General features: G+C 43.4%; 2 protein-coding genes across 9 annotated transcripts in view; one reads left to right on the top strand and one right to left on the bottom strand.

The window, feature by feature from the left end:
* Positions 1 to 10,856: 10,856 nt before the first annotated feature.
* LOC139537066 (kelch-like protein 13) lies at positions 10,857 to 97,356 on the bottom strand. Of its 6 annotated transcripts, XM_071337926.1 has the most exons (9): positions 97,278 to 97,318; positions 75,498 to 75,583; positions 48,456 to 48,501; positions 48,164 to 48,305; positions 39,386 to 39,518; positions 31,516 to 31,712; positions 30,068 to 30,863; positions 18,788 to 18,901; positions 11,294 to 11,918 (listed from the first exon to the last, which is right to left on the bottom strand). In XM_071337926.1, exons 4-9 carry the CDS (start codon positions 48,275 to 48,277, stop codon positions 11,431 to 11,433), a joined length of 1,842 nt encoding a protein of 613 aa, XP_071194027.1. In that variant the 5' UTR covers positions 48,278 to 48,305; positions 48,456 to 48,501; positions 75,498 to 75,583; positions 97,278 to 97,318; the 3' UTR covers positions 11,294 to 11,430. The 6 variants fall into 6 exon arrangements, with proteins under 6 accessions (XP_071194026.1, XP_071194027.1, XP_071194023.1 ...); XM_071337925.1 differs by lacking the exon at positions 48,456 to 48,501 and having other exon boundaries at positions 10,857 to 11,918; positions 75,510 to 75,583; positions 97,278 to 97,356; XM_071337922.1 differs by lacking the exon at positions 48,456 to 48,501 and having other exon boundaries at positions 97,278 to 97,356.
* Positions 97,357 to 119,328: 21,972 nt separating this feature from the next.
* LOC139537058 (WD repeat-containing protein 44-like) overlaps positions 119,329 to 125,003 on the top strand; it is a 15,549-nt gene continuing 9,874 nt past the window's right edge. The window contains exons 1-4 of one of the 3 annotated variants that reach the window (XM_071337901.1): positions 119,329 to 119,668; positions 123,613 to 123,646; positions 124,112 to 124,189; positions 124,688 to 125,003. The exon at positions 124,688 to 125,003 is cut by the window's right edge and continues 291 nt beyond it. In XM_071337901.1, the coding sequence (XP_071194002.1) occupies positions 119,655 to 119,668; positions 123,613 to 123,646; positions 124,112 to 124,189; positions 124,688 to 125,003 (442 nt within the window). In that variant the 5' untranslated portion in view covers positions 119,329 to 119,654. Of the gene's footprint in view, positions 119,669 to 121,148; positions 122,833 to 123,612; positions 123,647 to 124,111; positions 124,190 to 124,687 lie in introns of those variants that run through there. The other 2 variants (XM_071337899.1, XM_071337900.1) reach the window with 2 other exon arrangements.

The raw sequence follows: 125,003 nt of genomic DNA, 5'->3' as shown, positions 1-125,003 counted from the left end.
ATGGATTGCAGTCGATCGTCCTACATGCCCTTTTTTCCCCCAGGTACAAGAACAATTAAGCAATACAGACATGGCAGTGAACTGTCACTGTAAGACCCCTGCTGGTTCCTGTGAATCAAATAATTGTCCAAATGGCTACCAGCATGAGCTGTGTTGTCTGTCAGGGGTACCGCTTACTGGCTGACCCAGAGTGAGGTATCATTGTCAATAACAGCCTCTCTGTAAATATATACAGTAAACCCCTGGTTGTTTATTTTGTTATTCAGACACTGTTCTGCAATCGTCAACAAGCGACCATTGCCACGTTTGCACACGTTACTGAAATCATATAGTCACACTGTATGAGTTGGTGAGTGTACAAAGGCTCATTGCATGGTGTGACGTGAGTGTCGTGATGTGGGTACTGTACTGGGACTCAGTGATGGGGATGATAAATGACTTGGAATAGGTGTTGTACAGCAGGGAGAGACAGTGCTGACGTGTGCAGTAGCTCAGGTTGCTGCTGAAACTGAGACACGACACAGACAGTGGTGGGTACAGACTACAGACAGCGCTGAGAGGGGAGGTAGTGTGAGTGCATGTGGACGGATGCGGGTGTGGGTTGTACTCTAGGTCAGACTTGGAACCGTGTCCGAGGCAACCCTGTTCCAGACTTAATCACCACTCAGCCGCAGGGCTGCCTCCCTCCCCCAGGTGCTCTGGCCTTATGGTCCACTAGTCTAGAACACAGATGAGCCTAAATGATATACACAAGACCACACTGGCCTTTTCCCTGAGCATGTCTGGGTCTCTTAAAAGAGAGAAGAGAAAAGTCATAACACATATACATGAGTGAAGTATTTAGTGAAAACATAATTGAGGCATTGTGTTATATTTTGTATTATGCACCAAAAAATTGTGAAAACATTTGTTTTTGAGCAAATTCAAGGTCATCGTGTAGACTGCAGTGAAAAATAATGAAGATGTTTGGGTTTTGATATCAACATGCATTAATTTCTTGCCAAGAGGAACATTCCATTTGCATAGCAGCAATGCAGTGCACAACTTGCCTTGGAGTTTCAGTGCAAGTGGACTTTTTATTGATTAAGTATATTATATTGGGAATGAATTGCTACAAGTTCCATTTGTGTGTTTATCCAAGAGCAGTACGTGTAAATGCACTCAAAGTCCATAACTACTTCTCAAGGTTAGAATCGAATGAGGAAAAAGTCCTGTGGTTTGTCTCATGGGCCTGGAATAACATCCAAACTAGCCCACACTCTTATGTATAAAAATTATTCTAGGTAACAACTTCTATATGAATTATTTTTGTAGTGTTTGTAAATTGTCATTTAAACTGCCTTGTCCAGAAATTCTCTTTCTCATGAAGACCTTAGTGAAATACATACAGCCAAGACTACAATATTTTCAAGGAACATTTTTGCCTCAATCCATTTATTTCACATCAAGTCTGCAGCCTGGTCTCTGCTGTAAAATAAAGCCTGAACAGTATGTACCTCTGAGATATGCGTTCACAGAGCGACTACGTTTCACAGAGTTCTCCCAGTGTTCTCTCTCCTTTGTGCCCAGACAGGGTGGCTTCTTCTCATGCCAGGAGTCAGTAGATATGAGATTAATCAGAAGCTTCCTTTGAGGTGACAGAGAGGAGTCTCGTAGGTTAAAACAAAAAGAGCAAAGCCACTGAGGGAAACAGAACAGCCCTGTGTGTGTGTTGGTTTGCTTAGCCAATAGCCACAGGGGTCCACTCCTCTCACAGCAGCACCTCCGCCTGGCCCAGTGTCACACTATACGCCAGTGGAGACTGGTGGGAGGAACTATAGGAGGACATGCTTATTGTAATGGCTTGAATGGAATAATTGGAACAGCATGGAAACCACGTTTGACTTAGTTCCATTTATTCCACTCCAGCCATACAATGAGCCTGTCCTCCTACAGCTCCACCCACCAGCCTCCTCTGCTATACACCCTCTGGGGGTTCTCTGATACATTAGCATGGTGACCTCAGAGGACAGCAACATCATACCCCAGCCCCCACCCTACCCCTGGGGGGGAGGGGGGGGGACACTCCTCTGGACACTTGTCACACAAACAGGAACAAAACCACTCTAATACGAGAAAACCAGAAATCTGACAGAGCAGAGTAGTAGGGATTGGAGTGCTGCAGAAGATTTGTGCATGGCTAAAACCCATTTCAGGAGTATTCAGGCTATAAGGGCACAAGGCGAGACCCAAATGCAGACACAGGAGGCAGATGGTTGAGCTTCGATATTTATTATAACAAAAAGGGTAGGCAAAAGGCAGGTCGGGGACAGGCGAGAGTTCATAAACCAGATCAGAGTCCAAACAGTAGCAGGCTCGAGGTCAGGACAGGCAGGGGTTCAGTGATCAGGTCCGAGTCCAAACAGTACCAGGGGATAGGCAGGCTCGAGGTCAGAACAGGCAGAGGGGTCCGGCAGGCGGATTCGGCGTCAGGACAGGCAAGGGTTAAAACCAGGAGGGCTTGGAAAAAACAGAGACTGGAAAAATAGGAGCTAGGAGAAACACTGGTTGACTTGGCAACCCAAGACAAACTGGCACAGAGAGACAGGAAACACAGGGATAAATACACCGGGGACTAATGGGGAAAACAGGTGACACCTGGAGGTGGGTGGAGACAATCACAAAGACAGGTGGAACAGATCAGGGCGTGACACAGGCTAAGATATTGAGATAAATATTTCCCCACATGTATAAAATGGCATGGTAAAATGAGGAAACTGTGATAAATGAAACACGTTTTCCAATAATATATAATAGTTGGAGGATGTGGCGGGAATACAGACAAGAAAATCCACTGAAATACTCTGTTTATATCCAACTAGATGTGGTAAGGAACTCCGTACTTGTTTTGGGTCTGTTGAGTTACATGGTTGGGGTTCATTATTTTGGCGCACTTTATTTATTTATTTATTTTATTTAACCTTTATTTAACCAGGTAGGCAAATTGAGAACACGTTCTCATTTACAATTGCGACCTGGCCAAGATAAAGCAAAGCAGTTCGACACATACAACAACACATAGTTACACATGGAGTAAAACAAACATATAGTCAATAATACAGTGAAAAAAATAAGTCTATATATAATGTGAGCAAGTGAGGTGAGATAAGGGAGGTGAAGGCAAACAAATATATGTATAAATAAATAAAAATATAAAAAGGCCATGGAGGCGAAGTGAATACAACACAGCAAGTAAAATAAAAACTAAAAAACACTGGAATGGTTGGTTTGCAGTGGAAGAAAGCGCAAAGTAGAGACAGAAATAATGGGGTGCAAAGGAGCAAAATAAATAAATAAATACAGTAGGTAAAGAGGTAGTTGTTTGGGCTAAATTATAGATGGGCTATGTACAGGTGCAGTAATCTATGAGCTGCTCTGACAGCTGGTGCTTAAAGCTAGTGAGGGAGATAAGTGTTTCCAGTTTCAGAGATTTTTGTAGTTCGTTCCAGTCATTGGCAGCAGAGAACTGGAAGGAGAGGCGTCCAAAGGAAGAATTGGTTTTGGGGGTGACTAGAGAGATATACCTGCTGGATCGCGTGCTACAGGTAGGTGCTGCTATGGTGACCAGCGAGCTGAGATAAGGGGGGACTTTACCTAGCAGGGTCTTGTAGATGACCTGGAACCAGTGGGTTTGGCGACGAGTATGAAGCGAGGGCCAGCCAACGAGAGTGTACAGGTCGCAGTGGTGGGTAGTATATGGGGCTTTGGTGACAAAACGGATGGCACTGTGATAGACTGCATCCAATTTATTGAGTAGGGTTTTGGAGGCTATTTTGTAAATGACATCACCGAAGTCGAGGATTGGTAGGATGGTCAGTTTTACAAGGGTATGTTTGGCAGCATGAGTAAAGGATGCTTTGTTGCGGAATAGGAAGCCAATTCTAGATTTGACTTTGGATTGGAGATGTTTGATGTGAGTCTGGAAGGAGAGTTTACAGTCTAACCAGACACCTAGGTATTTGTAGTTGTCCACATATTCTAAGTCAGAGCCGTCCAGAGTAGTGATGTTGGACAGGCGGGCAGGTGCAGGCAGCGATCGGTTGAAGAGCATGCATTTAGTTTTACTTGTATTTAAGAGCAATTGGAGGCCACGGAAGGAGAGTTGTATGGCATTGAAGCTCGCCTGGAGGGTTGTTAACACAGTGTCAAAAGAAGGGCCAGAAGTATACAGAATAGTGTCGTCTGCGTAGAGGTGGATCAGAGAATCACCAGCAGCAAGAGCGACATCATTGATGTATACAGAGAAGAGAGTCGGTCCAAGAATTGAACCCTGTGGCACCCCCATAGAGACTGCCAGAGGCCCGGACAACAGACCCTCCGATTTGACACACTGAACTCGATCAGAGAAGTAGTTGGTGAACCAGGCGAGGCAATCATTAGAGAAACCAAGGCTGTCGAGTCTGCCGATGAGGATGTGGTGATTGACAGAGTCAAAAGCCTTGGCCAGGTCAATGAATACGGCTGCACAATATTGTTTCCTATCGATGGCGGTTAAGATATCGTTTATGACCTTGAGCGTGGCTGAGGTGCACCCATGACCAGCTCTGAAACCAGATTGCATAGCGGAGAAGGTATGGTGGGATTCGAAATGGTCGGTAATCTGTTTGTTGACTTGGCTTTCGAAGACCTTAGAAAGGCAGGGTAGGATAGATATAGGTCTGTAGCTGTTAGGGTCAAGAGTGTCCCCCCCTTTGAAGAGGGGGATAACCGCAGCTGCTTTCCAATCTTTGGGAATCTCAGACGACACGAAAGAGAGGTTGAAGAGGCTAGTAATAGGGGTGGCCACAATTTCAGCAGATAGTTTTAGAAAGAAAGGGTCCAGATTATCTAGCCCGGCTGATTTGTAAGGGTCCAGATTTTGCAGCTCTTTTAGAACATCAGCTGACTGTATTTGGGAGAAAGAGAAATGGGGAAGGCTTGGGCGAGTAGCAGAGGGGAGGGCAGTGCTGTTGTCCGAGGTAGGGGTAGCCAGGTGGAAAGCATGGCCAGCCGTAGAAAAATGCTTATTGAAATTCTCAATTATAGTGGGTTTGTCGGTGGTGACAGTGTTTCCTATCTTCAGAGCGGTTGGAAGCTGGGAGGAGGTGTTCTTATTCTCCATGGACTTTACGGTGTCCCAGAACTTTTTTGAATTTGTGTTGCAGGAAGCAAATTTCTGCTTGAAAAAGCTAGCCTTGGCTGTTCTAACTGCCTGTGTATATTGGTTTCTGGCTTCCCTGAAAAGTTGCATATCACGGGGGCTGTTCGATGCTAATGCAGAACGCCATAGGATGTTTTTCTGTTGGTTAAGGGCAGTCAGGTCAGGAGAGAACCAAGGGCTATATCTGTTCCTGGTTCTAAATTTCTTGAATGGGGCATGCTTATTCAAGATGGTGAGGAAGGCATTTTTAAAAAATGTCCAGGCATCCTCTACTGACGGGATGAGATCAATATCCTTCCAGGATACCCCGGCCAGGTCGATTAGAAAGGCCTGCTCGCTGAAGTGTTTCAGGGAGCGTTTGACAGTGATGAGTGGAGGTCGTTTGACCGCTGACCCATTACGGATGCAGGCAATGAGGCAGTGATCGCTGAGATCACAAATGACAGCTGCATCAAGCAAAGACACAAAACTGAATTCAAATAAACACGGTCTTTGTTCAGATTAAATGAAATTGGTCAGATAATTAAATTATTCATAATGGGGTGTATTCCAAGTAAGTGTGTGTGTGTGTGTAAATTGGCTTGTGTGTGTCATGGAATCTGTGTAAAAGACCGTGCCCTTTGATTTGGTGCCAGAAAACATTGAACATCAACATTGAAATGGCCTTGGAGTCAATCACCATCAGGAGGAGTGTACTGATGTGTTAAGAGTATTAATGTGACAGTAGAGGGGTGGGCCCTTCACCATCACATTACTACAGCTATCAACACACACCCCCAGGATCAATGATTTATTCCCATTTCCTCCACACCTCCCAGTCAGCTGGCTGATGCTATGCTACTACTAGCTACAGTATGTGATACACTCCCCTATCAGTTATAGACAAAGGAAGGAGAACTGTCAGCTTTCAAGTCAAGATTCCACCAGAACCCCCCCCCCGGCCAACCTCCTTTACTTAATCCAAACAAGCAATATTTTGACTGACAATGTCACCACAGTGTTGTGCACACAAATACATCCAGCAGCCTGAAGAATCTGGGTAATTTGTCTCCTGGAGACATACATGGTGTAAAAAAAGAACTAATATTGAGTTTCTTAAAAATCCTTCTTTAACCTGTCTGCTCCCTTTCATCTACACTGATTAAAGTGGATTTAACAAGTGACATCAATAAGGGATCATAGCTTTCACTTTGTCAGCCTATGTCATGGAAAGAGCAGGTGTACTTAACGTTTTGCAGGTATGAAAGCTGTGCTGTAAAAACGTATACACTTCCCTCCATCTCTTAAAGGGAGTCAACATGCTGACAGTGGTGTTGAAATACTGCAAGAGAGGTAAACAAAAAAGCAGAGGGATAGATGGGAATAACTGGCAGTGTAATTTCCAACTCCGAGGCACTCCACTTCTCGTTGCGTTTTGTTCCCTTAACGTCGGATTAGCATTTGGGGCACAGCAGCACTCATTAACAAACCAAAGCTACAGACTGAAGGATGTGTCTAGCCGGGCTCTAGATGCTGCTGCATTGACTGACTAATAAGAAGCTCAAGATAACGTGACTCTAATTAGACTGTGATAACTAGATCAAATATCTCACTTTGGAGATTGATATGTTGAAATCACATACACCCCATTTACCTTTCTATGTAACTCTAAAGTATATAGCAGCCTTTCTGATCCTGCCTGTTGTACCTGCAGACACAAAGTAGGGAAGGCAGTACTGAGTCAGAACACACATCTCCCAACAGCCGCTCCCTGCTCCACTCCTCCTTCCCGCTCTCCATGACACCGTGGCAACAGCTCATCACGGTCGAACTCTTTTGACCTTTTCACAATCAGTTGTTTTAAGAACACCGAGTATACAGGGATAATGAAGTGAGACAGATAACAGCTGTATTGGATTAGAGACCCTGGATGGCTTGGCATACAGGAGGGTCATTTTCACTGGGCTGGATGGACAAACCCAGGAACTACTGACAAAGACAAAGGAGAACAAGACTGAAAGATTTTGCCTAAAATGCTGTCATTTCATTGTTTTTTAATTTATGGAAAATATGTTTACATTAGCATATCATTAATATTGTATTTAACTTTGCCTATTCTCCTTGGAGTAGGATAAATAGCCCCGAAACAATTATATTAATCTCAGCTTAATTCTTATCACTGCAAAAAACATCTTCTCCGCTCGCAGCCACTCATAATCAATTAAGGCATTACCATATCCAGGTCCGCAGAGAATACAAAAGTATAATGCTCAAGCCTGCCTGGCCACCTCTCTGTCACCTTGGCCCATTTTAACACCATGCGGGGCGGGGCGGGGCGGGGGGGGGGGGGGGGGGGGGGAGCAAAGTAACAGCCACACACAACCAGGATGAGCAAACATGAATGCATACAACATTACCGTCGGATGACACCCCCCACATGCTGCTGTTGCAAAAGTGAAGTAGGCCTACTGGAGCAGACCTCAAGGAAACACTCTGAACAGAACAAATTGGAGACATAGCTGGTCTTACAGATACAGTTAAACTAATACAAACAATGGGTTTCCTCTCTCCTCTTGGTTGACATTATGAATACATTTTCCCATTCATGAAGGTCACATCTCATCACACTGTACAACAGTAAAACAAGGCCAAAACATGTTACTGTACAGCTGCTATGTGATGGGTTAGGATTTTTATTGCTCATCTCAAATATAATGAAAGGATCAAACTAATTTCACAGTCAAGTGAGAGAGTCAAGTGAGTCTTCTCTCTCAGGGACCTCTGTGCCCCTCATATTAGTGACAGATGAACATTGCCGTTAAGGGTAGGTCATTCAAGCGTAGTGTAATAGAGCACATCATTCCTGAGTAAAGACGACAGGCAATGGCCCTATCGACATCTCTCAGTGAACAACTGCCGGCGCTTCAGCTCGAAGAGTCCCATATGAGTATTCAGAGTGCAGCTGTCGATAAGCGGAAATAACATCTATCAGGAAGGCCAATCCCTCTAGTCCCCCATCACTTTCCCTCAGACCTGCTTCCCCTGTCATCTCTCCTCGTCCCCAGCAGCACCTTCCCCTGGTCCCCCAGGGCTCCCAGTCGCCTGCCCTTGAACTGGATGTTGTGTTAAAACAGTCGAGCACACTACTGGCTTGGAGGTTCAGGAGATGGAGACACGAGTGAACAGGACGAGGGTATGTGGTGGAGATGGAGCACATCCACTAGAGGCTGCTGCTTAGATGCACAGCCCGAGACACCACTGGATCTTACAGCACTGACATGTTCTCAGTCAAACATTTCTACATGAACAATGTACACGCTCCATCATAAACAAAAAACACCCACTCACCTGAAATTACATTTCATTGCCTTCATTTTCTTGCTCCAGCTTGTAGCCGATTTGTTTGTGTCGGACACCATATGCTGCCACTGAGGTTTTAAATGGGCCAGACGCAGGTGGCCAGGTTGTGGGTGACCTTACCGTCTGTCTGTGTGCCAGGTGAGAGGAGCCAGTGGAAGAGGACAACGGGTGTGCCCTGAAGCACTGGGCATAGCGGACAGGAGTCAGCTCAGTGTAGATTACAATACTGGTTATGATTAGGATTGAGACTAGAGGTCGACCGATTAATCGGAATGGCCAATTAATTAGTGCCGATTTCAAGTTTTCATAACAATCGGAAATCGTTTTTTTACACCTTTATTTAACTAGGCAAGTCAGTTAAGAACACATTCTTATTTTCAATGACGGCCTAGGAACGGTGGGTTAACTGCCTTGTTCAGGGGCAGAACGACAGATTTTTACCTTGTCAGCTCAGGAATTCAATCTTGCAACCTTACGGTTAACTAGTCCAATGCTCTAACCACCTGCCTCACGAGGAGCCCGCCTGTTACGCGAATGCAGTAAGAAGCCAAGGTCAGTTGCTAGCTAGCATTAAACTTATCTTATAAAAAACAATCAATCAATCATAATCACTAGTTATAACTACACATGGTTGATGTTATTACTAGTTTATCTAGCGTGTCCTGCGTTGCATATAATCGATGCAGTGCGCATTCGTGAAAAAGGACTGTCGTTGCTCCAACATGTACCTAACCATAAACATCAATGCCTTTCTTAAAATCAATACACAGAAGTATATATTTTTAAACCTGCATATTTAGCTAAAAGAAATCCAGGTTAGCAGGCCATATTATTCACGTGAAATTGTGTCACTTCTCTTGCGTTCATTGCACGCAGAGTCAGGGTATATGCAACAGTTTGGGCCGCCTGGCTCATTGCGAACTAATTTGCCAGAATTTTACATAATTATGACATAACATTGAAGGTTGTGCAATGTAACAGGAATATTTAGACTTATGGATGCCACCCGTTAGATAAAATACGTAACGATTCTGTATTTCACTGAAAGAATAAACGTTTTGTTTTCGAGATGATAGTTTCCGGATTCTACCATATTAATGACCTAAGGCTCGTATTTCTGTGTGTTATTATGTTATAATTAAGTCTATGATTTGATAGAGCAGTCTGACTGAGCGATGGTAGGCACCAGCAGGCTCGTAAGCATTCGTTCAAACAGCACTTTTGTGCTTTTTGCCAGCAGCTCTTCGCAATGCTTCAAGCATTGCGCTGTTTATGACTTCAAGCCTATCAACTCCGAGATTAGGCTGGTGTAACCGATGTGAAACGGCTAGCTAGTTAGCGGGGTGCGCGCTAATAGCGTTTCAAACGTCACTCGCTCTGAGACTTGGGAGTAGTTGTTCCCCTTGCTCTGCATGGGTAACGCTGCTTCGAGGGTGGCTGTTGTCGATGTGTTCCTGGTTCGAGCCCAGGTAGCGGCGAGGAGAGGGATGGAAGCTATACTGTTACACTGGCAATACTAAAGTGCCTATAAGAACATCCAATAGTCAAAGGTTAATGAAATACAAATGGTATAGAGAGAAATAGTCCTATAATTCCAATAATAACTACAACCTAAAACTTCTTACTTGGGAATATTGAAGACTCATGTTAAAAGGAACCACCAGCTTTCATATGTTCTCATGTTCTGAGCAAGGAACTTAAATATTAGCTTTCTTACATGGCACATATTGCACTTTTACTTTCTTCTCCAACACTTTGTTTTTGCCTTATTTAAACCAAATTGAACATGTGTCCTTATTTATTTGAGGCTAAATTGATTTTATTGATGTGTTCATTCAGTATTGTTGTAATTGTCATTAATACAAAAAAAACAAAAAAAATTGGCCAATTAATCGGCATCGGCTTTTTTGGTCCTCCAATAATCGTTATCGGCGTTGAAAAATCATATACGGTCGACCTCTAATTGAGACAGCAGGACACTACGTTTTAACTTTGTGTGTACACCTACTGTTCATCGCATGCCTCTAGAGAACAATAAAAGCTTTTTCTATTTAAATCAGAGGAAAAATGGTTCATTCTGAGGACAACAATAGCTGAGGGGAGGGAGGTCTGAGGTTACAGCTGCTACTAAAGCAGCATAATGCATGATGTGAGAGATTACTTTCAACCAGTAAAATAGAGAGAAATAAACTAAGGTTTTTTTTCATGTGGAAAAGACACTTTGCAGGAGGTTCTAAAACAGATATTTATACCTCACGTCAGTTGACATTAAGCTTGATATGAAGAGAATGCATCAACCATGTGAACAAGTAAATAGCAAGATACTTTGGAGAGACTATTCTTTTTTCCAAAATCTTGTTTATTAAATTTAGAAAACACAATTTTGTTAACGGTTTCATAGCAATAGCAGGAAAGAACTGAAACTGAAAGAAGAGAGGGGGTGAAGGGCCGACCCCCGAGTTTAAAACCATATCTGTGTGGAGCTCAGCTGCCCCTATTTTGCCCCTCTGGGGGGGTCAACTGCCCCTAACCTGGCACAGACTAAGAGCGTCAGTATGGTCATCAACAGCATGGTTTTTACCCGGTAACACGTCTAAAGAAACAGGACATAGTAAAACTCCAAAGACATCAGGTAGAAAAGTTGAATTGCAAAGTCACTCTTCAAGTCAAGGTATTTCCTGCCAAAATATACCGAATATGCAACATTAACATTTAATTAGGTTGCCAAACCATATCGGTATGTGGATTTCATCACTAGGGGGGGGGGGGGGTTCTGCACAGCTTTGGGGGAGGAAGGGGTGTATCGGGATGCAGTACAGATGTAGTCCAAAAGTGCAAACAATGTCTATGGAGTGTGGGGGGTTGTGGGGGTGTGAGCGGAGCGGGGTGGACTCCCCCCCCACCCCCATTCTTCAAGGTGCTGAGAGGGGTGACTCTCTGGAGGGAGAGCCCATCAAGTCCTCTGGGGGAAACACGGTCAGTGTGCAGGCTCGGATCCCGCCCAGCGACTCAGGCAGGTCAAACACTTTGTGCCACTCGTCCTTCTCCGGGTCGTACTTCTGCACTATCTCCACCATGCAGCGGTTGTTCCACGAGTAGCCACCCACCACGTAGATCTTGTTCTCGAACACGGCCACGCCCACGTCGCTCTGGCCCCGCAGCATGGCGGCAATGGGCGTCCACAGGTCCAGGGCCGGGGAGTAGTACTCGCAGCTGAGCACATCATCGTAGTCGCTGGTGCCCCGGAAGTGATTCCCTCCGATGACGTAGAGGCGGTCGCCCACCGTGCACATACAATGCAGGCCACGCACCGTGGTCATGGGCGCTTTCTGAGTCCATTTGTCTGCATCTGGGTCAAAGCACATCAGCTCTTTCTGAAACGTGTCGTGAGTGATTCCCCCTGCAACACAGAAGAAAACAGGACCATGTTAAATAAGGTTGAAAATAGCCCTGGGGTCTAATCAAAAGCATTTAACGGACTGATCCAAAGGTACTGTACCTGATGGTAACTCAACCTCGACCTACATTCAGCCCTGCCACGTTGGGTAGCATGGGGGTGTTGGGTCGGCCTTGACCAGGCCCTGTTCTGTCCTGACAGTCACATGACCAGACCACAGCACTGCGACTGGCCACGCAGAGCATGTTGTAATCCTGAACCCCCAGTTCACTCCCCCCAACCCCTCCTCAGAAACATCAGCCTGCTCTGCCCAGCAACACACACACAATGATCCCCATGCTTAGCACCACTAACATTCACTGCACACATTTTCTCAGCCACATACTTGCAATAAAAGATAGATGCTATTATTTGTAACAAATTCAAAACACTATTGCAGTGCATGTGTACACACATAGGTACTGTAGTGGTGGAAAAAGAGGAATAGACAGGACACACAAAGCTGAGGAAAAGTGGGGAGAAAAAAAAACAGGACATGTCCACAGGGAAGGCTCAAAATAAAGAGGAACACAATCCCAGCATGCATCTGGGTGGGAGCCAGGCAGCCCACACCTCCCTGTGCTGTGCAGAGTGGCTGGGAGTGTACGCAGCGCAGCGAGGATCTGAAGTACATGCCAAATGGCGCCCGAATCCCTCCACTGCTTCTGCTGCTGCCCAATGATCCCGCTCGCTCTCTTTACCCATTTCTTTATTTTTCGTTCTGCCTCCCTACCTCATTAATCTACAGCGGGCTATTTTTAAATCAATGGCCCAGACTAATCAGAAGTCTATAACATCAACCTCTTCCTCCTCGACCAATAGAATAAACACAGAGACAAAGTTAGATCCATTATCTTTATTAAAGTATGTGTGTGTCACTAAAATAATCTCTGAGACAAGATATCAAACCCACTGATAGAATAGCAGCTTGATATGGGGTGTGGTTATTTTCTTGTTGAGCTGCATCTGACTGCCCGAGGTTAGTAGCATCTTAGAGTAACTGATGTCTCTGGCCAGCAACCTTCAGGGCTTAAAATGGCTGAAGGATATGTCTACTGCAGACACATATTTGCAGTGGTGGAAAAAGTACCCAATTGTCGTACTTGAGTAAAAGTAACGATGCCTTAATAGAAAATGACTCAAGTAAAGTCACCCAGTAAAAATTACTTGAGTAAAAGTCTAAAAGTATTTGGTTTTAAATATACTTAAGTATCAAAAGTAAATTCTATTGCTAAAATATACTTAAGTATCAAAGTATAAATCATTTCAAATTCCGCATATTAAGAAAACCAGACGGCACCACTTTCTTTTTATTTATATTTATTTATTTATGGATAGCCAGGGGCACGCTCCAACACTCAGACTTAATTTACAAATGAAGCATGTGTTTAGTGAGTCCGCCAGATCAGAGGCAGTAGGAATGACCAGGGATGTTCTCTTGATAAGTGTGGGAATTAGACCATTTTCCTAGCTAAGCATTCAAATTGTAACGAGTGCTTTTGGGTGTCAGGGAAAATATACGGAGTAAAAAGTACATAATTTCCTTTAGGAATGTAGTGAAAAAAGTTACGTCGTTTTTTGGGGTATCTGTACTTAAGTAGTACTTTCAAGTATTTTTTACTTAAGTACTTTGTACAGCAAATGTGGAGAGAGGGTAGATTTTGTTTTCATAGACGGGTTGGTTGTATAGCCACAAAACCGACACGTGCGCAACTATGGGGCAAAACAGACAGGGTTGGCTTTGATTGTTAACATGTAAACTATATTTCGTCTCCAATGTTTGTTGAAATCATAAATGTGTACAATGAAAACATCTCTTTCAAATACATCATTACAGTTCTTGGTTAGCTAGCTAGCATTTTTTTGTTGTTGCCATATTAGCATTGACATGAAATCAGTCCAAACACCTCAGAACAAGACATGGTATCAATAACAAGATGAAACTAGCTGAAACGAGTCACCTATGTTTGTTTCCCCACGTGGGAGTTTCTTGTCATTATTGGTAGCTATCTGGCCAGCCAGAATCACAACAACTAACGGACTTCTGCCCCATTGAAGAGTGCGCATCGTTGGTGACATTGTCAGCTAACCCATCTATACATTTGCCAAAAGACAATCTCAGAGAGACACAATGTTCAGTTTCTTTTCTTTCTTTTTTAGGGTGTAGATCAGCTTTAATATTGCAGATAGATTGTAGCTTCCATCAATGTAATTGTCTTTGTTATAATTAAACATGTATCATTACAATGAATTACTGCCGTTATTTAAGTTACTCTTATGATCTCAGTTTAACGATAGTAGCTTTCATTTAGAACAAAGACAAAAGAGCTGTCAAAAGACAATTGAAAGCATTTTGAGACTTTAAAATATATTTTTTTGTACCTTGAAGACAGTAAATGGTTGTCCTTTCAGAGACACTTAAAGGCACCTGAGCTCATTGGTGGCGCTGCCTGGCCCGCTAGATAATATCTCACTATTATTGCCATACACTGGCACATTTATCGATCAATTTGTGGAGATAAAATTGTGCCGGGGCTTTGACTCGTCGTAAAAATGTATGACCTGTTTAGAGGAAGCACAGTGCTGGCACAAATGAGACCCAAACAACCGAGGCAGGGGAACACAGAGGAGCTAGACAAAACCAAGGGGTCAGCAAGTTCCAAAAATGATAATAGAAAGGATGACCAGATGTGAGCTTTAATGTCATTCCCCGGAAGATCTAGCCCTGGTCTTTGAACTAGGGCTGGGTGATATGGTCCAAATATCTTATCATGATATTTTTTTTTAAACTGGATGGTATTTTATGTTTTGGATAATAAAAAGTTGGACATGTGCTTTATGAGTAGTGAGACCCTAGGGTGGCAACACATACATTCTAAGTGATTTCAATGGGTCTTTCTCCATTCTGATTGTTTTATACTGTTCAAATTCAACACAAAATAATTTTCAGCCTTTTCATAAATGTCTGCATTTCTTGCACTCGTTTGAGATCATTTCCACGTAGGGCTGCACGATATGGGTAAACAATCTAGGTCTTATTTTTAACCAAATGTTGCAATTGCAATTAGACTTGCGATTTAGAGTGAAACACTTGGAAATAGAATGATTATTCTAATTCTATAGTTAGAATATAATAGTGGGCACTTTGAATATAGCGTTTGACATGAAAATAGGGGCGGCAGGTAGCCTAGTGTTTAGAGCATTAGACTAGTAACTGAAAGGTTGCAAGATCGAATCCCCGAGCTGACAAGGTAAAAATCTGTCGTTCTGCCCCTGAACAACGCAGTTAACCCACTGTTCCTAGGCCGTCATTGAAAACAAGATTTAGGCCCAACATGGTAAGACAAACTAGCTGTTTGCAGATGTAAGAAACACAAACTAATAGTGTAATTATAGAACGCTAGTTGATTTATATTAAGAAGCAAAGTGAAAACTGCATCGGTGTCATCAACATTGTTGCACGTGCTGCATTGACCATGCAGACTGAACACAAGTTGTCTTGTGGTCGAGGAACAAAAAAAAGCGCTCCTTGAGTAACGGGCGGGGCTAGGTCTGTGTGGAAAGCAGCATGAAGAGAGACAGAGCAGAGAGAGATGACTCAAGTATCTAAGTAAACTAGAACAATGGACATTACACACGGCAAATCACATCTAACAAACCAAACATTCAAATACCATTATGGAAGGTAAAGCAAAAAACCCAAACCAGTCCGCGCATCAATACCGGTATATCGTAAAATACGGTATAACACCCAGCCCTACTTTGAACATGCCGGTACAGTAGGGCTGGGCGGTATACCATATAAGGGTATTTATTGTTTGATTTGTTCAATGTGATATGCCATGTGTAACGTCCATTTTTAGAGTTTACACCGCTACTTGAGTCATCCCTCTCTAGGCTCTCGCCCTCTCTCCATGCCACTTTTCACACAGACATAGCTCCGCCCCGTCAATCAAGGAGCGCATTTGTTGTTGCTTGACCATGAGACACTTGCGTTCAGTCAACATGGTTGTGTGACAGTAGTGGTAGTGTGAAGCCGTGCTGGCTGAGTGTCTGAGCCCCACCCTGGGAGTTGGAGCAGAGCTGTGATGGCCTGTGGCTTGACTCAATGTGTCAGCTCCATTCACCTGACAGGATGCCTTCAGACAACACGGCAGCACAGCCACCGCCCAGCACCTGATCTGGAATGACAGCAAGACACGGCCTGCACCCCCACGTGGGCCATCTTGCACAGTGAGGTCGTGACCCCTGAGACATGGGGTGGAGCAGGAGGGCCGATCCCCAACAGAGACACGCTGGCTGATGATGTCTCCGCTCCACCTGACTTCCATCACTAGTGAGAGTTTGTAAACATGTGGGCTGTCAGGAAAGCTAATCTCGGCAGGTGTCCAGTTTCCTTGTAGGAATGCAGCTTGCCCCGGTGCTTGAGGGGAGCTTGTTTAATTAATAAGCTCTACAGTACAGACCTCTATCTGGAATGGTGGAGACACACTACATTCGGGAAGTATTCAGAGACCTTCCCCTTTTCCACATTTTGTTACGTTACAGCCTTATTCTAAAATGGATTAAATAAATAAAAATCCTCATCAATCTACACACAATAATGACAAAGCGAAAACAGGTTTTTAGAAATGTTAGCAAATGTATTAAATCAAAAACAGAAATACCCAATTTACATAAGTATTCAGACCCTTTGCTATGAGACTCGAAATTGAGCTCAGGTGCATCCTGTTTCCATTGATCATCCGTGAGAGGTTTCTACAACTTAATTGGAGTCCCCCGTGGTAAATTCAATAGATTGGACATGATTTGGAAAGGCACACACCTGTCTCTATAAGGTCCCAGAGTTGACAGTGCATGTCAGAGCAAAAACCAAGCCATGAGGTCGAAGGAATTGTCCGTAGAGCTCAGACACAGGATTGTGTCGAGGAACAGATCTGAGGAAGGGTACCAACATTTTTTTTGCAGCATTGAAGGCCCCCAAGAACACAGTAGCCTCCATAATTCTTAAATTGAAGAAGTTTGGAACCACCAAGACTCTTCCTAGAGCTGGCTGCCCGGCCAAACTGAGCAATCGGGGGAGAAGGGCCTTGGTCAGGGAGGTGACCAAGAACCGGATGGTCACTCTGACAGAGCTCCATAGTTCCTCTGTGGAGATGGAAGAACCTTCCAGAAGGACAACCATCTCTGCAGCACTCCACCAATCAGACCTTTGTGGTAGTGGCCACACAGAAGCCACTCCTCAGTAAAAGGCACGACAGCCCGCCTGGAGTTTGTCAAAAGGCACCTAAAGGACTCTGACCATTCTCTGGTCTGATGAAACCAAGATGTCTTTAGCCTCAATGCCAAGCGTCACATCTGGAGGAATCCTGGCACCATCCCTACAGTGAAGCATGGTGGTGGCAGCATCATGCTGTGGGGATGTTTTTCAGCAGCAGGGACTGGGAGACTAGTCAGGAATGAGGGAAAGATGAACAGAGCAAAGTACAGGGAGATCCTTGATGAAAATCTGCTCCAGAGCGCTCAGGACATCAGATTGTTGCGAAGGTAAACATTATGTGGTATTGAGCGTAGATTTTATGAGGAAAAAAACGATTTAATCAATTATAGAACAAGGCTGTAACATAACAAAATGTGGAAAAAGTCAAGGGGTCTGAATAATTTCCGAATGCACTGTATCTAAGCCTAACCATTGCCCAGTGCCTCCAGGCAGACTCTTGCCATTTTAGAGAGGTGCATGTACAGTGACGCAGCCTCATTCCACTCAGGATGACACTAAGAGATGCTCCGTCACAAGGAGAGAAGTTGACTTTTTGGTGTGATAATAGTTCAAACACACCAGGACCGTTATCCCGCTTGAGATATTCTCAGTAAAGGAACCCAGAAGTGCCAGTCTGACTATAAGCAACATGCCAACCATTGACAGAAATACATAAAATAAATACAGAAATACATGCCAAAGCTAGAGCCACCAGGCCCATGTTATTCCTCTACTGGAGTCTGAGGCTGGATCAGAGCAGGTGAGGTGCCACTGGGTGAAGGAGGGTTACGATGTTGGTAGTAGGCTATGAGGTGTCTGGGTTATGCTTATTAACACGGTGCCCAGAGGCCAGGGGAGATTAACATAATCTCACCTGTGTGTTGGAGCTCTATGGAGCTGCACCTCCTGCACAGTCATCAACCCCTCCCTCTTTTCCTCTCACTCCCTCCCTCTCTTTCTCTCTGTACAGCATCACTTTGTATTAGTCACACATTGGGAAACTGGGGCTCATCTCCATAAGGCAGGATTTGTTTTCAATCCTATGAAGTGAACAAGCACTGGGCTGACTCCTACAGAGAGACAGGAGATTAGTCGCACCCAAGTCTACCACACAATCACTACTTCCAACCATCTTTACAATAACCCCCGAAATAGCACAGAGAACTGGACCCCAGTGATGTGATGTGGGAGGGAGGGGTGAGAAGGAGCAGGGTCTGCAGGATTCCACTGTATGACCTTGTAATGAAGGATGCTTTACTGACATCACAGCCCGCTGTTTGGCAACGGATGGATGGCCCACTCTCTGCTCCATCTTATGGCTAATGTGGGACTGAAACGATTAGGAAGCGTGACTGTCAAACATGTGAGGCTTTAGTCACCCACAGAAAACCCACACATCTATCTTGTAGGACACCAGTCACTCTCTCAAAGAGAGCACTGCCATCTGGTACAGTCAGTGGCTCTAAAATATAAGTACAGTCAAATGGGAAAAGAGCCTCCCTCCAAGCCCTGGATCTAATAGGACTAAACTACCCACTGGCATTAGTAACTTGATTTGGAGCCACATACGTACCTGAAATATACATGTAACCGCCGTACACCGTCCCTGCGTGGCCGTAATGTGGCTCGTTCATTTTGGCGACGTACGTCCACTCGTTTGTCCTCGGGTTGTAGCACTCCACCGTGGCTGCATGGGGGAGAAAGAGATAGGAGAAAAAAAACTGAGTATTAGAGGAGAAAGTAGGTCAAGAGAGAACTAAGGAAAACAAACAGCTGCAAATGAGGCCTTGGAGGGTCTCAGTGTGGGAGCTGCTGAACTAGAGACGTAAATAGAGATCCCCCCACCAACCACCACTCCCAAGCCCTTCAGTGTTCACTGCAGTAACTCTAGTCTACACACAGACTAGAGAGGATGGGGGCATATTCACTCCCCATTACACAATTAAGGCCTATACTGTACCAATATTTTTGTATTATGGATCCCCATTAGCTCTTCCAGGAATCCAGCAAGAACTAGTAGTAACATACAAAAACTAAGGCAGTAACACACAATATTCAAACATTTGGACACACCTACTCATTCAAGGGGTTTTTCTTTATTTTTACTATTTTCTACATTGTAGAAAACTATGAAATAACACATATGGAATCATGTAGTAACCAAAAATTGTTAAACAAATCAAAATATATTTTATATTTGAGATTCTTCAAAGTAGCCACCCTTTGCCTTGATGACAGCTTTGCACACTCTTGGCATTCTCTCAACCAGCTTCATGGGGTAGTCACCTGGAATGCAATTTTCACTAATGCTCTTGTGGCTGAATGGAAGCAACTACCCGCAGCAATGTTCCAACATCTAGTGGAAAGCCTTCCCAGAAGAGTGGAAGCTGTTATGGCAGCAAAGGGGAGGACCAACTCCATATTAATGCCCATGATTTTGGAATGAGATGTTCGACGAGCAGGTGTCCACATACTTTTAGCCATGTAGTGTATCTATATATATATTTTTTAAAATTTGATTTTAATGCTTGCGTGAGCTACTTTATGGGTAATAGAGTTCCATGTAGCCATGGCTCTGTGTAGTACTGTGCACATCCCATAGTCTATTCTGGACTGTGAAGAGACCTCTGGTGGCATGTCTTGTGGGGTATACATGGGTGTTCGAGCTGTGTGCTAGTAGTTTAAACAGACAGCTCGGGCATTCAACGTCAATACTTACAAAAACAAATAGTGTTGAAGCCAATCTCTCATGAGCCATGAGAGATTGGCATGCATATGATTAATGTTAGCTCTTCGTAAACATTTAAGGGCCAGTCGTGGTCTGGGCCAGTTGTAATTTCCCCAAGTCCATCTTTGTGGCACCTGACCACACGTCTGGGCAGTAGTCTAGGTGCGACAAAACTAGAGCCTGCAGGACGTGCCTTGTTGATATTGTTGTTAAGGCAGAGCAGCGCTTTATTATGGACAGACCTCTCCCCATCTTAGCTACTGATACATCAATATGCTTTGACCATAACAGTTTACAATCCAAGGTTACTCCAAACAGTTTAGTCTCCTCAACTTGCTCAATTTCCACATTATTCATTACAAGATTTAGTTGAGGTTTAGGGTTTAGTGAATGATTTGTCCCAAATGGTTTTAGTTTTTGAAATATTTAGAACTAACATTTCTTGCCACCCATTCTGAAACTGACTGCAGCTCTTTGTTAAGTGTTGCGGTAATTTCACTCGGTGAAGTAGCTGATGTGTATAGTGTTGAGTCATCCGCATACATAGACACACAGGCTTTCCTCAGAGCCAGGTCATTAGTAAAGATTGAAAAAACTAAGGTGCCTAGATAGCTACCCAGGGGAATTCCTGATTCTGTTGGAGAGACTACCATTAAAGAATACCCTCTGTTCTGTTAGACAGGTAATCCACAACATAGCAGGGGGTGTAAAGCCATAACATCTACGTTTTTCAAGCAGCATACTATAAATCGATAATGTCAAAATCCGCACTGAAGTCTAACAAAACACCTCCCACAATCTTTTTAAAATCAATTTCTCCCAGCCAATCATCAGTCATTTGTGTAAGTATTGTGCATGTTTAATGCCCTTCTCTATAAGCATGCTGAAAGTTTGTTGTTAATTTATTTACTGTAAAATAGCATTGTATCTGGTCAAACACAATTTCCCCCAAAGTTTACTAATGGTTGGTAACAGGCTGATTGGTCGGCTATTTGAGCCAGTAAAGGGTGTTTTACTATTCTTGGGTAGCGTAGTGACTTTTGCTTCTCTCCAGGCTTGAGGACACACTTTTTTTGTAAGATTAGATTGAAGAGATGGCAAATAGGAGTGGCAATATAGTCCGCTACCATCCTCAGTCATTTTCCATCCAAGTTGTCAGACCCAGGTGGCTTGTCATTGTTGAACTATTTTGACGGAATTCAAAATTACAATGCTTTTGTTTCAGAATTTGGTCAGTTATACTTGGATGTGTAGGTCTCTTGCTGGCATGTCATGACTAAGTTTGCTAATCTTGCCAATGAACAAAATCATTAAAGTAGTTGGTAATATCAGTGGGTTTTGTGATGAATGAGCCATTAATGAACGATGGAGCTGAGTTTGCCTTTTTGCCCAAAATTTTATTTAAGGTGCTCTAAAGATTTTTTACTATCATTCTTTATATAATGTATCTTTGTTTCATTCTTCCTTTTGTTCTGTTTAGTCACATGATTTCTCAATTGGCAGTAGGTTTGCCAATCGGTTATGCAGCCAGACGTATTTGCCATACCTTTTGCCTCATCCCTCTCGACCATAACATTTTTCAATTCCCCATCAATCTACAGGAATTCAACAGTTTTTACAGTCATTTTCTTAATGGGTGCATCCTTATTAGTAACTGGAATAAGCTATTTCATAAACTTGTCAAGTGCATTGTCTGGTTGTTCCTCATTACACACCACAGACCATCAAATATCCTTCTCCGTGGCCAACATGAGTAAAACATTTAAACATGTTAACCCTCGCAAGGCTGCCGGCCTAGACGGCATCCCTAGCCGCGTCCTCAGAGAATGAGCAGACCAGCTGGCTGGTGTGTTTACGGACATATTCAATCAATCCCTATCCCAGACTGCTGTCCCTACATGCTTCAAGATGGCCACCATTGTTCCTGTTTCCAAGAAAGCTAAGGTAACTGAACTAAATGACTATCGCCCCGTTGCACTCACTTGTCATCATGAAGTGCTTTGAGAGACTAGTCAAGGATCATATCACCTTCACACCACCTGATACCCTAGACCCACTCCAATTTGCTTACCGCCCTAATAGGTCCACTGACGATGCAATCACCATCACACTGCACAATCCCATCTGGACAAGAGGAATACCTATGTAAGAATGCTGTTTATTGACTATAGCTCAGCATTTAACACAATAGTACCCTCCAAACTCGTCATTAAGCTCGAGACCTTGGGTCTCGACCCCGCTCTGTGCAACTGGGTCCTGGACTTTCTGACGGGCCACCCCAGGTGGTGAAGGTAGGAAACAACATCTCCGCCCCGCTGATCCTCAACACTGGGGCCCCACAAGGGTGCGTTCTCAGCCCTCTCCTGTACTCCCTGTTCACCCACGACTGCGTGGCCATGCACACTTCCAATTCAATCATCAAGTTTGCAGACGACACTGCAGTGGTAGGCTTGATTACCAACAATGACGAGACGGCTTACAGGGAGGAGGTGAGGGCCCTCGGAGTGTGGTGTCAGGAAAATAACCTCTCACTCAATGTCAACAAAACACAGGAGATGATAGTGGACTTCAGGAAACAGCAGAGGGAGCACCCCCTCATCCACATCGACGGGACAGTAGTGGAGAAGGTGGAAAGTTAAGTTCCTCGGCGTACACATCACTGACAAACTGAAATGGTCCACCCACACAGACAGTGTGGTGAAGAAGGCGCAACAGCGCCTCTTCAACCTCAGGAGGCTGAAGAAATTTGGCTTGTCACCTAAAACACTCACAAACTTTTACAGACGCACAATCGAGAGCATCCTGTCGGGCTGTATTACTGCCTGTACTCCCTCAACCGCAAGGCTCTCTAGAGGGTAGTGCGTTCCACACAACGCATCACCGGGGGCAAACTACCTGCCCTCCAGGACACCTACAACACCCGATGTCACAGGAAGGCCAAAAAGATCATCAAGGACAACCACCACCCGAGCCACTGCCTGTTCACCCCACTATCATCCAGAAGGCAAGGTCAGTACAGGTGCATCAAAGCTGGGACCGAGAGACTGAAAAACAGCTTCTATCTCAAGGCCATCAGACTGTTAAACAGTCATCACTAACATAGAGAGGCTGCTGCCAACATAGACTCAAATCTCTAGCCACGTTAATAAATTGACTAAATAAAGGTATCACTAGTCACTTTAAATAACACCACTTTAATAATATTTACATATCCTACATTACTCATCTCATATGTATATACGGCCATCGCTCATCCATATATTTATATGTACATATTCTTATTCATCCCTTTACATGTGTGTATAAGGTAGCTGTTGTGAATTTGTTAGATTACTTTTTAGATATTACTGCATTGTCGGAACTAGAAGCACAAGCATTTCGCAACACTCGCATTAGCAGATGTTAACAAGGTGTATGTGACCAATAAAATTTGATTTGATTTACATCCGATGGATTTGGATATCACTTTACAGCAGATTTCAGCAGCGTTAGTAAAGATGTGCTCAGTACATGTGGATGATTTCATTCCTGTGCTGTTTGTAAATTCCCTGGTAGATTGACTGATAACCTAAACCAGGTTGCAGGAACTGGTTACAGTTTGAAGCTTTTTCATGAGTGCAGCTTGATGAAAGCCAGTCAATATTTAGGTCACCCAGAAAATATACCTCTCAGTTGATATCACATACATTATCAAGTATTTCACACATATTATCGAGATACTGACTGTTAGCACTCGGTGGTCTATAGCAGCTTCCTACAAGAATGGGCTTTAGGTGAGGCATATTAACCTATAGCCATATTACTTCAACAGTATTTGACGTACAAGAGATCCTCTCTAAGCATCACAGGAATGTGGCTCTGAATATAGATCGCAACACCACCCCCATTGGCATTTCTGTCTTTTCTGTAGATGTTATAACTATGCATTGCTACCACTATATCATCAACAATATTATCTAAGTGAGTTTCAGAGATCAGTCAGGCTATTTTGAACACTTTTCTGGGATGGTTGACTGTTTTGATTGTATTACTGAGCACCTTATCAGAAGTAGACATGACAGTGATATATTTATGTTTGAGCTGATAGTGCAGGGTGAGCGGCACACAGCAAACTTCCTATTAGGGCCCACCGCCTCAGCACTTGACACTGGGGGCAAAAGCCACTTATAATTATTCAGTGGTGGTGTAGGTTAGCCTGAGGGCCAGACTGGGATGTTCACTCTACACCGTCTGGCCACTCAATTATGCAGTGATTTGTTAGGTCAGAAAAAGATTTGTCCAATCAAGTTTCCAGACAGAGTGCAAAGCTGATATCTCAAGCTGGCTGGCACACAGGCAGACTGGTAGAGGAGTCTCCATATGTCAGTTAGAAGTAGGATATCATCATGTAGCCTAAAGGAGAAACTGGGCTGTCCAGGCGATGAGGTCAAACACTCAATCCTCCTATTTCCTGGTCACAAGATGCAATAACCCTGACCTCGCAGTATTGATCGGTTGACCCAGTTAGTGAGTGTGTGTGTTCCTGCCTGTGGCAAATGGCCCATTGTTTGTGAGGGCCCCAGGTCTAAGACAAACACAGGTCTCCATAGGTGATCTCCTAATGCTCTGATTATATCATAGTCAAGAGGATCTTCCTGGACCCTCCACTCTCCTTACTGATTTGCTTTGTGTGCCGAATGTGAGAGTAAACAGATCCCAAGAGTCAAATCAGCACCATGTTGGCACAAATAGACTAATTCCTGGCTGAGACTCAATATGGGCTTACTTTGGGTCTAATCCAGAACCAAATAGAAAGAGCTCTGGCTACAGCTCTGACATAGAAGTCCCAGTGAACCAAATGGATGTACTCCAATTCAAAGCATCAACAACGTAGGGCCATAGCGTTCACATTAGACCTACATCACGTTTCATCATTCTCACCTCACAGATATTTGATGTGAGAACTTGTCAAAGGGGAGGCAACCTAGGCCTTATTAACAGTCCAAATCATTCTAAGAAGAACAAATATATTTTAAGGAATTTTACTGGGAGACTAAAATAGCAGCAGCAGGCATTACTGATTCATTAGAACAACATTAATTAGTCTGCTATTCTTTCTCTATCCCCCACTAAACAATAACTGATGATTTGCAAGAATGCATTCTGAAAAATATCCAAACCTAATAAATTAAATAATAGGTCTGTCTCGCTACCAAGTACATTTGCACTCGTCTCCAGAGTGTTTGGTGCTTTAAGGTATAAATGCAAATGAGTGCTCAAGAGCTTTGGTTGCATGCTGCTATATTTACAAGAGCTTCCTACATTATTGAAACAGAGATAGCAGTGCTGTCATTGTTCCTCCATTGTTTGTACTCTGGCTGTCCTAGTAGATTGGATTAATATGACAAGCTTCCACATGGACCGTTATGGAGAGTGGCCATAGAGGTATAAACAGGATGGTTGGCCTGTAAACCTGCAAATATAACCATGTCATCCATCATAACTTAGGTTTAACACATCTGTTTGTGTGTGTGTCACAGCCCTGACCGAGGGGAGCCTTTCATGTTCATTAAATCCTTTCAAATAAGATGACAGAACCTGTCGCAGAACCTAACCTCTCCTCCGCATGGTTACATCATAAGGATGTACAAAAGGCTGAAATCTGTGCTGCGTCTGAAACAATTGATAGAATGTCTGAGTGCCAGACTGGCTTCCCGAGGATAACAGGCAGTGACCAGCACAGGAGACTGGTGCTGCTTTTCACTAGTATACACCCCTGGGAAATGGGTGTTTCATAGGTAGACACTGAGGACTTGTGAAGAGCATAATCAACAACCTCTGCATAATCAAAACTGTTGCTTTGTGAGATGTTAACCATCGAAGACGTAAACCCGTGTTCACAGTTAGTCATTGTTATGTAAGTGCAACCCGAAAAGTAGGTTAACCGATAAATCGGTCCGGTTCTACCTGACTGCTCAGTCAGAGCAGGTCCACTGAGGCTATGACACAGTGAGTCCCAGGAGCCAGGCCGTGGAGGTGGAAACACTAAACTCTGAAGATTTTTGGTAAAGCACTGGTGTAAATCCTCAAGGAAATGCACCATGGGTGAGTTGAGTGAATATCCATTCTACCCGTTCAGAGTGAACTAGTAGGGCCATGACCATGAGAAGCCACGCCCACTGTGGTAATTACAGACCAGAGCCCAGAGGAGAAGAGCGGATCGCATGACCTGGCCAGCCTGTCCCATGGGCTCTACAATTAGAGGGTGGCACCACTCTGTGGTCTGCACTCTGCAATTAGGTGCTGACTCGGTGCTGGGCTGGGCACTGACATCAGCTCAGTGTTCTGGAATGCTACTTACTTATTCCACTTGGCCATCTCCCTGGCTCTGACCACCTCCCCTTTCTCCTCTCCTCTTCCTGTTGTTGCTTCTGCTGGTCCTCCCTCATCTCATACTACACTCTGGTCCAGGGCTATAATCATAATCACACAGCCATGCCACATGTGCACCTGTGCTACACCATTTTACTGTGAATTGGTTGGCATCTATGCTGATACAACGCTACATTGTTACAGTGTGCACCTTGTGCTTGCCTTTGACCATTTACTATGAAATGTCCTTTCCGAATATACCCAGATACTTATACAAAAGTATTTGGACATGCCTTCAAATTAGTGGAGTTGGCTATTTCAGCCACAACCGTTGCTGACAGGTGTATAAAATCGAGCACACAGCCATGCAATCTCCATCGACAAAAATGGCAGTAGAATGGGCTTACTGAAGAGCTCAGTGACTTTCAACGTGGCACCGTCATAGGATGCCACCTTTCCAACAAGTCAGTTTGTCAAATTCCTGCCCTGCTAGAGCTGCCCCAGTCAACTGTAAGTGCTGTTATTGTGAAGTGGAAACATCTAGGAGCAACAATGGCTCAGGTAGACCACATAAGCTCACAGAACGGGACCGCGAAGTGCTAAAGCGCGTAATGTGTAAAAATCGTCTGTCCTCGGTTGCAACCTCACTATCGAGTTCCAAACTGCCTCTGGAAGCAACGTCAGCACAATAACTATTACTTGGAGCTTCATGAAATGGGTTTCCATGGCTGAGCAGCCGCACACAAGCCTAAGATCACAATGCGTTATGCCAAGTGTTGGCTGGAGTGGTGTAAAGCTCGCCGCCATTGGACTCTGGAGCAGTGGAAACGCCTTCTCTGTAGTGATGAATTACGCTTCACTATCTGGTAGTCCGACGGACGAATCTGGGTTTGGTGGATGCCAGGAGCAGTGGCGGTTCTAGCTTGTGTGGCTCCCTGTGCGAACCCCTCCTTCAGCAACCGACCCCCCCCCCCCCCCAAAAAAGCACTATTCTGCACTAACTGTAATTTTTATTCAGACATTTGGAACAACACAAATAAATAATCATAACACAAAAAACTATTTAAATATAAAAATAAACTCAGCAAAAAGGAAACATACCTTTTTCAGGACCCTGTCTTTCAAAGATAATTCGTAAAAATCCAAATAACTTCACAGATCTTCATTGTAAAGGGTTTAAACACTGTTTCCCATGAACCATAAACAATTAATGAACATGCACCCGTGGAACGGTCCTTAAGACACTAACAGCTTACAGACGGTAGGCAATTAAGGTTACAGTTATGAAAACTTAGGACACTAAAGAGGCCTTTCTACTGACTCTGAAAAACACCAAAAGAAAGATGCCCAGGGTCCCTGCTCATCTGTGTGAATGTGCCTTTGGCATGCTGCAAGGAGGCAGATGTGGCCAGGGCAATAAACTGCAATGTCCGTACTGTGAGACACCTAAGACAGCGCTACAGGGAGACAGAACGGACAGCTGATCGTCCTTGCAGTGGCAGACCACATGTAACAACACCTGCACAGGATCGGTACATCCGAACATCACACCTGCGGGACAGGTACAGGATGGCAACAACAACTGCCCGAGTTACACCAGGAATGCACAATCCCTCCATCAGTGCTCAGACTGTCCGCAATAGGCTGAGAGAGGCTGGACTGAGGGGCTTGTATGCCTGTTGTAAGGCAGGTCCTCTCTAGACATCACCGGCAACAACGTCGCCTATGGGCACAAACCCACCGTCGCTGGACCAGACAGGACTGGAAAAAAGTGCTCTTCACTGACGAGGTGCGGTTTTGTCTCACCAGGGGTGATGGTCGGATTCGCGTTTATTGAAGGAATGAGCGTTACCCCGAGGCCTGTACTCTGGAGCGGGATCGATTTGGAGGTGGAGGGTCCGTCATGGTCTGTGGCGGTGTGTCACAGCATCATCGGACTGAGCTTGTTGTCATTGCAGGCAATCTCAACGCTGTGCTTTACAGGGAAGACATCCTCCTCCCTCATGTGGTACCCTTCTTGCAGGCTCATCCTGACATGACCCACCAGCCATACAGCTCGTTCTGTGCGTGATTTCCTGCAATCAGGAATGTCAGTGTTCTGCCATGGCCAGCGAAGAGCCTGGATCTCAATCCCATTGAGCACATCTGGGACCTGTGGGATCAGAGGGTGAGTGCTAGGGCCATTCCCCCCAGAAATGTCCGGGAACTTGCAGGTGCCTTGGTGGAAGAGTGGGGTAACATCTCACAGCAAGAACTGGCAAATCTGGTGCAGTCCACGAAGGGGATATGCACTGCAGTACTTAATGCAGCTGGTGGCCACACCAGATACTGACAAACTTTTGATTTTGACCCACCCTTTGTTCAGGGACAAATTATTCCACTTCTGTTAGTCACATGTCTTGTTCAGTTTATGTCTCAGTTGTTGAATCTTGTTATGTACATACAAATGTTAAGTTTGCTGAAAATAAACGCAGTTGACAGTGAGAGGACGTTTCTTTTTTTGCTGAGTTTATATACAAAAATAAGACTCGAGAATTTGGCATTACTCATCCCCCAACACTGTCAACCAAGAGTCAAGACTAAACCAATTCACCTTGGTGGTGTGCAGACTGGTTTTATATTATTCTTAACGATTTCGCACAAACCAGAAAAAATATTTTAAAAAACTATATATTATATTACGTATTACGAATGAACTGTGGTTTATTTGGTAGCATTTCGTTGAGTGACTGATTTTACTAATTGCATTAGTACTGTACAAAGTTAGAGGTGCGGTATTTGATATATTCCCCCAACTCTACCCTACCTCGGGCTTCCAGTGGGGAGACCTGAGGTCAACCTACCCCCGCCTCCCTCCCCATCTCGTACTTCTGAGTGGGAGACCTTCCCAGACAGTAGCCTACCTAGCTCACAAACTAGAATCAGGGCGCCCACTCCGACAGGTTAATTGACCCACAGTCCCACACGGTGACATGATATCATTGACGTGACGTACAAATAAGCGATAGAAAACCGATCGCGCAAATGTCACCATTCCTATTTTTTTGTGCAGGCGCCCCGTGCCGCCCCCAGCAAGCTGCCGCCCTAGGCAGCTGCCCATGTCGCCTATACCTAAATCCGCCACTGGTCAGGAGAACACAACCTCCCCGAATGCATAGTGCCAACTGTAAAGTTTGGTGGAGGAGGAATAATTGTATGGGGCTGTTTTTCATTGTTCGGGCTAGGCCCCTTCATTCCAGCGATGGGAAATCTTAACGCTACAGCATACAATGACATTCTAAATGATTCTGTGCTTCCAACTTTGTGGCAACAGTTTGGGAAATACTTTTTCCTGTTTCAGCATGACAATGCCCAGCGTGCACAAAGCAAGGTCCATACAGAAATGGTTTGTCGAGATCGGTGAGGAAGAACTTGACTGGTCTGCACAAAGCCTTGACCTCAACTCCCTCAAACACCTTTGGGATGAATTGGAACCCCGACTGTGAGCCAGGCCTAATCGCCCAACATCAATGCCCAACCTCACTAATGCTCTTGTGGCTGAATGGGAGCAAGTCCTAGCAGCAATGTTCCAACATAAAGTGGAAAGCCTTCCCAGAATAGTGGAGGCTGTTACAGCAGCGAAGAGGGGACCACTTCCATATTAATGCCCATGATTTTGGAATGATATGTTCGACGAGCAGGTGTCCACATACTTTTAGCCATGTAGTGTATGTTGCAGCATTAGAGCAGGACTAAAAGCAGAGTAATAAGCTATGCGTAATTATTTAAACTCACCCAGCTCTCCCGCAGCGTTGCGGCCGCCTACGGCGTAGAGGTGTCCTTTGAGAGCGCTGAGGTGGAAGAAGGTGCGTTTCTCGTTAAGGCACGCCACCTGCATCCACTTATTGTAGCGCGGATCGTACCGGAACACCGTGTCCACCGCCGTCTTGCCTTTGGTGTCGTAGTTGCTCTGGCCTCCCACCACGTAGAGGAAGTTTCCGATGACGGCGATGCCGTGCTGGTAGCGCGGGGCGTCCATGGGCGCCAGCGCCTTCCACTCGTGGGCCTTCTCGTCAAACAGACGCAGCTCCTTACTGACCACCAGCTGCTGGCGCAGGACGCCGCCCAGGGTGACCAGGTGGCCGCTGTCTGAGCGGATGGCCGTCCTCTCTGACTGCATGACTGGCTGCATGTAGGGCATCATCTGGTAGTTACTGGCCTCCAAGAGGAGGTTGACGCATGTGTTGTCGGTGCGCATAAAGTCCACAGTCTGCACGTGGTTGATGAGTTCCTGGGGGTTCATGAGGGGGAAGCGGATGTTCTTCATAAGCTTGGGGGCGTGGTCCATGCGTCCGTCCTCATAGCGGAGCCAGCGGCATGCAGCCTTGAACAGGTCCAGCTCGCTGCAGTGCTTCAGACTGTTACTGGACAGAACGAAGGCCAGCCGCTCAAAGGGCAGCTTGACAAACTCCCCCGTGCCCAGCAACGAGGGGAAGTTCTTGAGGATGAAGTTGTTGACGTATTTGTCTACCTCAGTGAGGTTATATGCGTTAGCGATGCGCCCCACCTCCACACAATTATCCAGGGACACCTGCAGCCAAGGAGAAAGGGAAAGCAGTGAGAAGCAACCACTCGTAATCACACACAAACTTTTGCTTAGACCCGTGGTTTTTACCTGTGGTCTAAAATGGCTAGCAGCTAGCTTTTCTCAAAGGCCAACCTGGCACAATTAGCCTTGATACTGAGGACTACCAGCGGAGCACATAATTCTATCTGGGAACAGAATCAACCTATCAGAGACCTTACACGGCAAGAGCCACCATCCAATCACATTTGTTAAACTGGTCAACTTGGCCTCCAGAGTGATAGTAGGGCTGGGAAATTGCCACAGACCTCACGAATCCCATTCGGGGTAAGGTTTTTTTTAAAGGAGAAAAAGCTCCACTGCAGGTCCCCACAAGCAAAATAGGGCAAATGTGACAAAGTAGCGGATTATAAAAATGCATCTAAAACCTTTTTTAGGTGTACACGCCATTTTAGACCAGGTATAATAAACCTTTAGGTCTAAGCAAAAGTTCACGAGTATGGCCCCAGTGTTTTTATCCCAGTGCAAGTCCAAATGTAGACATTATAGTAAGCAGTTGAGTACAGTAGTCGGAGGCATCTTAAACTGCTGTGTATAATCCCCTTGGCTAGTTCTGGGGGGGCTGAGCAGGCTGTATGAGCTGTGTTAGGCTCCTTACCCCAGATATGAGAAAGACCTTGCAGAAGTCGAGCACGGGGAGGATCTGGAGGAAGCTGGCTGCCTCCAGTGTGTCCTGCAGGTTCTCCATGTTGAGAGACAGCTTGGCCGTGTAGATGAAGTCTATGATCTTCTTCAGGCCTATTCGGTTGACACCATGAAGTTTGATGCACATTAAATCCTGTTCCTTCATTCCACCTGCGTGATGAGGGGAGAGAAAATACTAAACATATGACATAAAGTAGGGATGTGCATCTATCTATCCCTTTCAAGATGATTTGATACGTATCTAGATACATGGGCTCCGATACGATACAGGAACGATACGTTATAGTTGAGAAATTATTAGGTGCGATTCGATTGGTTGCATAAGCACATTCATTTTCCCATTCTAAATTCGAGGTCATGAGCTGGGCCTCTCTGAGCTCGATGTGTCTGAGCTCACTTCTGTGTGTGTGTGTTTAAATTATGCATGTCTATGGTGTATACTATGTAGGCACCTGATCTGAGCCGTAAGGGAGGCTAGGCATCTACCACCCCACTACCGCTATCATGTGGGGTGCCTACAACTCAAATGACAGTTGTCTCCCGTAGCTTACTTTTAAGTAAAGCACAATTTTTAACAGTGCATACAGTGCCTTCAGAAAGCACTCACACCCCTTGACTTTTTCCACATTTTGTTGTGTTACAGCCTGAATTTAAACTTTATTAAATTTAGATGTTTAGTCACTATACCCCATAATGTCAAAGTGGAATTGTTTTTCGAAATGTTTACAAATTAATAAAAAAATGTAAGCTGAAATGTTTTGAGTCAGTAAGTATTCAACCCCTTTGTTATGGCAAGCCTAAATGAGCTCAGGAGTAGAAATGTGCTTAACAAGTCACAATAAGTTTCATGGACTCTGTGTGCAATAATAGTGTTTAACATGATTTTTGAATGACTACCTCATCTCTGTACCCCACACATACAATTATCTCTGTAAGCTGCATCAGTTGAGCAGACACTGGGAGAATTCACCTTTCAACAGGACAGTAACCTAAAACACAAGGTCGAATCTACACTGGAGTTGCTTACCAAAAAGACTGAATGTTCCTGAGTGGCCAAGTCACCATTTCGACTTTAATCTACTTGAAAATCTGTGGCAAGACCTGAAAATTGTTGTCTAGCCATGATTAAGAACCAATTTGACAGCTTGAAGAATTTTGAAAACAATCAATGTTAAACAATCCAGGTGTGGAAAGCTCTTAGAGACTTACAGGTACAATCACTGCCAAAGGTGATTCTAGCATGTATTGAACTCAAGGGTGTGAATACTTATGTAAATTGATTATGTCCGTTTCATTTTCAATACATATGCAGACATTTCTAAAAACATGTTTTCACTGTCATTATGGGGTATTGTGTCAATTTAATTATTTTTGAATTCAGGCTATAACACAACAAAATGTGTAATAAGTCAAGGTTTTAATACTTTTTGAAGGCACCGTAGATAACAATAACCTAACAAATTACATCAACTTTAAAAGCCCAGTATCATGCAAGCCATTTTAGCATGCTGACGGTGTCGCGCAGATGTGCAAAATCAGGAACAACGCGCCAAGCTGGGCACAGTGCGCAATTTGACTAGGCTACTGATATTCCCTAGGGTTGTTCGGCATGCAAAATTACTTGTGAATCAGTGACTGTCAAAACAGATATACTTATTTTGACACTAAAGAAGAGGATGCATCAGTTGTCAAAATAGAGGAGGTATTTTCAGAAGGTAGAAAGAAAGCAATATGAGTAGAAATAAAATGTGGATCGGAAATTCGTAACGTTTGAATACATTTTCTGACCGTTGCATGCTACATTTGGATCCGTTTGGGGTCCGCGGACCGATGCAGTCGTGTCTTAAACATTTCAATCGGTGAACGATGTGTATCGGTGAATTGTTTACGTCTTTAAGATGAAGGCACCAGTCAGATAAAAACGTAATAGCATTCCATAACAGAAGGAACAGACACCATTCCACTGAGCTTTCACATACCTACCATTATGGCTGCATGTAAAGGATATGTATTCACCAAAGCCTGGAGACTGTTGTATAATTTAACCAGAGAGGGCTGTGGGTCGCAGTGAAAAGCCTTTGCTCAGCATCTGCAGCAGAATATTATTACCGGCTTAAACAGTGACCTCACTTCCCTCTTAACACATCTGGGTCGTTGCACCAATTCGGTGCCTTTTGAGAAGTGCAACTTGGTCAAAAAAACATTTGATTTCACCTAATTGTAACAGTTTTGGACATGTAGGACAAAACGAATAAGACCAACTACAATCCACACGCAACCATGGCTCTCCAACATATACTCTCTGATTATATCCTCATTGATGCCTGGCGAGCACATAATCCTAAAGAGTACACTTTCTACTTAAACAGGGATATATCATTTCACAAATCGATTTCCTACTATTATCTACACCTCTATTTTCTTTAATCAAGAAAATAGAAATTCGACATGAGTTTGTCTGACCACTTCAAATGTCAGAATTTCCTAAAAGAGCAACAACATGGTGTTTTAATGTTTCATTACTACAATATCCTACATTCTGTGATCAATTTGAAATTGAAATAAATTCATTCATAACGGTCAATAAAAATGTTGATGACCCCCGGATTTTATAGGATGCCACCAAAGGTTTTATTGAAAATAATGCAACTGCATTTGTGCTCCCGAGTGGCGCAGTGGTCTAAGGCACTGCATCTCAGTGCTAAAGGTGTCACTACAGACCCTGGTTCTATTCCAGGCTGTATCACAACTGTCCATGATTGGGAGTCCCATAGGACGGTGCACAATCGGCACAGCGTCGTCCAGGTTAGGGTTTGGCCGTTGTAGGCCATCATTGTAAATGAGAATTTGTTCTTAACTGACTTGCCTAGTAAGTTTATATATATATATATATTTTTAAAAATTTAAAAAAAGTGCATCTGAGTTGAATAAATCACAATTAAAGAAGATATCTGAATTGGAAATGTTAACTGCGTTCTCAGACCAGGTAGCTATTACTCTTTCCAGAGTCAAGACAGAGAGAGCAGAGAGCAGAGTTTTCCATCCATCAAATTAGACTCAACCATAACTTCCATAGTAATTGTCCCAGTTGTTTATTGGCCATCAAGATATGCAGCAATGTTCAATTAGCTGACATAGTGACTATTGAATATGAAACAGGGAAATTACAATCAGAACCCAAAGTAATCAAAGATTCTCCCGCTTCTATAAAGAGCTGTACACCTCTGATTGTAAATCCACACCATGCCAGACTAAGCCCTTTCTAAAATAATTAAGAATCCTCTTTTCTCAACAGAGGAAGCAACCTCCCTGGGAGCCCAAATCTCTCTAAATGAACTCAAAAGGGCATTGGGTAGCATGAATAAAGGCAAATCACCTGGTCTATTTACATTTTTGGAGCCAATTAGGTCCACTATTGCGCGAAAGGATTAACACAGCCGTTCACAAAGGTTAATTTGGGAGAGATGTGAATACAGCACTAGATTTCCCTTTTATTAAAAAAGGTAAGGATGCCACCCAGTGTTATCACTCTCGCTCCTTATCTTGGATAAACACATATTAAACTGTTTTCCAAAATGCTGTCGTTTCGAGACTTACTTACCAAAATTGGTCCACACGGACCAAAGCAGTTTTGTTAAAAAACGTCTATTCTTGGATAACTTCCGTCCATTATTACCCATCTTAAATATGGTGTCTCCTACTGCCCTGGAAAAGGGTGGTCTTCACTGATATATCCCTTAAACAATGCAGTCCTATTATTGCTCACCTAATTTCTATTTGGGGTAAAATTGAAAAACAATGTAACTAGGAATCAAAATGGCATGCCCAATATTTCACAATAATGCCTTGCGATCTGGAGGGCAGCCTTTTGCATACCCCCAATGGTCCAAAGGGAGAATCAGTACCTTTGCAGATATCATGGACAGTAATGGTTTGAGAACATTATAGGATTTGAAAGACACATTACAAGCAACTCCTTTTTTTTCTATATTTACCATTTAAGTCAGCTATGCTGGCTATGGAGTCCCTTGGGAAACTCAACTACCGAACCATCCAATGATAGAATTTATAAATACATTATCTGGGTTCCCGAAAGGACTGATCTCTAAATTACATAAACAACTTTTGGAAAGCTCATTCTGGGCTAGCCATAAAAAAGTATGATCCAAAGACCTAATTGAATCTGAAAATCCATTTAACTGGAACAGAAAATGGAAAATAATTGACCTTGGCTTCCCGTAAAACGAACCATCAACTTGTACATTTTAAGTTTGTTCACAGACTTTATAACACCAAGGAAACACTTTACGATGAAATTGGCCCCAACTCTCAACTGTTCACTGTGTCCCTTAAATCAGGTAGGCACATTCCTTCATATCATGTGGGAGTGCCCTTCAGTTAAATGCTTCTGGGACAAAGTAACAAAATTAATTAATGTAAATATTCAATGCTTTGCATCTTATGTTACTTAACGATGATCGCTCCTAGAATATCTCAATCAATCAGAGATAACTACTGCTGGCAGGCAGCACTACCGCAAAAAAGATCTTGGCTCTTAGATGGCAATCACCTAACTCTCTCGCAATTCGCCAGCTCTAACAGAATTACCGACAGCGAGAATTAATGGTGCTAGTGAAGGAACAATTGAGGCCTGGACAAATATACTTTACTCTGTAAAGAATAATCTCAGCTAAATCCCAAAACATGCATACAAACTACACTGCCGGTCAAAAGTTTTAGAACACCTACTCATACAAGGGTTTTTCTTTATCATTACTATTTTCTACATTGTAGAATAATAGAGAAGACATCAAAACTATAAAATAACACATATGGAATCATGTAGTAACCAAAAAAAGTGTCAAACAGCTTTGCACACGCTTGGCATTCTCTCAACCAGTTTTGAGGTAGTCACCTGGAATGCATTTCAATTAACAGGTGTGCCTTCTGAAAAGTTAATGTGTTTGAGACAATAAGTTGTTTTGTGACAAGGTAGGGGTTGTATACAGAAGATAGCCCTATTTGGTAAAAGACCAAGTCCATATTATGGCAAGAACAGCTCAAATAAGCAAAGAGAAACGACAGTCAATCTGGAAAATGTCAATATCTTTTCAAGTTTCTTCAAGAACAGTCACAAAAACCATCAAGCGCTGATTAAACTGGCTCTCATGACGAACACCACAGGAATTGAAGACTCAGAGTTACCTCTGCTGCAGAGGATAAGTTCATTAGAGTTACCAGCCTCAGAAATTGCAGCTCAAATAAATGCTTCAGAGTTCAAGTAACAGACACATCTCAACATCATCTGTTCAGAGGAGACTGTGGGAATCATGGCTTTGTGGTCTAATTGCTGCAAAGAAACCACTACTAAAGGACACCAATAAGAAGAAGAGACTTGCTTGGGCCAAGAAACGCGAGCAATGGACATTAAATCGTGGGAATTTGTCCTTTGGTCTGATGAGTCCAAATTTGAGATTTTTGGTTCCAACCGCTGTGTCTTTGTGAGACGCGGTGTGGTAACAGATGACCTCCGCATGTGTATTTCCCACCGTGAACCACGGAGGAGGAGGTGTATGGGGGTGCTTTGCTGGTGACACTGTCTGTGATTTCTTTAGAATTCAAGGCACACTAAACCAGCATGGCTACCACAGTATTCTGCAGCGATACGCCACTCATCTGGTTTGGGCTTAGGGGGACTATCATTTGTTTTTCAACAGGACAATGACACAACACACCTTCAGGCTGTGTAAGGGCTATTTTACCAAGAAGGAGAGTGATGGAGTGGCTGCATCAGATGACCTGGCCTCCACAATCCCCAGAGTTCAACCAAATGAGATGGTTTGGGATGAGTCGGACCACAGAGTTAAGGAAAAGCAGCCCATATGTGTATATATACACATACACACACTTAAAAAATATATGTTTTACTTTCTTTGCTTTCAGGCCCACGAGGGAGGGGTTGTATGTGGAGGGTTTTCTTTGGCCGTCGGGAGGCTAGCAGGACGGTGGGGGGTCTGGGTGGTGACTGAAAAGCAACCCTAGTTGCTATGGGGGTGGGAAGGGGGGGAAAACATCGTTTCCGGGAGTTGGGGGGGTTGATGGAGACATGTTGGCTGGGTGGGGTTGGGGGAATGGGATGGGAGGTTGTGGGTGGAGGCACACTTTTTAGTTTTCTTTTCCTGTTTAAACAGAATTTTTAAAACAATGTATTTCTTGCTTTAGTTTTTATTTTGAGCGACAGTCCACAAGGTACATGTTATTTAAACTGAATATATTAATTGAAATGGATATTGTACCTGTAACCCCCACACCAAAGAAAAAACAAATAAACTTAGTCCATACATATATATATTTTTTAAATAAAGCACGTTTAACTTACTCCATTTATTTTTTCCCTATCTCAAGAGGTTAAATAAAAAATATACTATAGTAAGTGCCTATTAAGTACCAAATAAAGTAACAGGGTTGACCGTAACAGGGTTGATGATTTCTTCTTAACCATTTACACTAGTGATGCACCGATATTACATTTTTGTCCGATACCGATATCCGATAGCACCACACGCGACAAGAAATTTCCCGCATCCCTCCCGCTAATTGGGCAAGTTTAGCAAATAGTGTGTTGTCCCTTTCAATTGCTACCATGATTATGCATACACTTTTCATATTTCTTCTGTAAGAAACATTTCAATTTAGCCCTATACATTTAGGCCAATTCCCACGAGTGTAAAAGGTTAAATCAACCGTAAATCCCCTTGTGACGGGGAATGGAAGCTTGTTGTGTGCAACAGGGAATGGCAATTGAACCCAAGCTTCACCCCCAAAAATGTATTGCTAAAACATTTCTTTATCCATAGGTAACAAAGGTTTACGTGTTATGCTCGACCCGCTCAGTTTTCCACCACAAAGCACCAGAAAATGTTCCAAAAGAGTAGAACCAGCTTTTCTCTTAGCTGTTGAATCTTCCTAGAAGTGACACAGGGTTGATGGAGGGACATGTCAAAATGCTGATTTATTGAACTCTCTATGTCGTCTATATTAAAGGGCATTTCATTTAATATAACAGGCTTTTATTAAAATTCAATATTGGTGCAGAATTTCTACTTAAAATATAAAAGGGTCACAAAAGGCAGTCTTTTCGTGGAACGACCCACCCATTTAATCTCAACAACACGTCTGAACCTCTCAGATAGGCTACATGCTAGTGGAATATTTGTTTAATAACCACTTACAGGCATTGAGGCCGTCCTATTTTGGATTGTTAAGAAGAGGACATATTAAACTGCAGTTGAAGGATATTTACCCTCACTACATCTATCCAAGTCTTTTCTATTTGCGTCATCAGTGAGGCAGTTACTAAGCTACAACAAGATGAAATACAGAAATGCATTCTGGGAATAAAAAAAGTAGGTTCACCAAAGTGATGAATGCAATAGTTGTGATGTCTTATGAAAAACAAACCTGATTATAAAAAATTTAAAAAAGCACAAGGTAAATCAAAACCTTAACCCCTTGGGAAAATGAGCATGTCTAATTCAAGGTGTGGTAGCTTATCAGAATGTAGAGATGACAGGAATCCTGGAGGATTCACGCTGTGCTTCAAGAAAAAGAGCACTTTGGGAGAAGACAACCAGACAACACAATGCTATCAGCTGCAGAGCCCCAGAGTAGAGATTGATTGACGGACGCGTGACAAGCAGGCTAATCCTCTGATTACTCAGTCTGTTAATCAACATTAAACACAGTATGCGGACGTCCCATCCCGTGCATGCTGCTGTGGGTCAGTGTGAGGTGGTGAGAGAGATGGAGGCATAACAGCTTACCTGTGAACATGGCTTTGAAGTAGTCGCTGGAGGAGGCCATCATGGCGCGATGCACTGGGAAGGCTTCGTCTCCGTCCCCCGCCACCAGTGTGACATCACACAGTAATCCCTCTATCCTCAGCTGGTCAAATCCCTGGGAGGGGGAGAGAGAGAAAGAGGAGAGACCAGCCTGTTAGAGAGCTGCTCTGTGAGGCCTCCCGAGTGGCGCAGCGGTTTAAGGCACATAGGGGAGGGTTTGACCAGACGGGACTTCCTTGTCCCATCACACGCTAGCGATTCCTTGTGGCGGGCCGGGTGACTGCAAGCTGACTTCGGTCGCCAGCTGGATGGTGTTTCCTCCAACACATTGGTGCAGCTGGCTTCCGGAAGCAGTGCGGCTTGGCAGGGTCGTGTTTCGGAGGAGGCATGGCTCTCGACCTTCACCTCTCCCGAGTCCATAGGGGAGTTGCAGCGATGGGACAAGACTGTAAACTACCAATTGGATTACCACGAAATTGGGGAGAAAAAGAGGTCTAATTTTTTTTTTTTACAAATATAAAATAACAAAATAAATGTTTTAAAGAGAGCTGCTCTGTGTACTGTGTGGAGAGACCATGTCTGTCCTGAACCAGATTGGTATAAGGCCTGCCCAGACTGGTACACTGAGACTGGATTAGCCTAACTCAATCACTTCATGAAAAGACAAAGAGAAAAACACAGCCCCCCAAGCGTTACCGTTTCTTGACAACCTGCCTGCAAATCATTTCTGTGCTTATTGCAATAAAAACAAATAGGTCAAAAATGTTTACCAAAAAGTAATTATTTGTCTATCTTTATACAAAGAATAAAAATGTATATTCATATTCTGGTTGAATAAAAAAAAATTGGTAGAATAATTTTGGGTTAAACCAGCCAAATACATACATCTTAAATTAATTTCCCACAGAACTATAATGCTCACCAGCCTTAAAAGCAATATGTAGCAATGCTATTACATTTTCTACTTGTGTTTTTAAGCCCAGTGTTCAGTCACAGACTGAGGTCCCTATAAAGAACACAGTGGAGTCCAACAATGGCATCAATTTATGTGCATTGACGACCCTCACTGCTTAATTAGCATTCACTTAAAATGGTCAACAGTCGGTGTTCCCCACACATTTGAATTATGTTTTGCTCCCATGCAGCAACCGCCTGATGAGCATGTTAGTAGATGTAGCACTGAAAGCGAAGAGTCTTCTCTTGGCAAAATAATTTCTAGAATCCTATCCAGGCATAGTTACAATATGTCCAGAAAACAACAGAAAATAGATGGGCTATAATAGATGACTGCTAACAAGGGATAGATACAAGATGTGCCTTTTTCTAATGATCCAACAAGCTTTCAAATCATAACTTTGAATTTACCTCAGTGATGGTCGTTGTTAAACTCTGAAAATGTTCAGCCACGGACAAGTTGGTAGCAAGCCGACAGCTGTCAATGTTGTCAATCGATAGAGAAACCTTGCAGCGACGACAGAGATTGTGCCAATCTTATTTTCTGACTTGAGCAATGTGCTGAATCACACGTATACACCCACCCAGTGCTGTGTTCCTAAAAAAAAATTCAACACACTCTTCAACAGCAGGTATAAAAACTATTCACCGGTTAAAAGGCTATTACACTGTTGAATCGGGACCTTAGAAGCACTCTGCCTAACAACACGTCCACACAACACACCTCCATCATACTAACAAGTTGTGGAGTACACACAGTGTGAACAGGTCACACATTGATGAGTCCAGTAGCTTTCTGCCAGCGCCTGCCTGGCAGCCCCCATCTCTGTGACGACCTTCACGTGTGGACAGAGACTGGCATGGGCCAAGCAGGACACGGAGCCTGACTCACTGGTGCTGATGCTTCATCAAACAGCTGGAGCCCAACACGCTGAGCCACTGTCTGTCTGCACTGAAGGAGTCACTACCATCGCTCTGTCATCCCCTTCAAAATCACAGCTAACTAGCCTACATAAATAATAAGTGATTTCATCTCCATTTCAATTGTCATCACATTTTCTTTTTATCTTCTCATATGCAGAAGACATCTCGTTCTACGCGTGCGAATGAAAAAAGTAGGCCATAGCAACTAGAGGGAACAACAGTCATTTCCATTATTTTAATCCAACTTCATGAAAGATATCCGTTTGACAAGTCTTTGTCGAGAACATAACAGTTTTCAATGTTCTTAGAACACAATTCTCTTCCTCCGCAGTGAATCAATTGAATAATTCACTGATCATTTTCCTCAACAAATGCAGCAGATAAGACTTGTCTTTCAAACCTATCTCTTAGACAGCTTGCACACACAACCCTAATTTGTTCCACTGTTTACGTGGTTTGCTCTCCACGCGCATCGCATCCTGACTTTAGATGTGCCAGTGATTAGAGTGGGAGAGAACTTTATTTTTATAACATTGGTTGGTTTTTAAACGGGATAGTGAAGGCTAAACCCTGATGTGCTTATAACAAGTTTGACATTAGTTGTAAGAATTCCATAATATTAGGCAGAGCAAAAGAAGAAATGTGTGCAGTGTTTGAAGATTGCAAGTGTGAAGGAGAAGGAGAAACGACGTGTGATTAAGAGTTGCACACAATAGCCTAGACGATATTGTTTGAGACAGATACGCATGATTGGTGCTGCCCATCGTTGAAGGTCTGTACAGGAACAACTTTTCTGTGTTTTAAAATAGAATTTTGAACAGAAAACCTGATTGAAACAAAAGCAGGGTAATTTGTGTAATTGTTTTGTTGTGTTCAGAAATGTCTAGATATTTTTTTTGAGTTGGGTAAAGAAAGGCCCATAGTATCTTTGTCTGGCAAAGTTTCAGACGCCATACAGACATATTCAGGTCCATAATTATCAGATGAGCAAAAACGACTGCATAAAAGAAATACAACTACTGAGCTATATTATATGCAAATTATTTTATACTAATACAATTGCTCAGAGAAAGCAATTTTGTTTAACAAGTCATTTAAAAAAAAATCTAAAAAGATAGCGGTGAAAATTATTGGCATCCCTATCTTCATTACTCTAGCACCCTTCAATTTGCGAGGAGAATGCCCTCTTCAAACCATGGGTTTCAATGGGGTTCAAAGTCTGGACACTGAGAGATGCATTCTTTTTTGTTGTTGTCAATTAACCATTTCTTTGTGGATTTTGATGTGCGCTTGGGGTTATTGTCTTGCCATAAGATCCACTTGCGGCCAAGTGTCAGCCTCCTGGTTATCTTTTAAAACTACTTGAATGACTTTTTCATTGGCAAGATAAGCAAACTTAGGGATGACATGCCAGCAACAAACGCTGACACTAGACATCCAAGTATATCTCACCAAATTATGAAAGACAAGAATTGTACTTTTGAATTCCGTAAAGTCAGCGTGGAAGAGGTGAAAAAATGTATGTCTATCAACAATGACAAGCCACCGGGGTCTGACAATCTGGATGGAAAATGACTGAGGATAATAGCAGATGATATTGCCACTCCTATTTAAGCCTACACGAGAGCGTGTGCCCTCAGGCCTGGAGGGAAGCTCAAGTCATCCCGCTACCCAAGAATAGTAAAGCACCCTTTACTGGCTCAAATAGCTGACCAATCAGCCTGTTATCACGCAGACTCGGTCTCAACCTTTAAGTCTTTACTGAAGACTTATCTCTTCAGTAGGTCATATGATTGAGTGTAGTCTGGCCCAGGAGTGTGAAGGTGAACGGAAAGGCTCTGGAGCAACGAACCGCCCTTGCTGTCTCTGCCTGGCCGGTTCCCCTCTCTCCACTGGGATTCTCTGCCTCTAACCCTATTACAGGGGCTGAGTCACTGGCTTACTGATGCTCTTTCATGCCGTCCCTAGGAGGGGTGCGTCACTTGAGTGGGTTGAGTTACTGACGTGATCTTCCTGTCTGGGTTGGCGCCCCCCCTTGGTTTGTGCTGTGGTGGAGATCTTTGTGGGCTATACTCGGCCTTGTCTCAGGATTGTAAGTTGGTGGTTGAAGATATCCCTCTAGTGGTGCGGGGGCTGTGCTTTGGCAAAGTGGGTGGGGTTATATCCTTCCTGTTTGGCCCTGTCCGGGGGTATCATCGGATGGGGCCACAGTGTCTCCTGACCCCTCCCGTCTCAGCCTCCAGTATTTATGCTGCAGTAGTTTATGTGTCGGGGGGCTATACCTGGAGTACTTCTCCTGTCTTATCCAGTGTCCTGTGTGAATTTAAGTATGCTCTCTCTAATTCTCTCGTTCTCTCTTTCTTTCTCTCTCTCTGAGAACCTGAGCCCTAGGACCATACGTCACGGCAAACCGGGCATGATGACTCCTTGCTGTCCCCAGTCCACCTGGCCTTGCTGCTGTTCCAGTTTCAACTGTTCTGCCTGCGGTTATGGAACCCCTACCTGTCCCAGACCTGCTGCTTTCAACTCTTAATGATCGGCTATGAAAAGCCAACTGACTTTTATTCCTGATTATTATTTGACCATGCTTGTCATTTATGAACATTTTGAAAATATTGGCTCTCTCTAATTCTCTCCTTCTCTCTTTCTTTCTCTCTCTCGGAGGACCTGAGCCCTAGGACCATACGTCAGGACTACCGGGCATGATGACTCCTTGCTGTCCCCAGTCCGCCTGGCCTTGCTGCTATTCCAGTTTCAACTGTTCTGCCTGCGGTTATGGAACCCCTACCTGTTCCAGACCTTCTGTTTTCAACTCTTAATGATCGGCTATGAAAAGCCAACTGACATTTATTCCTGATTATTATTTGACCATGCTTGTCATTTATGAACATTTTGAAAATCTTGGCTCTCTCTAATTCTCTCCTTCTCTCTTTCTTTCTCTCTCTCTCTCGGAGGACCTGAGCCCTAGGACCATACGTCAGGACTACCGGGCATGATGACTCCTTGCTGTCCCCAGTCCACCTGGCCTTGCTGCTATTCCAGTTTCAACTGTTCTGCCTGCGGTTATGGAACCGCCACCTGTCCCAGACCTGCTGTTTTCAACTCTTAATGATCGGCTATGAAAAGCCAACTGAAAATTATTCATGATTATTATCTGACCATGCTTGTCACTTATGAACATTTTGAACATCTTGGCATAGTTCTGTTATAATCTCCACCCGGCACAGCCAGAAGAGGACTGGCCACCCCTCATAGCCTGGTTCCTCTCTAGGTTTCTTCCTAGGTTTTGGCCTTTCTAGGGAGTTTTTCCTAGCCACCGTGCTTCTACACCTGCATTGCTTGCTGTTTGGGGTTTTAGGCTGGGTTTCTGTACAGCACTTCGAGATATTAGCTGATGTACGAAGGGCTATATAAAATAAACTTGATTGATTGATTGATCAACCCTTAGTAAACGTCATGGAAAAAATTGTGTTTGACCAGATACAATGCTATTTCACAGTAAATAAATTGACAACAGGATTTCAGCATGCTTATAGGGAAGGACACTCAAAAAGCACAGCACTTACACAAATGACTGATGATTGGCTGAGAGAAATTGATGTAATGGCTTTACACCCCCTGCTATAATGTGGATAAAGAGTTACTTGTCTAACAGAACACAGAGGGTGTTCTTTAATGGAAGCCTCTCAAATATAAGCCAGTTAAAATCAGGAATTCCCCAGGGTAGCTGTTTAGGGCCTTTGCTTTTTAAATTTTTTACTAACAACATGCCACTGACTTTGAGTAAAGCCAGAGTGTCTATGTATGCGGAAGACTCAACACTATACACGTCAGCTACTACAGTGACTGAAATGACTGCAACACTCAACAAAGAGCTGCAGTTAGTTTCAGAGTGGGTGGCAAAGAATAAATTAGCCCTAAATATTTCTAAAACTAAAAGCATTGTATTTGGAACAAAACACTCACTAAACCCTAAACCTCAACTAAATCTTGTAATACATAATGTGGAAGTTGAGACAACTAAACTGCTTGGAGTAACCCTAGATTGTAAACTGTCACGGTCAAAACATATTGATGCAGTAGTAGCTAAGATGAGGAGATGTCTGTCTATTATAAAGCGATACTCTGCCTTCATAACACTATCAACAAGGCAGGTCCTACAGGCTCTAGTTTTGTCACACCTTGACTACTGTTCAGTAGTGTGGTCAGGTGCCACAAAAAAGGACTTAGGAAAATTGCACAGCTGGCCCTTGGATGTACACAGAGAGCTAATATTAATAATCTCTCCCGGCTGAAAGTGGAGGAGAGATTGACTTCATCACTACTTTTATTTATGAGAAGTACTGACATGTTGAATGCACCGAGCTGTCTGTCCCACCTACTGGCACACAGCTCGGACACCCATGCATACCCCACAAGACATGCCACAAGAGGTCTCTTCACAGTCCCCAAGTCCAGAACAGACTATGGGAGGCACACAGTACTACATTGAGCCATGACTACATGGAACTCTATTCCACATCAAGTAACTCATGCCAGCAGTAAAATTAGATTGAAAAAAAACACCTTATGGAACAGCGGGGACTGTGAAGCAACAGAAACATTGGCACACACACACAAATAACATACGCACTATACATACACATGGATGTTGTACTGGAGTAGGGGCCTGAGGGCACACAGTGTGTTGTGAAATCTGTGAATGTATTGTAATGTTTTTAAAATTGTATAACTTGTTTGGGATAGGGGGCAGCATTTTCACTTTTGGATGAATAGCGTTCCCAGAGTGAACTGCCTCCTACTTAGTCCCAGATGCTAATATATGCATATTATTATTAGTATTGGATAGAAAACACTCTGAAGTTTCTAAAACTGTTTGAATGATGTCTGTGAGTATAACAGAACTCATATGGCAGGCAGAAACCTGAGAAGAAATCCAAACAGGAAGTGGGAAATCTGAGGTTTGTAGTTTTTGAACTCACCCCTATCGAATACACAGTGGGATATGGGCTATTTTTCACTTCTTAAGGCTTCCACTAGATGTCAACCGTCTTTAGAACGTGGTTTCAGACTTCTCATGTGAAGGGGGGCCGGATGGGAGATGTTTTACTAAGGGGTCTGCCTACAACCTCGTTCTCAGTCACGCGCTTTCACTTGAGGTTGCTCTCGTTCCAGTGCTTCTCTACAGACAATGGAATTCTCCGGTTGGAACATTATTTAACTTTATGATAAAAACATCCTAAAGATTGATTCTATACTTAGTTTGACAAGTTTCTTTGACCTGTAATATAACTTTTTGAACGTTTCGTCCGAATGGACCAGATCGCGCTTTTGGATTGTTTACCAAATGCCCTAACAAAAGAAGATATTGGACATAAATGATGGACATTATCGAACAAAACAAGCATTTATTGTGGAACTGCGATCCCTGGGAGTGCATTCTGATGAAGATCATCAAAGGTAAGTGAATATTTCTAATGCTATTTATGAATAATGTTGACTACCCAACATGGCGGAGCGCTGAGCGCTGTTCTCAGATGATGCTTTTTCCGTAAAGTTTTTTTGAAATCTGACACAGCGGTTGCATTAAGGAGAAGTGTATCTAAAGTTTCATGTATAATAGCTGTATTTTCATCAACATTTATTATGAGTATTTCTGTGAATTTCATGTGGCTCTCTGCAATATCACTGCATGTTTTGGAACTACTGAATCTAACACGCCAATGTAAAATAAGATTTTTGGATATAAATATGAACTTTACCGAACAAAACATACATGTATTGTGTAACATGAAGTCCTATGAGTGTCATTTGATGAAGATCATCAAAGGTTAGTGATTCATTCTATCTCTATTTGTGCTTTTTGTGACTCCTCTCTTTGGCGGGAAAAATGGCTGGGTTTTTCTGTGACTTGGTGGTGACCTAACATAATCGTTTATGGAGCTTTCGCTGTAAAGCATTTTTGAAATCAGACACTGTGGCTGGATTAACGAGAATTGTATCTTTAAAATGGTGCCTAATACTTGTATGTTTGAGAAATTTGATTTATGAGATTTCTGTTGATTTGTATTTGACGCCCTGCAATTTTATTGGCTGTTGGCGAGAGGTTCCGCTAGGATAAACTGCTTTAATTTTGCTGGACCCCAGGAAGAGTAATAGGGATCCATAATAAATACAAATTCAGGTGGAATTGTATGAATTCTTCTTATCGTTTTAACATTAAGACATTCTTCCCATAAAATTCCTAATCATTAACTTTACCCAGTAACAGGATATTTTAGCGAAAAACCTGGTTGTCTCTGCCAGGAGGCTGACACTTGGCCGCAAGTGGATCTTCCAGCAAGACAATAGCCCCAAGCATTAAAAATAAGCATTTTGCAATGGCCATCTCAGTCTTCGGACTTGAACACCATTGAAAACCTGTAGTTTGAATTGAAGAGGGCAGTCCATAAGAGGAGACAAATGATATCAAGGATCTAGAAAGATTTTGTACAGAGGAATGGTCTAAGATCCCTCCCAATCTCATAAAACATTTTAGAAAAAGGTGCCAATAATTCTGACCCCTCTCTTTGAGATTTTATTTTCTTACTTGTGAATAAAATCTCTTTCACTGAGCAATTGTAATAGTATAAAATAATAATATATCTATAATTTACAACTTCAGTATTTTAATTACTTAATTCAGTCTTTTTTGCTCATCTTTATAAAGGCTGACAATATTTATGGACCTGCCTGTATAGCTATCATTTCAATCAATCACAGGACCTCTGAAGGCATATTCAAATTACCCTGACATATTTCATTAAGGCTTTTAAGAGGTTCATCAATCTGTCCATCCTCCCCAGCAGCACCATCTCTCAGTCTCTCTCCACTACTACTCACCTGAAGGACCACTGAGCTGTGCGTGTTGCTCGTAAAGAAGCGAGTGTTTCCGGTTTTTGAAGCCTGTAGGTGGGCAGAGATGCCCATGTCACCACACCCCAGCGACACTTTCATGTGAGGGTCGTCGTCCTCCACGAGGGATCTTTAGGGGAGGCAGAGGGAGGGGAAAGAGAAAGGGGAAAAGAGGGAGAGAGGGAAAGGGACGTTTAGCTTATAATCATGCAGTACAAGCACGGATTTACATTAAAATCAACTCATTGAGTGTGTTTTGTATGCAGATTCACTAGCCTACATGATGAGAGAATCTTGAGATTTTCCTGATGTTTCATGCACAGCGGCTGAGGAAAGGGGTTTTAGGAAAAAGGTCAATAAATACACAGCACAACAAGGGGAGAGCTTAGCTAAGACATTTGCGTTCTCCTAATCAGGCATATAGATCATGAATTAAAATGTCTACATTAACACCAAACAATACACAAGGACGCTCACACACACCTGAAATATGGTGCTTATATACAGGGACGTAAGGACAGGCAGTCACACTACAAGGCAAAGGTAACTACGAGCTAAGAGTAAGCATCCTCAGCCGGGCCCCTCCCTGCAGCAGACCTCGCCATGCTCTCATTGGAACGGTGAGAGAATAACACGACTCAGGCCAACCATAGCGGTGTTCTCACCTCCTCTGCCACATCACACTAAGTTCCATCATTAGCTCTCCACTACAAACCTGATGAAGTCATACTGGTGCTCTATGCCAGGGGTTCCCAAACTCTTTTTCATTTGGGACCTACCAATTGAGGGGTCTTGAGTCGCGACCCACAAAAAAGGTTTGAACGGTTGAAAAAACATACAGACCAAAGAATAAGTCAACAATATCATCATGGCAGCAGAGAGAACATTTTGTAGTTTTAAAGCACATTTTTCTGCCATTCTATACATTTTCCCGTGGCTAATGCTGTGTTCTTATGCTTAAATATTATAAAATCAATAGGGGACTCATTGTCCAGCTTTATTGTTGTTGATTGCAAGTTCTCAAAGAGCTATAGCTAGGCTATTTACATTTTTTATTTTTTTTATTTAACTAGGCAAGTCAGTTAAGGACACATTCTTATTAACAATGACAGCCTATATATAGGTCCATTATCATGTCTACATACTTTAGATTTGAAAGCATTTCCCCCCCTATATGCACACACACACACACACACACACACACACACACACACACACACACACACACACACACACACACACACACACACACACACACACACACACACACACACACACACACACACACACACACACACACACACACACACACACAGTACCAGTCAAAAGTTTGGACAAACCTACACAAGGGGTTTTCTTTATTTTTTTACTATTTTCTACATTGTAGAATAATAGTGAAGACATCAAAACTATGAAATAACACAGAATCATGTGGTAAAAAAAAAAGTGTTAAACAAATCAAAACATATTTTATATTTGAGATTCTTCAAAGTAGCCACCCTTTGCCTTGATGACAGCTTTGGACACTCTTGGCATTCACTCAACCAGCTTGGCCAAATTGAGCAATCGGGAGAGAGCGGCCTTAGTCAAGGAGGTGACCAATAACCTGATGGTCACTCTGAAAGAGCTCCAGAGTTCCTCTGTGGAGATGGGAGAACCTTCCAGAAGGACAACCATCTCCGCACCAATCAGGCCTTTATGGTAGAGTGGCCAGACGTTAGCCACTTCTCAGTAAAAGGTATGATGGCCCGCTTGCAGTTTGCCAAAAAAGAGTTCGCACCTAAAAGACTCTCAGACTACAAAAAACAAGGTTCTCTGGTCTGATGAAACCAAGATTGAACTCTTTGGCCTGAATGCCAAGCGTCACGTCTGGAGAAAACCTGGCGCAATCTCTATGGTGAATCACGGTGGTGGCGGCATCATGCTGTGGGGATGTTCTTCAGTGGCAGGGACTGGGAGACTAGTCAGGATTGAGGGAAAGATGAACAGAGCAGAGTACAGAAAGATCCTTGATGAAAATCTGCTCCAGCGTGCTCAGGACCACAGAATGTGGTGAAGGTTCACCTTCACCTTCCAACAGGACAAAGACCCTAAGCACAGGCAAGGCCATGCAGTAGTGCCTTTGGGACAAGTCTCTGCCCCAGCCAGAGCCCAGACTTGAACCAAATAGAACATCTCTGGAGAGACCTGAAAATAGCTGTACAGCAACGCTCCCCATCCAACCTGACAGAGCTTGAGAGGATCTTCAGAGAAGAATGGGAGAAACTCTCCAAATACAGGTGTGCCAAGCTTGTAGCTTCCTACCCAAGACTCGTTACTGTAATCACTGCCAAATGTGCTTCAACAAAGTACTGAGTAAAGGGTCTGAATACTTATGTAATTGTGATATTTCAGTTTTCATTTAGATCACATTTGCAAACACGCACAGTGTATTCAGAAAGTATTCAGACCCATTGAATATTTCCACATTTTGGTATAAATGTAAAAAAAAATCTAAATGTTTTTTTAAATGCACAAAAAAAGTAATCCCACGACCCACCTGGACACCTGCCATGACCTACAAGTGGGCCCATCCCACAGATTGGGAACTATTTCTCTATGCAACACCAACGCAACATCTCGTTAACTACAGCAACTTTAATTAGGCCTACAATTACTGGAGACCAGTATTTCCCACTGGTTATTAGGGCATGGCTGCTAACTGACCATGGGGGTCATATTAACTTCAGAGTTACAAATAAAAAGCCATCTCTCACACTGGCCAATAAAAATAATTTAAAAAAATAAAAGATTAAGATGGGCAAAAGAACACAGACACTGGACAGAGGAACTCTGCCTAGAAGGCCAGCATCCCGGAGTCGACTCTTTACTGTTGACGTTGAGACTGGTGTTTTGCGGGGACTATTTAATGAAGCTGCCAGTTGAGGACTTGTGAGGCGGGGCCTCCCACTCTTTCTATTCTGGTTAGAGTCAGTTTGCGCTGTTCTGTGAAGGGAGAAGTACACAGCGTTGTACAAGATCTTCAGTTTCTTGGCAATTTCTCGCATGGAATAGCCTTCATTTCTCAGAACAAGAATAGACTGACGAGTTTTAGAAGAAAGGTCTTTGTTTCTGGCCATTTTGAGCATGTAATCGAACCCACAAATGCTGATGCTCCAGATACTCAACTAGTCTAAAGAAGGACAGTTTTATTGCTTCTTTAATCATAACAGTTTTCATCTGTGCTAACATAACTGCAAAAGGGTTTTCTAATGATCAATTAGCCTTTTAAAATGATCAACTTGGATTAGCTAACACAACGTGAAATTGGAACACAGGAGTGATGGTGGTTGCTGATAATGGGCCTCTACGTCTATGTAGATATTCCATATTTTTTTTTATTATTATTATTATTATTTTTTTTAAATCAGCCGTTTCCAGCTACAATAGTCATTTACAACATTAACAATGTCGACACTGTATTTCTGATAAATTTGATGTTATTTTAATGGACCATTTTTTAAACATTTTCTTTCAAAAACAAGGACATTTCTAAGTGACCACAAACTTTTGAAAGATGGTGTAAAAAAAAAAATATATATATAGTTTTTTATGCTACCCCACCATGTGAAAAAAGTTATGTAATCAACAGCCAATGTTTACTTTTTAATGTGGGCTATGAAAGTCCACAGTAGTTTTGACAGCAGTGGCGGCCACTGATTGGCTGAATACCAGGACGCGAGGTGGTTGGAGTTGTCAATAAAGCAGCATGACAGAAATATGATGAAGTTTTCGAACTACCGGTAAATTTCTTTCAGAAGATATATAAAGAGATCTGTGCATTTGAATAACAGCATAAATACACCTATTTCTCTTTTGCATATCAAAAACCGACTGACCACTACTGCACATGCTGCCACTGTTTTGAACAGATTAGATTATATTATTTAGAACGAGCAGCCAGTACACGAACGAGTGCACCAGGGAGAACGCAACAAGCAGCATGCAGATGCAATAAGTGAAACCCCGCCCCAGCCCCTCTTGACAGTGGACAGAAATTCTTTACGTTTTAAAGTTCATTTCATGCAATTCTACACATTTTATTTATTTCTATTTCATGGTTTCTCTCACAACCCCATTTTCAAATCAGGTGATCCCACATGGGGACGCGACCCCTAGTTTGGGAAACGCTGTGTTAAACACACGATACGATGATCATCCAGGACTGCTGAGTCTCTAACGAATGGAAGTTGATGAGCCAGTCAGGGGGTCAGGTGATACTATCAGGAATGTTTCTACAGGGAGGTGGAGATGGATGGCCTAGTGGGCTCTAGATAGCGGTTGTTCAGGGTCAACACCACCACAACTAGATGTGGAGGAGTATTCATGGCTACAGGATCAGGAGCAATCACACTGACACACAGTGTACTGGTACATTTACCCTGTCAGGTGGTAAGTCGTAGAGGCAGCGAGGAGAGAGTGGGTTGTCCAAACCACAAAGGAGTGTTGGTGGCTGCCGGAACGAAACAAAGAGAACAACAGCTAGAGCAACCCAGTCATAAAATACATAACTCGGACTCCAACCAACAGCACGAAACAAACAAACACAGACGTCATCGGAAGTTTCATCCATCAACAGCAGATTTGTAGTGAAAACACCAAACACACACACACACGCTATGCTACAAACACGTCCGTATGCGACTACAAATATGCACCGACTAGGCTACACAAATTTTTCACACAAATAAATACACAAAAGTCAGTTAGGCCTATATCAAATCTTCTGCTGTGTGTGTGTGTGGGTGGTGGATGGCAGTTTAATTTGTTATTAACAAGATGCTTAAACATGCCAAGAATCATATGCTTTATGGAATGGAGACCGTGAACCATTTCTTAGAAATACATCAGGGAATAATTAATTAAATTGGTTAAATTGGATGGGGGTAGGCGTGCGATGCGTCTTAATTGCTTTTGTAAATTGGATGATGACTATAATGAAAACTTGCATCTTAAAGGCCCAATGCAGAATGTTATTATCTCAATAGCTAATCATTTCTGGGTAACAATTACTTAAGTACCTTACTGTGATAGTTTATTTTTGATCATTTTAATTGAAAACTAAAGTAGCTTCTTATCTAGAGCAATTTCTCAAGTGAGAATTCTGCTAGGACTGTCTGAGCATGGTCTGAGTGGGGAGAGGGAAACTGAAAATTAAATGTTATTGGCAAAGTGGTTTGGAACTCTTTCTTATTGGCCTATTAACTAATTTGTCACCAGGCAGGTAAAACCTCTATCCCAAGCCTCCCGAGTGGTTTAGCGGTCAAAGGCACTGCATCGCAGTGCCAGAGGCGTCACTACAGATCTGGGTTTGATCACTGGCTGTGACGCAGCCGGCCGCAACCGGGAGACCCATGAGGCGGCTCACAATTGGCCCAGCGTCATCCGGATTAGGCCGGCTGGGTTGTCCTTCGCTCTCTATCCTACCAAAACAGGCTGACATTTCAGGCAGTCTTTTCAAACAGCTCTTACACTAAAAGGGCATTATCATCATATTCACAGTATTATTCCAACCTCAGCGTGCTTAGAAAGATGGAAATCCGCACACTGGCAAAAAATAGGAAATATCCAAAACCTCAGTGTGGAAAGACTATATATAAAAACACTGGAAATCTAATTTTTGACTGCACTGGGCCTTTAAGAGCAGCAGACTTTTTATCAAATGGCTGTTAGTGAACAGTGTCTATTTCCTCTCATTCACACATCTGTTTGAGGGATACATTTTTTTAGAAGTGGGATAGTATTGGATTAAAACTAAACCTACAGGAGCAATGGCAGGGAAACAGGAAGTTGTCGAACTATCTAACTACTTAATGGGAACCTACATCTACAATGAGGAAATAAAACAAATTGACAGACGCTCATTCTTCAAACTAAATGTTTGGTAGGCCATTTCTACACTTCCTGTTGGTGAGACAATCATTAGAATTAAGAGCCTCTTCACACTTACTACACTTTTCGTAAAAATACCGTCGGCTACACATATTACTCAAATGTAAACATGAGTACTTGCTACGTGTCGACACTCGGCTAACAGTCGCCCCCCTTGAAGCAGGGCAGTGTAAACAGAATAGTCTCGTTGAGCCAACACTCCTACAGTATAAATGCTAATAGCAGAGCAATGTTTTTAAAACAACTTAAATGTTTAGATATTTTCCTAATATTTGAGACTCATTTTATTGAGTTTATACCTGAAATTGCAGTAACAGGCTGTTACATTCTGAAAATGTTGCAGTAGCTGCCAGCTGCACTGAGCCACATACAACTATGGAAGCCCATCTCCACAAACAAAAACTAAAAATGTCAAATGCAGATCATACAAATAGATGTTTTTTATTTGTAACATTGTGTGGTGATTTCAGAGGTGGCACCACAGGTCTCAGAGTGGTGGGTGGGGAATTGTTTTCCGGGGGGCACCAGAGTTTTCCTGGTCTGGTAGTAGGCTAACCTAACCAACTTCGGACCCTAGTTGTAGCGTATGACATAGTAATAAATCACTGTAAAAAAAATTATATGGGCTATGATGGGACCAGATTCTTTGTCTAATCAGGTCATATGTTGTTTTTTTTAACTCCTGGCCCTACTGAGGATGAAAACATTAAAACCCTTTTAATTAAATTTTTTATTTTACTAGGTAAGTCAGTTAAGAACACATTTTTATTTACAATGACAGCCTAGAGTGGGTTAACTGCCTTGGTCAGGTTGCAGAACGACATACATTTTGCCTTGTCAGCTCGGTGATTCGATCGAGCAACCTTTCGGACACTGACCCAACGCTCTAACCACTAGGCTACTTGCGACCCCTTTACACAGAGAAAAGAGACCATTTCGATTGGACAGTGAAACCAACAGGGCTGAGCTTGCTGCATGCAGGGTTGCATTGTATATACTCATACAGTTATCAGAATGTTGTCGATTGAATACTTCCAGTCAATCATTTTGGATTAACCCCTAAGGTCGATCTCCGTGCCCCCGCTGAAATCTATTTAGCGTAATAAAAAAAAGAATTGCCATAAAAATATATCTGTTTAAAAAGGCCACCACAAAGTTTGAATATAAACCAAAATAACTGCCTATTTTAGGCCATAAATACATAGCTTAGGCTATTAAAACATGACCTTGCATTTTCCCTGGCCAGGCTTCTCTAGACTACCTGCAGCTGTGGTTGTTATCAGTAGGCTACAGTTGACCAGACTGAAGCACAGACTAATTGTGCACGTTGACAAATCATGAGGCACTTTATATGTTTTATGGCGGGTATGAGCTTCCATATCAAACAGCTCGTGCAGTGAATTCACTTATACCCACGTTTTCAGTCACAACTGTTATAAGTGAATTCACTGCAACAAGCTGTTTTATATGGAAGCCCATGTTAGTCTATGCTTCAGTCTGGTCAACTGTATCCTGGTGCTGCCTTTTTTTGTTATGATTTATCTAATTGACCAACTTCATTCAATTATTTGAATTCCATTTTCTTTTTTGGGAGGGAGTGAGCTCAATGCGCACATCCCAGTTTCTCTAGAGATAAATCAGACCCAGCTTGAACTGTGTGACATAGTAGGTAGGGAGTTGTTTCCAAAAGGCCAACATTCTACTCAGTTTAGCAGTAATAAACTACAATGACCATAATCCTTTGCGCATCTATTTGACCGGTCTTTGTTTCTTTTACGCCTGCTACAGAAGAGAGAAGAATGCGCGATCGTCCGGTGATATAGAGAGCCATCTCTAGCTGAAAATACACGATCTAAGTGATTAATAGTTGGTATTCAGCAGTCATAAAAATATTCCTTATTTACTTGAGAACTACAAAATAGGAATTTTGTCAGAGCGCATAGGCAGCAGCTCTATAAAGACTAGATGACTTGGAATTAAATCATAAAGTAATCAAATAAAACAAACGTAACATACACAACAACTGAAATACTGTATTACAGCTAAGTGAATAAATGATGGTTAATAAGTGATAAGCAGTAATGGGCAGCCACGACCATCATGGGACTTGTTTTATTGTGTGTTGTTACAGCATTCAACCCACATAATGCATAGTCCCTTTAGTGTTTTAAGATAATCGAAACCAAAAACCGTGATTCTTTTTGAACCGAACCCCCCAAAAAATCAAAAAGCACTGATCGCTCAGCACTAATCTCTATGCACTCACAGCACCCTACACACTCACGCACTCCAACACACACACACGCATAACACGCACACACATTTATACTGACTCTTTTATACTGAATCTACACACACACTCACGATATACGCCGCTGCAAGAAAGGCATTTCACTGTACTTGTGCACGTGACATTAAAACGCGAAACTTACCACATGTAATGATTTGCATGATATTGATTAAAAAAATGAAGCCTGGTTTGTTGCAATGTTCTAAGGTAGACCTACTGTACTTTTACATTTGTATGAGAGGGTCAATCGTTCATTTTTGATAGGATTACGTTACTTGATGAAGCCTTGCTTTCAGCAACTCTGCGCTTTTGTCTTGAAGCTAAAATGTAATGAGTGTAGCCTACAGATGAGAAAATAAACCCTTCAATTGTCTGCACATGCTTGTGAATTATTGCTTTATTCAAGAGTGTAATATGATTTGGTTGCATTATTCAATAGCTTAGTGTAATATGTTTCAGAAGAAACTGTCATTGTTGAATAGTTTGTGCTTGCTGGCTAGTGGCTACTGTGATATTTACGGTCATTTAGAGCTGCTGACCAAGAATGTCACGTTGCCAGCGACAACGACAGGTAAGGCAAGGATGCAATGTGAATTTAAAACTAGATATCTCTTTCGCCACCCCGCTCCTCAGACTCTCCGTCATATCTCTTAGTGGGAATAGGGCCTTAGAATATCAAAATAGAGACAATCCCTTTACAGAACTGCAACAAAGAAACACACAACACCACTACCACCACAAACACCAACAAAAGATGGCTAATTGTCTCCCCCAGGGAGCTGGTTATCAGTATAATTAAATGGCTCGATACTGTGCAGCATTCCACACCAACCAAAGCTGCAAGTTGAGTTTAACAATGCTGTAGTTTGAGCATGGTTCCCCCCAAACACCAAAACAGGCGCAAATCAAATCAAGCGTTCATTATCCAACAGACATGGAACGCAACGTAATGTGCTTTACAGGAAAAAACAAATGATACCATTTGCTACCTGGGCTGCACCTCATGATGGAAAAAGCCAACAATGAAACCCTGCCTGTGTCATCCTGTGCCATATGACTCACAGTCCAACAGTACCACAAAGGATGGAAAAAGACCCTGGGAAACTCAAATAACCTCCATTCTCCTCTACTGTATCAACGTTACAGAGGCAGACAGTGCACCGCTTTATAAAACCAGGACTTTGTTTCAGACAGGTGAGAGAAACGAGCAGCAATGTACCCAAAATAGAGAATCAACATAACAAATTTTTTCAATCATTCATAATGATGAACTACAGCATGTTCCAGGTACTGGTGAGAGAAGCAGCTGTGATGTGATTTCATGTCGTGCCAGACCTTCTGCTCCCTGCGAATGAGATTCACTGAAGAACTTAGCACATCCCAGTCTTTGATTACCCAACATCCCTTTTAACTTTGTTGGACCCGACGGTCGCCTCTTAATTAAGCTTTGAGGGAGCGGCCAGATCAAACAGAAAGGTGTCTTTTCACTTTTTTATCCAACTACCTTTAAAACCAGGACGTTGCTGACTAGAAGAGAATAAATGGTTGACGGCTGTTAGTGTTTGTATCCATATGCAAAGAAAGCACCAAGCACTCGAATGAAGACAAAAACAACATTGATTAATTTACAAAAAATGTTACGTGCATTACAATACCAGCTTTGAAGTCGCTCCGAATTTTTCACTTAGACAAAAGTAGCTATGATGTAATATAAACAGCAGACACTCTTACTAATAGGAGGGCTCATTTAGACCGCAAACAGATGCCACTCCATTGTTAAGACGACATAGCAGCTACAAACACTGTTTGATTGATCATGCAACCCTCTGGTATCATCACCTGCTATATCATTTCACTACATGCAATTTGAGTGAAGGTTGGTGAGTATCTATTGAGAAGGATTATGCAAAGACAATTGACATTTCTGATATGAAGGAGAACAGACTTCCTGAGGTTTTTCAGTCACGCAATATGAGTCACCACATCATGCACCAAATGTGCTTCCTGTGAAACACTAAGTCCTCCAGCATTCATCCAGCAGTATTATCAGCAGATTTTGGCTTTCATAATTTAAAAAGTCAGGGAGATAGATATGCTAATGAAGACACAGAGCTGCCATCCTATCTGAGCGGTGTGGAACATAAATAAACCTTGGGGGTGAGTACAGTTTATGAGCAGGAGCCACACAAAACACACAGCGGCATATATTCTCCACTGACTGTCTCAGCGGCAGACGGTGCTGCATGCGTTTGACAACATTTTCTCGTAAAAGGCCAATTCTATTAAGAGACTTACTAACGCCAATAAAATACCCACCCTCTCCGATCTCCCCCACCTGCACAGGCCTATATCCATTCACATAGATAAGACATTCGAACTTCAGCCAGCCTTCTATTTATATTTCTGTAGAAAAGGTTAATTGTGGCCGTTTTGTGAACACAAAGGTATGATTCATTAGAAAACACTGTCAGGGGGAGAGAGAGCAAGGACTCTGAAATTTAGAGAAACCTTTCAAGCATTATTACTATTGTGTTGAAGATCCTGAGTATTGTGTAATCACATTTATATTGGGTTTTTGAGGATGTGCTGTTCCCATTGTATAACCGTACTGAATTGACAGGCAGGGGGCACAGAACATGTAGGCTTGATGAGTATTGGAGTGTTGTGGAAAACATTGGACAATCAAACAGGTCAAACCAGGAGAAAATGTGGTACTATTGGGTTTAGCTGCCTATCACAGTGGACTGGGGCCTGGGGGGCCCTATAGCATTGCTGTACCTGCCAGGGTAGATACACACTCCCCTAGATACAACATTCATGTAAATGCAGCGGAGGGCCGAACAGATTTTTTTGTTTGTCAAAATCAACGTGGGCCAGAAAAAGAGCAGCTATTTGATATACATACTTTCTATCTAGTTTTAGATTGGTTTATTTACTATTTTTCTTAAATAACTATTTCCCCTCGGATGCTATTATACAGGGCTATTTCCTAACCAGGAAATCAGGGTGTTGTGCTTCTCCACACACCATGAAAAATAAATCCACTTCTGTTTAATTTCTTGTCAATCACCTTATAATTAGGCCTAGTAATGAAACATTAGGCCTATGATGTCATTTCCTGAGCAGATCGTACAGCTTATACTAATTCGTCTTATGGCCTTGTCGTTCAGTGGTTAACACGGGGGCCGAACAATCCTATGGACATTGGCTGAGGAATACAGATGGGGAAATGTTTAAGAATTATAGTGGAAGCGTAAACAACTGAATATCATTGCTGGTTTTACCAGTGTCCTTGAGGCGAGGATGAAATGAACTGTTAAGGACTTGGAATTGCCTTGAATTCCCATTGAACTTCCAGTTATTTCAGGGCTTCCGGGCAGTGCACCTTTGCCATTCCTCCCAAGCATGAAATCTGCACCACAGGCAGAGGCTATATTTAGGCCTGAGTGAGATCACTGCAGACAAACACACAGACCAGGCTCCATAATAATCTCCAGCTAACACACAATCACACATTAATACACACCAACTCCTCCTAAAATACCACCCTGTCCCTGGATCTCTGGTTATATGTTAGCATACAGACATCCACACATGCTGCTCTCTCCATGTTGAAAACGGCCATATCTAGAGAAAGGGGAGAAGCTACGCACACAGATGGAGGCCATTCCGCTCCGTTACAGTAGGCTACATGGAGGAACCACAGAGGAACCTATAATGAGAGGGCTAACGTCACATCAGGCCATCTAAAAACACATCACACAACGTATAAAAGTCCAAATAGCAGCTGGGTCGGGCTGGGCAGGGCATGGCTCAGTATTAAATGTTACAGTTCCACTCTTTTTGTTTGTCATTTTTACAGGGGAAAGGCTATTTTGCTGTCCTAACGGAAGAAACAAAGAGCTATATGCAATGGTAAAATATGTTGGTTTATAGCCCTAGCCTAGGCCTGTACTTTAATGATGATTGAGAACCTAAATATATCATGTGAGAATTGGTGGCTTCAGCTTAATTTAAGCTTATAAGCAACACCCCATCAGGACTGGGGTCAAGTCCATCTCAATTCAAATCAATTCAGGAAATAAACTGTTTTATATACAATTACGGACACAGTTATGGCAGAAGTTTATTGAAGAAAATGTTGAAATTGACTAATTGAAAATGAATTTTTCCCATGCTGTCATTTATGTTCTGGAATGATTATCCTGAACATATCTCAGGCAGAGAATTGATGTAACTGTAAAACTGTGCACATTTAGCCTTAATACAATGTTCTTTTACAGATTTACCTGCCATGCCATTTACCTCAAACACTGAACACTAAAGGTATATTCAGAATTTTGGGTACTGTGGGAATTTCTCAGTGTTCTATATGTTAATATAATGTGTGGATGGGAAAATTCATACATTCCATGCGTATGTTTACTTAAGGGAGTTTACTCAAACAGGGCATGGACAACTGGAATTTCAACAAAAGGTACAGTATGCATCCACTCAGAAGGCATCTCTCTGGTTATAGAAAGGGAAGGTTAACTCATGATGTGCTTTGTTAGTCATGTAGGCTACATACCTCATTCATAATTGAGACATTTTATGGTAATAAGCAGCAATGAATGATACAGAATGTACCTTCCAATATCTAATATAAATGATCTATCTACTGTATGGTAAAGCATATGGAGACCGTCTCAATTCTTCTTGCTATAAAGAACTACAAACAGAGCCTGAAATTCCATTCGAAATATTCTGATAAAATGAAGCCAAAAATCACACACATTCATCAACAACCATGAGCCTTTCAATCTAGCCTGAAGCACGAAGCAATGTACCAATGTGAGTTTTCACTTGACACTAGCCAGAATTGGCAGCATTGATATGGTCTTTGCTCCTGAGGATGCCAGTCCTCCAAACCAAATTAAGCCAGGTTACTGTTCACTAGTGAGGAGATAACCGGATCCCCACCATTTACGTTCAGCTAGCCTAGCAGGGTGACTGACAGAGGGCATGATAGGGGGGCATCTCTCACACAGAAGGGGGAGATGGAAGGAGGAGAGCCTGGATGCACCTTCCCTATTCTGCCCTCCCCCATCCAGAGAAGCAGCAGCAGTAGCAGCAGACGACAATAACTCCTAAACCAGGGTGCGCCAGACGCCCTGACAAAGGCATGCAGCCTCCTCCCAAGCTTGCTGTGGCGGCCAGCAGTCTTTGCAGGCGGATAAACACAGCCCCAAGGAGGGCGGAGGGTGGCGGACGTGGTCCTAGCCCCTGAAAAAACTAAATGGGCCACGGCCATGGATAATGAGCCACACTGCTCTAGAGGACAGTGTTCCGCTAGTTGGCCAGGCACAAAGGAGGGTATTAAATCGACCGCTCTCGACACGCAACAATGCTCCCATCATATTCCGCCCAATTAGGCTGCAATGAGAGAGGGGGACACAACAACTGAAAAAGAAAGCAGAAAATACACCACCACCACAGCATGATGTGCATAACAAATGGTTATTTATTAAGATGTGATTGCCATTTCTGTCTTTACTCACATGTAGGCAGGAGAGAGCGGTGAGGACCTGGATGTCTTAAGAACTGGCACTGGGAATTTCCAGCTGACAGGAGAACCGCTTTTCCATTTCAACGGCATTTTGTTGTCACCAGCACGGAGCTACAGCGCTAACAACGGCAAAGAGCATTTCCACGAACAGGCTTCCAGCGAGGGCTTCCATCCCACTCTGCCCACTCGGATCAGAGGGAGGGAGAGCAGCAGCGACAGGGGTGGAGTGGTACAGGCAGCAGCAGTGCAGGCTACACACAGGTTTATGACACTAGTGGCAGCAGTGAGAAGAAGCCAACGGATCCTATCTCCTGTGCCTACTGGGCCAACTCACAGTCATCTCCTGTTAGAGGGGGAAAAGCTCTCCGGTCCTGTCGCCCTTTGAGGCTGTGCCGACTCTAGCCCAGCAGCTCAACAACAGTGCCACCTTGTTAAAGGAGCGGCGACTGCAGTGCTGGGCTTGTTATAGGGAGAGGTGGAGGGAGGAGTAGATAAAGGGAGGGGGGGAAAAAACGCTAGCATCTGCCCACCCTTAGAGAGCAGTGCCTAAAATACCACTAGTTTACACTGGGATATAAAAAGAAGAAAAAAATTACATTTGGATTTCTTTGAGGAATATCAAAGTAAATTTGGAGTCACGTGATGAAATGTGTCGTCGTCCCACTACAACTGGTCGGGAAAGTATGCAGTTTATTAGGCTACAGATGAAATAAACGTGAACTTCACAGGGTGGTGAAAGTGCAAGGTGATGAACTTGATGCTCCTTTCCAATAAATATCGAGGTTCTTATTCTGGTGACATGATCATCGATGCTTGGCTGCCGTTAAATAAAAATAATCTCTCTTTTGTCCATAATAATGTCATCATGAAAGCTATAGGTGGTCTCTAGCTAACGACGCGGTGGCTAACAGTCTCTGGCTAACAGATAGCGCTGGTGGCTAACAGTCTCTAGCGCTGGTGGCTAACAGTCTCTAGCGCTGGTGGCTAACAGTCTCCAGTGCTGGTGGCTAACAGTCTCTAGCTAACAGATAGCGCTGGTGGCTAGAGCACAAGTGCCACTACCAGAGTGGGCACACTCGCTATACAACGCAAACATTTATCTGCAACAAGTCAATTGGATGGAAACATCTCTGGTGGGAGAAAAAAAATCCATATTGTTTTTATGCGGATTTTTGAATATTTGCATGAAAATCTGTCGCCAATTGGATGGAAACCTAGCTAGTGTGACTTCACACACACCTGCATAGGTGTAATTCCAAGTAGGACAAAGAGTATATCATAAAAATATCATTACAGTTCTATGGACTACATGGCCCCCTACACCTTTGGAGGGAATGTATATTCCCCACTCCGATGAGCCTAATATGCAAGCATGGCAGATTGTACACTGGTATACACAATGAACCTTCCATCTCTCATTCCATTGGACTCATCCAGTTAGATTGCCACCTCAAAATTTGTCCCCTGCATGGCTGTCATCCACCGAACCCTCCAGCAGGAACACAGTGTGCAGTCAGCCTTGGCCTTGCCTGAGGCAGCCAGCTGATCAAGATGAAACACTGAAACTCCTCTCCTCCTAAGACCAACATCCACCCAAGCACTGAGAGCAAAATAAAAGCCAAGAATAGAGCGCTGTGCAGCTCATTTCCACGATTACAGTTCCTCTTGTCTGAAGAGCTCTGAAGGCCCTGTCAAGAAATCTATAGCAATGTCATTTCCTGTGTGTCAGTTCCTTTTGGCAAGCCCGCTCTTTAGCCCTTTGTTTCAACACACTTCTCAAATCTCTTCTACTCACGTCGTGAAAAATGACCCCTTGTGGAGCTCTGGCCAGCCTCAGCCAAGCTGGGACCCCTATAGTCACTCCTCTCCTGCTTTCTCACTCTGGAGCCTCAGGTCTTCCAACCTGCCCTTAATCCCTCCCTCTAGGTTGACTCACTATCTCGTCCCACAACGAGGGAGAATATCCCAAGTAGAACCACTGCAGGTATTTTCAGAGGAGCCATGATGTCTTGGGCCACTTATTCACTGTGGAGTTCATTCAACAGAGGACACAGCCAGGTCTGTCAGGCAGGGTGGTCATGTGCTCGGTCTCGGCCTGTGGTTTCAAAGGATGGCAGGGAGAATCTTTTTTAAATCTTTTTACAGACAAAGGAAACCAGATGAGTGGGGATGGTGCTGAGCACATAAAATAATTAATGGTGTCTGTCTGAGTGAACAAAGCATGGTTGAAGATGTTCATTCTTACCTGCTCTGTCTCCATACACAAACCAATTAATAACAGAGAGTGAACAAACACACCAAGACTGCCTCCGGATCAGAAAACTGAGCTCCACGTGCAGGTTACAGTAAACTGCACTACAGCCTGTTTCTAGAGCGCTTAAGCTGCAACTCTTTATTTAGACGCATACCTAAATCTAATTGGATAGGAGAGGGAAAACATCTCAACATGGATCTGTCATGACACCAGATAGTCCTAAATGCAGAGTTGCACATTTAAACAGACTGAGCTAATTATTTCACAATCATTGTAATGTTTCATCACGGAACCTATACCTTTTTCAAAAACAGAATGTCTATCCGAACATCTATTGAAGAAACTGCATCATTATTACCACCACAAAGCAACTGTTTGACTTCTGCCCTGCCAGCCACAACTGAGCAGCACTATAAAGCACAAGACAGGCTGGGAACAAAGAGGGGAGGAGCCAGCAGTGATAACCTGATCCTCCATAACCAAACTCCCCCAGCTTTTAGAGTAAAGCCTGACAATGGCTGCATTTATCAGAGCCACGATGAGCATCGATCTGTGGGCTTCTTTCAGAGGCCATTAGGGCCACGGCGAGAGCGAGAGAGAGTGCGCGAGTGCGAAACTCCTGAGCTCTGCAGACACACCAACCCGACAGCCCTGGAAGACAGGCCAAAAGTCAGTAACACACCCTCACTGTGATGGAACACAGCTGTACTCTCTGAGTCTCGCTATAACACACACCCCATCACTGTTCTGGCAGGAACACACTGTACTAAAAGAACACATACACTGTATTAAAGGAAGTGTTGACCATCCACACACTTGCTTGTCCATAAGATTGTTGTACATTGCTTTTTGTGCACCATGCCTATGTCTGACATTTGTACTGGCCAGTAGGTGTGTTTACACGCCTGTATGAGCATAAGAGGAACAGACAAGACGGCCCTCAAGATTCTGACTCTAGAACAGACAAACGTATACCATCTACTGGATGCAGAAGGAACTGTGCCCGTCTAAATACCAGACACACCCTCAAGCAGCTGACCGCACATGCTGTCACCACCACACAGCGTGGTTCCTCATCTCATCTTTTACATTTTAGTCATTTAGCAGACACTCTTACCCAGAGTGACTTACAGTAGTAAAAAAGTGAGAGAAATTACAAGGTTATGTTATAATACTGTTATTGCATCAAATGGTTGTTTTATGGAATAGAATAGTGGGTTCTTAGAACACTTTCATCTGTGTGTGTTCTACTGAGGATGAGCCTCTGGGAGATTTAACACTGACAGGAGATTTACCATGACAGGAGATTTACCATGTTTTTGGATGATAAGCCTAACAACACCGCATTCCGGAGCATGAGTTAATGTTTCTGTACTGGGGTACCAGGGGGAAATGGCTCCAGTATGGAGTTGGGGTCCCAGGGGGAGATGGCTCCAGTATGGAGTTGGGGTCCCAGGGGGAGATGGCTCCAGTATGGAGTTGGGGTCCCAGGGGGAGATGGCTCCAGTATGGAGTTGGGGTCCCAGGGGGAGATGGCTCCAGTATGGAGTTGGGGTCCCAGGGGGAGATGGCTCCAGTATGGAGTTGGGGTCCCAGGGGGAGATGGCTCCAGTATGGAGTTGGGGTCCCAGGGGGAGATGGCTCCAGTATGGAGTTGGGGTCCCAGGGGGAGATGGCTCCAGTATGGAGTTGGGGTCCCAGGGGGAGATGGCTCCAGTATGGAGTTGGGGACCCAGGGGGAGAGGGCTCCAGTATGGAGTTGGGGTCCCAGGGGGAAATGGCTCCAGTATGGAGGAGTTGGGGTCCCAGGGGGAAATGGCTCCAGTATGGAGGAGTTGGGGTCCCAGGGGGAGATGGCTCCAGTATGGAGTTGGGGTCCCAGGGGAAAATGGCTCCAGTATGGAGTTGGGGGGCCAGACCCTGGTCTCTACACAACGAGAACAGTTTTTACAGCAGACACTGTCTGAATTATAAGTATCTTTCATACAAATCTTAGCCTTGTGACCCATTCCATACATCTGTTGTTTGTCATGTAGACTGGAGGGGGTGTATCTTGGCTATAAAAGACCTTTGAACCTTTGTCCTGGGTCTCTCAACGAATCACCTGAGAGTGATGTCAACCAGCCATCATTATCGTAGAGCACTCAATTGATTCACTTTATGTGTGTGTGTTGTATTGACCTGCTCCCTTATTAATAAGTGAATAAAGATTTAGTTTAAGTATGACTATGACTTGTGTGATAAGTTTGTCTCTCCTAATTTGATAGTAAAGAAATTAACCACCACAGTGCATACATTTTTTTGTACTGGTCCCCCCGCGGGAATCAAACCCACAACCATGGTTATTAAAAGTGCCATGCTCTACCAACAGCCAAATGGGTTAATCACATCTGACAGTCTATCCAGCTGTCACAGGAATGGAAAAACATTGATGACACCAAAGTGGAGCGACCAGAGGGCACAGCAGATCAAATCAATCAAAATGTCAGTTATAAGTGATTTAGAATAGCTCTCCCTCAACAACAACACTCTGCTGTCTACATTTGGATAGATTCAACTAAGAAGTACCATGTAAAAAACAAATGCAAAGGCCTTAAACGTCATTGATCAGAAAATAATCTGCATTTGGCATTATCAAAGCATTTCTGGGGTGAGAAATAATTCTGCTGAAAGTGCTAGTTGAGAGAAACTCACCCAGCGTAGAAAATCTCAAAGACTGTGGTAGCGAAAGCAGAAAAGGGGCGTTAGCCTGGCATCAGAGGGATCGGTGATGAAAGCAGAGGCCCAGCAGGTGCTGAAGACGGAGGAGCTCTGCTGAGGGGTGCAGCAGCAGCAGGCAGCTTAGAACCAAGCTAAAGGAGCCTACCTCTACCCCAGGAACACACTATGAACGCCTTCTCACATTCTCTGTTTTGGAACATCTCCTTTTTAGTCATGATCCACTTTTACACAAACACAAACTCTGGCTAGGCCCAAATAAAACAAACCAAGGAGTAGTGAAATAGTACTGGTACTAGGTTAGTGTTTTTTTTTAACACTAAACTGGTTAGTGTTTTACTTTTCACATTAATGGTCAATGATATTTATCTTTCTTAAACATCTTTTAAGTGGGATGTAGGGATGCTATTGGTTAACCGTTAGTCGTTGAAAATAAATTTGACCAGTCTTGCTTTTCAGTCTATAGGTTAATTTGCATAATTAAATTGGTGCCAGAATTCAACAACTGGAAAAGTGTCGTTGTCGACTGGAATTAGTATTTAGCCGAAAACAGTCATGTACAGTGAGTGAGTTTATTGAGTTAGAAAGTAGCTTTCTTACGTCAACTAATGGCCGTCTCTAGCCACGAGCAAGACAGAGCGGAGACTCGTTGCTTGGCTACTCACAGTCACAGGCTGCAGGGAGCAATGGGAGAGAGGAGCAGCACGAAGCAGCTAACAAGAACAGCTACAGTATTAAACCTGTTAAGGCTGCAAGCCCGACACCGGTACACCTATGACAACATCCAGCTCAAGTGCAGGGCGGCAAATTCAAAATCTATTTTTTTTTAATATTTAACTTTCACACATTAACAAGTCCAATACAGCATTTGAAAGATAAACATCTTGTCAATCCAGCCAACATGTCCGATTTTTTAAATGTTTTACAGAGAAAACACCACATATATTTATGTTAGCTCACCACCAAATAAAAAAGAGGACAGACATTTTTCACAGCACAAGTAGGATGCAAGTAGCATGCACAAGCCAACCTAACTAACCTAGAACCAACCTAAATAACCTAGAAAAAACTACCTCAGATGACAGTCCTATAACATGTTACACAATAAATCTATGTTTTGTTCAAAAAATTTGCATATTTTAGCTATAAATCAGTTTTACATTACTGCTAACATCATAGCTACAGTCAGAAATCGCACGGGAGTAGCCAGAGAAAATACAGACACCAACGTCAACTACTCTAATTACACATCATAAAACATTTCAGACAAATATATGGTGGATAGCAAATGAAAGACAAAGATCTTGTGAATACAGACAATATTTCAGATTCTTTAAATGTTTTAGGGCGAAAACACCACATATATTCATGTTAGCTCACCACCAAATACAAAAAGAGAGACAGACATTTTTCACAGCACAGGTAGCATGCAGCTAGCATGCAGCTAGCATGCAAAGCCAACCTAACTAACCTAGAACTAACCTAAATAACCTAGAAAAAACTACCTCAGATGACAGTCCTATAACATGTTACACAATAAATCTATGTTTTGTTCGAAAAATGTGCATATTTCAGCTATAAATCAGTTTTACATTACTGCTACCATCATAGCTACCATTATAGCTACAGTCAGAAATAGCACGGGAGTAGCCAGAGTAAATACAGACACCAACGTCAACTACTAATTACTCATCATAAAACATTTCAGAAAAATATATGGTGGATAGCTAATGAAAGTGAATACAGCTAGTGAATACAGACAATATTTCCGATTCTTTAAGTGTTTTACAGCGAAAACACAATATATCGTCATATTAGCTTACTACAATAGCAAACATAGCAACAGCATTGACTCAAGGCAAACGGTAGCATAGCACAGTTCGACAGATATATATGAAATAGCATCCCAAATTGGGTCCTTATCTTTGTTGATCTTCATTCAGAATGTTGTACAATGGGTCTTTTGTTCAGAACCAGCTTTGTTTCGATCCAAAACGAACTATTTCCCTCTTGAATTAGCAAACACACTGGCCTTCCTGTGCTAACCTCTCCATCTTGAAAAAAATTCTTCCTACGCATCACGTATAAAATCCCGAATAAATTTAAATAATATAATTAAACTATATTTAAAAAAACATACTTTAGGATGATATTGTGACATGTATCAAAAAAAATCGAAGCCAGATGTCATATTCATCGAGAACGACCGTTTTCCAGGTGGAGAGTCCTGGTCCGAGTTCGCGCCTCAGGAAAAATAAATTATGGCGGTCGTCTCATTCAAAGAGGGTGTATGCATTCTCTGAAAGAGATATTCAACTCCTTTCTGTTCTCACTTCCGCATGAGACCCAGAGGAAGGTGTATGACGTGTTTCTACAGTCCTAAGTGACATGACCTTTTATAGACAAGCTTTTGAAGAGCGACTTAGCTTTTGGAAATCTCACTTCCGGATAGGAAATGAGCTGTAAAAAGGGTTCTGTTTCACTTAGAGACATAATTCAAACGTTTTTAGAAACTAGAGAGTGTTTTCTATTCAATATTAATAATAATATGCATATTGTACGAGCAAGAATTGAGAACGAGGCCGTTTGAAATGGCCACCTCTTTCCAGGGTACTCAAGGCTCCGCTTACAGCCATAAGAAGTTAAGCTAGCAACCAAAAACGTTTCACAGCATTTCTCTCCTGTTCTACTGGTTTTCATACCAACTTTCTTTCGTTGTCCAGAAGCCAGAGGCACAATCCTAGTCATATTAACCCATCCTAGTTGTTGCAATATTTACATTTCCCCTCTTTCTACGTTTAAAACGGATATCTTCATCGCCGTCACATGAAACGGCTCGAATCAGGTGCTTCTTTGAGAACAGCGTTTTCCAGCATATTCCAGTTTCACAAATGTTTGAAAATGATATATCACATTGAAGTATTACATTGACTGCTTCATTACAATAGTTCCATGTTCAATAATATGAGACGATAGGCATGCTATTGTCGCACGTTTTTTAATCTCTTACTTAAAAAGGTCCGTTCCTTGTACCCATGCATAGCTAATTCAACATCGGACACACCATAACTTCAGACACTAGCGATTGGAGGACCAAATCAGCTCAAGCTCAAAATTTAAATGGACTGGAAAATAATATAGGTTTTGCAAATAAATACACCCTTCTAACTAGCTGACCACCGATTTTCATTACAATTTAAATAAGCAAAGTTCTGTTATGAGAGTTTTCAAAAAATTATATAAACATGTAGTGGGACACGCGGTATATTGTAAAATTCGACTGCGCGACAGACCGCACTACTTCATATCCAACTTTTAACCACTGAAATATAGCGAACGGATTTGCTAATGTTGCTAGCTTAGAGTACTATGATGGACACCTTCTTCACTTCTTACGGAAAGCACTTGGAGGAGAGTGGGTTGAGGGAAAAACCCAGACAAATCTAAAACTACAACGAGTCTCGGTTTTGTAGCGACCAGAGCAGGCATAAAGTGCTGGGACCAAGGAGCACATTACAGTGCTGGCCTGCTTCAACGCAACTGGGGAGGACGTCCCCCCATTTATCATCTACCCCAAGTGTTTCCCCCGCGGCCACTACACACTGGGAGGCCCCCCAAAGCCTTGTATGGACAGTCAAACTGTGGCTACATTGACAGGGCCCTGTTCAAGAAGTGGTTTCAACATTTCATTAACTTCTTATGGCTGGGGGCGCTATTTTCACATTCGGATGAAAAGCGTGCCCAGAGTAAACTGCCTGCTACTCAGGCCCAGAAGCTAAGATATGCATATTATTTGGAGATTTGGATAGAAAACACTCTGAAGTTTCTAAAACTGTTTGAATGATGTCTGTGAGTATAACTGAACTCATATGGCAGGCAAAAACCTGAGAAAAAATCCAACCAGGAAGTGGGAAATCGGAGGTTTGTGGGTTTTCAAGTCTTATCCAAGATACAGTGTAAATTTGGTCCGATTGCACTTCCTAAGGCTTCCACTAGATGTCAACAGTCTTTAGAACCTTGTTTCAGGCTTCTACTGTGAAGGGGGAGCGAATAAGAGCTGTTTGACTAAGGGGTCTGGCAGAATGCCATGAGCTAAGTCAGGCGCGCGGCCGTGAAAGCGAGCTCTGTTCCTTTTCATTTCTAAAGATGAAGGAATTGTCCGGTTGAAACATTATTGAAGATTTATGATAAAAACATCCTAAAGATTAATTCTATACATCGTTTGACTTGTTTTTACGAGCTGTAATATAACTTTTTGTCTGGACTTAGTGCTCGCGCGTTGTGCATTTGGATTACTGGACTAAACGCGTGAACGAAAAGGAGGTATTTGGACATAAATGATGGACTTTATTGAACAAAACAAACAGTTATTGTGGAACTGGGATTCCTGGGAGTGCATTCTGATGAAAATCATCAAGGGTAACTGAATATTTATAATGCTATTTCTGACTTTTGTTGACTCCACAACATGGCGGGTATCTGTATGGCTTGTTTTGACCGATACAGAAAACTCCCTGTGGTCGCCACATGCCTCACCGGGGAGGAATACATGCACCAGTGGAGAGGGGTGAGTAGGAGAGGGCAGCGGAGAAAAAGTGTCAGGCAGCCTTCAGAACACAGAGGGCCCAGGAGAGGGCTGCCATGGATGAGAGCGTCAACGCCATTGCCTCTGCTGGACCCACCACCGGTACCACTCCTAACAGCTGCATCATCACCACCAGTGCCTCCCAGTGTGCAACACCTGTAGGAGCCGCCGGAGTCCCCAGCTGCAGAAGTCGGCCATGTGCCTGCTCCCTCAGCCACACCATCGTCAGCCCCTCAACCCCAACATTACAAACACCAGCTCCTCTAAGCCATCATCAGCGGTTTGATCCACCACCAGCCCGCGTCTGTCACCACCGAAGCGGCCTCCTCTGGACCAACTACCACAGCAGCCTTGTCTGGTGTCCCTGGCCCCTGCAATTCGAATACAGCCACCTCCACAGGTAAACACACATTAAATTATGAAACAAAGTATACTGTTTGTTGTGTTGAATAAAACTGCTGTTGAAAAAAAACAAAAAACTCTTTACATATCTACAGTCCACAACACCAGCCCACAAGGCATGTCCACCTCCTCCAAAAGGTCTGCAGCTTCCTCCAGAGGAGGTATTCACAAACTGGTACCCCCAGGGGTACGCGCAATGCCGTCAGGGGTACGCCAAATAAAAACGTGATTCACATTTATATTTTCCAACGGGAATATACACTGCTCAAAAAAATAAAGGGAACACTTAAACAACACAATGTAACTCCAAGTCAATCACACTTCTGTGAAATCAAACTGTCCACTTAGGAAGCAAAAAAAATAAAAAATTTACAGCACCAATAATCACAAAAACATTGTCATTTTACTGTTTGGAACAAATTTAACCTTAGCCAAATTTACTGAAATGTGCATCCCTAGTGGGATGAGATTAGCCTCATCTGCATAATCACTAGTAGTTGCCTCTAATTTGGACAGTCTCAGTCAGAGTATAAAGCATACGGACATAGGCTAGGTCACAGGGATCAATTCAGGGCGATACAACAACAAACATTACATAAAATAACTTTGACAAATTGACCATAACCATCATCACACCTTATGTGGTTGAGGACAGAAGGGTCTGTTTAGAAAATACACATTTACCCCTGTGTTACAGGGTTGAATAGACACCGGATTTAGGTCCTTGAAAGTTCATAGCCCATGCACCGCATACGGATGTAGATTTGCCCATTGGTGTGCATCAATGCAAGAGCTTAGCGAACATGGGGGAACAAACCTTGCCAATGGCACACTTTCCCGTGCCTAGAAGAGTCAACTGTCCGTCTTAATAGAAGTTTTGCAGCGGTCTAGTGTTTGCTGGCAAAAAACTGTGGCATCAGTATCAACTTGCCAAGTGACACAATGAAATGTTTTCCCCTTTTTGGTACATTGTTACTAACTCAATCAAGACATAAAACTGCTTACATCAAAAACACACTTTGCTCAGCACAGCATAAAAGAGAGAAATATATAACACCTCAACTCCCACAACATACCCCTCTAAAACCCAGTCATGGAGCTAACAAGCTGGTGTATGATTTATTCATTACCATAGCATTCAAAATAGTGATGCTATAGAGCTGAAACTACTGTTGGTTGGGAGGGGGAATGACGACAAACCCATTATATCGGTGTCAATAATAATTGGCAATCTGTGTGTTTGATTAAGCCATCACCCCCCCCCCCCAACCCTCAGCTTATAGCCTTTCCTCTTGCTTCACTACACCACGTAGTACAGTCCAGAAGCATGCACTCTGGTCAAAGACTGCCATTGCCTAGCAACCACTTTCATGATGCTCGTTAGGAGGCGGCTAGCTGCGTGACAGCAGAGGGACATGCTGTTCCAGCAGACAAACTACTGCTAAGCTTTAAAAGTACTGGGGACAATATAAATAAGGGAAGACAATACATCTACATGCCTGAAGCACTGGCCTTAAATACAACAGATATTATGGTCGTGAAAATGACTGGAGGCAGGATTAGGTTAGACGTAACAGCTACTGTTATTTCTTTTTTTAAACAGTATATATACTTCAGTAGTCAGAGCTCACCGTCCTAATTGACCATAGGCCTAAATGCACTGATGCAGTTAGAGCAGAATCTGTAACATAAAAAGCATTTCCAGTTGAGGCACTCCACTAAAATCTTCATGAAGTGCTCTGAGAAGACAAAATCCCTGAACAGCTGCAGCAACACACAAAAAGGCACAAAGGACAGGGGCTTAGAGAAACCTCGGTGACACTACAGCAGCGCCAGAGAGGACACTGAGAAAAGGTAGTCAAGAGAGCAGCATCATGTATGCTAAAAAATTGTCAACAGTCATGATGTTGTAATCTCCCCTGGCGCTCCAGAATCACACAACTTCCTACTTCATTAGCGTTACCGATGGTAGCTGACTTGCGGATAAAAACCCACTCACAGCTTAAGGCATTAGTCACCTGGTACAAAAACAACATGTCCTATAGAGGGGCCTGGAGACAGACCCAAAGAGCAAAGTTATCCCACAACACACTGAGCTGCATGAACACTGCGTACTTAGTCCATGTCTTTGACTCACTTTAAGACGTAATTATGAATGTTAGTTAACAGGAATGTTCCAGTTCAAATACAGAAACTGAATAGTTTAAAACTAAAATGTCCATCTCTGTCCTTGAGAGAAAGAGAGCAAACCTGACAGAAAAGAGAGAGAATTTATTTTTTTTCATGTTAGTCTAACTTCACATTAGGATTGGGGCGGCATCCACATTTTCATACCGTTTCTGTACCATAACGGGGTATACGGTATTACCCAATGTGCACACAAAGGGCACCATTTAAAAAAATAAAAAAATAACATAATTCTTTGGGGACGCACAAAACAATTGAGGCAACATGGATCTTGATCCAGGAGGGGATTGAATAAGTATACTGTAACCAAGAAGCTTGATCTTGACAGTTAGCAAACCAAATGCATAGCTGGAGCCCTGAGCTGGATATACACGACCAGTCAAAAGTTTTAGAACACCTACTCAGGGTTTTTCTTTATTTTGACTATTTTCTACATTGTGGAATAATAGTGAAGTCATCAAAACAATGAAACAACACATATGGAAGCATGCAGTTACCCAAAAAATCTAAATATACTTTATATTTGAGATTCTTCAAATAGCCACCCTTTGCCTTGATGACAGCTTTGCACACTCTTGGCATTCTCTCAACTAGCTTCCCCTGGAATTATTTTCCAACAGTCTTGAGGAGTTCCCACAGATGCTGAGCACTTGTTGGCTGCTTTTCCTTCACTCTGTTGTCCAACTCATCCCAAACCATCTCAATTTGGTTGAGGTCGGGGGATTGTGGTGGCCAGGTCATCTGATGCAGCACTCCATCACTCTCCTTCTTGGTAAAATAGTCCTAACACAGCCTGGAGGTGTGTTGCGTAATTGTCCTGTTGAAAAACAAATGATAGTCCCACTAAGCCCAAACCAGATGGGTTGGCGTATCGCTGCAGAATGCTGTGGTTGCCATGCTAGTGAAGTGTGCCTTGAATTCTAAACTATTATTCTACAATGTAGAAAATAGTCAAAATAAAGAAAATCTCTTGAATGAGTAGGTGTTCTAAAACCTTTGACCAGAAGTGTAATTTATTTAACAACTTAGATTTCTTAGTTATATTTAACTTATAGTTAAAAGCAGTGGCGCCACTGTGAGGCGGGAGTGTCCCAACACCAAAATAACATTTTAAACGGTATTGAAAATCATACCGTCGGTATTTCGAAATATACCGTTTATACCATATACCGGGGTATCGCCAAAGCCTACTTCACATACTACTTAAGAGATGAGAGGGGATTATAATGGGTTGCTGAAATTGCACAGTGAAGTACTTTAGTGAGTTGAGCTGAAAAGCAAGTGTTTGAAGTTACACATTCACACATAACATGAGAAAAGCAGAAACTGCTAAAATGAGGCACTTCAGATAAAAGTGAGGACTGTTGATTGATCGTGTATAGATGCAGAAATAAAAGTTGGACATACATTGCACAGTACCTGTCGTGCAGTCCGAGGGACATCGTCTCCCCTCTGTGTACAGGGTGCTCCATGCCCTCGCCAAAACCACACCCCTGAAAAACAGGTAAACAATACATTAATGATACTGTCCGGGCTCTTCAAAGGAGGGTAAGTGTACCTATTAAGCCCACCAAAATCTAAGTTTAGACATTTCTAACATATACTGCCCTAAATTCTGTAAGAAAAGTGTAGATAAAAAAATAAAAAATAAAGATTAATCTCTCATGTGAAGTTTTATGACTTGACACCATTTGAACCCACCTCTTTAAGGAATACCTAGGATAGGATAAAGTAATCCTTCTAGCCCCCTTAAAAGAGTTAGATGCACTATTGTAAAGTGGTTGTTCCACTGGATATCATAAGGTGAATGCACCAATTTGTAAGTCGCTCTGGATAAGAGCGTCTGCTAAATGACTTAAATGTAATGTAAATGTAAATTTGTTTATGTATAATAAATATATTTGATAAAATATGTATAAAGTCCGGAATGTGCTTAATGAGTACTGAATGTACCCTTTAAGCCCACCTTTAAATACATCTATTTTAATTAATTTCCAAATATTGCAAACTTAACCTGAAATTTCTTATGAAAACTTAATTTATAATAATCTCCCCTAAAGTTATTGTTCATGCCAACCAGTACACACCTGATTCTACTAATCATAGACTTCAATCAAGACTTGAATAGATGAACAAGGTGTGTTACTGCTTGGTTTGAACAAAAACCTGCACCGCCCTCTGTAGTTCAGACGCCATGGACAAAGAACATAACACAAACAACGTTTAATTAATTATCTCAAAGCTGGCTTACATTTGCTGTAGTCATATTCTTGTTAATTAGTTCAACGTGTCTTCCTAAAGCCTGTCTTTAGACAGTTTAATTTCTCCCTCTCTACTGTTGTATTACAAAGGTACATGTGGTGAACCAAATAATATAAACACCTGTATGTTTTCTATCTCCGATATCCTTCAACTCTGGTCTTACTCTTCTCTAGTGTTGCAAAGGGTCGGAAACTTACCGGGAAATTTCCGGATTTTTTTTATTATTGGAAGTTAAATTACTCAAAATTCATCAAAAAAGTTAGCTTATAACAGTGAACCTTTTTTGTGGGACACACATAAGGCAATTCTAAGTCTTGTGTCATATTTTGGTTAAACTATCCCCATTCAATGGAATTGCAACCTTCTGCATGCACAGTGCATTCTTCCATCACATGTACAGCTGATTCTCAAGATCTTGCACACTAATGAGATGCTATTGAGCCCAAAATTCTACACTGTGAGCCAAGGACTACATGCTTTCTGGTAAGTTTTGAATATATTGTATATGACATACATGATTTTTTGTTAACTAGTAAACTGGTCCCGTGTGGCTCAGTTGGTAGAGCATGGCGCTTGCAACGCCAAGGTTGTGGGTTCATTCCCCACGGGGGGACCAGGATGAATATGTATGAACTTTCCAATTTGTAAGTCGCTCTGGATAAGAGCGTCTGCTAAATGACTTAAATGTAAATGTAAATGTAAATGTAGTAGCCTACAGCAAAGTATGTTTCAATCATTTCTAACTTCAGAATTTTTGCTAGTTAGTTTTTGCTACCATGTGGGTTTAGCTTGCTTGAGCCTGCGAACTGAGGAGTGTTATTTCTCCTGTTTCCATACATGTTCCATTTTAAAACATTTATCTTACAAAGGAGTTGTTTAAACTAACTGTTTAACTATTTATCTGTACATGGAATTGCATTAGGTTTTTTTTTTAAATCTTTTTTTCTAATCTTTACAGGAAAATGCCAAGGGCACTATCTGATGTGTGGAGACATTTCACTGCAGCTAATGTAGAAGGAAAAGCTGTGTACATTTTCAAATACTGTGCCAAATCCTATGTGAAGAATGAAACAAAGATGCAGAATCATCTGGCCAAGTGCATAAAGTTCCCTCAGCGCTCACAACAAGCAACCTCTGACAAAAGTCCCTGTACTTCTATTCGAGGTGAAAATGATAAATCATTCACCTTGTCGATAGCAACAGCTCATGGTCCTCCTGGAATCAGAAGTTTTTTTGACTCAATGGAGGAACGTAGTCAGAGAAATGCTGATGAATGTCTTGCTCGAGCTGTGTATGCAACTGGTTCACCTCTGACGCTCACAGGCAATGTGTATTGGAAGTAGGGTTGCACATTTTAGGGAATATTCAGAGGTGGAAACTTTCCGTGGGAATTAACGGGAATATATGGGAATTAATGGAAATATATGCAAATGTAATATTAATACCATTTAAATGTTATTGTTTTTTGCATTGGATATATTTACCATATCATATGGAGCCTGAAACATAAACCTTTTACCTTATCATAAGGAGACAATTTCAAATGATTTAAATCATTCCAATAGAAAAATTTAAAAAACTATTTAGTTACGAATTGAACTTTAATGTCCGGGGGTATCATCGGATGGGGCCATAGTGTATCCTGACCCCTCCTGTCTCAGCCTCCAGTATTTATGCTGCAGTAGTTTGTGTGTCAGGGGGCTAGGGTCAGTCTGTTATATCTGGAGTACTTCTCCTGTCTTATCCGGTGTCCTGTGTGAATATAAGTATGCTCTCTCTAATTCTCTTTCTTTCTCTCTCTCTCTCTCTCTCTCTCTCTCTCGGGGGACCTGCTGGAGGTCATTTTGCAGGGCTCTGGCAGTGCTCCTCCTTGCACAAAGGCGGAGGTTGCGGTACTGCTGCTGGGTTGTTGCCCTCCTACGGCCTCCTCCACGTCTCCTGATGTACTGGCCTGTCTCCTGGTTGCGCCTCCATGCTCTGGACACTACGCTGACAGACACAGCAAACCTTCTTGCCACAGCTCGCATTGATGTGCCATCCTGGATGAGCTGCACTACCTGAGCCACTTGTGTGGGTTGTAGACTCCGTCTCATGCTACCACTAGAGTGAAAGCACCGCCAGCATTCAAAAGTGACCAAAACATCAGCCAGGAAGCATAGGAACTGAGAAGTGGTCTGTGGTCACCACCTGCAGAACCACTCCTTTATTGGGGGTGTCTTGCTAATTGCCTATAATTTCCACCTTTTGTCTATTCCATTTGCACAACAGCATGTGACATTTATTGTCAATCAGTGTTGCTTCCTAAGTGGACAGTTTGATTTCACAGAAGTGTGATTGACTTGGAGTTACATTGTGTTGTTTAAGTGTTCCCTTTATTTTTTTGAGCAGTGTATTTCAGAACTGCAGTTTCCTCTGCTTGGAGCAACAGTGAAGTGGGCAGGGCAGTACAGATTTCTCTTACATCTGCAAGCAGAGTCTGAACATAAGACAGGATGGCATTGTCTCCCTCAAATCAGTGCAAAGTCTACTCCTATAGGTTTTAGGAGTTTCAGGTTGCTTACCACTCTCCCCAAAAATACATCACCCAGGAGGATCCTCTTGATATGGCTGTCCATAAATCGGCAGACTGTGATATGGCCATTTCTTGGAGAGACTCCTTCCCCTCCAGGAGACTGTCACACATGATGACAACACCACCCCAACGGATGTTGCTGGGCAGCTTCACTGTGGTGCTCATATTCTTCTCACTTTGCTTGGTGAGGTAGATTGTTGCTATAACTTGATGAGCCTTCACATACCTAACCACTTCCTTGGCTCGCTTGTAGAGTGTATCCATTGTTTTCAGTGCCATGATGTCCTTGAGGAGCAGATTCAATGCATGAACAGCACAGCCAATGGGTGTGATGTGAGGGTAGGACTCCTCCACTTTAGACCAAGCAGCCTTCATGTTCGCAGCATTGTCTGTCACCAGTGCAAATACCTTCTGTGGTCCAAGGTCATTGATGACTGCCTTCAGCTCATCTGCAATGTAGAGACCGGTGTGTCGGTTGTCCCTTGTGTCTGTGCTCTTGTTGAATACTGGTTGAGGGGTGGAGATGATGTAGTTAATTATTCCTTGCCCATGAACATTCGACCACCCATCAGAGATGATTGCAATACAGTCTGCTTTCTCTATGATTTGCTTGACCTTCACTTGAACTCTGCATCCAGAAAATGTGTAGATAAAGCATGCCTGGTTGGAGGGGTGTATGCTGGGCGAGTTTGTTTTAGCAAAATGGATGCGGAGGATGTGAAAAATAAATAGTATGTTTACTGGTTGCTCAGGAGGGAAAGGGGAAGTCAGATCTGTGGAAGACATTTGACTTAGTTGTGGAAACTACTGGAGATCCAGAAAAAGGAGGGTATACTGTAGGAGCAAGCATTTCCTGAGTATTATGTGTGCCAAACAGTTGCTGTTAGATTACAAATAAAACATTTCTGACCATTTGGAACAGTGTCAACACAAAATAAGTGTACCAGGGAGTCTGTTCTAACAAAGAGATAAAAAGCCTTTATTACAGCAGACTAAAAACATTTGCGTGCATTATTTATTGCTTAGGCTAATTATTTGAAGCTCATTTTGTTCTTTCATTATAAAACTAAAATGCTTGATTGCATTTCAAAGCATGAATGAACAACTTAACACAGTAGCCTATATAATGAAATATACATATTTTCCACCATAATTTGCAAATAAATTCATAAAAAATCCTACAATGTGATTTTCTGGATTTTTTCTCTCTCATTTTGTCTGTCATAGTTGAAGTAGCTGCATAGCTGCATACCACTGCTGGCTTGCTTCTGAAGCTAAGCAGGGTTGGTCCTGGTCAGTCCCTGGATGGGAGACCAGGTGCTGCTGGAAGTGGTGTTGGAGGGCCAGTAGGAGGCACTCTTTCCTCTGGTCTAAACAAAGATCCCAATGCCCCAGGGCAGTGATTGGGGACACTGCTCTGTGTAGGGTGCCGTCTTTCGGATGGGACGTTAAACGGGTGTCCTGACTCTCTGAGGTCATTAAAGATCCCATGGCACTTATCGTAAGAGTAGGGGTGTTAACCCCGGTGTCCTGGCTAAATTCCCAATCTGGCCCTCAACCATCACGGTCACCTAATAATCCCCAGTTTACAATTGGCTCATTCATCCCCCTCCTCTCCCCTGTAACTATTCCCCAGGTCGTTGCTGCAAATGAGAACGTGTTCTCAGTCAACTTACCTGGTAAAATAACGGTAAAATAAAAAATAAAAAATAAAAAGTGTACCTATGATGAAAATTACAGGCCTCTCTCATCTTTTTAAGTGGGAGAACTTGCACAATTGGTGGCTGACTAAATACTTTTTTGCCCCACTGTAAGTATTCAAACCCTTTGCTATGAGATTGGAAGTTGAGCTCAGGTGCATCCTGTTTCCATTGATCATCCTTGAGATTTTCCTACAAATTGATGAGTCCACCTGTGGTAAATTCAAATGATTGGACATTATTTGGAAAGGCACACATCGGTCTATATAAGGTCCCACAGCTGACAGTGCATGTCAGAGCAAAAACCAAGCCATGAGGTCGAAGGAATTGTCAGTAGAGCTCCGAGACAGCATTGTGTCGAGGCACAGATCTGGGGAAGGGTACCAAAACATTTATGCAGCATTGAAGGTCCCCAAGACAAGTCAGGATATAGGCAAAGATGAACGGAGCAAAGTAGAGAGATCCTTGATGAAAACCTGCTCCAGAGCGCTCAGGTGCTCAGACTGGGGCGAAGGTTCACCTTCCAACAGGACAATGACCCTAAGCACACAGCCAAGACAACGCAGAAGTTGCTTCGGGACAGGTCTCAATGTCCTTGAGTGGCACAGCCAGAGCCCGGACTTGAACCCGATCTGACATCTCTTGAGACCTGAAAATAGCTGTGCAGCAACGCTCCCCATCTAACCCGACAAAGCTTGAGAGGATCTGCAGAGAATTGGAGAAATTCCCCAAATACAGGTGTGCCAAGCTTGTAGCGTCATACCCAAGAGGCTGTAATCGCTGCCAAAGGTGCTTCGACAAAGTTCTGAGTAAAGGGTCTGAATACTAAAGTAAATGTAATATTTAATTTCACATTTTTTATAAATTTGCAAAAATGTATAAAAAACTGTTTTTCCTTTGTCATTATTGGGTATTGTGTTGATGCGGAAAAAACAATTTAATCAATTTTAAAATAAGGTAACAAAATGTGGAAAAAGTCAAGGGGTCTGAATACTTTCCGAAGGCACTGTATATGGCACATTTAATAGTTAGGCTATTGATTATAGAGCTAATTAAGTTGGTTTCCTCGCTCTCAATTAGGCTAAGGCAAGGGCTGTTTCCTCATCTCTGCTGCCTCCCACTCATTGTTCTCAATCTCAATATGCTGGTTAATTTTCCTATTATGCACATACCAACATAGGGAAAGGTGTAAATTCTACGGCGCACGGAAGATTATGTTTCAGAACCACGGACAACGACGATATCCAACACAGGAGAAAGATCATTTGTTATAAAATATTAGATTTATTATTGTTGCACCATTATTTTTACATAATATAACCATATGCAACTTCACTATCACGTGTCTAAGAGTGATGGACTGTGCCACCCCCACGGCCTCCCCAATGGATTAGTCCACTGAGACAGACGCGAAACAGACAGGCGTCTTACACACCATGAAAATGTTTTGCGACTGCTCGACTAAAGAAATCTCGGTCGGCCAACAGCCTATCGACCAAAAAATTGACTAGTCAACTAAATGGGGTCAGCCCTAACCTACACCTGAAGAAAAAACATTTATGCTCATGTTCATTGAATATTAGGGATAAGTCACCATTGGCCTCACGGTGAAATCCCTGAGTGGTTTCCTTAATCTCCGGCAACTGAGTTAGGAAGAAAGCCTGTATCTTTGTAGTGACTGGGTGTATTGATACACCATCCAAAGTGTAATTAATAACTTAATAATGCTCAAAGGGATATTCAATGTCTGCTTCTTTTTTACCACCCATCTACCAATAGGTGCCTTTCTTTGCAAGGCATTGGAAAACCTCCCTGGTCTTTGTGGTTGAATCTGTGTTTGAATTTCACTGCTCGACTGAGGGACCTTACAGATAATTGTATATGTGTGGGGTGAGTAGTCATTCAAAAACCATGCAACTTATGTGACTTGTTAAGCAAATGTTTACTCCTGAACGTATGCTTGCCATAACAAAGGGGTTGAATACTTACAGGCTGACTACACTGCTCGCGTTGCATGCGCGAGCGTTGCAAAATAAATGTAGAAATCTATATTATTCAATTAATGCTCACGCGCCAACGAGCATCTGCGTTGCCAAGGGCTAAAATAGAAGTCAGTTCTATTTGTGACGCAGATCGCACTGCAAGTCCTGCCTCTCCCATATCCTCATTGGTTTATAAAAGCAGATACCCACGTGCCATCTCCTCATTGGTTATACCCACGTGGTTGACTGAAAGATGAACGAGGTCGGTGGCGGTAATCCACCTAATGTTTTGCCAATCGCAATATAAAGTCAAGAGAAGAAAAAGCCTGGAAGGAGGAGAAATTACTAGAAATTATTCGGTTGACCTTTTTGTGTGTAGAATAATTGGCGGAGTAGAGGACCTTGTGCATTTCAGGTAAAATAACAACTCAATGTTTATATCCCAAGACAAATTAGCTAGCAACAGCAAACTAGCTAAATACAGCAAATTAGCTAGCAAGTGCAAGCTAGCTAGCTAAATTGCCATAAATGTTTAAAACTTTTCGACACGTCCCCAAATTAATATAATTAGTTCAGAGTTTGTTTTGATATTTTAACCTGTGTGTCGTGATCGCGTTTGGTGTGGGGGGACAAAATAGATTTATGCACGATGGCGCATGCACGCAGACGGTTTGGGTTCCATGTTACTGACTCAAGATATTTCAGCTTTAATTTTTAATTAATTTGTTAACACTTCTAAAAACATAATTCCACTTTGACATTATGGGGTAGTGTGGGTATGACAGTGACACAAAATCTAAATTTAATCAATTTTAAATTCAGGCTGTAACAACACAATTGTCAAGGTGGTGAATACTTTCTTTAGGCATTGTAACTGTCACTAACGTAATAATAAAAAACGGATTGGCGTAGAATAAAACTGGTATGGATACAACAACCACATAAACTGGATTAAAGGAAAACTCCACCCAAAAACTATATTTTGGTATATTGTTTCATTAGTCCATTGTTGATATAGCCTACAGGTTGACCGATTAATCGGAATGGCCGATAACTTAAAATCGGCACTAATTTTTCATAACAATCGGTAATCAGCATTTTTGGACGCCGATTATGGCTGATTACATTGCACTCCACGAGGAGACTGCGTGGCAGGCTGACTAACTGTTACGCGAGTGCAGGAAGGAGTCAAGGTAAGTTGCTAGCTAGCATTAAATTTATCTTGTAAAAAACAATCAATTTTAACATAATCACTAGTTAACTACACATGGTTGATGATATTACTAGTTTATCTAGCTTGTCCTGCGTTGCATATAATCGATGCGGTGCCTGTTAATTTATCATCGAATCACAGCCTACTTCGCCAAACCGGTGATGACTTAAAAAGCGCATTCGCAAAAAAAGCACTGTCGTTGCACCAATGTGTACCTAACCATAAACATCAATGCCTTTCTTAAAATCAATACACAAGTATACATTTTTAACCCTGCATATTTAGTTAATATTGCCTGCTAACATGAATTTATTTTAACTAGGGAAGTTGTGTCACTTCTCTTGCGTTCTGTGCAAGCAGAGTCAGGGTATATGCAGCAGTTTGGGCCGCCTGGCTCGTTGCGGCCATTTCTTCCTAACAAAGATGGTAACTAATTTGCCAGAATTGTACATAATTATGACATAACATTGAAGGTTGTGCAATGTAACAGCAATATTTAGACTTAGGGTTGCCACCCGTTCGATAAAATACGGAACGGTTCCGTATTTCACTGAAACAATAAACGTTTTGTTTTCGAAATGATAGTTTCCGGATATGACCATATTGATGACCTAAGGCTCTTATTTCTGTGTGTTTATTATATTATAATTAAGTCTATGATTAGATATTTGATAGAGTAGTCTGACTGAGCGGTGGTAGGCAGCAGCAGGCTCGTAAGCATTCATTCAAACAGCACTTTACTGCATTTGCCAGCAGCTCTTCGCTGTGCTTCAAGCATTGCGCTGTTTATGACTTCAGGCCTATCAACTCCCAAGATTAGGCTGGCAATACTATAGTGCCTATAAGAACATCCAATAGTCAAAAGTATATGACATACAAATGGTATAGAGAAATAGTCCTATAAATTCCTATAATAACTCCAACCTAAAACGTATTATCTGGGAATATTGAAGACTCATGTTAAAAGGAACCACCAACTTTCATATGTTCTCATGTTCTGAGCAAGGAACTTAAACGTTAGCTTTCTTACATGGCACATATTGCACTTTTACTTTCTTCTCCAACACTTTGTTTTTGCATTATTTAAACCAAATTTAACATGTTTCATTATTTATTTGAGGCCAAATTGATTTTATTGATGTATTAAGTTAAAATAAGTGTTCATTCAGTATTGTTGTAATTGTCATTATTACAAATATATATAAATAAAAATCAGCTGATTAATCGGTATCAGCTTTTTTTGGTCCTCCAATAATTGGTATCGGTGTTGAAAAATCATAAATCGGTCGACCTCTAATATAGTCCCATAATGTTTTGCATGTCAGCCATCAAGTTTTACAGATATGTAACAAATACACAAATCCGGCCCATATGATGCATTTTGTTTATTATTATTCCAAAGATGGAAGTGGGCTTAATGGGTACGCTTACCCGATCTTAAGACGACAATACATCATCATACATAGTATAGACTACATAACCCGCGTCGCCTATACGAATAGCCTAAAGAAAGTTTGTGAAGTGTTTTGGAACATGAAAGACAGGTTCAGTCCTATCCCACTTCTCCAAGCAAAAGCAGAAGCTCAGGACAGCGAGATTGCAAACTGGAAATGGCCAATCTACACTCTACTTTAACAGTTGTCACAGTGTACGCCCCTTGCCAACACTGACTGACTCCAATCCAAACCCTGTTCCCCTGTTTAGTTTCAAAGTCATAAAAGCCACAGGCTAGCTACTCCACTCCTGAAGTGCATTTGTTTCAAAACATAAAAATAGTCTATCGAAAGTCTACATTTAAGACTTTGTTTCATTTTATTTCACCTTTATCTATCCTAGTTAATCTCATTAGAAAATATCTTCAATAAGAGAGATATGGTCAATCGTCAATACAACACTTGAGGATGAAATGCCTGACAATGAATACAAACATTTCTCCACCAGGCCAGGTTAACAGAGCTCAGCTCTGCCTCGCTTGCTTCCTCTCTTTTTCCATTTATTAGCGGCGTGAGCATATGGCCTTTCTATTAATATTTCAGACTCATATTTTGGGGCGTTGTCTGCCATCTGTCCTCCCTGCACCCCACTGTTCAGCATGGTCATGATTACAGTGGATATCAGATGGGGTGATAATTGCAGCACAGCCTGTGTGAGTAGAGTTCACAGCCCACAGAACCACACCAGGGGACTACACACAGACAGTGGGACATATGAAGAGAGGAGAATGAAAGTGAAGCGCTAGTAACTAGCACTAATAATACAGCTGCTAGTCTGCTACCTATATACTAAAGGTGACAACACCTGTGGCCACCACACCCTCCTAGCTAATTTTAGGTGAGCAAAGTAGCATTCAAATTGTACAATTATGTAGCTACACTGACTAGCCTGATGACTTTAAAGGCCTAGTGCAGTCAAAATGTGCTTTTTTCCCTGTGATTTAGAACCAAATTGTATAGGACCAGGACGATACCAGTATTGCAATATTTTTTTCATGGCAAAAATGAAAATTCCAAGCAGACCAAACTCTATGATCCTTTAAAAACCTGCTGTATGTAAAATATTGTGTGCTATATCTTGGAAAACAAATACATGTGACTCTAGAGGACAACATGATGTTTGTTTCCAACATGAGGACTGTTTTCCTAAAGAAATCAGATCTGCTTTGTGTATTGTTTCCTCCCTATGATACTAAGGAGTATCCCGATACTGGTATCGTCCTGGACCTAATTGTACAACAGCTGATGAAACTAACACTGTAAAAGTGTGAAAAATGGGATCAGTGACATCTCCTGATAGTTGTTGGTTGAAAATATATTTTAAAATCAGCAGGTTTGCATGGGTGGGAGTGTCGGCTTTCGATGGTGACATCACCATGCAGCAAATTTGTTAATAGACCAATAACAAAGAGTTCTAAGCCTCTGCCAATAACAGCTAGTTTTCAGTTGTTTTCCCCTCCCCACTCAGACCACTCCCAGAAAGTCCAAGCTAAATTCTTGATTGAGAAAGTGTATTGCTAAAAAGCTATTTTTGGCCATTCTTTTAGCCCATTTTAATGGAAATATTTTACAGTAACGTACTTACAGTGCATTCAGAAAGTAATCAGACCCCTTGACATTTTCCACATTTTGTTACGTTACAGCCTTATTCAAAAATGTATGAAACTCCCCCATCAATCTACACACAATAACCCATAATGACAAAGCAAAAACAGGTTAAGATTTTATATAAAAAGGGAAATACATTTACATAAGTATTCAGACCCTTTCCTCAGTACTTTGTTTAAGCACCTTTGGCATAGATTACAGCCTCGAGTCTTCTTGGGTATGACACTACAAGTTGGCACACCTGTATTTGGGGAGTTTCTCCCATTCTTCTCTGCAGATCCTATCGAGCTCTGTCAGGTTGCATGGGGAGCATTGCTGCACAGCTATTTTCAGGTCTTTCCAGAGATGTTCAATCGTGTTCAAGTCCAGGCTCTGGCTGGACCACTCAAGGACATTCAGAGACTTGTCCCGAAGCCACTCCTGCATTGTCTTGGCTGTGTGCTTAGGGTTGTTGTCCTGTTGGAAGGTGAACCTTTGTCCCATTCTGAGGCCCTGAGCACTCTGGAGCAGGTTTTCATTTTGGATCTCTCTGTACTTTGCTCCGTTCATCTTTGCCTCGATCCTGACTAGACTCTATGACGCTGAAAAGTGGCTTCCGTCTGGCCACTCTACCACAAAGGTCTGATTGGTGGAGTGCTGCAGAGATGGTTGTCCTTCTGGAAGGTTCTCCCATCTCCACAGAGGATCTCTGTCAGAGAGACCATCAGGTTCTTGGTCATCTCCTTGACCAAGGCCCTTCTCCCCCGATTGCTAAGTTTGGCCAGGCGGTCAGCTCTAGGAAGAGTCTTGGTGGTTCCAAACTTCTTCCATTTAAGAATGATGGAGGCCACTGTGTCCGAACCTTCAATGCTGCAGAAATGTTTTGGTAGCCTTCCCCAGATCTGTGCCAGATCTGTGTCTCTGAGCTCTACGGACAATTCCTTTGACCTCATGGCATGGTTTTTGCTCTGACAGGCAAACAGGGCTGGGTCATGACTGTACTCTAGTCTACCCTAAATGCAACTGATTGGAAAAGACTCGGGACTATTCGCCTAAATAAAATATTCAAGCATGACTGAAAGTTAATTCTCTGGCATCTTGCAAAGAAAATGAAATGCCTCCTGATCTTGAAAGTTTCCATCTGGGGACATGCTTAGAAGTAAGGCTAAGACAGGAAAGGAAAACCTTGTAACACTAAACTACTAGGCCATCAATGGAACAAAGTAAACAAGGTTCAACCAAGACAAAAAAAAAAAAAAATCCAAGCAGTGGCCCTCTTTAAAACATGGCCTTCAGTATCCTAACAACATAGTCACTAACGGCACATTACTTGTTATTTGTAGCAGGTAAGTGCCAAGGGCCCTTTGTTTAACTGTGAACACTATGTAGCCTATTTCCTCCAGTCACACAAGACAGTAGTCCCGAAAAAACATCCAATATGGCAAACAGAGGGGGAAAAAATATTAAGTATGGTTACCCTTTAACCTGCCCCAGTATCTGTGCATTAGAGATGTTGACTATGACGTGTCTTTCTCGAACACCCTCGGCCCGGTTTCTCAATAGAAATGGAACTTAGACTCACAAGTGTTTAGGATGCATCTTCCCTACAACAGCCAGGATGTAACACGTGTTTAACAAAACACTATACAGGGACAACGGTCGCTAAGTGCGTTGTTGGAGCAAGTGTCCATACTGATAAGATCCAAAGAAAGGAAGCGCTGCTCTCGGATCAGCATTCTCCACTCAAATCTTTACTTAACATTATAATTAATTCACAATACTGATGACGGATTAGCTCTTAGAAAGATATGACCATCTAAATCAGCAAATATTGAGGCGACTTAGTGCCAAAAAATAAGAATTGCTAAATCACCGATTTAGGCTACACATCATGAAATGTATTGAGACAAATTGCAGTATCAAAATATAACTTGATTGAACATGAAACGTATTTCAATATGATTGAAATAGGCCTATAGCCTACTGTTTATATTTTAATGCAGGCATCTACATTTTCATTTGAAGCATATTTTTGTACACGTCGCTTGTGTGTATCAATTGCAAAGACATTTACAACTTAGTATTTGTAGTCACCTTTGTTCTGAAGTTATCGATGGTCACAAAGAGACGAATAAACCATGTGATTCTATGTTTAGCGGGGATCTTCTGTGTATAAAGTGACGTGAGAGAGAAACAAAAGCATCTAACGATGGATGCTATTTGGAGGTGTACCTGTGGATGTATTTCAAGGCCTACCTTCAAACTCAGTCCCTCTTTGCTTGACATCATGGGAAAATCTAAAGAAATCAGCCAAAACCTCAGAAGAAATATTGTAGACCTCCACAAGTCTGGTTCATCCTTGGGAGCAATTTCCAAACGCCTGAAGGTACCACGTTCATCTGTACAAACAATAGTACGAAAGTATAAACACCATGGGATAATGCAGCCGTCATACAGCTCAGGAAGGAGACACGTTCTGTCTCCTAGAGATGAACGTACTTTGGTGCGAAAAGTGCAAATCAATCCCAGAACAACAGCAAAGGACCTTGTGAAGATGCTGGAGGAAACAGGTACAGAAGTATCTATATCCACAATAAAAGGAGTCCTATATCGACATAACCTGAAAGGCCGCTCAGCAAGGAAGAAGCCACTGCTCCAAAACTGCCATAAAAAAGCCAGACTACGGTTTGCAACAGCACATGGGAACAAAGACAGTACTTTTTGGAGAAATGTCCTCTGGTCTGATGAAACAAAAATAGAACCGTTTGACCATAATGACCATCGTTATGTTTGGAGGAAAAAGGGGGAGGCTTGCAAGCCGAAGAACACCATCCCAACTGTGAAGCACGGGGGTGGCAGCATCATGTTGTGGGGGTGCTTTGCTGCAGGAGGGACTGGTGCACTTCACAAAATAGATGGCATCATGAGGAAAGAAAATTATGTGGATATATTGAAGCAACATCTCCAGACATCAGTCAGGAAGATAAAGCTTGGTCGCAAACTTCCAAAGTTGTGGCAAAATGGCTTAAGGACAACAAAGTCAAGGTATTGTAGTGGCCATCACAAAGCTCTGACCTCAATCCCATAGAAAATTCGTGGGCAGAACTGAAAAAGAGTTTGCGAGCAAGGAGGCCTAAAAACCTGACTCAGTTACACCAGCTCTGCCAGGGGGAATGGGCCAAAATTCACCCAACGTATTGTGGGAAGCTTGTGGAAGGCTACCCGAAACGTTTGACCCAAGTTAAACAATTTAAAGGCAATGCTACCAAATACTAATTGAGTGCATGTAAACTTCTGAGCCACTGGGTATGTGATGAAAGAAATAAAAGCTGAAATAAATCATTCTCTCTACTATTATTGACATTTCACATTCTTAAAATAAAGTGGTGATCCTAACTGACCTAAGACAGGGAGTTTTTACTAGGAATTGCGAGAAACTGAGTTTAAATGTATTTGGTTAAGGTGTATGTAAACTTCCGACTTCAACTGTAGCTGTTCAACGAGTGGTCTGTGGCAGGCGTTAGATTGCGAGTGTTTTCAAATGCAAAGTTAATAAAGATGGCTTTGGGAAACAGCTCGGAGATATAATTTTGCCCCTACGAAGGTTCTAACGATGAACTTAGTTCTAAGATGTATTTGGGAAACCTTTTGGGAAACCAGTTAGGGTAAAATGCCTATTCTGCACCTCCAATCACTCACTATAGTAATTACATTTATATTTAAACGGTTTTTTGGAAGGCCATAACAGAAGTAAATGAATATAGTCTCTCAGAAAAACTCTATATTTGGTGAGTAACGATTAACGTATGTATTTTGACATAAGATATTCTGACATTGGGCTCCCGAGTGGGTCAACGGTCTAAGGCACTGCAGCTCAGTGCAAGAAGCGTCACTACGGACCCTGGTTCGATTCCAGGATGTATCACAACCGGCCGTGATTGGGAGTCCCATAGGGCGGCGCACAATTGGCCCAGCGTCGTCCGGGTTTGGCCGGTGTAGGCCGTCAATGTAAATAGAATTTGCTCTTAACTGACTTGCCTAGCTAAATAAAGGTTAACAAAAACAAATAAAATAACACTCCAATTGGTAGTTACAGTCTTGTCCCTTCGGTGCAACTCCCGTACGGACTCGGGAGAGGAGAAGGTCATGTGTCCTCCAAAACACGACCCTGCCAAGCCGCACTGCTCTTGACACTTGAATGTGTAATAGGAAACACCGTACAACTGTGGACCGAAGTCAGCGTGCATGTGCCCGTCCCGCCAAGAGAATCGCTAGAACGCGATGGGACAAGGCCATGCCGGCCGGCCAAACCCTCCCCTAACCCAGACGACGCTGGGTCAATTGTGCGCCGCATAATGGGTCTCCCGGTTGCGTAACAGCCTGGAATCGAACCCGGGTCTGTAGTGCCGTCTCAAGCACTGCATTGCCTTAGACCGCTGCGCCCCACTCGGGAGGATTTGTAATTCAACGGCCCAGACGTGAGACGTATGTGGCAGGGACTCCAAACAATCACATATTAGCAAGGGAAAACCAGCCACGTAGTGGACACCGACATCTTGCTCCCAGACAAGCTAAAAATCTTCTTCGCCCGCTTTGAGAATAACACAGTGCCACAGACGCGGCCCGCTCCCGAGGATGGGGGCTCTCGCTCTCCTTGGCCGATGTGAGTAAGAAATGTAACCGTGTTAACCCTCGCAGGGCTTATTTATTTACTTATTTATTGCCTTACATCCATTATCCTACCTCATTTGCGCACACTGTATACAATTTTTTTCTATTGTATTATTGACTGTATGTTTGTGTATTCCATGTGTAACTCTGTGTTGTTGTTTGTGTTGCACTGCTTTATCTTGGCCAGGTCTCAGTTGTAAATGAGAACTTGTTCTCAACTAGCCTACCTGGTTAAATATATATATATACGGCATCTCTAGCCACGTACTCTGAGCATGCGCAGACCAGCTGGCTGGAGTGTTTACGGACATATTCAAACTCTACCTATCCAACTCTGCTATCTCCACATGCTTCAAGATGTCCACCATTGTTCCTGCACCCAAGAAAGCAAAAGGTAACTGAACTAAATGAATATTGCACTCACTTCTGTCTTCATTAAGTTCTTAGCGAGGCTAGTTAAGGATCATATCACCTCCAACTTAACTGATACCCTAGACCCACCAAAAATGGCGCCGGAAGAAATGGCAGCAGTTTTACAAGTGCCCAACCAATTGTGTTATGTGGGTTTTTTCGCGTTATTTGTAACTTATTTTGTAGATAATGTTTCTGCAACCGTATCTTATGGCACAAAAGAGCTTCTGGATATCAGGACAGCGATCCCTCACCTCGGATTAGACAAATATTTTTTCTACAACAAGGACGACGCACAAGACATTCTCCAAACACCCCACAGGGCCGACATCTCCGTTATTTGCAAGAGGAAGTGACGCAGGTACAGAGGACAAAGAGCCGGATGCCTGGTCAGGACGCGGAGAAGGCGACTGGGAAAGCTGCCGTTACCATCAATACTACTCGCCAACATGCAATCATTGGACAATAAATTAGACGAGGTACGATCACAAAAATATTCTACCAACGGGACATCAAAAACTGTAATATCCTATGTTTCACGGAATCGTGGCTGAATAACGACATGGATATTCAGCTACCGGGATAAACGCTGCACCGGCAAGATAGAAAAGCACACTCCGGTAAGACGAGGGGGGGGGGGGCGGTCTGTGCATATTTGTAAACAACAGCTGGTGCACAAAATCTAAGGAAGTCTCTAGATTTTGCTCGCCTGAAGTAGAGTATATTGTGATAAATTGCAGGCCACACTACTTGCCAAGAGAGTTTTCAGCTATACTTTCGTGGCTGTTTATTTACCACCACAGACAAATGCTGGCACTAAGACATGAGGAAATAACCAAACAGGAAACCACTCACCCAAAGGCGGCGCTCTTAGTGGCAGGGAAACTTAAATCAGTTCTACCAAATCTCTATCAACATGTTAAATGTGCAAAAAGAGGGAAAAGAATTCTAGATCACCTGTACTCCACACACAGGGGCGCGTACAAAGCTCTCCCTCGCCCTCCATTTGGTAAATCTGACCACAACTCTATCCTCCTGATTCCTGCTTACAAGCAAAAATTAAAGCAGGAAGCACCGTGACTCGGTCTATAAAAAAGTGGTCAGATGAAGCAGATACTAAACTACAGGACTGTTTTGCTATCACAGACTGGAACATGTTCCGGGATTCTTCCGATGGCATTGAGGAGTACACCACATCAGTCACTGGCTTTATCAATAAGTGCATCGAGGATGTCGTCCCCACAGTGACTATACGTACATACCCCAACCAGAAGCCATGGATTACAGGCAACTGAGCTAAAGGGTAGAGCTGCCGCTTTCAAGGTGCGGGACTCTAACCCGGAAGCTTACAAGAAATCCTGCTATGCCCTGCGACGAACCATCAAACAGGCAAAGCGTCAATACAGGGCTAAGATTGAATCATACTACACTGGCTCCGACGCTCGTCTTATGTGGCAGGGCTTGCAAACTATTACAGACTACAAAGGGAAGCACAGCCGCGAGCTGCCCAGTGACATGAGCCTACCAGACGAGCTAAATCACTTCTATGCTCGCTTCGAGGCAAGCAACACTGAGGCAAGCATTAGAGCATCAGCTGTTCCGGACGACTGTGTGATCACGCTCTCCGTAGCCGACGTGAGTAAGACCTTTAAACAGGTCAACATTCACAAGGCTGCGGTGGCCAGACGGATTACCAGGACGTGTGCTCCGGGCATGTGCTGACCAACTGGCAGGTGTCTTCACTGACATTTTCAACATGTCCTTGATTGAGTCTGTAATACCAACATGTTTCAAGCAGACCACCATAGTCCCTGTGCCCAAGAACACAAAGGCAACCTGCCTAAATGACTACAGACCCGTAGCACTCATGTCCGTAGACATGAAGTGCTTTGAAAGGTTGGTAATGGCTCACATCAACACCATTATCCCAGAAACCCTAGACCCACTCCAATTTGCATACCGCCCAAACAGATCCACAGATGATGCAATATCTATTGCACTCCACACTGGCCTTTCCGACCTGGACAAAAGGAACACTTACGTGAGAATGCTATTCATTGACTACAGCTCAGCGTTCAACACCATAGTACCCTCAAAGCTCATCACTAAGCTAAGGATCCTGGGACTAAACACCTCCCTCTGCAACTGGATCCTGGACTTCCTGACGGGTCGCCTCCAGGTGGTGAGGGTAGGTAGCAACACATCCAACACAGCCACCCCAGTCATAAACTGTTCGCTCTACTACAGCATGGCAAGCGGTACCGGAGTGCCAAGTCTAGGCCAAAAAGGCATCTCAACAGTTTTTACCCTAAAGCCATAAAACTCCTGAACATGTAATCAAATGGCTACCCGGACTATTTGCATTGTGTGCCCCCCCAACCCCTCTTTTTACTCTGCTGCTACTCTGTTTATCATACATGCATAGTCATTTTAACTATACATTTATGTAGGTACATACTACCTCAATTGGGCCGACCAACCAGCGCTCCCGCACATCTGCATTGTGTCCCGCCACCAACCACCTGCCAACCCCTCTTTTACACTACTGCTACTCTCTGTTCATCATATATGCATAGGCACTTTAACCATATTTACATACTACCTCAATCAGCCTGACTAACCGGTGTCTGTATGTAGCCTCACTACTTTTATAGCCTTGCTACTGTATATAGCCTGTCTTTTTACTGTTGTTTTATTTCATTACTTACCTAATTGTTCACCTAACACCTTTTTTGCACTATTGGTTAGATCCTGTAATTAAGCATTTCACTGTAAGGTCTACCTACACCTGTTGTATTCTGCGCACGTGACAAATAAACTTTGATTTGACTTCAATTTGCATACGGACCCAATAGATCCACAGACGATGCAATCGCCGTCGCACTGCATACTGCCCGATCCCATCTGGACAAGAGGAATACCTATGTAAGAATGCTGTTCATTGACTACAGCTCAGTCTTCAACACCATAGTACCCGCCATGCTCATCATTAAGCTTGGGCCCTGGGTCTGAACCCCACCCTGTACAACTGGGTCCTGGACTTCCTGATGGGCCACCCTCCAGACTGTGAAGGTAGGAAACACCTCCACTACGCTGACCCTCAACACAGGTGCCCCACAAGGGTCCGTGCTCAGCCCCCTGCTGTACTCCCTGTTCACCCATGACTGCGTGGCCATGCACACCTCCAACTCAATCATCAAGTTCGCAGATGACAACAGTAGTAGGCCTGATTACCAACAATGAGACAGCCTACAGGTAGGAGGTGAGGGCCCTGGCGGAGTGGTGCCAGGAAAATAACCTCTCCATCAACAACATGAAGGAGCTGATCATGGACTTTAGAAGACAGCAACGGGAGCACACCCTCATCCCAATTGACGGGACCGCAATGGAGAAGGTGAAACGCTTCAAGTTCCTCGGTGGACACATCACTGACAATCAAATGGTCCACCCACACGCCTCTTCAACCTGAGGAGGCTGAATAAATTTGGCTTGGCCCTAAGACCCTCACAAACTTTGACAGATGCACCATAGAGAGCATCCTGTTCAGCTGTATCACTGTCTGGTACCGCACCTGCACCGCCCGCAACCGCAGGGCTCTCCAGAGGGTGGTGCCGTCAGCCCAACGAATCACCGGGGGCACACCGCCTGCCCTCCAGAACACCTACAGCACACGATGTCACAGGAAGGCCAAAAAAATAATCAACCACCCGAAACACAGCCTGTTCACCCCACTATCATCCAGAAGGCGAGGTCAGTACACGTGCATCAAAGCTAGGACTGAGAGACTGAAAAACAGCTTCTATCTCAAGGCCATCAGACTGTTAAATAGCCATCACTAGCCAGCCTCCACCCAGTACCCTGCCCTGAACTTAGTCAGTCACTGCACCTTAGAGGCTGCTGCCCTATGTACATAAACATGTAATCACTGGTCACTTTAATAATGTTTACATACAGTTTTACTCATTTCATATGTATATACTGTATTCAAAATTGCTCCTAATATTTATACATTTCTTAATTCCATTATTTTACTTTGAGGTGTGTGTATTGTTAAATACTACTACACTGTTGGAGCTAGGAATAGAAGCATTTCGCTACACCCGAAATAACATCTGCTAAATATGTGCATGTGACCAATAAAAATTTCATTTTGATTTGAATCCCCATGACACCACCTATTTCAGTAAATACATCCACTTCCTAGATGCACCACCTAGACCAACATTAAATTACATACAAATCATTAACATGAGAAGGCCTTCTGACGGATGCTGTACAAACTGTGCATAGCAATTGAGTGGGCCACATTTCAGATGTTCAAGATCATTAACTAAATGTGTCAGTCAATTCCAGAGATGAGGAGCAGCGAGGTGTCTAGCTAGACTGTCATCTGAAACTGGAGAAATGAAAGGACAGCGCCCACTCGATATCCTAGTTTCAATTGAATATTGTTATCCACAGCTTGTTTCTCAAATCTCACGCTTCTTCGTGACTGTGTAAATCTCATCATTCTCCATGCTATGCTTCACTGGCGTTCATACTAGCGAACCAAATAGATAACACTAACGAGCTAGCTGCTGTACAGTCCAATGTTAACTCTTAGCTCCTTACTTTAGCCGCAAATGAACCCCATGATTTTTTATTTCACCTTTATTTTAACAGGGAGTTATGTTGAGACCAAGGTCTCTTTCACAGCTGAGCCCTGTATACACAGGATAGTCATGCATGTAGGACATTTATTGTAAACTTTTGAAATTTAGCAGACTAACGTTAGCTTGCTAATTGTTTAACGACTTAGCAAGCCCACCACTGCTCTGAAAAACTGAGCGTTAGCTAGCTAACATTATAGCTACGGACTGGCTAGCTAGCATTAGCTAGTTACAACAAATATGTATTACAAACATTCATGGTCAAGCAAGTGAAAAGCTTGCTAACGTTCAAATCAAATGTATTCACCACATAACGTTACTTCGTAAACAACAGGTGAAATGGTACGTTAGGGCAATAAGAAAGACATGTGGAACGTATTTTAACCTAGCTAGCTATATATCGTGGTTTGTTTAAACCCGTTACGCAGTATCAATTTATACCAAATCGCCGGGAGAGATAATTTGATGGAAAGACAACCCAAACCATACAGCATGGCTCCCAGTCAACATAGCTAGCTACTTACTTCTCTAGCTAACGTTAGTTAACCATAATTGGCAACTTTGCGTTGCGTTTTATGTTATATTCAACAGCTTACATATAAATACTAAATAAAATACACTCAGCTATTAAATGGCGAAATTCCTACCTGCAACTACGGGATACGTCCTTATTTTTCTTCTTAAACCCTCAAATCCACTCATGGATCTCACTAAGGTCCGCCTCCAGCATAACAAATGAGGGGATTCGATTAATCTGGCCCCGGTAGACGAATTTTGCACCGGCGAAAATGGATTGCATTAGTTTTGGAACCGGGCTGTCTCCCGGGAGTGAGCCAGGTACCAGTTTAAATTAAAACTATACTGAACAAAAGTATAAACGCAACAAATTCAAAGATTTTGCTGAGTTAGAGTTCATATAAGGAAATCAGTCAATTGAAATAAATGAATTAGGCTGTGTAAAGCATATGCCCACCCACATGGGAGCCAGGTCCACCCACTGTAGAGCCAGGCCCAGCCAATCAGAATGAGTTTTTCCCCACAAAAGGACTTCATTACACACAGCAATACTAAGGTCCTGGGCTAGTGTGGTTACACGTGGTCTGCGGTTGTGAGTCCGGTTGGACTTACTGCCAAATTCTCTAAAACAACGTTGGAGGCGACATATGGTAGAGAAATGAAAATGAAATTCTCTGGCAACAGCTCTGGTGGACATTCCTGCAGTCAGCATGCCCATTGCACGTTCCTTCAAAACGAGACATCTGTGGCATTGTGTTGTGTGACAAAACTGCACATTTTAGAGTGGCCTTTTGTCCCCAGCACAAGGTGCACCTGTGTAATGATCATGCTGTTTAATCAGCTAATGGATATACCACATCTGTCATGTGGATGGATTATTTTAAATGCTCACTAACAGGGATGTAAACAAATATGTGCCCACATTTTTTGAGAAATAAGCTTTTTGTGCATATGAACAATTTCTGGAAACTTTTATTTCAGCTCATGAAACCAACACTTTACATGTTACGATTACATCTTTGTTCAGTATATTTAATGGAAAAGAGATTGTATGTTTCTGGAGGCTGCCTTGTCAGCCTGGTCTCATAGACAAGACGTAACATAGTAAAGTTAAATCCGGGAAATTTAAATTAGTGTGATATGTTATGTTTGGAATGGTTACATAAGACAGATGAATATTAAAAGGACAACTCCACTCAACTATATTGTTGATAGTCCCCAAATGTTTTGCATGTCTGCAATCAAGTGTTCAAGATATGTATTGGTATTTTATTAGGATCCCCATTAGCTGTTGCAAAAGCAGCAGATACTCTTCCTGGGGTCCACACAAAACACGAAACACGAACCATTACATAATACAGAACATAAACAGCTCAGACAAGAATAGCTCAAGGACAGAACTACATCGATAAAAAAGGCACATGTAGCCTACATATCAATACATACACACAAACTATATTGGTCAAATAGGGGAGAGGCGTTGCTTTCTCTGTATTTTGAAACCGGGCTTGCTGTTCAATTGAGCAATATGAGATGGAACGGAGTTCCATGCGGTAATGGCTCTATATAGTACTGTATGCTTTCTTGAATTTGTGCTAGATTTGGGGTCTGTGAAAAAAGCCCTGGTGGCATGGCTGGTGGGGTAAGTGTGTGGGTCAGAGCTGTGTCACACATTAATGTTCCTTACAAAAAGAAGAAGTGATGCAGTCAGTCTCTCCTCAACTCTTAGCTAAGAGAGACTGGCATGCATAGTATTTATATCAGCCCTCTGATTACAATGAAGAGCAAGACGTGCCGCTCCGTTATGGGCCAGCTGCAGCTAAGCTAGGTCTTTCCTTGCTGCACTGGACCACACGACTGGACAATAATCAAGATAAGACATAACTGGAGACGACAGGACTTGCTTTTTGGAGTGTGGTGTCAAAAAGCCTTTGGGACCTAGACTTGACGCCCCGGTACCGCTTGCCGTGCGGTAGCAGAGAGGACAGTCTATGACTAGGGTGGCTGGAGTCTTTGACAAATTTTAGGACCTTCCTCTGACACCGCCTGGTATATAGGTCCTGGATGGCGGGAAGCTTGGCCCCAGTGATGTACTGGGCCATACGCACTACCCTCTGTAGTCCCTTGCGGTTGGAGTCCGAGCAGTTGCCATACCAGGCAGTGATGCAACCAGTCAGGATGCTCTCGATGGTGCAGCTGTAGAACATTTTGAGGATCTGAGGACCCATGCCAAATCTTTTCAGTCTCTTGAGGGGGAATAGGTTTTGTCGTGCCCTCTTCACGACTGTCTTAGTGTGTTTGGACCATTAAGTTTTTTGGTGGACACCAAGGAACTTGACGTTCTCAACCTGCTCCACTGCGTCCCCGTCGATGAGAGTGGGGACGTGCTCGGCCTCCTTTTCCTGTAGTCCACAATCATCTCTTTTGTCGTGATCACGTTGAGGGAGAGGTTGTAGTCCTGGCACCACACGGCCAGGTCTCTGACCTCCTCCCTATAGGCTGTCGCATCGTTGTTGGTGATCAGGCCTACCACTGTTGTGTCATCGGCAAACTTGATGATGGTGTTGGAGTCGTGCATGGCCATGCAGTCATGAGTGAATGAGGAGTACAGGAGGAGACTGAGCACGCACCCCTGATGGGAATCCTGTTGAGGATCAGTGTGGCGGATGTGTTGTTACCTTGTTACCTGCATTTGGTCAAACAATTTTTTTGTTCAAATGGAGTCAGCAGGTGCAGCCAGCCCTTCTCTCCCAGTAGAGGAGCAAGTCCAACAGCACGCGACCATGTTACACTGTCTAGGGACAGCCATGGATCGCGTGCTGCAAACAATGGACAGATGGGAGAGAGAAGGTCTCCCTGTCAATCATACCCCATCACCTCCGCCCGCACCCCAACCTACACCGATGTCCACCCCTCCATCGTCAGGACCCAGTGGGATTCGGCTCTCGCTCCCAGGAGCGTATGACGGAACAGCAGCCGGGTGCCAGGGGTTCCTACTACAGCTGGAGCTCTACCTGGCGGCTGTTCATCCGTCCCCTTCGGGACGCGAGAGGGTGGGCGCCCTCATCTCCTGCCTGACTGGTCAAGCCCTGGAGTGGGCCAACGCCATCTGGGGAAGGGAAGGCCTAACTCTGGATGACTATGAGGACTTCTCTCGCCACTTCCGGGCAGTCTTTGATCATCCACCTGAAGGGAGAGCGGCGGGAGAGCGATTGTTCCATCTGAGACAGGGGATGAGGAGCTCTCAAGAATTCGCACTGGACTTCCGAACTCTGGCAGCTGGTGCGGGATGGAATGAGCGGGCCCTGATCGATCACTACAGGTGTAGTTTACGAGAGGACGTTCGTAGGGAGCTAGCCTGCAGGGACACCACTCTCAACCTGGACCAGCTGGTGGATTTATCTATCCGGCTGGATAACCTGTTGGCCCCCCGCGGACGTCTAGATCGGGGTCCGCCCGTTCCATTACCCAGCACCTTGGATCCAACACCTATGGAGTTAGGAGGGGCTGCTAGGAGGGAGACCGGAGGGGGGACCATTCCCTGCACCAACTGTGGCCGCAGAGGGCACACTGCTGGTCGGTGCTGGGGTGTTTCTCCTGGAAGTCAAGGTAGCAGGCGGAGCACTGGTGGGTCATCCCAGGTGAGTAGGCACACAACTCACCCAGAGCCCTCTGTTGCACACATGTGGTTACCCATAGAATTTCCTGAGTTTTCCCCGCATCCCCAGCATAAGGCGCTAGTAGATTCAGGCGCAGCTGGGAACTTTATTGACCGCTATTTGGCACATAGATTAGGGATCCCTATTGTTCCTGTTGATGTTCCCTTCCCTGTACATGCCTTAGATAGTCGTCCTTTGGGGTCGGGGCTGATTGGAGAGGTCACAGCGCCCATTGCTATGAGAACGCGGGGGGATCACGAGGAGAAAATTAGTCTCTTCTTGATCGACTCTCCTGCGTTTCCTGTTGTGTTGGGTCTTCCCTGGTTGACCTCTCATAATCTGATTATTTTGTGGCAACAGAGGGCTCTCAAGGGATGGTCCTGTCAGTGTTCAGGGAGGTGTGTAGGTGTTTCCTTAGGTGCCACTACGGTGGAAAGTCCAAACCAGGTTTCCACCATGCACATTCCCCCAGAATATACCGATTTGGCACTCGCCTTCTGTAAAAAGAAGGCGACTCATCGACCGGGGGATTGTGCGATAGATCTCTTGGTAGACGCTGCACTTCCCAGGAGTCACGTGTATCCTCTGTCACAGGAGGAGACGGTGGCTATGGAGACATATGTCACCGAATCTCTGGGACAGGGATACATTCGGCCTTCCATCTCACCTGTCTCCTCGAGTTTCTTTTTTGTGAAGAAGAAGGATGGAGGTTTGCGCCCGTGTATTGATTATCGCGGATTAAATAAGATCACGGTAAAATACAGTTACCCGCTACCACTTATAGCCAGTATGACCGAGTCATTACACGGGGCGCGCTTCTTCACAAAATTGGACCTCAGGAGCGCTTACAACCTGGTGCGTATCAAGGGGGGAGATGAGTGGAAGACAGCATTTAGCACCACTTCTGGGCATTATGAGTACCTCGTCATGCCGTACGGGTTAATGAATGCTCCATCAGTCTTCCAATCCTTTGTGGATGAGATTTTCAGGGACCTGCACGGGCAGGGTGTAGTGGTGTATATAGATGACATTCTAATATACTCCGCTACACACGCCGAGCATGTGTCCCTAGTGCCCAGGGTGCTTGGTTGACTGTTGGAGCATGACCTGTACGTCAAGGCTGAGAAATGTCTGTTCTTCCAACAGTCCATCTCCTTCCTAGGGTACCACTTTCAGCGTCAGGGGTAGAGATGGAGAATGACCGCATTTCAGCCGTGCGTAATTGGCCGACTCCAACCACGGTAAAGGAGGTGCAGCGGTTTTTAGGGTTTGCCAACTACTACCAGAGATTTATCCTGGGTTTTGGTCAGGTAGCGGCTCCCATTACCTCACTGCTGAAGGGGGGACCGGTGCGACTGCAGTGGACAGCTGGGGCGGACAGGGCTTTTGGTCACCTGAAGGCTCTGTTTACCTCGGCTCCCGTGCTGGCTCATCCTGATCCTTCCTTAGCATTCATAGTTGAGGTGGACGCGTCCGAGGCAGGGATAGGGGCTGTGCTGTCTCAGCGCTCGGGTACGCCACTAAAGCTCCGCCCCTGTGCATTCTTTTCGAAGAAGCTCAGCCCGGCGGAGCGAAACTATGATGTGGGGGACCGGGAGTTGCTGGCTGTTGTCATGGCTCTGAAAGCGTGGAGACATTGGCTTGAGGGGACTAGACACCCTTTTCTCATTTGGACTGACCACCGCAATCTGGAGTACATCCGGGCAGCGAGGAGAATGAACCCTCGCCAGGCAAGGTGGGCCATATTTTTCACCCGTTTTGATTTCACCCTTTCCTACAAACCAGGTTCCCAGAACGTTAAGGCAGACGCACTGTCCCGGCTGTATGATACAGAGGAGCGGTCCACAGATCCCACTCCCATAATTCCAGCTTCTCGCCTGGTGGCACCGGTGGTGTGGGAGGTGGACGCGGACATCGAACGGGCGTCACGTGCAGAACCCACTCCACCTGACTGTCCAGCTGGGCGTCTGTACGTTCCGTTTGATGTCCGCGATCGTTTGATCTGTTGGGCTCACACGTCACCCTCCTATGGTCATCCTGGTATCGGTCGGACGGTGCGCTGCCTTGCTGGGAAGTACTGGTGGCCCACTTTAGCTAAGGACGTGAGGGTTTATGTTTCCTCCTGTTTGGTATGCGCACAGTGCAAGGCACCTAGACATCTGCCCAGAGGGAAATTACAACCCCTTCCCGTTCCACAGCGACCGTGGTCACACCTATCGGTGGATTTCGTGACGGATCTTCCCCCGTCGCGGGGTAACACCACGATCCTGGTCGTTGTGGATCGGTTTTCTAAGTCCTGCCGTCTCCTTCCTTTGCCCGGTCTCCCTACGGCTCTACAAACTGCGGAGGCCCTGTTCACCCACGTGTTCCGGCACTACGGGGTGCCTGAGGATATAGTTTCTGATCGGGGTCCCCAATTTACGTCTAGAGTCTGGAGGGCGTTTATGGAACGCCTGGGGATCTCGGTCAACCTTACCTCAGGTTTCCACCCCGAGAGCAACGGGCAGGTGGAAAGAGTCAACCAGGATGTGGGTAGGTTTCTGAGGTCCTATTGCCAGGACCGGCCGTGGGAGTGGGCGGTTTACATCCCCTGGGCGGAGATGGCCCAAAACTCCCTCCGCCACTCCTCTACCAACCTATCACCTTTTCAGTGTGTGCTGGGTTATCAGCCGGTCCTGGCACCATGGCATCAGAGCCAGATTGAGGCTCCTGCGGTGGATGAATGGTTTAGGCACTCAGAGGAGACATGGAACGCTGCCCATGTGCGTCTACAACGTGTATGCACCGGGGGATCGGGTCTGGCTCTCGACCCGAAACCTGCCCTTTCACCTGCCCTGCCGGAAGCTGGGTCCGCGGTTTGTGGGGCCATTTAAAGTCCTGAGGAGACTGAACGAGGTTTGTTATAGGTTACAACTCCTCCCTGATTACCGTATTAACCCCTCGTTCCATGTGTCTCTCCTCAGGCCGGTGGTGGCTGGTCCGCTCCAGCAGTCTGAGGTGCGGGAGGTTCCTCCGCCCCCTCTTGACATCGAGGGGGTCCCGGCGTATATCGTAAGAGCCAACATGGACTCAAGGCGTCGGGCGAGGGGCCTTCAGTACCTCGTGGAGTGGGAGGGGTACGGCCCGGAGGAGAGATGCTGGGTATCGGTGGAGGACATTCTAGATCCGTCAATGTTACAAGTGTCATGACGTCGCCTGCTTGGGTATTGCAAACCCCATCCCCCTCTCCCTGCCTTTCCCTTTCCTCCTTCAACCCATGCTGTGATCACAGAGAGACGTTGTAAATTCCTGAGAATCTCCTCATGGCCAAACAGTATTAAGAGAGAGGGTAAACATTCAGGACAAAGGAATTTTCTCCCACCTCACAGAACTTGAGGTACGAACATATTTCATGTTCCAGCTATTAACATGCCCATTAACATGCCCATTGGCCACCACGTGGGAAACTCATGAGAGACTGTGGGACTACATTACAATACCGCTGTTTATATAATAACCTCAGATATGAGGTTTACATCTGTTTGTTGTATAAAATGAATGAGTGAGTATGATACTGTTTGTATAATTGTGTAATATGATTTTGGACTGTTTAATTAAGAAAAATACAAATCCCTTTTTGATTTGAACTAAACCCGAGGACCCGCCCCTGAGCCAGTTGGGTCAGACATCCAAGGACAGCCCCTTCCTGCTATCTGAATAAAAGTCGACTCTGAGAAATTACCATCAGACCATGTTTTTCCCCATGGGAGGAGAACTAAGGTTAAGTACCATTGCTGAATCTTTAACCATACCACATGGTTAAACTCTTAGGCGAATAAGAACAAGTTTTGATATTGACTACTAGTCTGCAGCTAGGAATTCGGTATCATTGAACGCGAAGAAAGACAACCGCCGAAACATCCATTTTATAACGAATGTTACTCTGAACTATCCACAATAACCGAGACAGAAGGAACTCCAACAGAAACTAACTTCACTCCAACGATCAAGACGACACACACCGAGCGTAACTATATATATATTGATTGCAATTGTTCCCGAATGAGTGAGCGTTCATGTGTAAGGATTAGCATGTCAATTGTTATAATTATGGACTCTGTAGTGAATTCTTAGTCGAACGCCATTTTCCCTTTGTCTAACAAGCTATGCCGGTTCAGCCCACTAGGGCATATTTCTCCCATCATTTCATGTAACTATTTTTAAGTTTGTTTGTTTGTTTATGCATTTCTGTGAATTAATTAGTTAGTAATAAATAAATGATTTAAGACAATTGATGTATGGATGACTCATAGTGAAGACTGGGTTCGTGCAGATAATCAACAATTTACGACGTTTGGAATGAGACTAACGTGAGGTAAAAATAAATAAATCATTAATCAGAAGACTATTGATCAGATATGAAAATATCTGAAAGGTTATATTGGGAAATTATAACTTTGTAATCTAATAACTTTCCCTGGTGCCCTCGAATTCATAGTTAATTAGTTACGTTATTACTCAAGTGATCGCGTAATCCCTAATTACAGGAATCTTTGATAAAAACTATAAGTCTTCAATTTAACGATAGCAAAGACACGACACAAGAGTTTCACCGTCTCCACCCGGATCGCCCTGCACCTCGCCCTCCGGGTCGTCCCCGAGGCCGGTGTCGTCGCGCTGCTGGAGCCGCGCGTCAAGGGGGGGGGGGGGGTACTGTCACGACTTCCGCCGAAGTCGGCCCTTCTCCTTGTTCGGGTGGTGTTCGGCGGTCGACGTCACCGGCTTTCTAGTCACCATCGATCTATTTTTCAGTTTTGTTTTGTTTTGTCTGTTTATACACACCTGGTTTCAATTCCCCTATCATGTTCCCTATTTAACCCTCTGGCTTTCATTTCTGTTTTGTCCGTGATTGTTTGTGTGTTAGGTGTTGTTGTTAGTGCTTGTGTGTTTGTTATATTCCCATTGAGGAATTTTTGCCTATATTTTGAGTAAACGCCGTTATTTTGCTCAACACCTGTGTCCTGCGCTTGACTCCGCTACATCTCTGCACACAACCCTGACAGGTCTTTTGCAAGGGACGTAAAGTATCCATGCTGGTAGAAGGGCCGACTTCGGCGGAAGTCGTGACAGTACCCCTCCCCTGACGCGCGGCTCCAGCAGCGCGACAACACCGGCCTCGGGGACGACCCGGAGGGCGAGGTGCAGGGCGATCCGGGCGGAGACGGATAAACTCCTGTAACATGGACGGATCTAGAATGTCCTCCACCGGTACCCAGCGTCTCTCCTCCGGACCGTACCCCTCCCACTCCACGAGGTACTGAAGGCCCCTCGCCCGACGTCTAGAATCCATGATGGCCCTTACGATATACGCCGGGATCCCCTCGATGTCAAGAGGGGGCGGAGGGACCTCCAGCACCTCAGACTGCTGGAGCGGACCAGCCACCACCGGCCTGAGGAGAGACACATGGAACGAGGGATTAATACGGTAATCAGGGGGGAGTTGTAACCTATAACAAACCTCGTTCAGTCTCCTCAGGACTTTGAATGGCCCCACAAACCGCGGACCCAGCTTCCGACAGGGCAGGTGAAGGGGTAGGTTTCGGGTCGAGAGCCAGACCCGATCCCCCGGTGCATACACCGGGGCCTCACTGCGGTGGCGGTCGGCACTCGCCTTTTGTCTCCTGATGGCCCGCTGTAACCGCACATGGGCAGCGTTCCAAGTCTCCTCTGAGTGCCGAAACCATTCATCCACCGCAGGAGCCTCAATCTGGCTCTGATGCCATGGTGCCAGGACCGGCTGGTAACCTAGCACACACTGAAATGGTGATAGGTTGGTAGAGGAGTGGCGGAGGGAGTTTTGGGCCATCTCCGCCCAGGGGATGTAAGCTGCCCACTCCCCCGGCCGGTCCTGGCAATAGGACCTCAGAAACCTACCCACATCCTGGTTGACTCTTTCCACCTGCCTGTTGCTCTCGGGGTGGAAACCTGAGGCAAGGCTGACCGAGATCCCCAGGCGTTCCATAAACGCCCTCCAGACTCTAGACGTAAATTGGGGACCCCGATCAGAAACTATATCCTCAGGCACCCCGTAGTGCCGGAATACGTGGGTGAACAGAGCCTCCGCAGTTTGTAGAGCCGTAGGGAGACCGGGCAAAGGAAGGAGACGGCAGGACTTAGAAAACCGATCCACAACTACCAGGATAGTGGTTTTACCCTGCGACGGGGGAAGATCCGTCACAAAATCGACCGATAGGTGTGACCACGGTCGCTGTGGAACGGGAAGGGGTTGTAATTTCCCTCTGGGCAGATGTCTAGGTGCCTTGCACTGTGCACATACCGAACAGGAGGAAACATAAACCCTCACGTCCTTAGCTAAAGTGGGCCACCAGTACTTCCCAGCAAGGCAGCGCACCGTCCGACCGATACCAGGATGACCAGAGGAGGGTGACGTATGAGCCCAACAGATCAAACGATCGCGGACATCAAACGGAACGTACATACGCCCAGCTGGACAGTCAGGTGGAATGGGCTCTGAACGTGACGCCCGTTCGATGTCCGCGTCCACCTCCCATACCACCGGTGCCACCAGGCGAGAAGCTGGAATTATGGGAGTGGGATCTGAGGACCTCTCCTCTGTATCATACAGCCGGGACAGTGCATCTGCCTTAACGTTCTGGGAACCTGGTTTGTAGGAAAGGGTGAAATCAAAACGGGTGAAAAACATGGCCCACCTTGCCTGGCGAGGGTTCATTCTCCTCGCCGCCCGGATGTACTCCAGATTGCGGTGGTCAGTCCAAATGAGAAAAGGGTGTCTAGCTCCCTCAAGCCAATGTCTCCACGCTTTCAGAGCCATGACAACAGCCAGCTTCTTCGAAAAGAACGCACAGGGGCGGAGCTTTAGTGGCGTACCCGAGCGCTGAGACAGCACAGCCCCTATCCCTGCCTCGGACGCGTCCACCTCAACTATGAATGCTAAGGAAGGATCAGGATGATCCAGCACGGGAGCTGAGGTAAACAGAGCCTTCAGGTGACCAAACGCCCGGTCCGCCCCAGCTGTCCACTGCAGTCGCACCGGTCCTCCCTTCAGCAGTGAGGTAATGGGAGCCGCTACCTGACCAAAACCCAGGATAAATCTCCGGTAGTAGTTGGCAAACCCTAAAAACCGCTGCACTTCCTTTACCGTGGTTGGAGTCGGCCAATTACGCACGGCTGAAATGCGGTCATTCTCCATCTCTACCCCTGACGCTGAAAAGCGGTACCCTAGGAAGGAGATGGACTGTTGGAAGAACAGACATTTCTCAGCCTTGACGTACAGGTCATGCTCCAACAGTCGACCAAGCACCCTGCGCACTAGGGACACATGCTCGGCGCGTGTAGCGGAGTATATTAGAATGTCATCTATATACACCACTACACCCTGCCCGTGCAGGTCCCTGAAGATCTCATCCACAAAGGATTGGAAGACTGATGGAGCATTCATTAACCCGTACGGCATGACTCGGTACTCATAATGCCCAGAAGTGGTGCTAAATGCTGTCTTCCACTCATCTCCCCCCTTGATACGCACCAGGTTGTAAGCGCTCCTGAGGTCCAATTTTGTGAAGAAGCGCGCCCCGTGTAATGACTCGGTCATACTGGCTATAAGTGGTAGCGGGTAACTGTATTTTACCGTGATCTTATTTAATCCGCGATAATCAATACACGGGCGCAAACCTCCATCCTTCTTCTTCACAAAAAAGAAACTCGAGGAGACAGGTGAGATGGAAGGCCGAATGTATCCCTGTCCCAGAGATTCGGTGACATATGTCTCCATAGCCACCGTCTCCTCCTGTGACAGAGGATACACGTGACTCCTGGGAAGTGCAGCGTCTACCAAGAGATCTATCGCACAATCCCCCGGTCGATGGGGTGGTAATTGAGTCGCCTTCTTTTTACAGAAGGCGAGTGCCAAATCGGCATATTCGGGAGGAATGTGCATGGTGGAAACCTGGTTTGGACTTTCCACCGTAGTGGCACCTAAGGAAACACCTACACACCTCCCTGAACACTGACAGGACCATCCCTTGAGAGCCCTCTGTTGCGACGAAATAATCGGATCATGAGAGGCCAACCAGGGAAGACCCAACACAACAGGAAACGCAGGAGAGTCGATCAGGAAGAGACTAATTCTCTCCTCGTGATCCCCCTGCGTTCTCATAGCGATGGGCGCTGTGACCTCCCCAACCAGCCCCGACCCCAAAGGACGACTATCTAAGGCATGTACAGGGAAGGGAACATCAACAGGAATAATAGGAATCCCTAAGCTATGAGCCAAAGAGCGGTCAATAAAGTTCCCAGCTGCGCCTGAATCTACTAGCGCCTTATGCTGGGGATGCGGGGAAAACTCAGGAAATTCTATAGGTAACCACATGAGGGCAACAGAAGGCTCTGGGTGAGTTCTGTGCCTACTCACCTGAGACGACCCACCAGTGCTCCGCCTGCTACCTCGACTTCCAGGAGAAACACCCCAGCACCGGACAGCAGTGTGCCCTCTGCGTCCACATTTGGTACATGGAGTGGTTCCCCCTCCGGTCTCCCTCCTATCAGCCCCTCCCAACTCCATAGGGGTTGGATCCAAGGAGCTGGGTAATGGAATGGACGGACCCCGATCTAGACGCCCGCGGGAGGCCAACAGGTTATCCAGCCGGATAGATAAATCCACCAGCTGGTCCAGGTTGAGAGTGGTGTCCCTGCAGGCTAGCTCCCTACGAACGTCTTCTCGTAGACTACACCTGTAATGATCGATCAGGGCCCGCTCATTCCATCCCGCACCAGCGGCCAGAGTACGGAAGTCCAGGGCGAATTCTTGAGCGCTCCTCATCCCCTGTCTTAGATGGAATAATCGATCTCCCGCCGCTCTCCCTTCAGGTGGATGATCAAAGACTGCCCGGAAGCGGCGAGAGAAGTCATCATAGTTATCCCGGGTAGAACCTTCTCTTCCCCAGATGGCGTTGGCCCACTCCAGGGCTTTACCAGTCAGACAGGAGATGAGGGCGCCCACCCTCTCGTGTCCCGAAGGGGACGGATGAACAGAGGCCAGATAGAGCTCCAGCTGTAGGAGAAACCCCTGGCACCCGGCTGCCGTTCCGTCGTATGCTCCTGGGAGTGAGAGCCGAATCCCACTGGGTCCGTACGATGGAGGGATGGACGGTGGTGTAGGTAGAGGTGCGGGTGGAGGTGCTGGGGTATGATTTACTGGGAGACCTCCTCTCTCCCATCTGTCCATTGTTTGCAGCACGCGATCCATGGCTGTCCCTAAACTATGCAACATGTTCGCATGCTGCTGAACCTGCTCTCCTACTGGGAGAGAAGGGCTGGCGGCGCCTGCTGACTCCATTTGAAGATGGTCCGTGATTCTGTCAGGGTTGTGTGCGGAGAAGTATCGGAGTCAAGCGCAGGACACAGGTGTTGAGTGAAACCACAGTGTTTTACTCAAAATATAGGCAAAAGTTCCACAAATGGGGCCTCCCGGGTGGCGCAGTGGTCTAGAGCACTGCATCGCAGTGCTATGCTGCGCCACCAGAGTCTGGGTTCGCGCCCAGGCTCTGTCGCAGCCGGCCGCGACCGGGAGGTCCGTGGGGCGACGCACAATTGGCTTAGCGTCGTCCGGGTTAGGGAGGGTTTGGCCGGTAGGGATATCCTTGTCTCATCGCGCTCCAGCGACTCCTGTGGCGGGCCGGGCGCAGTGCGCGCTAACCGAGGGGGGCGGGTGCACGGTGTTTCCTCCGACACATTGGTGCGGCTGGCTTCCGGGTTGGAGGCGCGCTGTGTTAAGAAGCAGTGCGGCTTGGTTGGGTTGTGCTTCGGAGGACGCATGACTTTCGACCTTCGTCTCTCCCGAGCCCGTACGGGAGTTGTAGCGATGAGACAAGATAGTAATTACTAGCGATTGGATACCACGAAAATTGGGGAGAAAAGGGGATACAATTTATTTTAAAAAATATAAAAAATAAAAGTTCCACAAATGGAAATAATCATAAACACACACGTAATCATCACACCTAACACACAAACAATCACGGACAAAACAGAAATGAAAGCCAGAGGGTTAAATAGGGAACATGATAGGGGAATTGAAACCAGGTGTGTATAAACAGACAAAACAAAACGAAACTGAAAAATAGATCGATGGTGACTAGAAAGCCGGTGACGTCGACCGCCGAACACCACCCGAACAAGGAGAAGTCTCGACTTCGGTGGAAGTCGTGACAATCTGATCAGCTAACCGATCGCTGCAGCTGTACATAGTCCATCTGTAAATAGCCCACCCAATCTACCTACCTCATCCCCATATTGCTTTTATTTACTTTCTGCTCTTTTGCTCACCAGTATCTCTACTTGCACATCATCTGCTCATTTAGCACTTCAGTGTTAATCTGCTAAATTGTAATTACTTCGCTACTATGGCCTATTTATTGCCTTACCTCCTCACGCCATTTACACACACTGTATATACTTTCTTTTTTCTATTGTGTTATTGACTGTACGCTTGTTTATTCCATGTGTAACTCTGTGTTGCCCGGAGCCTGTTTTTGATGTTCACTATTATTCTAGAATGTAGAAAATAGCAAAAATAAAGAAAGACCCATGAATGAGTAGGTGTTCTAAAACTTTTGACCGGTAGTGTACATGATCTAAAACAAATCTACAGATATCTTCCCACAGCTTCCAGGTATAAGAGCAATACCCAAATAAATATAAAGCAGTCTCCGGATGTTCATTACAGAAGGTACAGGAAACATCAATGTCTTTTTTTTCCTTTTCAAGATAATGGTTAGTATGGTAGAACTTGTGGATTCATTTATAAAGAAACTTCTTTAATCTTATTAGTTAAAATAAACTTTTGACAAAGACACCAAACATTTTCCCAATTAATATTTCTTAAAAAGCCATTCCAGAAAGACATGACATTTGGGACTGAAACAACATCACATTGAAATAAGGCACATATTTTCCTATTGTTTTTCAAAACAGAAGGAGAGGAACCTATATTTCCTACTATTGAGTCAGCTGGAACAAGAGAAGGTAAAGAAGAGGGGATAGATTTGTCTACATCCTTAAAAAGTACAATAACTCCAGAGGGGATTGCATCAAAAACTACAGCAAATTCCTTTGGAGTTATCGGTATCTTACGAAAAGCCAAAATTCAGCATAATTAAATACAATACCTTTATCATTGAACAGATGTTTTGGAACCATTTCTCAAAAATAATGACTTGCCTTAATATAAGATATCTCTATTGCTCCAGGTAAAATATCTGTGTGGAGATAAATTGTGCTTGTAGATCAAAGACCATGCTACAAAGGGATTGTTTATGGAAATTAAATCAGTCAATCTCGATTGTTTTCAATATTGTAATTACAGAGTATGAGAAGTAGGAAAATCAAAGGCTTTATACAAATCCAAAGAGTATAAAACTCTAATCAGAGACCAAATCTGAGTAATCTATGATATCTAATACCAGTCTGACATGTTTGAGATGTGTCTATTTCTCATAAACCCTGACTGGGACTCATCTATAATGGCATCCAAAACAGCCCTTAATCATTTAGCAAGGAAGAGTGGTAGTATTAGCTTGTAATCGTTATTTAAAAGGCAAATTGGACGCCAATTGAGTAACAAGAATTTTTTTGGTTTAGGAATTATAGTAATTAAACCTTGCTTTAGAGTGGGAGGGAGTGCTTCATTGGCTATACTTTCAGAGTGCACTTCCAATAGAAAGGGAGCCAATTCTTCGGGAAAACTTTGCAGAATTCTGCAGTAATACCATCAACCCCAGAGGATTTGTTATTTTGAAGGCGAACAATAGCATCTATAATTTCCTCTAAAGAGATGGGATTATCACGTAATTCTTGATCAGAAGAATCAATAGTTAACATTTAGAAGAGAATTGTGAGGCCTTGCTCACAATTCATTCTGTGGCAGCACAATGACCAAACGATATACTGTATGTGAGGCTCTTGATCATATCTTTGATCATGACACTTGTGAGGAGAGAGTCCTTGTTAAACTTTGACACAAAGTAGTCTGTGATAAATAGCACAATATGTTTCATCTGAATAATCCATAAATTATGCTTTTTTTAAACTCAAAAACGAGTTGTATGAGCTCAGGTCAATGAGGCCTACAGGCCATAAATAGCAAATAAAATTTCAAAACTTGTAATGTTCACAAGAACTTAAGTTGATAAAAAGATCAAACACAACATTAGGTGATAATATATGTATTATTATGAATTTATAATCAGCTATAATGGGGTGGTCATTTTGGACCGGGAACACAGAATGAATTAACATGAAACGAACACAGGAGGGTTAATTAACTCAGCTTTATCCGTATCTGAAAGACTATTAGGTCTCTGGAAGAGCGAGGTAATTCTTGATATAACATTTTCCTCTTCTATCCTTCTGGTCTTTACAAGATCACTGCTATATTTTCTTAAATATTTAGCAATTTCAAACTGTAGAAACTCCCAGTTTGTCCTATACAGACTTTACCCCTGGGCTTTATTCAAAAAATGTATAATAAAACCTATATCAAATTTGACTATTTCATGTTTTAATATGGAGCTATTCAGTTTCCAGTGTGAAGCTTTGCATTGACTATCATTACAGGGAAATATTGAAACTTGTATGCAAATAGCTCTATGGTCTGTTGTTAAGAATATGAATAGAAACCTAGTTTCTAAGCCCTCTGAAACCATAGTCAATAAGTGAACGTCTAGTACATGTTTTGTTACACCAGGTATAGGATCTCTCAAGAGGAAACTTCTCTCTCCATATATCCACTAGATCAAACTTCTGCATAAATAACTATAGATTGGCATTCAGAGAAGTAGACTGCCGCGGAGTCCACCTATCAAGATACTTATCTAAAGCATTATTAAAATCTCCAAGGAGCTGGGAAATTCAGATAACCAATATAAAATTCGATTTTCTACAGCATCAAGAAGTTATACACATAAACAGTAACCAAAATCGTTTGACTAAATTAAATTATACGACAAAGATAATAAGACACACCAACACAGTCTCACATTCAATTCGCGCATATATGTACAAAATGTATTTCAGCAGATTTCGTCCGTTTTTGTGCATTTTTTTGGGGTGGTTCAATTCGTTTGAAAATACACGAATTTCTGTGCTACTTAATTCGTGCGAAAAGACACGAATTTAACCAGTAGGCGACACACAAGCCGTTGCAACAACCATGTAGACGCGATAGTTTGTATTTCATTTTTGTTCTTCTTAATGGCTAATTCAACGTCATGAATATACAGAAATGTTGTCTTTGTTTAACCATGTTTTAAAATGTGTCGTTGTATGCCTATATGTACTGTTTTAGACTTGCTGAACAGAATTTTTGAGAAAAGACGCACATTTACGTGCGACTTAATTCGTGGGAAATATTGTTTTATTAATGCCAATGCTGTTTTCTGTGCTTGATTTCGCTTAATACTTTGGATACTGGTGCACTTGTAATCAGAACGCCTTTTTGTCATGTAGGCAACCATACACGATTTTCTTCATAACCCATTTCATATTTCGTGGAGCCTAAATTACACCATTTTCTTCATAATGCATGTATTACATGTTAAACAGGTTAATGTAAAATGATGAATTATGTTGGCTTACACTTATGGCCTTTCCAAGGCCTTTCCATACCTTAAGGGAACATTTTAGCACTCGCCATATGGTTAGTGAGAAACGCCACATTGAAAATGGACTAGACGTCCTGCTACGTTTCTAAAATTCGCAGACGGCGTCGGGCCGTGCGCGGGGAGAGATCTTTCAGGAAGTCATCAAACGAAATCTCTCGGACGTTCGGTTTCCGTTTTATAAAAATAACACATTTTGGTCATTTTACCGCAGTCTCGGAAATTCCCACCAGAGGGAAAATAAATCATATTGCAAATGCACAAGTGTAACAGTATATCTTTAAACCGTCCCTTCGCCCCGACCTCGGGCGCGAACCAGGGACCCTCTGCACACATCAACAACGGTCACCCACGAAGCGTCGTTACCCATCGCTCCACAAAAGCCGCGGCCCTTGCAGAGCAAGGTGCAACACTACTTCTAGGTTTCAGAGCAAGTGACGTAACTGATTGAAACGCTAGTAGCGCGTACCCGCTAACTAGCTAGCCATTTCACATCCGTTACACAAGCACATTGCAAATGCACGTGGCCTTTTCTCCTAAACTTATTTCGAAGACAAAACTTGGTGAGCGTAGGTTTGGCATAATGGACAGTTGGCCCCGAACAAGATGGCGTCGAGGCCTCAACGCTTTTTGAGTTATGGCCATTTTTCTGGGATTAAAGGTCAAAAACGCAAAGTAGGGTGCTAATTTGACCGCTTCACGTCAAAGTACATAAGCATACGGTGTCAGGAAAAAAAGAACCAGCCATTTATCTATCGTAATTTAAGAGAATTCGTACATTGACAAATTGGTCATGTTCACAAAAAGGAGTAAAAAAAAAAAAGGTTACAGATCCAGTTGCAGTGTGTTCAGACAAACATTTTTTAAGTGGGTCTCGAAGCTCTGCGAGAATTGTATGATTTTATGTGATTTTATGAAATAACACACACTCATTTAACCCTCTGTAAATAAGTCAGTTCTTAACATAAAGACTTAAAACTCAGGATTCTGTAAAAGCCCACTCCAATGAGGATATGTGTTTACTTTCAGCTTCCTGTGCCAACCGGAAGTGCCATAATTGGTGTCAAAAGGGCTGTTTCGAAGGGTTAAAAAAGTCAAATCTTTCCAAAACTTAATATATGTGAATAGGCAACCCTCATGAACTGTAAATCAGTCATTCATCCCATCAGATTTCAAGGAAAAATTTACACACCCACACAGAAAGGATGGAGTGACACACTGAGGGGCTTAGAGGCAGACAGTGCCTGCAATAGTTACTTTTGTTTGAACTTTTAAAGAACCGTCAGACCTAGAGTTCTGAAACTTTACAAACCTGTTCTAGAGCTCAGGTCGATTAAGCACGGTGAGTTATGTGGCTCTAGAAGGTTCTCGAACCGATTAAAAAGCCTCGTGCATTTGCATTGACTTCAATTCATTTTGAGCATTACGAAAATGGTGACATTTAGAAAAGTCCCAGAGTTGCAAGACTAGGTGCATTGAAACCGGCTCGGCCCATAGAGACGGACCCCGACATTTCTGTCCGATAGCTCATTCAAGGACCCCGTAGCAAGGCATGGAAAAAAGTGGAATTTCAGCACCAATTAAGGTTTTGCTCGGGCACCGAATGAGCTATCGAGCCGAAACTTGGGATTCAAGGTCGCCTCACATAGGGCTAAACATAATGTGAGAACTGGACCCGCAGCTAGAACATAACTACGTATTATTTGTTTTATTATGGTTTAAATGGAAGGCGCTGTGAATTTTGGGCCTGCTCTGAAATATGTGATAGTTGGCTTCTAAACGAGTTGGAAAAAGTGAGTTTGGAGTCAGATGGTATCAGTTTGGTGTCTGAAAATATCTAATTGGCTGATGGACACTGACTTGCTAGTTGACTTTTGTGCATTTGCAATATGTTTCAACAGTGAAAAACCACCAAAATAGCATTCTGAAATCACCACTAAAAATGACATCACCATAGTCTCCAGGCCGTGCCGAGTTCAACGAGATGCCCCGCTTGACCGTAGCTTGCTCGGTCTGAGCGCAGCGACAGTGACAAGAAGATGACCCTTGACCTACATTTCAAGTCTTTTGCTTTTGGGAGACAGAGAGAGAACTGTTAAGGTTTAGAAGCACAATTTGACCTCAGGAACGTTCCTAAGGTCTCTGTGCAAGCCTAACCTTGACCGTGTGGCATTAACCCTTAACAGTTAAAAGAAGGTGTTTACATCAAACAGTTTACAATGACATCTCACCCCATAGGAACACATTGCCTGCACCCCTAAATTCAACCTGAAGACTATGTGGGTTATGAATGTATTATGAACCTGTCTTCAATGACAATCCATCAAGCCACTATGAGGTCTACCTGTGTTGATTCTAAGCTTCCTGGAGCAACCGGAAGTGATAAAATCACCCTAAAAGTGTTTTGCCATACCCAACCAGCAGTTTGTGATATATAGTGCATTCAACCCTGTGTAAATCAGTCAGTTCTTAACGTATAGACTTAAAACTCAGGATTCTGTAAAAGCATACCCCGATCAGGATATGTATTTACTTATAGCTTCCTGTGCCAACCGGAAGTGCCTTAAAATGGGGTCATAGGTGCTGTTTCAAAGGTTTAAAAAAGTCAGATCTTTCCAAAACTTTAAATGTGTGAATCGGTCAACCCTCATGAACTGTAAATCAGTAATTTCTCTAAACAGATGTCAAAGAAAAGCTCTCTCTCTCTCTCACACACACACACACACACACACACACACACACACACACACACACACACACACACACACACACACACACACACACACACACACACACACACACACACACACACACACACACACACACACACACACACAGCAAGGATGGAGTGAAAAAGTATGGTGCTTAAAGACACACAGAGCCTTAAATGCTTTTAGGGGGGATCCAGACTTCCATACCCGCTCTGGGAGCGCTATACTACCGCCCCAAATCAATGGGTGCTGGCCTGAGTGATTTATGGAGGTTTTCAAAAAATATTCTGTTTTTTCTTCTGGAAAATATTTTATGTTTTTTCTTCTCGAGTCAATGGCCTGAGTGATTTATGGAGGTTTTCAAAAAATATTCTAAGTCCAAACCTTTCGTGCACCTGGTATTTTTTTGGGGTTACCAGGCGTCATTTTTCAAAACGGTTGAAATTGCTTTTAGGGGGCATCCAGAGTGTCACATGACCGGATGAGGTAACTATTCTTGTTCTTCTTGTAACTTTCCGGTAGGCTAGAAGCTTTCCGGTGTTTTGCTGCTCGACACAGGTCGACGCAGGTATTGCACTTGATTTATCGTTATCGTAACCGTAGGTGCAGCCAAGTGGAAATACGAAAGCTTTCTAGCTATTTCGCACTGACAGTAATTTGAACACAATAACGTTTCTAGTGAAAAGGTGCTTACACTCAGAGCCATGTATTTACACTCAGCCACCCTAGACTTATTACGGGTTAACGTTTTGGTAATTTTGGTTGGCCAACAAAATGTAAGACTACAATGACTGCATACGTTTCCCCAAATGTTATACGAATTTTTTTTGTTTGTTATTGATGGACAATGGCAAGGCTGCCATTGTATTTTCAGTTACATTCTGGTCAATAAAAATGGTTTACACGTTTATTTTTTAAGAAATACATGGAACTACAACCAAATAAAACACCATTAACCATCATGCATTGCTTACATTCATTCTATACTGAAAAGTCTGTTCAGAAAAATCGAAAATAGTACATATAGGCATAAAACCACAATGTTTTAATAGGGATTAAAAAAAGACAATATATATATATAACCTCTTATGGTTATATGGTTAAAAAAAGACAAAATATCTATATATTCATAACGTTAAATAAATAAATACAGGCGATCGCGTCTATGGTTGTTGCAACGGCTTGTGTGTCGCCTACTGGTTAAATTCGTGTCTTTTCGCACGAATTAAGTAGCACAGAAATTCGTGTATTTTCAAACGAATTGAACCACCCCAAAAATGCACAAAAACGCACGAAATCTGCTGAAATACATTTTGTACATATATGCGCGAATTGAATATGAGGCTGGGCTGGACACACTGTGAAACATAAAGCTTTGTTTCTTTTTCTTAAGCAACTGAAAACTGATTTGTAGTTTTTTTCAAGAATCTCATTATACTGTAAATGATGCTAACTTTTGGAGGTCGCAATGGGGTAAATGATATTTGGCTCTCACATTGTTCGGAACGATCAGCAGGTGTTGCTACATTAAAACATTGTTTTGGTGGTGTCATTTTGCATTCAGATCGTGACTCAAGTGGTTAACACCCTAGCATTAAGAGAAACTATTGAAAAAGACAAGGTGAACGAGAACATGGAGAAGAAAAGAGGACACTAAGGAATGGTTGTCAAGTGCTCACAGGAGGTAACTGAGTACAGAGCAGAAACACCAAGAGCCGCAGCATATTCATAGACCATTGAGTGAAAAAATAAAAATACAACAATAATTAGCTGTCAATTAACTAAATTTAAAATTAACTAGCTGTCAGTCAGCAACAAAAATACTCCTGCGGTGGCCTTTTCCTATAAAATGGAAATAAAAGCAAATTCTATCAGAAACAGAATACAAACAATTATATACATTCATTGTCCACAACAAAGTTCAAAGCTCATCCATGTGTTTAGAAATAGGACGAACGCATTTGTTCCAGCAATACGTTTATGCTCTCAGGAAGGGATACGTTTCAGTTATATTGATGAAGGCACTCGCCCAGAAATAATATGCAGTCTTTCCCTGCTAGCGCGCTGCCTCAATCACTGGCTACACAGCTTCTCCCTCCTCTCTCGATCAACCCTGGAGAAATCCTCATTAAACTTCAAAACGTTTGGTTTGCAGGTAGGTGGACTTCTTCGCTGCTTTCCACACCGCATCTCTGTAGACCTGCTGCGTAAACTGCATGATGATGCTACTGGGCTTGGAGTTGTTAGGACGCTTGGAGCCGAGACGGTGAACGATGTCAATCACTTCAGGGAGTTTGGTCCTCTCCTCCTGGAGAATAGCTTGGCAGATCCGTGTGGTCTCCTGACGTACATATTGCATCTCCACCTCGGGGACACCCTGCAGTTTCAAGTTCCAACGCCTTGAATAGCTCTCTATTTCGGTGGCCCGTCTCTCACACGCGTCAGTGCACCCTTCTTTCTGGATGCGCTTTTCAAGGTAAGTAACCTTTTCTTTAATTTCTTATCACTATGTGTGACCTTCCTGGTCCCGTCCCTCAAGTCAGTAAATCAACAGAGGAAGGAGCAATGGATGTATAGTTCATTTATTTCCAAAGCTGCAATGATGGGATACACAGTATGTATGAATGATCAGTAGTCGACGGGATATAAATAGCACTCCCACAGTAAATCAACAGAGGAAGGAGCAATGGATGTATAGTTCATTTATTTCCAAAGCTGCAATGATGGGACACACAGTATGGATGAATGATCAGTAGTCGACGGGATATAAATAGCACTCCCACAGCAATTCTCCATACATCTGCTATATAATATACTAACATAAAAAACTATTGAAACGTCTATCAGTCATTGTGATCGTATAGTGGATTTAACCACCAATTCTTAATTTACTATAATAAAATAAATCCATCGTTTCCATGTGTAATCTCATATTTACAACATCAGAATAAACTATCATCCATTTTAGTATTCAAGATATATACAATTTACCTGAAAAAATGCCACACTCTTGTGGCGAAGAAATATAATACACCTAGAATGTTCCACATATTTTCCTAAACTAACAAAATCCGGCTAATACACTGACTGCTGGTGTTTATGAGTTTATAAAACATATACTTTATACATGTGTCATAAATTACCTGCAATGATGGGACACACAGTATGGAATAATGATAATTAGTCGATGGGATATAAATAATTATCCTAAAGAAGATGCATTTTCGAGTTAGCTACCAATTTGAAAAAATTAATTTTTGCTAGCATAAAACCCACATGGAAAACAGTATTCTCCATAAATCTGCTGTGGATTACCCAGAATCCCATTCCTTTATCGCTGAGTGTATTAGACAATGTAAACACACTAATCTACCAGGAGATGGCATAATACCCATTTCATGCAGGAATTTAACAATTTACATAAACCGTTACATATGCACATGCGAAGTCAATCGTCTTTTTCAGTGCTACAATTTGGACCGCGTTGCTAGCAATCCTTTTTTAAAGGGCATCAGATCTACTATTGATTAATTGCAAAAGCGTGGTGACAATGTCCGCTGAGTTGAAGTTACTGTCAGACTTGCCTTTTTAGAGGCGGGAGGTTTGCTTGGAGTGATGGTAGAGGGGGGAAGTCCTCGTTGTTGATAACAGAAAGATGGGAAATATACACTGAGTCAACAGCATAATCGTGGAAGCTAGTGATTAGAACATTAGCCTGAGCTTCAGGAGCCTTTCTGGACATGTTCATTTAACGTGATGCTATGTCAAATGCTAGCCGTTTTGCTATCTTTACGTTTTTATCAGGGCTGAACTCGACGAAATAAGATCAAATGTAGTCTTGAATAATATTAAATAGTCAAACGACAGATAACTATAGCTAAATTGTAGGAGATTCACAATTTAATTCCAAGTTTTAATACGGAGAAATGAGTGTGGAGCCTTTCTGGACATGTTCATTTAACGTGATGCTATGTCAAATGCTAGCCGTTTTGCTATCTTTACGTTTTTATCAGGGCTGAACTCGACGAAATAAGATCAAATGTAGTCTTGAATAATATTAAATAGTCAAACGACAGATAACTATAGCTAAATTGTAGGAGATTCACAATTTAATTCCAAGTTTTAATACGGAGAAATGAGTGTGCGCACAGCGCCATCTTGGCGAGACCCTCATATATCAATCTTTTTCATAGCCACAAAATTTCCAAAACCAAACAACATAGGCGTGGTCCAGCTATTGGCAGTATTACTATATACCATACATTTAAGGTGTAAAACCGCACAGAAGAAAGCATTGTGCTGACAATATCGTTGTTTGTTTTATAAATCAATGTTATAGATGACTCACTAATAGGCCAGAAATAGTCTATATTTTTTTAACAAGATGAATTGTGTTTTTATTTTTTACTGCAGACCTGAAGACTACGTTTGCTCCCCAAGCCAGTCTATGCTTTCGGTCAGTGAGCTAAAAGATTAAGCCTAGAAGACTCGGTAAAAAAAAAAAAATGTAATCAAAGGACAACAGGTGTGAACCAAACAATTGCGGATCTCGAACCCATGTCTCCCAGCCCATAGGCTACTAACCACAGCTCCATAGAATTAGGAATCAGAATACTAATATAATAGGATCTCTATGGTCGTTACACTATTCCCTCTGTTCTGTTCGCCTCTCTGATGGCTTCACGGGCACCATCTCACTGCTGACACCATCGTAGCGAACAATGCAACACCCCTTGTGGATGTCAAACCTCGGTCTCTATTGCTAAACACTGTTCCAATACAGTTAACTTACTTTGGGGTGATTGTATCGAGCCTAAGCAAGGGTCATCATTAAACTATTACTGTACAAATTAATTTACTGCTATTTGGACCCCAGCGAGAGTGGCTTCTGCCTTCGCAATTTGGGATCCTAATAAAATACAAAACATACTATAATGTATTTTACAATACACGTGAATCCTTAATAGCTCTGAAAGAAGTAGACAAGTGACCAAATCAGGTTCCATCTTTGCTTTATGTTTTCAGATCAGCCTATATGAAAGAGACGCGTAGAAGAGACGAACCGGGCTTTGAAGCTGTCAAATAAGTTCGCGCGAGATTTCCGAATGTGTGTTTTTAATCTTTTGGGGGTGTTCTTCCTCGTTTGTGAAGCTGCCCTAAATTTGTTGCGGCTGCAGTCCTATTTCGAGGAAGACCGCGGTAATAGGTAGTCATTTTAGCGCTGACCTTTAATTCAGAGTATTTATTTATGAATTGATTCAAGAAACTTGGTAGCTAGCTGAAGACTAGGGCCACCTTCTTCGTTAGCTAGCTGGCTATGTTAGCAATAGCGGCCAGTACCGGCAGTAGCTAGTACACACAGGTGAGTGGCCTCTCCCAGGCATTAGCTAGTAGCTAGCTAGCTAGCAACATCTGGGTGTATCCTACGGAAAGAAGTCCGTTTTCAGTGGAGTACCCTTTTTATTTCCTGTACGAATTGTATGTCTTCATAATAAACCGACCACGTCTAAATATTACAGCGATTGTATGCATCTAAACTAGCTAGGTACGTTAGCAAGCTAACTAAATGGCGTCAGATAGTGACACAGAGGAATTCTACGATGCTGCTGAAGACGTCAATTTTACTCCATCTCCTAAAGTGTAAGTAACCTTTCTACTTACATCAGTTGCTCAAATAAAGGTATATCATGTGTATATACTGTGCTATTGGTGTTGAAAAACGTTATCAGCTGTGATGATGATGCTGGCCACTGACATGAATTCAACCAGATGTTCGCAAGTAAGAATTATTTTGCTCATACATTCAGTGTCTCTTCTCGAATAAAGGAACGAAAACATTACCTATAATTATTTGCAACAACTATGCCACCAGTCTGTGGATGATTTTGCCTTGTCTTATTATAATCCATCTTTTTAAAGAGGCAAAAGGTTGTGGGGTCATCAATTGCCAAAGTCTCCCAACAGGAATTTTGTTTTCGCCATGACCATATAAGAGGGGTCAAGTGTAATGGAGAGAGAGAAGTGTGATTGACATGTCTCTTTGAGACGCACACACTTTTCTTTCTATAATTATAGTAGAGTGATTTGAGATAAAATAGCTACAGTGGTTTTGGCTTCAACTGTTGCTTGTTGTAAAGTTGTATTTTTCCTAATTTGCTCAAACTTAAACTAACAGGAGAACACTGGTGTAACAGGTGCTGTAATTTCCTGTAGCTTGCATGATTACATATCTTACATGTTCCGAATAAATTGTCTTTACGGTTGTCCTGTGTTTTTTGTTTTGAAATGTTAAAACAAGCATGATTTCTTTCAAATCTCTCGTCTGAAATGTAGCCTAGGCCCTAGGTAAAGGTAATTCTGATGAACCATATCAGGACTAGTCTTGTGACTAACACTTCCACTTGTCTTTTTATTACTTAGGACACCTGCAAAGTTTGTCCTTCCCACACCTCAGGTATTTATTGTTCTTACTAGCATTTGACAGTAAAAAACAATAACCTAAGAACCATCTCTTTAAAGACTAGAGAGTGAAGTTTCATTTAATTTAGGAGATGTCAAAAACTGTAACTGAGTGTTGGTTTTAGTTTAATCATTACTTAAAGGGCATAGCTGGGTAACTACTTTCAAACGAGCTAGAGGAGTGCCTTTAAGAGTTCTATTGAGGCTAAACCCAAAACACAGCCTTACCTGGGGTTGTTTGCAATAAGCAGTTTGCTACTGCATGTCCAGAGTTGCCAGTTTAGTGTTTTACCATACTCTATTCAGGACATTGTCATCCCTTTTACTAGTAAAATATTACAAATCATAAGCACATCCCCAAATGTTTGTTTGTAGATACACTGTATGAGGTGCAAGTTTATAAAAGTACAGTGTTTCTCCTTGTCAGTCTCCTTGTACATTTTGTTTTGTGTTCCTGCAGGGGGTGGTAGAGAGCCCACCAGAGGATGTGGCTGTTGGGCTGGCCGCACCTGAGGCACGCCAAGATGACTCCATCCAGGTACTCCCCCTCCTTATCTTAAAATCTAGGCTAATGCTCATTAATCCCTACTTAGCTAGGGCATTGTGGTTATGACATTATGAAAAAAAATATGTTTGATTATATTCCTGAGGATTTTTAATAGTTACTGAGCCCCTGACTATGTGTTGATCATGTCGGTAAATGTGTTTTGATGATTGCTGGTTTTTGGGCTCTATGTAAATGCTGCTAGTCTGTCATGGTGTCACCAGATTCTACATTGTCACTCCAGCAAATATTTGGATGTGTGGCACGCCACTAAGTTGTCAAGGTCATCGACACATACACACAGCCCCTCCAACGTGTGTCTGTACTCCTTCTTCACGTCCCTCTCACCTTAAGTGTGGGGAAATCCCACAACACTTTTATCAGAGAGAATACACTCATACGACCACACAATCCTCATTAGAGAAACATCCTGTTATGAGTATATTACCTTTTTGATGATTGTTTTCATCTATGATGTGTTGTCCCTTCTAGATCATCGACAGCATCATTGAGGAGAGCCAGAAGGGAAGTGCAATGGAGGAGGCTCAGCTGAAGGAGGAGAGGAATGTTGATACAAGGGCAGAGTCAGAGGTAACGGACGAAAATGTGGCCCCTGTAGAACGAGAGCATCCTGCTATGGAACCTCAGCCTGTGGTTGAGAGATCAGAGCTGCCACAGGAACAGCAAGGAGCGTGTTCCATGGCTCTCCCAGACATCCCCAGCCTGTCGTCAGCGTCACCGAAGCATGTCCAGCCCCCAGACATCACCAGCACCCTGGGGCAACTAGACCTCCCGCCGGACCTTCCTG

Source organism: Salvelinus alpinus, chromosome 13 (assembly GCF_045679555.1).
Source record: "Salvelinus alpinus chromosome 13, SLU_Salpinus.1, whole genome shotgun sequence".
Taxonomy (NCBI): Eukaryota; Metazoa; Chordata; class Actinopteri; order Salmoniformes; family Salmonidae; genus Salvelinus; species Salvelinus alpinus.
This window is presented reverse-complemented; position numbering and strand designations above follow the sequence as displayed.

Bases quoted from the DNA above. Each gene is read 5' to 3' on its own strand.
- LOC139537066 (XM_071337921.1), bottom strand. From the start codon at position 62,034: ATGCCGTTGAAATGGAAAAGCGGTTCTCCTGTCAGCTGGAAATTCCCA. The intron at 39,519-48,163 runs GTGAGTAGTAGT...TCCCCCTCCCAG, and splicing joins ACAGCTCAGTGGTCCTTCAG to GGATTTGACCAGCTGAGGAT. The intron at 11,919-18,787 runs GTACGTATGTGG...TCTGTGTTGCAG, and splicing joins CGGTTACATGTATATTTCAG to GGGGAATCACTCACGACACG.